The following is a 144,179-nucleotide window of genomic DNA, read 5'->3' on the forward strand; positions in this document are numbered from 1 at the left end:
TATTTATCTTAATTTTAAATTATATATTACTTATTTTATTATTTTTATTTTATTTATTAGATTATTTTATACAAGTAATATTTATTGGAAGCCAAACATAATTTTTCAGTATAAACACTGTTTAAAAATTAAAATCAAATTGCGATGCCTGGGTGGCTCAGTCCATTAAGCATACGACTCTTGGTTTTGGCTCAGCTCATGATCTCATAGTTTGTGATTTGGAGCCCCATGTTGGGCTCTACACTGACAGTGCGGAGCCTGCTTGGGATCCTCTCTCTCCTCTGTCTCCTACCCTCCCCTGCTCACACTCTCAATCCTTCTCAAAATAAATAAATAAAACTTAAAAAAAATTAAAGCCAAACAACAAAGAATGTCTTGAAGAAATCAAGACTTGATCCTGAGAAGCATGGCGGAGCTCTTTAAATGTTGGGTAGTTCCAGGGTTTCTGTCATTGGTTCCCTATCTTTTTATCCACTCTATATGCATTTTCGAGTGACCTTAATTATGTTTAATAACTGCCTCACCGCCAAGCTAACAGCTTCCAATGTCTTTTTCTATAGGGCTAATCTCTCTCCTGAGTTTCACTCCTACATATTTATCTACCTTCTGGGTATCTCCAGCTGAATGGCAATTACCTCAAATTCAACACTTTCCTACTGGAAATAATTAACAAACCACTTGCCTAACTCTTTATGCATCTTTAGGACACACACTTGCTCCTCACTTAGCCAGGAACCAAAGGATTCCCCTGGTTTTCCCCTTTACCTTCACTGTGCATCTCATGGGCGCTATGTTCTGGCCATTGAATCTTCTAGATAGCTCTTGTGTCTGCCTCTTGCTTTTTCTCCTGTTGTCACACAGAACCACAGTTGGGTCTGTCCTTTCTTAGCTTGAGCCTGACCCATGTCAGTAACCTGCTGCCTTATTTTTCTGCTCCCACCTCAACTTTTATAGCTATTGTGTTTGGGCCAGGTGCCAGTGTGCCCTTATCAAATGCAACTTGGCTTCCAAAGAGGACAGAGAGCAGTAAGCAGTGTGGGTACTAGAATTTGCCGCTTACTATGTGTGACGTGGGCTAGGTAATTAACTTTGACTTCCTCCTCTATAGTGAGCAAATAATAATGCTTATATCAAAGTGCAGTAAGGAGCCTTAAATGAAATGATCAATAAAAAGCGCTTTACGTGGTGACTAGCTCATTCCAAGAGATCAATAAATTCTATGTTTTTACCTGTTATTCATTAAAAAAGTGTTTTGTCCATTTTTTATTGGTGGTTTCATTCTGTTTTTATTCTTATTTATTTATTTTGAGAGAGAGAGAGGGAGAGAGAAAGCAATCGGGGTAGGGGGGCAGATAGACGGAGAGAGAGAATCCCAAGCAGGCTCCACACTGTCAGCATGGAGCCCAATGCGGGGCCTGAACCCACGAACCTGTGAAATCATGACCTAAGCTGAAACCAAGAGTCGCACGTTGAACCGACTGAGCCACCCAGGAGCCCCTCACCTGTTCTTCATAAACTTAGCTTGATTCTGTAGTTTAGCATATCTGAAATCTTGGAATAACTTATTGCAATTTGCTATCTTCTGTCTACTCAGTCATTTCTGTCCACTGTCTACGGTACAAAAAGCAAGGCTGAGGTTAAAAAGAATCCATTGATTAATGGAATGCACTGAAGTGTACATACTACAAAAACACACCCAAATTCTCTTTTCTTTCTGCAACAGAAGGCATAACCTGACTTCTAACTGAGTGGTCTGTACCTATGTGTACTTCACAAGTTCTGACTAGGAATGTCTCCTTCTCTTTCTTTCCTTTTTTCCTTCTTTCCTTCCTTTTCTTTTTCTGTAGTCATAAAAGAAGTTTGCCAAACAGTGAAGGTGACATTGTTTTCCATTTATTTTTTACTACCTATAGAATTAGGCTGTTTCTTTCTCTGTAAAATAGGAATAAAACTGCAATGACCTAGTAGTGCAGTTGTGAGAATTAATTCATGTAAAGCGCATATTCCTGGCACATAGTAAGGACTCTATAAATGTTTATATATATTATTTATTGCTGCTACCATTACTACTATTATTATATCCTCAACTCATTCAAACTCTATGGCAATCTAGAGACGGCATCAAAATGGACACATGCACACACATTTAGACAGCAATATTTGTATATATACGTACATAACACATAAAATACATTAAGGACTTCAGTTCATTTTCTTTGATGTAGTTTGAATTTTCTTTGCAGTAGGAATTTCTCATATTTTCAACAATGATTGAAATGACTTCCATACTGCTTCACCTGTTCAGTTTTGTTCCATTTAACTGATATTTATTGGGCTGAATATTATGTGTCAGGCACTTTTGTGTGGTAATGGGTACCGAGTGGCAGGTGGTATTAATATATCCCTGTTCTTGTGGGGTTTAGAGTCCAATCGTGAATATAAATATTAAACAAGAGATTACAAGTTTGATTAATGTTATGTTTGGGGAGATAAATGGTACTATGGGAAGGTGTGGCTGTCATCCATTGATTTATTGGTTTCCAGGCAGTGCATTAACCGAGTTATTTAATTCATTTTGATAATAGTTTCTCAGACTATATATCCTAAACAAGGAAAGTTTTGCGCTTCTTGCCTATATTATTTTAAAAACAAAACCTTTGAGCAGTGGACTTACCTTGGTAATCAGACATTTAAAAGCTTAGAATGAAATAACAAAAGTTTTGAACCAGGTTACTCGTAAAATTAGAATGTACAAAGTAAGTGAAAGAAATTTAGGCACTAAATCATACTCTGGAGAGATCAGTGCATTTAATGAATGAATAAGTGAATTCAAGAAGTAGAATAGAGGTTTAATTATTACATAATTAAATAATTAACTTAATTAATTAACTAATTAAATTAATTAAATAATAATTAAAAATACATTTTTTTTCAGTGCATACTATTTTGCTGCTAGCTTTTTTCTCATAGCAGTACATCATGACTTTCTATATCCATGAATAGAATCATGGTGGGTTTTTTGTTTTGCTTTTTTATTTATTTTTGAGAGACAGAGAGAGACAGAGAGTGAGCAGGTGGAGGGGCAGAGAGAGAGGGAGACACAGAATCTGAAGCAGGCTCCGGGCTCTGAGCTGTCAACACAGAGCCTGACGCAGGGCTTAAACCCAAGAACCGTGAGGTCATGACCTAAGCTGAAGTCGGAAGCTCAACCAACTGAGCCACCCAGGCACCCCAAATAACATTCTTTAATTTTAGATTTTCCACATACTAACTTTGTAACCCTTGGCAATTCATATTTGATCTCTTTTTCTAAGGTAGCGCTTTCAAAACAAAATAATTAGAGATAAAATTGTGTACCTTAAAGTCTACAAACTACATCAACTATTTTGAATAAAAGTAGGTAATAAATGTGAGAAATCACATTGTAAAATTTTATAAACTTCAGTTTTACTTGACATTTAAAAAAGCTATGCTGCCGAATATTGCAGAAACAAACCAGCCTTAGATGTCGTCATGCATGTTGAATCGTTCAAAGGAACCACAGTCCTCTTTAAGGCAGGAAGTTTCATTGATCCGTTTAACTTAAAGACAATACATAAATATCTTTGCAAGGAATGAAGCGGTTTTACTTATAATTAATCAAATAACTAATGAAAGATTTTTTCCCAATTCATTTATCTATATATGAATGCGTATGTTCGTCGACATAGCCAGCCAGCCAGCCAGCCATGTGTTTTGAGTTTATGTGAAGTTGACAGTCATTCTTTCAAAAACCCTTTCTAAGCACCTGCTGCATGCAGTGCTAGGCTAGGTGTGGATGGGAAGCGAGATGAACAAGATTGGTCCCTGGCTTCAAGCGGTTTACATTTATTTTCTAAAGATTATTCTCTAAATATAAATTATGTTAATCATTTGTTTGCTCAAAGGCACTAAATTTTTATGGCTGAAACCATGTAATTCATGTAGTTTAATGTAATGTAGACTTCCACTGAAAATAGTATGGACCAAACATTTCTTCAAATAATTTTCCATTTTTACGTTGCAATTCTTTTATAGTTGCAATTTCAGAATTTGAATTGTAATCCTGCCATCAGTCTAATATTTCTCTATCAAAGTCTTTGTCTTGGTTTCTTTCTTAATCTCACTTGCTTCACTATATCTTCAAGTATATAAATATAATTGTCTATTATGAAATCATAATACCATAATCCTTCCCTTCCTTATAACATATGCTTCATGCCTTACACTGTGTGTGTGCATATATGCAGTACGCACACAGGATGCACACACGTGTATTTATTTCCACATCATGTATGAGACTGCCTTTATATGAGGGGCACAGTGAGATGCACAGAAATGAGAATGAGCAAACAAGTGAGCAAGAGAGAGACAGAGAGAGAGTTAGGTTTACTGCGAACCTAAAATGGCTGGCAAATAGCACAACTTACAAGGCCAAGGAGCTTTACAACAGGGTGCCTTTAAGCTGTCAGTCATTAACTCCAGCTTACATACACTTCCTCTTCCTTAGAAAATAAGGGCACCAGGCACCTGGGTGGCTCAGTCGGTTAAGCACCCAACTCTTGGTTCCAACTCAGGTCATGATCTCATGTCTCCTGAGATGGAGCCCCGTGTCAAGGTCTTGGCTGGCAGCGTGGAGCCTGCTGGGGATTCTCTCTCCTCTCTTCCTCTCCCTCTCTCTCTCTCTCTCTCTCTCTCTCTCTGTCTCTGCCCCTCCCCTCTGCTTGCTCACTCTCTCTATTTCAAAATAAATAAACATTAAAAAAAAAAAAAAAGAAAGTAAGGGCACCCAAACGTACTGACCAGCCAGTGAGAACCTAAAGTCATTAAACCCATAATAGGAAAGGATAACTGGTAACTTAACATAAAGAAGGCTAATGTTTATGATGATGATGATGATGATGATGATAGCAATAATAATAATAATAATAATAATAATGGTATCCAGACACAAAAATTCTGAATGCGCAGACATCAGGATTAGTGAAAAACTCCAAATACTTTAGAAGTCCTCAAGGCATTTTTATTTTATAATACAATACCGTAATTTATATTCATCATAATCACTTCAGCTATCAAAAATGTTTCTACATTTCATGTGGCCTTTTGAAGAAGAAATGAAGTTATAATGATTCGGTGTGTAAAGTTGTCTTCTAAAATAGTTAACATTGTTTAAGAGTTTGATCACCCCACAGGGAAAGTTCCAAGAATCTGGACACCCTTCTGTGAAATACTTTAATCCCAAATATCTGTGTAAACAAAACACTCACTTACTTTTCCTGGGCTCTCATGCTATGCATTTCTTTCTTTCTTTATGGATCTTCTCCAATTAATTTTCTTCCCCTCAGTAATGAGATTTCCTTTAAACTAATGCAGTATTCTAAGCATCAATAAACAGCAGGTTTGCCTCTGCTGTGCAATGGGGTATCACTTTAAGTTTGCCATGCCTTGTCAATGACAAAGTTCTTAGAAGTTTTTACCAGAAATATTGTATTTTCAAAGTTACTCCAAAGTCAAGAATATGACTCAATCATATGATCTTCCATTTGTGGTGTGCAATTCCATTTACTTGGCTTTTTTGTTAATGTATCCAATTTCTCTGAATGACTATAACATTTCTTGGCTGTTGACACCACCGGCCCTTCCAGAATCCTGAAATTTAAAAGCACAAGACCTTATAAATCTTTCAAAAAATATTATCTAATGTCTGTCTTCGATTATTTTCATTCCTTATACAACCACCAAATCTGATTACAATTTGGTTTTCAATCCAGATTCGGTGACTTATTGCTTATGTTGTTTCCATTTTCTTTTTTCCCTTTCTTCTATTTTTTCCTCCTGGTCGTCTACATCCATTTCTTCTTCTTCTGTTAACCCCAATTTCCCTCCCCTACTAAGGGCAATGGTTGGTGGTATGCCCATCAGAGTTCCTTGCCCTTTCTTAGCTAAGAGGAGTCTGAAGTCTCAAAGACTGAAGTGTGAATTTGCATAAATAAGTCATATAGGAATGCAGAAGATTATAGATTTTACGCTATCCACCAGGGAAAAAAATGGGTAATATTTTTTCTTCATGTGCCAACTAGGTGATTATCTTTATGAGTTATTCCCATTATTTCCTAGTGCAGATGGCTCTCTTCATGCAAAGGAAGATTTCTGTGATAGCTCTTGTTTCCATAACCTTTATTGTTTATACTCCCAGAGGAAGACAGACGCATCAACTCTACCATCATACAAATATATTAAACCTTGAAAAAAAGTGACTGGACTTGTGCTGGAGTCACATGCCTACTTCTTTTTTTTTTTTTTTTCTTTTCATGTTTATCTATTTTTGAGAGAAAGAGAGACAGAGCTTGAGCAGGGAAGGGCAGACAGAGGGAGACACAGAATCAGAAGCAAGCTCCAGGCTCAGAGCTATCAGCACAGAGCCAGACACAGGGCTCAAACCCTCGAACAATGAGATCATGACCTGAGCCAAAGTTGGACACTTAACCAACTGGGCTACCCAAGGGCCCCCTCACATGCCTCTTTCTGAACCAACCATAATAGTTGGAGAAAGAAATGTATCTAATTGGTCATTTTAGCCCTTGTCCCCATCCATGGCAAGAAAGAGGCCAATTCACATTTGGTAGCTGGATCACAACCACGTGGAAGTATTAAGCAAATTTCACCAATGTCTAATACAGAGAACATTCCAGCACTCTACTTTAGTAGACACCTGGTTTTATTTGTAATATTAAACACACAAATTCTACATTTAAAAAATGCTGTCTTGGGGCGCCTGGGTGGCGCAGTCGGTTAAGCGTCCGACTTCAGCCGGGTCACGATCTCGCGGTCCGTGAGTTCGAGCCCCGCGTCGGGCTCTGGGCTGATGGCTCGGAGCCTGGAGCCTGTTTCCGATTCTGTGTCTCCCTCTCTCTCTGCCCCTCCCCCGTTCATGCTCTGTCTCTCTCTGTCCCAAAAATAAATAAACATTGAAAAAAAAAATGCTGCTGTCTTGGGGTCAATTGTCCATTGATTAGACCTGCGGCTTTGTAGTAAATGTTTTTCTTTTCCAAATGGAACATAATAGTCACCTGGAATGCAGGTTGACTTTTTAAAAAGTGTAAGTCTGTGGATAGTGCCTAACAATGACAAGTAACAACACGTAAACCAGGAACATGAAAAGATCATATAAGAGCAGAATCATGTTAACAGTGGTGAAATCTATTTTAAATCCATTAGAAAGGCTTCAGTAGGTACAAGTAATGAGTTTTAAAGCACCTGGGCCAGACACACCAAACAAGTTGCTAGTTCACCACACAGGATTCATTCATCATTTATGTTGCCTGCCAAACTGGTCGCTTAAGATGGACCAGGCATGCAGTGGAGATGTTGATCCAGGAGATTTTCAGACATGAGGCCTGCACAGATGTTAACTACCAACAACAGCTTCAATAAGAAACGCAAGAGTTTCGATACTGCAAGGAAGAAAAGATTAGGAAAAATGACTTCTAGAATATTCTAGCCAGACACATATTTCTCCATTTAAGGTTCCAAGCAAAACCGTCAGATGCTCAGCATAGAACTTCACTAGAGGCTCTCTTTTCTTCAAGTCTGATGTGCTGGTTTCTCTGATGTACTTCCTCACTTGGTAAACCATAATGATCCGTTCCTCTGGCCGTTGAATTCCTACAGAGACCAGGCACCTGTGTTACGTCTGCTGCTTCAGCTATTGCCCGCTGATATGCGCGCCTGTTGAGAGCGAAATGGGTGATGTGTTTGTTCGCAAACCTGGTTTGGCCGGGTCGTTTATTACTATAATAAAATAATTAAGTATTAATAAGCTGAGGTAATATTTACAGTAAACAAGTGTTGTTTATATGAAAATTAGGTTAAATCCGTTGTAAAATCTTGGCTAGTATAATTTTTTAAATGCTGTGTAATTAAGTGTGTGAACCAATTTTAAAGTGGTTGTGGTGGCCACCTTGTTTTCTACCTCAGATTCATTTTCCTCCATTTTCCACCTGTGATATCATCTGATGCCCCCCACAAATTCACTCTTCTTTCTTTTCCCTCTCTTCTTCGGTTCTTTGGAAGGCTGACCCGCAAGGACTCCGTTCAGCAACGGGCTCCCCTGATCTCTGACTTCTGCTTGTTTTGGTCAGTGAGGGTCCCTGGCAGGAAATCAAAGAGAAGGAAGTATTGAGTAGTTCTTGCCTCGGTTCCTTCCCTGTGGGATCACATTAGGTTGCCTACACTCTTGGACCGAAATTCTCATTTTCTGACAGGGAGCCTTCTCTCTCTGGCTTCTGGCAACCATCCCTTCTCTCTTCCTTTCCAACCTACAGGTAGGAACTTTAGTTAGATTTTACCAGCCCTACTGTACGACATTGCCCCTGGTGTCTCCTCATACTTTGCCCACATTTTTATTTGTAGTCCCTTTTGAGAACTCACCTTGACTTACCCGTTTTGAGTGCACCAGCCATTTCCTGCCAGCGTTCTGGCTGACATGCTGGAGGGGTGAAACAAGGGGAGCTACTGACACGAGATAACCTGGATGCAAATTTTAACTCTTCTCCTATAGTAAGCGGAGAAAGCAGGCATCAGTGGTATCTTTTCAAACTCCGCATTCTTCTTCTTTTTAAATTTAGAGAGAGAGTGTGTGTGAGGAGGGGACGGGGCAGAGAGAGAGAGAGAGAGAGAGGGACTTAAGCAGGCTCCACACTCAGCATGAAGCCCAAAGAGGGGCTCAGTCCCACGACCCTGGGATCACAACCTGAGCCAAAATCAAGAGTCTGACACTCAACCAATTGAGCCACCCAGGTACCTCTCCACATCCTCCTCCTCCCCCTTCTTCTTCTCTTCTTCTTCTTCTTCTTCTTCTTCTCCTCCTCCTCCCCTCCCCCCCTTCTCCTCCTCCTCCTTCTTTTTTAAGTTTATTTGTTTACTTTTGAGAGTGACAGAAAGCACAAGCCGGGGGGGGGGGGGGAGGTGGTGGTGAGGATCTGAAGCAGGCTCTGTGCTGACAGCAGAGAGCCTGACGCGAAGCTCCAACTCACGGACTGTGACATCATGACCTGAGCCGGAAGTTAGATGCTAACTGACTGAGCCACCCAGGCGCCTCCTTCTTTGTAAAAATGTAGATAATAATAAATGCTACTCCACAGACATACCATCTCCTTCTACTGTCACAGGGAGAATCCATTATGTGTAGCTTTTTTTGGTTAGCTCAGTGTCTGGCACATGCTAAGTGCTTATTAAGTTTTGATACATGAATCAGTTATTTTATGAATGAACGACAATTATCTTCTCGTGCAGACTCACTTCTTGGTAAATTTGGCAGTCGTCAATCAGATGACTCCTTAAGTGTCTTTAGGAAGAACTCCTCGACTGAGAACACATCTGAAGAACTTTCACTAATGTCTCATCCCACTGGTTTAACACATAATCTGAAATAAATCCTGCAAAACTGAAATGAGCTAAAGTAAAAGGACAAAACGAGTTATGAAGGTTTGCATTATTTTGGCCTTAAAGCCATATGGGTTAGGATGTTTAAATGTCTGACTTCCTAACCAACTAGACTTTCTAGAAAATGGCACACTTGCTAATTATCCTGGTGTGCTCTGTACTGACATATTAACAGTTTGTTATTCAACACTTATATAACCTTACATAACACTTCCTGTGGACCAGACTTATTCGGATTACTCTATATATACAAAAACACCTTGGTTTGTGAGCATAATTCATTCCAGAAACATGCTTATGATCCAAAGCACTTGTATATCAAAGCAAATTTACCCATAAGAAAGAATGGAAACTCAGATATTTGTTCCACAACCCCAAAATATTGATATAAAAATGATTACAATACTGTAATCTAATACAAAATAATAAATAAAATACAAAATAAAAATAAACACATCAACCTGCACTTACCTTTGAAAACCTCCATGGCTGGTGTGAGGGAAACAAGAGAGAGGAGGGTTATTGTGTAGGACAACTTTCACTATCCCTATCAGAATCACTGCTATCTATTGGCTCAATGGAATCTATTTCTGTGCGAGGGCCATTGTATACACTTGGCCGGAAGTTGACTACAGTACAGTATTAATAAACTTGTGTCAAATGCTGTATTTAATGTAACTGGGGATAAGGCAGCAGAGGAAAGGATCTACAATTTGCAGGCAGCCTGAACTAGAATGAAGCAAAGTATTCCTAAGCTTCCTCTTGTATGGAAAAGCAAGCAAAGAAAGGACTGTCCACGGGTGCTTTGAAGTGACAAAAAATACACTAGTGCCAGATGTGGGCATCTTCCAATGTTCTGAAAAATCACTGATTTCTGACAAACACCGTGGCCTGACACTGAGCATCCAAGCATGGGAGAAGATTACCCACAATCCTGCAGTGAGAGGGAGAGAGAGAGCGAGAGAGAGAACCACTGGCTCAGTTGTGATCATGTGATGTTCGGGGTCACATACTACTCCTATTGCAAGACATTGCTCGTTTATCAGGTTAAAATTTATTACATGGGGCGCCTGGGTGGCGCAGTCGGTTAAGCGTCCGACTTCAGCCAGGTCACGATCTCGCGGTCCGTGAGTTCGAGCCCCGCGTCGGGCTCTGGGCTGATGGCTCGGAGCCTGGAGCCTGTTTCCGGTTCTGTGTCTCCCTCTCTCTCTGCCCCTCCCCCATTCGTGCTCTGTCTCTCTCTGTCCCAAAAATAAATAAAAGTTGAAAAAAAAATTTATTACAAATGTTTGCTCATCTTGCAGAACACTCACAGAACAAGTTACTTGCAATCCAAGGCTTTACTGTATAAACTTATGACCACCCCTCCCCCACTGCCCGCCATGTACTAATCCTTTTATGAGCCCATTTTACAGAGAAAGAAACTGAAGCACACAGAGGTTAAGTAACTTGGTTAGTGGCCCGTGGCCTATGCATGGTGAAATCAGAACCTGGACACTTAACTACTAGCTTGTAGTTGCCTATAGCAGAGAAACGGTTATGTGTTTACTACAATGTTTCCTTTTTCAGATAACACAGAGAGGCTACATTTCCTAGATTGTCCTGCAACTAGATGGGGCCTGTTAACTGGGTTCTGGACAGAGGAATGTAGGTAATGGTGTAACCTCCCCTTTCAGGCTTGGCCTTTGAAATCACCATATGTAGTCCTCCCACTCTTCAGTGGCAGCTTAGGAAGTCAGGGGCCCACAGGGGACCACAGGGGGCCACTATCAGATGGAAAAGGGCTGCCTGACCTATTTTCAACTATGTATGAATAAGAAATAAACTTTCATTACCTCAAACTATTATTATTTAAGAGTGCACTTATTCAGACATAGCTTAGTGTGTGCTAACAAAGAAATTGGTATTTTGAATCATATTGCTTTAACGTAAAACAGTAATCTATGTTATTGGCTTCATTGCTAGGCAACAGTAAGGCCAATATGAGAGATGAGGATATATAAGAAACGAACTCTCCGTTTCATACTGTGGAAGCAGCTGGAAAAAACTGTTGCCTGTAGTAACTTGGGAGACAGAGTGTCTTTAACTTGTATGTTAAAAGAAATAGAATAATGGGATTAGAGAATTAGTGTCTATTGGCTATTATTGGCTGCCTTTGGAAAGGTTAGTGCCAAAAAAAAAAAAAAAAAAAAAAATCAGAAGATACCTGGCCAGCATGAAAGCAGAATTGAAAGAGAATAGATTCTGGAAAATGGGGTCCTGCTAAGTGAGAAGATGCAACCAGATAGTTAAAGATGAGACTTTGGGAGACACTCAAGAAAAGAATCAGGCTTGGGGCGCCTGGGTGGCGCAGTCGGTTAAGCGTCCGACTTCAGCCAGGTCACGATCTCGCGGTCCGGGAGTTGGAGCCCCGCGTCAGGCTCTGGGCTGATGGCTCAGAGCCTGGAGCCTGTTTCCGATTCTGTGTCTCCCTCTCTCTCTGCCCCTCCCCCGTTCATGCTCTGTCTCTCTCTGTCCCAAAAATAAATAAACGTTGAAAAAAAAAATTTTAAAAAAAAAAAAAAGAAAAGAAAAGAATCAGGCTTCAAAGGATGTCAGGCCCCCAAAGAAGACATTGTCTCTTACACCCACATCAGACTGTATCCAAGAAGAATAAGGTACAAGGAGGAACTTCCCTGCAGATAGAACCAGCGGCAGCCGAGAACAGTGGTCAAATACACCCCCTGGGAGTAGAGCAGGAGCAGTGGGTCAGCAGAACAAGAGAGTACTCGTGTCCTTATTCCCGCACCCTGAACAACTTCACGTTCTCAAACTGGCTGATGGCCCTGTCATATTGCCAGGTACAGTGTGCCAATTTAACAGCGATATCTTGCCTTAAATCATAAAACAGCAGCTTTCTCACCTCAAAAATGCCACCTTGATAAAAAAAATATATATAACAGATAATAAGATCACCATGGACATGGCAATAATTTTAAATATCTTATGGCAGCTGCTTTCTGAAAAACTGTAATTGCTCTTTCCGCTTTTGGGAAATATCTAGTAATTGTCAAAACATTTAGGGGAACTGAAATTTTATTTTTTTAATTTTTTTTTTAACGTTTATTTATTTTTGAGACAGAGAGAGACAGAGCACGAACAGGGGAGGGCCAGGGGAGGGGCAGAGAGAGAGAGGGAGACACAGAATCTGAAGCAGGCTCCAGGCTCTGAGCTGTCAGCACAGAGCCTGATGCGGGGCTTGAACTCACGAACCGTGAGATCATGACCTGAGCCGAAGTCGGACGCTTAACCGACCAAGCCACCCAGGCGCCCCGGGAACTGAAATTTTGGTATGAACGTGATACTGGAACACAGGATTGATCTCTGACTGGCAGGCATATCCCCATGGGCTTACCCACGTTTGGTTTCTGTGTAAGGTAGGAAGCTGAGCCTTGTCTGTTGGATGAAGGTATTCAGAGCAGGGTGCAGAAGAGGCGCAGGGCGAAGGAGAAATATGGTGGGCGGCATTCTTCTACTGCTAGTTTTACTTAAATGACTGGTAGATACATTCTTTTACCTTAAAACCAAAACATTATATTGTAGATGAGATTGTAGCGTCTAGATGAATTTTTGAGATAAGATATAAAACTACAAATAAATTTATTTCTGCATCATCCATAGACTTCAGCTTCCCTGGGCTGAATCACTTGGCAGGAACGAGTTTGTGTGTCTAAGTTAATCGAGAAGCTGGGAGGTGAGAGAGAACAGAAGGAAAGAAGGGGTGTAGGAGGCATCTTACAATTTAGCAGAATGGGGGTTGGTGCTTCTTGATATTTATATCTAAATCCCAGTGGTCTTAGGTCACTGGAAAGAAGAACAAAATTCAGGCCTGGGATTTCTAAGGGTGAATGTTCCAAGTAATTATGATGCATGATGCCCTCCTGGCAGAATGAAGATGGAGTAACGGCACACCGGTGCCCTTTGTCCCTTTTCATTTCTTTCCCTTTCTCTCCTTAAGTCCTTCAGTTCAGTTCAAATGAACATGATTCCAAATGCTATCACTCCAAACAAAGGTATATTGATTTCTAGATAAGTAAGTGAATGGATGTATGGATAGAAAGATAGAAAGAAAAAGAGAGACACAGAGAAAGGGAGAGATCCCATGAGTTAATTAAAACATTACTCCTCTCCCCCAATCACCATTTCACCCATTCACCTGCCACCGTGGTGGCACGTGACCAAGACCAAGCTACTTGGGGACAACAACAGGACATTGTGCCGCAGAAAGCAGGGCACACCGTATTTTTTTCTGCAGTTGGTAAAGTGGAAGAATGGGGACCCGGGCTTGCAAGGGATCATCTTTCTTATCATGGGATGAGTCTGTAGAAAGGAGTCGAGCAAAGACCAAGAGAACCCAGAGAAGACAGAGCCTTTTCAGGGCCTGGATCCAGATGAGTCATAGTCTAGCCCTCGTGTTTCCCACTTTCTTTCCCTGCTTCAATTAGTCTGAGTTGAGTTTCTGTTTCTTCCCATTAGAAGATTCTGGGCTGAAGCAGAACGAGAAGGCATCTACAAGAGTTGGTGGTGCAGAGGGAACGGGTGTAGTCTGGAGAAACCATTACTTTTCCAAACGACCTTTTCTTGATTGAACTGATGTGTTGAGATTTTATTAGAATTTAGATAACATTCAAAAAAGCAACTCACTGGTAATTTTTTTGAAGGACATAAGAATATCATTATAATATAATTATATGATAATATAATTATAACATAATTATATTATAACATAATTATATCAATAATGTACTTAATTATGTATTTAATATTACATTCATATTTATAATGATAATATATTATAATTAGCATATAATTAATATATAATGGTATAATTGATATATAATGTTAATCACTTGTTATATTGTTGTTATGTATGTGCATATATATATATATATATATATATACATATATGCACTTTATAAGCATGATGGCCGTGATGTCAAAGAATTGCAGAGTCTTTTGGAAATGTTCAAAAATAATTCTCAAGTATTGGGGTCACAAGAGAGATGTAATAGAACTGAGATGCTAAGATATGCCAAGGGGTAGACAGCACTCTTGGAATGCATCCAGCCCCTTTGATTTTAGCAATTTAGGATGTTCCTAAAGTTAGGAGTCCTATATTTTTTTTTTTTTTAATTTAAATTCGAGTTAGTTAACATACAGTGTAGTCTTGGCTTCAGGAGTAGAACCCAGTGATATATCTCTTACATATGACACCCGGTGGTCATCCCAAAAAGTGCCCTCCTTAATCGCCATCACCCATTTAACTCACCTCCCCACCCACCTCCCCTCCAGTCTCCTATGGTTTGCTTCCCTCTCTATTTTTATCTTATTTTTCCTTCCCTTCCCCTATGTTCATCTATTTTGTTTCTCAAATTCCACATATGAGTGAAATCATATGATATCTGTCTTTGACTTATTTCACCTAGCATAATACACGTAGTTGAAAATGACAAGATTTCATTCTTTTTCATCACCGAGTAGTATTCCATTGCATATATATACCACATCTTCCAGCAATTACATTAGTAGGTATTTATCCAAAGGATACAAAAATGTTGATTTGTAGGTGCACATGCGCCCCAATGTTTGTAGCAGCACTATCCACAATAGCCAAATTATGGAAAAAGCCCAAATGTCCATGGATTGATGAACATATAAAGAAGGAGTCACATCTTAATCCTCTTTGTTATCTGCCAAAACCAGTTCTGTAGACTTACCAGCTCCTTCTTCACCTATGAGTAAATCTGTATATATTTTGAAAACAAGGCACTACAACCAACTATATTGTTTTAGATAATTTATCCTGGCCACACCTTCTTTATTTCATTAAAACTACTCAGTTCTGGATTCCTGTCCCATTGGCTCACATCTGATTTCTACCAGAAATCTGCCTAGCTCTTTACTAGCTCTGATGCTTTATGAGGATTGACCATACTAATCCTGGCTGTACACTATTAGTTGCCTTTCTAATTTTGAAGCTCTTTCAACTTCTCCATCTCATCCTGGTCCCCAGAATTCACAATAAACCATCATCAGACTGCTTGCTAAAGAAGAGTTTGGACTCCAGTCTCTGTGCTGGATACCTTTGTTCAAACTTCGGTTCCAATTCTATCTGGTTCCACCATGTTCAAAGCCTCAGAAGGCTGAATTTTATAGCTTACAACTGGGGAATAAGATTAGGAACTCCCTAGGCTTGCACCAATGGGTTAACAAGGCATAAAGAAGTACAAAGTCATAGGATGAGATGGAGAAGTTGGAAGAGCTTCTTTTCTCAAGTTTGGATAAACAAGATTAAGACCCAGGATAGAAAGGGGGGTGCAAGGCACCCAGAATGGAGAGGGGGTGAAAAGGCACCCAGAATAGAGAGAAGGCAAAGGCCCCCAAAATCAAAGGTATATGAGGTAAGCAAGATTGGGCATTCAGGGCGAAAATGCCCCCCAATTTAGTATTATAGCAGAAAGCTGCTTTCACAGGAGGGAAGGACCAAATTAGGTAAGCAGATAAATACAGCCATAGACCACTGCACTGTGCTGTGGGTGATGCTGCCCAGAGCACAGATGGTTAACAAAAGAAAAGGTGCCTTGTTAACCCTGAGGTTATTTGCCCTATCTGTCTTATCCCCTAGGCTAGCTAAGATAAATAGACACGGCGCCTCCTGTCTGCTGTTAACAACCATCTGCCCATCTGCTCAGTGCCAGGATTTTGTTTTATATTGACCCAAACCCCAAACACTGTGTATCTTCAAAACCCCTTTTCCCTCATGCCCATGAGTTAATGCTCACCGATTCATTGTCTCTTTGTGCACACCCATCATGTTTTTAAGCCTCCTGATCTTAATAAATACAGGGCAAGGACCCTTATTCGGGGTTCTTGTCTTTTCCCAGACATCAGCCATGTCTCGCTTTTCATCCTGCATCCTGCTCTCTTGCGGGATACGAGAGAACTTCAGACCCAGAGTCTATGACGACAACAACTGGATCCTTTACCCTCTGGCTCCCAGTTGGGATTGGCCAACGGGAAGCATTTTTATGAGAACAGAGAACAGTGAGAGATGTGAGTCAACTAATGACCTCTTGGCTTCCCTGTGGTCCCAGGAGCAGAAGTGGGACCTCGCTGCTAAGGCCATAGGTCCTGTCAGGTATCTTTCACCTGTGGCTCTTTCCACATCTGGTAAGCTGACTCACACTGGCTCCTACAGGCCTTGCTGCCCTTCATGTTTCATTACCCCTAATGGTTTCCCTTAATTCTATTTACACCTTTGTGGAAGGTTTCCCTTTCAACTCCTCAATTACCTCATTTATGTGTGACATGTCTTTCCCATAAAGACCCGGATTGAAACACCCCTAGTTTCTAGAATTCTGCCCTGCACATAGTGGGGCACCAGGAGACCTTGAATTCTATTCCTGGATTCGCCACTTTTAACATAGTTATTGGGCAAACATGCACTGGTTAGTTCCTATATCCTGGACACTTTGCCTTTGCCTTTAATCCCTGTCCTCAACACAAGATGCCATGACAGGAACATGTAGAGCTGGGCTTACAGAACAGTGGGAGAGCCCCTGAGGGCCTTTGGGAAGCCGAGGTTGTGAGCCGCATCCCACTAGATGCATGAGAGGTTGCTGAACACAAAACAGGGAACAATACACAAGGGCAAAACACACAAATCAGAGAGATGAACTTGTTGTGGAAACTTCTAGCACATGTGTAGATTTGTAGATTTGTAGATTTGCTACCCACCTGGAAGTGGGTAGCATAAGGAGGGACTAAAAAGGCTGGCAGAAGCCATATTACAAAGAGTGCATATTCATTTATCAAATATACAAGTTTGATAATACATTATATTATGAATTTGTGGCTCTATTCTTTTTTTAAAATTTAAATCCAAGTTAGTTAACGCATAGTGTAATGATGGTTTCAGGAGTAGAATTTAGTGATTTGTCACTTACATATAACACCCAGTGCTCATCCCAACAAATGCCCTCCTTAATGCCCGTCACCCATTTAGTCCATCCCCCTACCGACCCCCCCCTCCAGAAACCCTCAGTGTGTTCTCTGTGTTTAAGAGTCTTTTATGGTTTGCCTCCCTCTCTGTTTTTTGTGTTATTTTTCCTTCCCTTCTCCTATATCCGTTTTGTTTCTTGAGTTTCACATATGGGTGAAATCATATGATATTTGTCTTTCTCTGACTGACTTATTTTGCTTAGCATAAGACACTCTAGTCCTATCCACGTTGTTTCAAATGGCAAGATTTCATTCTTTTTGATTGTGTGGCTCTATTCTATAAGACTATGGGTACGAGATATAATTGGACATTAGAGTTAAGTGACTTTATACCTGCAACATTTAAAAAGTTGCTTCCATCATGGAATAAGTGATTTTGCATTCTTAAAATTAAATAAAGACAACATATCATATTAAGTACATCACAATAATAAGAGAGGGAGACAGCAATCATTTAAAAGAGCTAGGGGGTTGTTTTCCCAGTCTAGAATACTATCTGTACATCAGAGGGACCCGAATGCTTTCAGAATCCCAAACAGTGGACTTGATGTCCTCACCACATGGAATTCCCTCCAGAGGCACTCATGGTGTCCTAAAGGAGGATCTTGTGTTCTCCATCTTCCTGTCACACTCCATCCCAGGATAACATCACTTCAGCCCAGGGGACCCCAATTATGTCATTTTTCCTTCTCTTAGAGCAATTGCTTCTCAAGGTTTTTTTCAGAGACTTCATGTTTGGTTTTAAGTGTTTTCAACCAGATCCCCCTGGAACAATCTATCTCTATTAGAATGTTTTTCTTTATGTGAGGCAGTATTTTTCCTTGCCTTCTGAAGGACAGAATAAAAGAGTTGTCTTCAGAATTCTTGAAATATCTGTTTATTCTTTTTGGGGAATGGATGAAATGTTCCTGAGTTTCCAACCTATTCATAACTGATGGAGGTATTGTGAAACAGTCAGGGCTTTGTACAGTTTTTCCTCTTTTCCATACATCCATCAATACGTGCATTGTATACGCAGATAACAAGCTCAGAAAAGTTATGTGAATTGTGAGCAGCTGCATAGAACATGAGTAGCAAGGCAGAAACTCTGGACCTTCCAGATATGCCCATTATCCTATGGTGAGACAGAATAGTGCTGTGATTAATAATGCAAACGCTGGACTGGATGGCCTGCATGGAATCTCAGCAGGGTGAACTTAGGGATGTTACTTAATCTTTGTGTCCCAATTTACCCATAGGCAGACACAGATAATAATAGTATGTACCACATAGGGTTGGTTTGTGGATTAAATTAAAAACCACAAACCGCATGTAAAATGCTTAGCATAACACTCGAGTTACATCAGTTATTACCTTTGTTTTGATTGACAATGTCCAACCACCATTCTTGATCTTGTTGCTTTAACTCTCCTTTACAGAAGCTTCTTAAAAATATTTTTCGTCAGTAGATGTGACTTCCCTTTTCTGTCAAATCCTGTGGTTTTAAATTAAAACGTGTGTCTCACATGGCACTTTTATTTTTTTATTTTTTATTTAAAAATTTTTTTAAATGTTTATTTATTATTGAGAGACAGAGAGAGACAGAGAGACAGGGAGACACAGAATCTGAAGCAGGCTCCAGGCTCTGAGCTGTCAGCACAGAGCCTGACACGGGGCTCGAACTCACAAACCGCGAGTTCCTGACCTGAGCTGCAGTCGGACGCTTAACCGAATGAGCCACCCAAAGCGCCCCTCACATGGTACTTTTAAAACGATCTACTTCCTGGAATTCTGTATGTTGGGGTGTTTTCTATATATACCATCTCTACCTTCTTACAGCCCATTTCTCCATCAACCCTACTGTACTTTGTCTTCTGCCTCCATCATACTACTGATATGTCTTCTGCTAAGTTCCTTTATGACTTCATGTTGCCAAATTCATCATCATTGGGTACCAATAGAAGAAACCATACTAACAGTAAAGGAACTAAGGACCTATAATCCCAGTGGCTACATCGTTATTATACTTCAGGAAAGTGTGAGGGTATTTTCCAACAACTATGGCTAGAAATGCCCAGGAAATAAGGGGCCATAAAGATTATGATAAATGCAAGGATGTTTCAGAATCTTAAACTCCTAAAATTATTTAGGAGTATTTGCAGAAAATTTAACAGTAAATATTTCCAGTGTAAGGAGATTGCACACCAGGACCCAGATATCACGTAATTTCTATCCATACGGATCTGAGGGCGTGTTTGTGGTGCTCAGAGGAACACATTCTTTGGTGTGTATAATTTCACCCTGTAAATATTATCTTGATAATTGGTAGTGGTATGAATCGGTGAGGCCAGAACATTAATGCATACCGAGCTACTGAATTTTTGAAAACGTAGGAAGGAGGGAAACTGATAATATAACATTTTGAAGGAGAGGCATCAGTATCATGCCCCATCCCATTCCCAATGAGACGTTAGCTGAAAAAGGAAGAGCTTAGGTAGTTTTCCTTTTGCACTTTCAAAGGTGGAGATACAAACACACATATTCACCCCCTTCCTTTTTTTTTTTTTTTTTTTTAATAAAATCTCTCCATGCAGGGGCACCTGGGTGGCTCAGTCAGTTAAGCGAACAACTTTTGATTTTGACTCAGGTAACGATCTCAAGATTTGTGAGTTCAAGCCCCACAAAAAAAACCTCTCTATGAATCCTTCTGGGTTTCTTAACACTAAATATTTTATTTTATTTTATTTTATTTTATTTTATTTTTTATTTTATTTTATTTTAAAGATTTCTTTTTTAAAATATTTATTTATTTTTGACAGAGAGAGTGTGTGAGCACGAACTGAAGAGGGTCAGACAGAAGGAGACAGAAGATCCAAAGCAGCTCTGTGCATCAGCGCATAGCCGGATGCAGGGCTTGAACTCATGAACTGTGAGATCATGACCCGAGCTGAAATCAAGAGTTGGATGCTTAACCGACTGAGCCACCCAGACGCACCGGCATAGTAAGATTTTATTAAAAAACGAAACAAAATGAAAAAGTAAGGAAGGGGGTAAATATGTGCGTTTGTATCTCCACCTTTGTAAGTGCAAAAGGAAAACTACCTAAGCTCTTCTTTTTTCAGATAATCTCTTATTGGGAATGGGATGGGACTTTGAGAAATTTAACAGAAGACCATGGGGGAAGGGAAGGAGGAAGACAGTTACAAACAGAGAGGGAGGCAAACCATAAGAGACTCTTAAATACAGAGAACAAACTGAGGGTTGATGGGGGAGGCAAGGGAGAGGGGAAAATGGGTGATGGGCACTGAGGAGGGCACTTGTTGGGAGGAGCGCTGGGTGTTATATGTAAGTGATGAATCATGGGAATCTACTCCCGAAGCAAAGAGCACACTGTATACACTGTATGTTAGCTAACTTGACAATAAATTATATTAAAAAAATAAATGAATAAATAAAAGTTAAAAAAAAAAAAGAAAGAAACCCAGAAAAAATATTTTCAAGCTTCTTTAAAAACTGCGCTTTTTGGTACTTTATTTTAGTGTCTCCATATGTATTTTTGGATATATCAACTTATCACTTTTCTCAAGTATAGAGACCAAAATTAGAAATAACTTCTTGTGTTCATTCACTCTATTCTTTAAGTTCTAAGGTCCTTTAGGGCAAAGATAATAACCCGATTCTGTGGAAGAATGAATTATAGTGCTTGTAAGTTGCTAGTACAAAAATCCTCATCCACCCTGAAGGTTGTGTCTCTGTAAAATGCCAAGCTCATCAAATTCAAAGATAAGATTACACAAAACGGGGTTGGGGAAGATATTTTTAAACATAAACATTTCCAGAAATCATCCACTTATACAACACATGTTTCTCCTGGTAGCCTTCTCCAGAATCACCCTCTCCAAGTTGATTTAGGAAATATCCATGTGAAATTATTATCTACTATGAGAAGAGTCTCCCATAATTCTTTGCCATGTTAACTGTACTTAATAAAAATATTCATCTAGACTTTATTAGATTTCAATTAAATGTGTTTGCAATTACATCTCTCCTTACCTCAGTTTCTCAAGACTTAGAAAATGTTCCTATGCCTGCCTGGGCTTTTCACACATCATGAAAGAGCTTATGAGTACTCGTCCCTGGAGCTGACATTCTATCAATATATCCAGGGGTTGACTGTAGACAGTCCTCATCTCCATCCCCTCTCCCAAAGGCCTACCAATCAGGTTTACACAAAGAGTAAGTGTTACCTATTGATAAATTAGTCTGCTTAAGGGTTTTAAAGTGAAAAATACATGTGCCAAAGGGTCATATAGCTTTAAAATTGCGTGGACACACATTAATCTCCATTATCTCTCAAATGCAGAGGCTAACATAGTGATTAATTTGGGGTTGCTGTACTCACATTTTAATGAATTGCAAAATGACTCACTTCTCGTCCCTTCCTCCTAAGTGTCCCTATTTTATTATGAAAGTGACAATCTATGGCAAATCTGAGTTTCACTGAAGGTCAGCTATAGGTCGCCAGGAAAAAATAAGGCAAGGGGACATTTACCAGGTATCAATGCTCATTTATGCACAACCTCAAGGATACATTCTATCTTTGTGAGGAAGTGATGTGGGTGAGCATAGACACTGATATGAGAGCTTTTTGTTCACCTCAAAATGAGTCAGTTAAAATGGATGTGTAAATGTATTCAAAGGAATGTGTCTATGTTACTCTTTGAGAAAGGGTAATGTGGTATTGTGACATGAAAATTCCTTGCCCAACTTATTTCAGTAGATCTTTGAAGAGGTGTTATGTTGAAGAGGAAGTACACATAAAAATAGGATAGATTTATATATTCCATCCCTGACAATGGAATAAATCTTGGGCCTCAGCGTGGTAGACTTGATGTTCAATGAGCATGAGGGGAGTTCTGCCCATCAGTCTAGAAATCCGATTTGTCTTCTTTTCCATTGTGTCTCCAGCCTTATCATAGTGCCTGACACTTAACACATCTTCAATGCTCCGTAAATATATTTGATAAATTAATGAACTCTACTATCCACCCAGGCCAATTGCTCATCGTGTAGGCTCTATGCACATAGATTCTGATTTTGACTTCATTCTCCCACTAGCATTGGGACACCTGCTCTGAACCCTCTCAACGAGGCCTTCCCCCACCGTCTGCCTTTTAACAGTATCCTTCCTGGGGTTGAACCCTGTGCACCCATGCACCTTCCTAATAAATAGATTGTTTATGACTGAGATGCCCCACATGACTTCGAACACCATTCATACTCTACCTCTGTGCCCCTCATGCGTCACCAAAAAAATTTGAATTCACTGAATGTGGAGAATACCATCTAGGTTTAAAGAAACGTGTAAAACTGGATATCCACCTTAGTAGTCAGTGCCATAGTGAGGACAGTTCTCCCTGCCCTGATTCGTACTTTCATTAAGTACCTGCTCTAGCTTGTCTCTGGGCCAGAACTTTCAGAGATATAAACAGCAGAGACCATAACAAGGACGATGGGTGGGAATTAGAAGGAAGAAGATTTTAGTTCACCATCAGGAAAATTTCTCTAATGGGGTCAGCGAATTACCAAAACCATTCAAATATGGATTGTATTACCATCTGTTACAAGTGCAGTGAAAGAAATTCCTATATTCAGAGAAAGATTTGTGTATAGAATATCTGTGGCAAATGGTTCCTTTCCTTTAATCTTCACTCTAAAGGACATGACTATTTTCCCTTCAAATTTTAAGGGACGCAGCTAGATGATGAAGGCTTACAACCTCAAGGTGATGGTTTCCTTTTTAATTTTTAAAAAAATAGTTACTTTTTTATGTGAGCAACATGAGTTCAGATGAACCGCATCTTAGGAAAAGTAGAAATTATTTTAGGAATCAATCATATCCAGTTATGAACCTCAACACTAATTCTAATCAGCAAATTTATTCACTGCCCTGAGGATGAAAATTTTCTCTAGAAATGAGGATAAGGAAAGTTATCTGCCTGTGTATACATACATAGACACACATATACAGCACATATATATATATACACACACACATATATATAATGTGCATATATGTGTGTATATACATATATATAATGTGCATATATATATACACACATATATATAATGTGCATATATGTGTATAATGTGTACAGAAATACATGCATATAGCGTATATGCTGTATACATATATTTTTTCGCTTAAGTAATTTTTTGTATATAAAATGTATATAGGTATCCCCCACTTTAAGAAAGTTCACATTGTGCCACTTTGCTTTTACAGAAGACCTACATTAGTATCTGCTTTCACTAACTGAAAGAATCTGCAGAGAATTTTCACTTCCCCGGGAAAAAATCTGAAAAGTGAACATAGCGTTCAGCGCTGGTCTTGCAGGAGCCGGGAGAGAAGGAGCCACACCCTCAGGAGCGGGAGTCGTCCCACCAAGCTCCGTCCCTTGCGACCTACACTCAACATCTCAGCATCAACTGCCAGAGCTTTGACGTGTGCCCATGAGCATCTAGGCTTTACCTCGATTTATTTTGCGGATTATTAGCAAGATGTGTCCAAAGACATCAAAAAAGCCTAAGACAGGTGATCTTTTTTTTTTTTTTTTTTAGGTCTGGAACGCTCAAAAAATATTCCATATACATTAATGGTAATTGTTTCTTCACACCGTTTCAGTTCACAAAAAGGTTTCATGGGAATGCTCTACTTTCGGATACTAGGGGGAAACCTGTATCTTAGAATACGACTTCTTTTCAACATGTGGCTGATAGTAATGGTCAAGTTTTATCGCACCCCTGTAATGTGCCTGGCTGATACCCTGGATCTTACCTCATTACACATCCTGTCTTTAATAGTCACAGTACTCTGTGGAGGAATTATACAGATTAGGAAAATGAGGTTTAGAGCATGGAAATTTCCCCCTTAATAGGGCTAATAAGTGGCACAGTTGGCATTGGAATTCAAGACATCATGACACCAGATCTGGATTTATAATTTTTTTTTAAATTTGTATTTATTTCTGAGAGAGAGAGAGAGAGAGAGAGAGAGAGAGAGAGAGAGAGAACCAGCAGAGGAGAGGCAGAGAGAGAGGGAGACACAGAATCCAAAGCAGCCTCCAGGCTCTGAGCTGTCAGCACAGAGCCCAAGGCGTGGCTTGGACCCACAAACTGTGACATCATGACCTGAGCCAAAGTCGGACTCTTAACTGACTGAGCCATCCAAGCATCCCTGGATTTTTACTTTTAAAGTGATACTCAAAACTGCAGGGTTTTACATGGAATCCCATCATGATTTTCTTTCCTTTTTCTAAGTTTATTTATTTACTTTGAGAAAGAGAGGAAGAAGGAAAGGGAGAGAGAGACAGACAGACAGACAGACCCGAGCAGGCTCCACATTGCCAGCATGGAGCCTGAAGTGGGGCTTGAACTCACGAACCTCAAGATCATGACCTGAGCCAAAATCTCGAGTCAGAAGCTTAACTGACTGAGTCACCCAGACGCCCCATAATTTTTTTATTAGAGATAATACCCGCAGACATTTAGTCTCAAATCTGTTGACAATGTAGTGGGTGCTGCTATTTAATTAACCTTTCCTATTCAATAGATATCTTATTGTCTCAAAGTATGCAATCCGGAGAGCTGAAAATTAGTTGGTTAGTAACAATCAATTCAGCCCATATTTGGTTAATATATATCTAAGCAGGACAAAATACACATATATTTGTAATGCCAACAGTTTTTATGGGTGAGGTGTCCAAAGTGTAATCAATGTCAGTTATATACGTCTCAACTCTGGGTATACATCTTTCCACAGTGTTTGGGCAATAACTCAATGATATTTCTTCTCACCTAGTTATGGAATGTGTTCCTCTGAGAAGGCAGTGCTGTGAAGTTGTCAATGTAGTTTTAAAATTTTCTTCCCATGGAAACTCTATGTAGTCTTTGGGAAGTACACAGATGTACCCCTGAAAAGTTGAGTATAAACTTAACTTTTTGATAATAAAATTGATTTTAAATGCTAATTATTTAAGGGAGTTCTTATGAATTTTATGGGGCAAATAAATTATTTTTTCATCTTTACTTTGAGCAGATCTTGATTTTCATATATCTGTTCTGCTTTCCTTTAGCAGTAGTTATCTGCAAAACTATAGGGAGGTCGTACTAAGTCACCTCCCCAGCACTAAGGCCATGTAAAGACATTTATGAATTAAAAAATAAGCTAGTGAACACCAAATTTGTAAGTTTCTCTATCTCCAGCATGTCTGTTAATTGACTCTAATCTTTAGCTTTGGAAAGTAATCAAGAGAGATAATTTGAGTGCCCACTATCATGAATGAGCTTCCATTTAACATGATCAGTAAACAGGCTGGAGAGAACACTGGAGAGAACACTGGGTTGGCAGTTTGGATCAGTAGGTTGGTCTTGTTTTTCTCCCAAATGAATTGACTTTGGTAAATTGGTTAGCTTTCTTGGGTTTCAGTATTCTCGTGAAAATGGCAGCAAAATGTCTTCCCTTCCTACTGCACAAAGCGTATCAGGACCAAATGAGAAATGGTGTGTAAGGGAATTTATTTTGCTATTTTGTAAAGCACATAGGGCTTCATAAAACTGAAGCAAGTTTTTAGTAAATCTAAATGTGTGGTACCTTAGACATTCTGTCATCTTCTCTTAAAAGCATTGGCAGCAAAGATGAGTCATTGAAAGAAATGTTTTAATAGTAACAATGATAATAATAACTAATAATAGTGCTTACAGTACACACAATAAATATTCCTATTTCTGCCACTTAGAACAAATCAGAATATGGATCTCACTGCAAGTGACCTCTAAGCAATGCTTGCTGTCCATTCTTTCTCTCCTTTCTTCTTATTTCTTTCTTTTCCTCCAACTGTTTCTAGGTTCTTGTTCCTTAGGCTCCATCCAAGGTTACTGGCTTTGATATAGTGTCCTGCTTTGTAATTTTTATTAAACTGTCTTGCCTTCCAAATATCATATGCCACATTCTCAAAAGTCTGATTAAGTAACAAGTTTATTAACTCGATCAATGGCAAATCCTGGACAAATTCCTGTAATTGAGCTGAACTGATTGAAGTACAAATGGGAGACCTTGACTTTGATGTCATTGTATCCTAATGACATCTGACATGGTTAGAACCTTCAGAACTTTTCCTCAGAGGTGAGAAATGAAAAGTTCAGCCTTTTGGCTAGGAGACTGTTTTGTATAACTTAGATATTTGGGCTAAAAATGGACTGATTGCAGTATTTTCAAATATGGATATACATTATGAAGTTGCAGGTTTCTGACTTCTCTTGAAATATCAGAGCATGTAGTGATATTGGATCTTCCATAGGAAAAACAGCAGTGACTGAGGAGCAGCCGGTTTCTTTAGGAGAATAAGCTGTGTTCAGCACTGGGATCCCCACCCGTTCCGCTTGATTTATTTATGTCATCTTGTATGGCCCCTGTAGGACCTGAGTCTGTGACTCTCAATAAACCCACAGAAATAACCTAATTAAATCTTATCTCATAACCAGTTAGTCATGGGTGAAATCATGGACAGATGGTTGAAGGTGAACATATGTTGTTGATCTGTTTCTCTTATTTCATTAACCATTTTGCCAGCATTTTGAATAGTCTGATCATATGTCACAAACTATAACTGGCGCAGCAGTTTAGAAGGGGAAAAATCTAGAGTTTTGTTGACTATATTATTTTCAAATTTGAAACGAAAGCTGCTTTGAGTTTTGATTTGCAGTTCAAAGTAGAATTTTACCAGCTCAATAAATGTGAGTTCTAGGCAAGTTCCAAGCTCCACACCCGCCACATTCCTATGATGTCAGAGCATGACAAAGAGCATCTCTGGTATGGGGTTTTTATAACATACAGTTATGGAAAGTAAAAGGTCTCCCATGAAATGTCACTGTAAATGATATATTAGAGGCAAGAAGGAGAGGACTTAGCAATTTGACATTGGTAGCACCTTGAAGCTTCTAGAGTTTTCTGAAGGTTTCACAAACTCCTTCCTTTGTTCCCCATGCCTACAGGGAAGAAAGTTGATATGGATAAACCCAAGACACAGACAAATGGAGCGATATTAGTAGCAAGGGGCAATTTAACAGGTTTACAAATAATATTGTTTGGGAAAAAATTCTCCCTTCCTTTTTTCTTTTCAATTTCTAAAGTTCCCCTTTCCTCAAATCAGAGTCAGAACCTGGAGCCCTAGGATTAAGTTGTGGGCCTATAGAAAGAGACCAAAGCAACTTCCTGGTAGATCTCAGTGAACGCTGTTAATCAGAAGCACAGTTCTCTGTGTGATTCCTTACGGTCTGGAACAGGTCATGGGCTAGAAGTTTCTCATGCAGAGGCTTGGGGATGAAAATAATCTTATGGGGGCGCCTGGGTGGCTCAGTCGGTTGAGCGCCAACTTTGGCTCCGGTCACGATCTCGCGGTCCGTGAGTTCGAGCCCCGCATCGGGCCCCTGTGCTGACAGCTCAGAGCCTGGAGCCTGTTTCAGATTCTGTGTCTCCCTCTCTCTGACCCTCCCCCATTCATGCTCTGTCTCTCTCTGTCTCAAAAATAAATAAACGTTAAAAAAAAAATTAAAAAAAAAAGAAAATAATCTTATGTCTGAGCAAACAAGAGGACCTTGCAAGTGTGGCTACAGGCATGGTGGGTGACCACTAAAAGAATAGGGGATCTCGGCTTCAAAGACAGATAACATCTCTGCACCCCTAGCAGAAGGCCTTCCCATGCATCTGGCTTTGAGCAAGGGTAAGTTAGCCTAATCGTCACCAACCAGCTGTCCAATTATCCACTGGGTTAAATGGACAGTGGTTTAGGAACCTAAGGAGAGACAGCAGAGCAAATGCCAAGAGAACACTTCATCTGACACATGGATAGCCACATTCTGCACAACTAGTAATTCAAACTCTCTCTCAGGATCCATGTAACTCGGTGAGCTACTGACTCAATAATATACCGTGTATGGCAATGTTCAAGATCATCAGAGAAGACGACAGCAATGGAGATTCCAAACCTCAGTTCAGCATTTTCCACTTGTTTTGAGTCAGAATGAATTTGGCATAATTAGAAAGAAAAGGATGGATAAAAATAACTGCAATGGTAGTCGCAGAGAAAGAACAAATGTGTAGCACGAGGGAAGTTACTTTTTCTTCTTGACAAACTCACAGACAAAGTACATGGTAAGATGGCACTCTGTGTCATTCCATCTGCCTGAACTCAGCATTTCCACACAGTCCTCATGACCATAGGGGTCACTGGGCTCCCCCTCTCTCCAGTTGCTGTAGTTCTGCAGTGGAGTGTTGTCTGTGAACACATACTGTCCCTCCTTCTCAAGGTCGTTCACCCCGATGAACACCCGGAAGAAGCCACTCTTGGCGACATAGTCGGCAATGAGGGTGTTGGCAGCTTCGTCCTTTGGCATGGCCAGCATTCCACCCCGGATCCGGCAGTGGGTCAGGGATTCCCTATAGTTCTTCTCCTCCTGCACGATGTAGTAGAATTTCTCCTCAGTTTCCCTAATCCCTGCGATGACTTGGCAGAGAGGAAAAGATGAGCACGATTATGTATCTCAAAAAGGGAAAAAGCAAGTATATAATATTGCTGTGATTAAATTCGTGTATTCGATGTTCAACAATTATTTTGCAAGCCCCTATTATGAGGTAGGCACTGGTTTAATATTTTTATCACCCTCGTAGTTATCAAATGGAGAACAAAGCCTTCCCATTTGCCCTCCTTGTCCTTCCTCCTTAACTTCCCACACGACTGTGAAGAAGAGACTGTTTTGACAAAGACTTGTCATATGAACTGTGCTGAGCTCCTCTCAGACTGTTCTCCCATCCTACTTTACGCTCTTCCATACAGAGTCCAACAGCCTGTCCTTCTCTCTTCCACTTCAATGACTTTTATGCCTGGGAAGTCTTCTCACTGATTTACCTGGAAAACTCCTTGTCAATTAGATCCAAGTGGAAGTATTTTCTCCTGTACGAGCTTTTCTAACGTCCCCGCACAGACACAGGGCTCTTGTGCACCTTCCCCACGTTTCCACTACTCTTGGCTTTTTCTCTTGTGTATCCCTCAGAGCATTCCAGTCTAATGATTTGTCTGTATGTCTCGTGTACTAAACTATGAGTGTCTTGAGGACAATGTCTGTGTCTTTACCACTCTGTAGGCTCAAAGCCTGCAATAGTGCCCAGGATGGTAAAAGCTTATCAAGCGGATATCGGAATAATGCAGAAATGTGTCCGTTTGGGGCCGAATTTCTGGGCTATGAACGTGTACATAGATTGAAATTGTCCATAGTTCACTCCAGATACATGAAGTACTGAGCTACTGAATAAGATTCAGGGCAGAATTGGGGACTCAGAATCATCTTGAGCTCATAATACGGTAAATATGTTTTAGGCTTCAGGGACATCTGCATATATTTCTTAGGGTCTATAAATTAAAATTTGCCAAGAAATCTGTGACCATGCCAATATAGATCAAAAACTGTTGCTCTGTGTTGAACCTCAAGGGTCTGGGGTTTTCATGAGAATCCAAGTTATGTCAGAGACAACATCTCTAAGAGTAGTTTACAAGATGAAGAGGAACACAGATGGCATATGTGTGTTTCTAATAATGTACAACAAACATAGTTGGATTACAGTAAATAAAAGTGTAGCAAAGGAAACCAATTTCAACTGTAACTACCATAGATTCTTCATTCATACTGTCTCCGAAGAGAACACATAGGCCCTACTTTAAGGGTTTCACCGCTAACTACAATGGGGAAATGGACCAGGGATAACAAAAATGGCTAGCGTGGGAGGTTGCACAGTTCTGAGAAACACGTAATGATCTGTTGGTTTGTATTAAGGGTAGAGGAATCAGTGAAACCCACAGTCAAATCCCCACTCCCCTGTTAATTAGTTCTGTATCTATGGGCAAGGTAATTTCTCTAAGCTTCAGTGTAAACATAATACCCACGTGGTGATCATATTTCAAATTCTCAAGAAAGTAGCTATTGTTTTTACTATTACTTCTCTTTTCTGAGATGCTAACTCTGTTGGACTCTTCTTGTCCTTTTTTATTCTTAAGGCATGGCTTGTTAAACTCTGCCCTTTTCTCCATTCCCTTTTCTCCAAAAAGTATCTTTTTCTATCCATAGGCAAATGAATGTATTATGTATGAATATATGTAGGTAGTGTCCTGGAGTCTGAAGGGATAATTAGCATTTGAGAGACCTGCAAAGTGGTGACACTATCTCAGTAGGCCTTTGCCTGACCCAAGGTATTTGCCGCTAAAATACTGGAAATACTTTGGAATTGTATTCTTGAATACTGGAATTACAGTGTTGAAAGAGGTTGAATTGACAGCATAAAGCAAAAGAGGATATACTCACCATTCTTGACAAACTTCATAGATGTCTTGAGGCGAGCAACACTAATATCCAGTTGTCCAACAACTTTCCGGTATCTTCCACAATCACAGACAGTGCCTTTGAAATGACAAAAACTGTGAATTCATGTTGAAGTACACATAGTTCAATTGGAAAGGACAATGACTCTCTTCTCAATATTTACTATCTTTTCCTAGTCTGGCTGTGTCTTTCGGTGAATGGCTATACTTTTAGTCTTTTATTTAAAACAAAGGGGTGCCTGGGTGGCTCAGTCAGTTAAGCAGCTGACTTCGGCTTGGGTCATGATCTCGCGGTCCATGAGTTCGAGCCCCGTGTCGGGCTCTGTGCTGATCACTCAGAGCCCAGAGCCCGTTTCAGATTCTGTGTCTCCCTCTCTCTGACCCTCCCCTGCTCATGCTCTGTCTCTCCCTGTCTCAAAAATAAAAAAATAAGAAAAATAAAAAAATAAATAAGTAAAACAAAGTTTCCAATTGACATTGTCTTCAGGAATTTACAGAATATCTTTTGAAGTATTTTGGATGAGATAAAACACAGCCCTAAGCCAGATTTTTAAAGTGAAGAGTAAATTGTGGCAAACCACTGCACACACACTGTGGACCACTTGGCATTTTTGTTGAACACAGAATGTGCCCATCCAATCTCAAAATAGAATCTTTACAGCTTTCTTAAAACAAACTTCTAGCCAGTCTCCTCTTCTGTTGCTGCATTGCTCACTGGCTCACACAACTCTCCCAAGACAGGAGAAAACTTTCATGATGAAATCGAATGGTAATTTTGATTATCCATTTCAAGTATAGCTTGAATGATCCTTGAATGTTTCAAGGACTAAATTTAAATCTTGTGAATAGATTCAACTTATAATTTCAAGAGGCAGTCCCCCCATTTGTGGATTAACTCTGATTTTAATTTCCACCATTCATTCCCGCTTTGCTCATTTACCTTTTCAACTACCTGCTGATGCAGAGGCAGAGAAAGAATTGTAAGGGAAGTGATGTGAAATTCAAATGATTCCCTTTTTCTATTTAATGGCTGCTTCGTGTAATCAGTTCCTTTTGCCTTCTTTTTTGGCAATCGAGAAGCAAAAAAATCTTATTAGCCAAAGGGGGGGAAATCTGTGGCTTTATTTATCCGTGTTCACAGTTAAATATAAGGAATTTAAAACAGTTCTTACAATTAGTCTTCACTGCACCTCTGTGAGCTCCCCTTGAAGCAATCTACCTACTTTCCCTGCACAGAGCATTGGAAACAAAACTCTTTCAGGAGGAAAGAGAAGACTCTTTCTGGCCACCGAAGGTGTGTCCTGTACCCATGGGGTCTCTCTGGATCAGGCCAGTTTGCTGCGGGCCTCCCCTCCATTTGGTTGAGATGCCGGTGGAATGCAGGGAACGCCGCTTCGGTCCCACTGCCACGGCCACGGTGGATTTTCCTCTGGCTCTGGGAGAATGAGGGCTGCTTCCTGATGTGCTGGGTTTGCTTCTCCCACTAAGCATGACTGGGATGGAATGTGCCATCACTCCCTTCCCCAGGGCTTGGAAAGTCACCAGCAGATGGAAAGGAAAGTTCCCTTCTTTCCTTTCCCCCAGCCCGAGTAAAACCAGGTTAAACACCGAGAGGACTATTTTTTTCTTTCATAAAAATGTATTTATTTTTAAAGATGAATATATTTGGAATGATGCCAGACATTGAAGAGAAAAATGAGCAAGCCTTACCTGCTTTGCCTTTTCCTCCTGGGATCCCTGGCAAACCCTTTTCCCCTTTGTCACCTGAACAAAAACAATCACCATGAAAAGAACAATGAACTAAAATGGCAGATTGTTTCTGGCAGACAATATCTTATACACCTAAAATCATAGGAAACAGTTTTTGAATTTCACTCGTAGTGTCGCCAACTAATATTCTTTGGTTTTACGTAAATAATTTGATTTTGTGTTGGCTGCACAGGTACGACTAATCAAACAAGTCATCATTTATTTAGATTGAATGTAGAATTCCGATAGAATGGGTAGGGAACATTTAAATTTGTGTCACCTGCCCTACTAACGTGGCCTTCTGAGAAAGGCTAATACAATGCTCTGCATATTTTTAACTTTAAAAGCACCATTGTTTTGTATACCTGGATCAGTTGATTAGCACATTGTGGTGCCCCAATTCTCCCATGTGGCTTCACCCTTGGCTTCTCAAAAACATATATTGTGCTTTTCCAATTTAATTCAAATATTTACTATTTATTACTTACACTGTGCAAGACAAAAGGCTTGGTACTTTGAGAAGGTATAAAGAGAGACAAGATTAAACTTCTGACTTGAAGGGGTTTATACATTTTGGAAAAGATGTGATGTATGCAAATATCTGTAACATAAAGCTGTGTCAAATATATTATGCCAAAATATCAACCTTGATAATTTTCTCTTCTGCTCTTCTTTGTATGTGTCCATTTTCTTATTCAGTCAGAGGCATCCACAAAATAACTCTCAGAGAATCAGGAGTATTAAAGCAGAGAGGAAAAAAAATGTTGATTTTTTTTTTCAACTTCAAAATAAGCCCTTGAAGCCTACATCAGACACAATAATTGAAAGCAAAAGCTTTTGATTTCCAACAGGAAATGTTTGGCTGAAGTTCTTGAGAATCAAAAGAGAAGACCCTGATAGAAGTAAAATAGAGTTTATGCTTCAATGGTGAACTAGAAAAAGAAAGAAAAAAAAAAAGGAATTTGGGAGGGATGAATATAGGGTGAAGGTCATCCAGGCCAGAAGGGTATGGGGCTCATCTCTGCAGGAGTTTGGTGAGTCCAGGGAATTAGTTATGTGCCCCAAAGGGGCAATATGAATGGAAATGGAGTCAACATGAAGGTTCTACCTAACCCCATCCTTTACCAGCAAAAGGGAAAAAAATGGGAGCCACTCTAAAACCCGTAGGGTGGCCCATGTTGCCTGCTCATTAGCTATTCTTTTCATCACTGTCTGCTGAGTGCCTTTCATTAAGAGTCCTGTACATATTGGGGGCGCCTCAGTGGCTCAGTCCGTTAAGCGTCCCACTTTGGCTTGGGTCCTGATCTCACGGTTGGTGAGTTCGAGCCCAGTGTCAGGCTCTGTGCTGACAGCTCAGAGCCTGGAGCCTGCTTCAGATTCTGTGTCTCCCTCGCTCTCTGCCCTTTCCCCACTCTCACTCTGTCTCTTTATCTCTCTCAAAAACAAAGATTAAAAAAAAAGGAGTCCTGTACGTATTGACTGTTGATCTTTCAGGAAAGCCCGCTTGCCCAGGCCCCAGGAATTTGCTGAACATTTCCAAATTGACCCGTGTGGACACTTCTTTTTACAGGGATGCCAGGCGTTCACGGGCTCCCCAAAGAGAAAAAGCAGTCCTTGAAACCCAAAATGCAATTTAAGTGTGTAGGAGGAAGCCTCAGAACTTGCACTTGAATGAAATAAGGTAATGATGAAACCCATGACAACAGAATGTGATAAATGCTGTAAGAGAGACATTGAACATTGGACAGAGATAACATCCTCTGGTTCGGGAGGTAGACGAGGCAGTACTTCAGCTGGAGGGATGAAGAAGACAGCACTGGAGCTTGGTTCTGAAGAACTTCAGCAGGTGAAGATGGGAGCAAGTTAGGGGACAATGTCCAACAGAGGTACACTGGAAAAAGCATGGGAAACATGCCATGCACCCTGATGAGGAAGACTGATCTGCTCACACCTAAGTTGTGTCCTGCAAATGCCTCCATTTCTCTTTTATGTAAATTGTTAAAGGTAAAAATAGAATTTGAGGACATCTTAATGGAAGAAAGGAATATGCCTTTGCTAAGTGCCAATCATTTTGTAAGTACCGTTCCAGATACTTTATAGATATTCATATTATTATGGATATTATCAAGTTAAATCCATTAAGCTAGCTATTATCATTATCTTTATTCTACAGCTGAAAGAATGGAGGATCCTAGAGGCAAAATAACTTGTTCATGGACATCTAGCAATTCAGTGGCAGTGCTGGCATTTCTGACTCCCTAGTTCACGGTGCTTCCCAAATGAGTGAACCAATGATTTAATGAAAGGAAGTGAAGTATTCAAAAGATGCTCTCAGTAGTTGAAAGGCATGTCAAGTCCTTGTCACCACGAGACACAATATGGACTTAAAAGTTCATATGAATATAGTTTAATATGCTATCTTTTTAAAACGGTGTGTATTCTTTATATGTGGATCCCTTTCAATTCAACATGGGCTGAAAGTTGACTCTAGTCCTGCTATCATCCTAGTTCTGGGCTAAACCCAGTGGTGGACATTAAAGAAGCCTAAATGGAGTATTTGCTTTATAAAAGTAATGGGGTTTTAAGGAAAACAAAGCACACATCGCAGACCAAGGAAATGGGACACGATCACTATTACCTACTCACAGAATGAAATAAAGGAAATGCCTGCTGGGTTTTCGGCCAAGATGGCCGTGGATCCGGGCAGAGAAGATGTTCACTGAAGCAAGAGCCTTCAGCTGGATCCTAATAATGTGGAAAACGGATTTTTGAATTGAAAAATGGCATTTTTTGGAAGCATATAAGTTTACAGATGTAAGCACTGTGACTACTTTCCAGTATTTTCCCATGAATGTCTTTCCTTTTTTGACAGATGGGAAAGTCAAACCAGTGTGGTAGAGTGAACAACCAAGGCAGTCTGAAAAACCAGGACTTCAATCCTGGCTCTGCCGCTCACTAGCTAAACGTGCCCAGGTTACTTAATTTCTTTAAGGCTTTGTTTCTTCATTTTTTAAGTGAAAATAATGGCACCTAAAATCAGAAGATTATTAAGGAGGATTCATTGGATAATGTCATCTTATCATGGGATTAGCTCTGTGCTTAAGCCATAGAGGCTGCTCAACCAATGTGAGCTTCTGCCAAATACTTAGCTGGTTCATGGAGGATGTGAGCTTACAATGCCTGTTTCCTGAAAATGAATTCAGGTTTAAGGCCATACACAAAAACTTATTTTGGCCCATGAGTGGGAACGTGTCAGTAATAACTGTCTTAAGCTTGAAGAATTAGAGGTTGCATTTAAAAAACAAACAAACAAAAATATCATAATGCTTCCACTGTAAAAGGATTATTGACCTTAAGTAAAAACATTTATTTTGCTATGAGGTTGAATTTGCCTGTACTAAATCATTCTCTCTTATTCCTAAAATGAAATATCGACATCCAGAAAGCTACCTTGTCCACGCAAGTGACAACATTAAGGTCATCCCAGAAAGTTGAGATTAATCTGAGTCAGTGAAAAATTCAGAAGAGCCCCTGACAAAATGAGGACAATAAATTTCAAAGTACAGATTAAAAATGAAATTAATCCAGGTGAGCCAGAACACTAAACCTCAATTTTTTTTAAACTCCGAGACATGCTCATAAATTTTGATGGCATATCTCTGGAAGAGAAAGAAATTAGTGAATGGTGGAAATTGATGTTAAGGGACAGTAGTACTTATAGAAACAGAGTCAAAAAGAGGGCCACATCACAGGAAATAAAATATTTTATCATTCACGTTTTCATTCTTAATGCAAAAAACATTTAGAAAGTTTCCACTGTACAATAGGCACTAGGATAAAAAAGATTAAAAGGTAGGGTCCCCACATAGAGCTTATCTTTAAGCGAATAGAGCCAGTAAATCTTTCATTCATTTGATCTTCCAGAAGTTCACAGTCTAGAGGGGGCAAAAAAGACAAGCTAATAAGCCATGACAATGAATAAAGAAATAACAGTATGCAGGTATGGAATTGTCTTGAAGAAGATAAGGTTAGTTAACCCTATAATTTCCAGACTGTTACTTATTCAACATTTGTGGAAATTCATCCACTGAGGCTCAGAAAATCATACTGAACTCGACTCTTCATCATCTCTGTTATCTACCACCCTCCCAAGACACATCGTCTTATTCTACGAAAGGTTTAAGACTTGATTCAAGATCACGAACTCCAATTCCCCTAGCTGGAGACTCATCTGTGTTTGACACACTTAAATCTGAAAAATGAAGTCTTGAATTCTGGACGTGTTCATGAGCGTGACTCTCCCTCCGCCTCCACTTCTGCTCATCTCCAGGGAAATACTTAGGATCTCAACCTTATTGAACATGGCTATATCTCAGAAATCTTGAAGTCCGGCATCCCACTTTCTGGCTACATCTTTCCTTCTCTTAACTAGTTGCTACATGAAACTGATATAGCCAGGGGCAGATCCATGATTCATTTTATCTGAAACTTATACAATTTGGGGAGCCCTGTTTAAGAAAAATAATACACAATTACAAATAGAAAAGTGGTATAAAAATGAATACTTATAAGAAATAAAAACAAATCATTAAACTTTAAAAGTAGGCAAACACCACAAAATTCACTAATAATCATAACACTTTAATTAATAAATTTGTGCCGCTATAATTCTTTTTTCATACCTATGGCCTGCATATGTTTGGCTGCTTTCATGAGTATCCAATTGACCTCGCACTATTTTTGATAAATGCGTCATTTCCCATTGCCAAGTAATGTCAACTTTGCATAAACCAAATTTAGGAGTCTGTTTCTGCATATTCCATTCCCTTTCATTGGTGTATTTAACAATCTCTGCATAAATTAACACTATCTTGATGGATGTAGCTTTAAAATAAATGTTTAAATTCAGGCTCCCAGCTTTGTTTTTCTTTTTTAAGATTGTCTTTGGGTATTCTTGGTGCCTTTCATTTCCAAATAAATTTTGAATTGGCTTATTAAATTCCAAGAGAGCTGCTTCTGGGATGTTGATGGAGATAACATTGATCGATACATAAATTTGGGGATCAAGTTAACAATATTGATCATCTTAACGATATTGAGTGTTTCAATCTCTGAATGTAGTTTTAGTTCCATTTTTTCAAACATTCATTAATTGCTCTCATTATCATTATGTATTGTTTGTTGAAGAAGACTAAGCACCTTCTTTTTTAGCTTTGTTCCTAGATATTTAAGAATTTTAATGCTGTAATAAGTGGCATCATTTTAATTTCATTTTTAACTGTTTCTGGTATGTAGAAACAAAATTGATTTTGGTGTGGCTAAACTGTATAAAAAACTTAATACAAATAATCTGTAGATTCTTTTTTTTTTTAATTTTTAAAATTTTGTTTTTGAGACAGAGAGAGAGAGAGCAGGGCAGGGGCAGAGAGAGAGGGAGACACAGAATTCCGAAGCAGGCTCCAGGCTCTGAACTGTCAGCACAGAGCCTGACTCAGGGTTTGAACCCACGAACCATGAGGTTGTGACCTGAACCAAAGTCAGACGCTTAACCAATTGAGCCACCCAGGCACCCCAATCTGTAGATTCTTTTGTATTTTCTGATCATGCAGTCACATCATCTGCAAATAATGACCCTTTTATTTCTTTGTTTCCAATGATTGTGATTCTTCTCTCTCATGCTTGCAGTTTTACTCTAGTTAGAACCACTGCTATTATGCTGGTTAAAATTGGTGATGAGGGCTCCAAATCTCAGGAGAGACGTGTTCGAGGTTTCATTATTGAGTGTGATTTTTAGTGGGTTTTTGTTGCTGTTTTTGATGTTCTCTTTCATATTGAATATGTTACCCTCTATTTCTAGCTTGCTAATAGTTTTTGAAACGTGAATGGGCTTATGTTTAATTCAGTGTTTTTCAGAATTTCTGGAGTTCTAACTGAAAATGTTGATTTTTGAAATGAGAAAGAGTACCATTTTCCTGGGCCACCCTTCTTTGGCAGGCCTTGAATACCAACTCAGTTTGAGCAACTTTCTGCTTGAGCTTCTTAGTCTCATAGTGCTGCCTCGCTCATGAATTGATGAACAACTTGAAAGGAAAATTAGAATAGAATGCATAGCTCATCTTTAGTGTGGTTCCCTTCTCCTCCAGATCAAGACCCTAAAGTCCTATTCAATTTGGTACCTCTCCCGTTTGTTTTGTCTTGTGGTTTTTTTCTTTTTCTTTTCTTTTTTTCTTTTTTTAATTTTTTGGTGGTGGTTGTTTGCTTTTTTTTTTTTTTTCCTTTTTTTTTTGACTCAGGTAGTCATTCTTTTTTTCTTCTTGATTTTTTTTTAACGTTTATTATTTTGAGACAGAGAGAGACAGCGCATGAATGGGGGAGGGGCAGAGAGAGAGGGAGACACAGAATCGGAAGCAGGCTCCAGGCTCCGAGCCATCAGCCCAGAGCCTGACGCGGGGCTCGAACTCACGGACCGCGAGATGGTGACCGGAGTCGAAGTCAGACGCTTAACCGACTGAGCCACCCAGGCGCCCCTCTTTTTGATTTTTTTAATGTTTACTTACTTTTGAGAGAGAAAGAGAGAGACAGAGTGCAAGCAGGGGAGGGACAGAGAGAGAGGGAGACACAGAATCCGAAGCAGGCTCCATGCTCTGAGCTGTTAGCACAGGGCCCTACATGGGGCTCAAACTCACAAACTGGGAGACCATGACCTAAGCCAAAGTCGGATGCTTAGCTGACTGAGCCACGTGGGTGCCCCTTAGGTAGTCATTCTTAAAGGATTAATGCAAGTGAATTTCTCATGACTTATAGCAGAAATCTGGCTTTTATTTTATTATTAATAATGTAAGAAATTTCTTTCACCTTTACAACTTATTATTGATGATGTATGTAAATTAAGAATATTGTCAAATTTGAGAACACCTCTGTAAAGTCTTTTCCATATAGGAGCTGTTGGATTTAGAAAAATTTTCCACAGCCTCTCTCTTGCCCTGTACATTTCAAATGTTGTTTCTTTTCTGCAACTCACACATTTCTTGTGCTGGGGTACCAAGACACATTCTTGTGATGATTGGATCTCTGCACTTTTTCATCATGACTTCAGATAGATCTGTGCAGTAAGTGGTAGGAATATTCTTGGAAGCTATTCCTACACTGAAATTGTTAGCAATAACTTAATTGTACCTGGAAGTAACTGCACACTATCTAAGTATATCCCATGAAGTCCAAACTAAATGTTTCTTTCCCCCACTCAGATTCCTCTTGGCGAGCTCCCTGAATACTGTGTCCACTCCCATAAGCAGCTGATACAAAGAGAAGTCTGATAGAAGGGAGCTGGAGCAGAGGGAGACAGTAGGGGCACCTGTGTGGCCCAGTCAGTTAAGTCTGACCTAGATTTCAGCTCAGGTCATGGTCTCATGGTTTGTGAGTTCAAGCCCTGCATCAGGCTCTGTGCTGACAGTGTGGATCCTGCTTGGGACTCTCTCCCTCTTTCTCTCTCTCAGAGTAAATAAACAAACTTTATTTATTTTTTTTAAAAAAGGAAGGAGACAGTAGTGTTAACCTGCGCATTCTTGATAAGGACAATACCAGTTCAAGGATATAAAAGTCGGTTCTAGAAAGGTGAAAAATCTTGCTCTCTTTTATATATAAAGCACAAATATACACATAATACATAATAGATATATAGTCCATGGATGGTATTAAAAATTCATAGGGGAGGGCAATTAGAAAAAAAATACGCATAAAAAGGCTTGTAAGGGGGGGAAATAGTTTTGTTTTGTTTGTTTGTTTTTATGTTGAGGGGTACTATTTTAACCAATTGAGGATAAATGCCTTACTTCACAAACTTTCCCAAGCCATACGGACATGTGCACCCATTGCTAAGGCTCCTTGTCAGGGTCTTGGGAAGGACCTAAATAAGTGTGGGGCTCCAAAGCCAAAGCTTCATTCGTTTCATGGTAAAACCACCCCAAATGCATAAAATGGGAAGAGTCATAATCTCTGAGGAGTCCACGTAGCTCTTCCCCAACTATGAGAATTTCAGTCACAGGCAAACATACACTGTAAGCCACGGGATCAAAAAAAAAGCACAGCACTTTCTTTTCAGTGGCACTACCCTCTGTCCCTGCCCTCAAATTCAGGCTGAGGGAAAATTCTCAAAGGAATGAGTTGGAAAAGGATGGGAGAGAGGAGATAACCAAGCTCCAGGATGAATGGAGAGGGACGGCAGCCTCTCTCCCGCTGCACCAGTTCACCGTTTAAGAACGCACCTCTGGAGACCGGGGGCACAATATTGGTTATGCTGCTGCTGGGGACGCGGATGGCAGGAAGGCTGCCGGGTACACATCCAGGCTGCAGAGTCCCGTCGCCTGTGGCACTGAGTTTCCCCGGATCTGTACCTTTGCACTAGAATCTCTTGCCTCCCCATCAAATGTCTTTCCCTCCATTTCCATACACATGTCACTGCTCCTCAAGACCTAGGTAGGTTCTTTATATCAGCCAGGCCTTCCTCTCCCACCTGGCTCCTATAGTAGTCTTTTAGTTATTCAGAATTATGATTCTTTCTGAGCAAGTCCTGTCTTCCCAAATAGTCTATGAACTTCTTGCAAGAAAATTGTGATTCTCATTCAGCTTGGTATCTTCAAACCAAGTGGAACAAAGCATGAACTGCTGACCATCAGGAACAGTTAGAACCTGCTGTCATTGTGGGGCTTTATAAGAAGACAGTAGGGAGGAGTGCTCAGATGATAAAGAGGAAGCCACCCCTATTGTATAAGAGGAAAGCAGTAATTTTGTGCAGGATGGGGACAGGACTCAAAACAAAAGAAAATACATACATACACTCAAAGCTTCTAACATGTTAATAAATTCCAGATGAAGAATCTTTATTATTTCATTCAGTTTAAGAAAGAAAATTCCAGGGGCGCCTGGGTGGCTCAGTCCGTTAAGCATCCAACTTCACCTCAGGTCGTGATCTCACCGTTCATGGGTTAAAGCCTTACGTTGGGCTCTGAGCTGATAGTTCAGAGCCTGGAGCCTGCTTCGGATTCTGGGTCTCCCTCTCCCTCTGCTCCTCCCCTGCTCATGCTCTGTCTCTCTGTCTCTGTCTCTGTCTCTCTCAAAAATAAACATTAAAAAAATTTTTTAAAGAAAATTCTACTGCCCTTCACTGCATTGAGTTTTAGGAATAATTGTTTTCTGTTACTGAACATGCATCATGGTGGTGATACCCATTTTAACTGTATCAAGGATTACAACCAGCAGATCCCAGGAAATAGTTCAATGTAGAGACCACCAATACTATTTTTTAAATTAATTAATTAATTAATTAATTTTGAGAGAGAGAGAGCATGCATACAAGCAGGGGAGGGACAGAGAGAGAATTCCAAGCAGGCTCCATGCTGTCGGTGCAGAATCTGACGCGGGGCTGGAACTCACGAACCATGAGCTCATGACCTGAGTCAAAATCAAGGAGTCAGCTGCTTAACGGACTGAGCCACCCGGGCGTCCCAAGGCTACCAGAACTTTATGTTTGATTCTGTCCCTGAATTTCTGTTTAGTTTTGTTCAAGCCCCTTATTTATTTTTTAGACACATTGTTTATGTAAAGAAGGAACAGCCAAGATATGAAGAAAGAAAAAACTCATATTTTAAAAGAAAGACAAGGGGTCATTTTCATGATACAGAACGTTTTGGAATATATCAAGGGTATGCTTGATTTGCCTCAAATTACCGCTGGAGGAAAGAAAACTGCAGCTTACCCTTCTTGCCAATGGGCCCGGTCTTGCCAATGTTGCCCTGGTCTCCTGCATCACCCAGCTCCCCCTTAATTCCTGAAAAGCAAAGCATGTGTCATCTTTACATCCTAAGGTTTTAAATTCCCTTTGAAGATGTGGCTAGTACATGATATCCGCTTGAAGGAAATACAAAAAGCATACTCTTCTGTCTGTGGTATGGAACATATATCCTAGGTTTTACTATCTATCTTAATAGCATTGTAGTGTATATATGAAAACTAAATGTGGGTAAGAATGAAAATCCTGGACCCAATGGTATTGAAATGTTTACTGATACGATATTCCTAAAAGGTCTATAGCAGAGGATGTCTAATCTAGAGGTCAAATAAGGGGCTGAGTGGAAGAATTCTTGAGTTTTATTCTAATTCTGTTCCTTTCTAGATCCTTTTGGGCTTCACTTGGGAATTCTGTTTCCTCCCTATTTCAAAACAAGATTTGACTATCTTAGCCATTTTTAAGAAGGGGAGAGAATGTATAATCGTAAAACTTCATGATCAAGGGGACATCAGAGATTGCCCTACTTTTTACCCCCCAAAAATATGATCGGGATCATGATTTCCTCCAAAATTATCAGTTTTGTTTTTTTTTCTACGATGACCTAAAAAACATTTACCAGTAATAAAGCTGTATAATTTTGCAACTGATTGTACATAATTATAGAATATTATACATATTTATAGAATAGGAAGAGTATAAATCAGCATTTCTCAAATTGAGGTTTCAAAAGCTTGTGAGTCTTTTCTTCTCTTTAACTTGCTAAAGATTTTGAAGTCAGTTGTCTAGGGCCACCACCTTGTAACAGTTGATGGAGAATATGTCCAGTGCTTGGAAGACACACGCTTAGACACCACAATCCAGAAGCTATGTATTGGTGAAGCTACTCTTGGTGTTATGAGTAAAAACACTCCCTAATGGCCTTTGTGTCATTCTCATCTTCTTTGGCCCTATTCCTCCCACTCCATCGTCTACTGACAGATCTTAGAAAGGTGAGTAAGCCAATGGATCAGTCAACTCTTTCTGTTCTTCTCATCCCCCTCCTTACACTCTAGGTCAGCCAAAAGGAGTTGCTTAGCAGTGGATTCTGAGAAAAGACACAGCTATGAACCCAGCTGTGTTTCTAAAACTCGTGGTTTCTTAGATATTTCTGGAGACTGCTCCTCCCTAGGTCTCCTGGAATATCCCACCCCTGCTCATCCTAAGGAGGCAGCCTGAGAAATGTGTGGTGACTTATTGACAGCCACTGTCATAGGAGCTCTCTGGTAGCGAGTACATTCATATCTGAAGTACCTTTCATTCATCTTTGGAGCCAAGAGTGTTCCAAAAGCTGCCAATCTCCAGGACAAGGCCAGTAGAGAGAGGAAAGCAATTCTAATATTACAGTGTCACATTCACATCATTGCACTTACCTTTCGGGCCCATGCGTCCCACTTTGCCATGTTTCCCCTCCTCTCCTGGATCTCCCTTTTCGCCATCATCTCCTTTGGAAATGGAAAATGAATGAGTGGAGCAGCTCGAATAATAACATAGCACATCCTCCCCAGGATACGGTGGTGAACATGGTTGGAATCCATTCCTCAGCCAAGGGCTTGCCTTATAACTCTGATGTGACTATGTTCATGGGCCCACATAGACTGGACAGTCAGGGAAAGAGAGGACACTTCTGGTATCTTTACTCTTTCACTTTTCGCACTCTGTTGGGGGAGGTCATTAAAGGGATGTGACCACCCATTGACTTCTGAACCAGACCCAGGAAATCAGTTAAAAGCTACTCACCCCTTTCCCTATCTTGCAATGTATGACCACCATTCCCACAGTGGGAGCCATTTCAAGGATGCAGCTTTGACAGAGTGAGGTGTTGTTGAGACCATCTGGCAGGTATATGTGACTGAACCCTGAAAAGGCATCTATATAAACTTGAGATTCTGGTAGGCAGGTGTGGAAACTTTCTTGTCTTACCACCACTGAAGACAAGCCTCATATGTCACTTCTCTTGCTGATTCACATCACCACCTACCAATCTGGAGTGGTCTGCCTCTTTCCTTCGTCTCCCCTTGCTCTCAGTATAGGTAGGATAGGAGGGCAGTTTCAAATTTTTCCCAAGAAATTCTCAAGTTTGCAAACCTAGCTAACTTTATGTTTGAAGAAATGTCTTTGCTGGTGAATTCCTGAGAAGTTTGCAAATCTTTTTTTTTAATGTTTATTTATTTTTGAGAGAGAGAATGTGCATGAGTGGGGTAGGGGCAGAGAGAGAGAGGCAGAGAGGGAATCCCAAGCAGGCTCCACACTGTCCGTGTAGAGTCAGATGTGGAACTCGATCTTACAAACCATGATATCATAACTTAAGTCCAAATCAAGAGTTGGATGCTTAACCAACTGAGCCACCCACGCTCCCCTCTTTTTTTTTTTAACTGAAGTATAGTTGACAATTTTATGTTAGTTTCAGGTACACAAGTCTGATCTGACAAGTCTGTAGGTCATGTTACGCTTGCCACAAGCTTGCTACCATCTATCACCATACAAACTATTACAATACCATGGACTATATTCCTTATGCTGTACCTTTCATCTCTGTGATTTATTCATTTCATGACTGGAAGCCTGTATCTCCTATTCCCCTTCACCCATTTTTCCCATCTCCCCACCTCCTTTCCTTCTGGGAACTACCAGTTAGTTCTCCATATTTACATCTGTTTCTGCTTTTTGTTTGCTCATTTATTTTGCTTTTTAAGTTCTACATTTAAGTAAAATCATATGGTATTTGTCTTTTTCTGTCTGACTTATTTTACTTAACATAATTCTCTCTAGGTCTATCCATGTTGTTGCAAATGGCAGGATCTCACTCTTACTTATGGCTGAGTAATATTCCAGTGTGTGTGTGTGTGTGTGTGTGTGTGTGTATCATATCTGGCATGACAAGTCTTTATTTTTATAGTGAATTTGGCCAGTTCTGGAAGCATGTACATGTTCAAACATGTATATTGATGTGTAATACATATATAAATAATATTCTATACTTATATATAATTATCTAAATATATACAAATTATAAAATATATAAATTATAACTTATACTTTGTAAACTCTTACTCTCGGACTGCATGTTTGAGAGACCCCAAGTAGTAGGCATAGACCAGGAAGCTAAGAATAGAAGACAGGTAGGAAACAGGAACAGCTGCAAAGCAGTTCTGTGTGGGCAGCAACTATCTTTTTTTTTTTAACGTTTATTATTTATTGAGAGACAGAGCATGAGCATGGGAGGGGCAGAAGAGGAGACGCAGAATACAAAGCAGGCTCCAGGCTCTTAGCTGTTCACACAGAGCCCGATGTGGGGCTCGAACTCACAAACCAAAAGATCATGACCTGAGCTGAAGTCGGACCCTTAACCGACTGAGCCACCCAGGTGGGCAGCAACTATCTTAGTCATAGGTGGATCTAGCTCTCACACCCCATCTAGTCAAGGACAGAATGAGTGTTTTAATGAAAAGTGTCCTGGACCATAAATCAGGAGCCCTGGGTTCGAAGGTCATGTTAGTCTCTGATGGGTTGAGCAACCCTTCAAAAGTCAGTGATAGAGTTTATTGGCTTTAGAATAAGGCAGATCTGGACTTTATCACTTGACCACTCATTATCTGGAGAAAGTTAGGTATGTGACATCCCTTTCTGAGTCTCGATTTCCCCCCATACAAATTGAGCTAATAATGCCTACAAAACAAGGGCCCTTATAAGAACTTTAATAAGATAAAATACATAAAAGACCTGGAACATAATCTGTTCTTAGCAATGGTGGATATTGTTATTCTTTATATCTCAGTGTCCTCATCCTTAATGTGGACTTAATACCTGCCTTCCCTACCTCTCTCAGTTATTTTAGCATCAACAAGGTAAGTATGCAATTGTGCTTTGAAAATAAAGAACACAACACACGCGATATTATGACCAGCTACCTGAATTATCACCACGGCAATCTCAGGATATGAAGGAGTCCTGTCCGTCACTAATGGAAAGAAGTAGATTAAAAAAAAAAAAAACTTCTAAGGACAAAAGTGAAGCTCCTCAGATTAGACAGTTTGGGAGAGAGAAAGTTGAGATGTCATTTACTTGTCCACAAAAAGCATGCTCAGCCATTCTCTATGTTTTCCTGACAGCAGAACGTAAATATTTTAAATGAAAGCTTAAGTCAAAACCGTTGGATTTCCAGGTCAAAAAGCCAAGTATGGAACGGTTGGATTTCCAGGTCATGAGATGGGTCAAGCATTAAAACACTTCCCACGTGAAGCTCTAAAATCTCCTTCCGGGGAAGCTTTCAAAAAAGAACACACAGATGATTTGTGTGATCAGACCAGAGGGGTGAAGTGGATGGACAAAGTGGCATCTCTTTAGATAAAGTTAGTAGCCAATGTTTATTGAGTTATTATATGTATGCCAGCACTGTTGATCATCATACCAATTCTAGGAGGTGAAAACTATTATTGTGCCATTTTTTGAATGGAAAAATAGACTCAGTGAGGTTAAGTTCCTTGCCTAGTGTCATAGAGCTTGTGGATGGCAGAGCTAGGATTCAACATGTGTATTTCTGTGCCTCCAGATCCCTACCAGATCCCTCCATTTATCCCTTCCAATCCAGGATTCTGTGACCCTTAGCAAATTGTGGATTTTAAATAATTGGATATTGTGTCAAATTTTTCAGGGAGAAAAAGGGGAGATGCAGAAAGAATGGCTGTCTTTGTTCCTTTTTAAAAAAAGAAACAGTGGGGAAGAAAACAAACAAACAAACAAACAAAAACCAGCCAAGCATCTCAATGACTTAATCCACAGGGAATGTATCCTTGAGGTAGTTCAGTATAATTGAGACCTGGCTTTGCCACTCACTAGCTGACAGAGCTTGGGACGTCCTTGACCTTTGTTGAGCCTTGATTCACTGATTTGGAGAATGGACAAAATACTATCTTCTGCAGAGCCTCAGAGGGTTTTAGTAAAGGTAAAATTAGGAAAGTATTTTCCTTCAGGAAGCCCTTTCTAACACTTTCAGGCTGGGCTAAATCCTCCCTTTAATTACCTTCATTGTTGAAAATATCACTGTATCCTGAGTCCATTTTTCTGTGTTATTCCTTACACTCATCTGTGACCTGTGGGATGGCTGGGGTTATGGGTGATTTATTCTAGCATCTTCATAAATTAACACATTGTTTGTGTCTGGTGCCTAATAAATACAGTGAGCTGGATATATTTTGTGAGCCATAAAACATTTTACAAGTGTAATGATAGTGTTTATTGAATACTATGGGCCAAAGGGTACCTAGCACTTGATATACATCTTATCATTTGGCCTCTACAACAACTTTGAGATGGATATTATTCTTAGCTCCATTCTACAGATGAAGAAATGGGTCAAAGAAAGGTTAAGTAACTTCCTAGGGTCACAGAGCTTGTAAGTAATAAAGCCAGGATTCAAACCAGGGCAGTTGCCTTCAAAGCCCATGTTCTTAACAAACTGTCTGATTGGGAACACATTCTTGTTAACATTTCTGGGTTTTGGATTGCTATTCTGTACAATGGGACCAAAGATACGTGTCCTGCTCACCAAAAGGTGAGATCAAAGGCAGGGATGTATGTGAAACACTTTGTGAATCATGAAACCACAAAAATTATTGGTGCCATTATTACTTCTCCTTCTTTTCCACCTTCCTCTGAGCTTTCCCATTCGTTTTCAAGCAAGTATCTAACTGAAAGCAGCCAGATGAGGGACTTAGTCATCTACTGCTCCCTGGTGGCTCCTGATGGAGACCTGGGAGGGTGAAAATAGGATTATTATTCTTCTGACCTGTGTGCCTGCATCCCAGCCCGGTGCTGAGCAGGCTGCTGGCAGAGATGAAGTAAACAACTCGTGCCCTTGCCTTCAGCTTGAACCCTGGGTTCATTTGATCTTTGAGACTTGCTTTAATGAGAACAGAAGAGAGGTATAAAAGCAAGCTTTGGAAAGGATCCCCCACATGGCTCACAGTTGTCTGCTTTCATCCTCTTGGCAATATTTCATTGGATTAGTAGTGCAATTTAGACTTTCTTTTTTCCTTTAAAAATAGCTACTTCCATTTTAAAATTAAATGAAAAGCTATCAATTGAAATGAACTAATTTCAATTTTACAAAAATGATTTGTTTCGCCCCCCCCCAGGCCGCCAGCTTGCTGTGATAATCTCTCCACCAGAATTCCAGCAGAGCGCACAGCTGACTAATTTTTCTTAGGGAAAGGGAAAGTTTTTTTTCCCCCAACAAGCAAAAAGTCTTTAAAAATTAAAGTCTAGTTTGAGTTGAAATTGCTGAACCTAGGTCAGTACCCTCTGCTCAAAGGAAGCAATTATTAAAAATTAGTGAATTGGTTTTGGAAATGCTAAAGAAAAATCACTAGAAGCTGAACTTTTCCCACTGCCAAAATAGTCTTATGGACTAGGAGGAGGTTGTTAGCAATCCTCCTCCTGATCAGCCTTTGAATTGAGTGCAGGAGGTGGTATGGGGTGCTTTATTAACGGGGCCAGCACTCTTCTCTAAAATATATCCCTCTCGTCTCTACCTACACCTTCTTGCCAATTACATTCTCATTCTTGGAAAGCTCTGTTGTCATATCGATTATTCCCTGGACCTCTCCTATACACCACATATCTTAGTACAGTCATAAAATGGACTATCTCCCAGTACTTTTACCTCCTGGATCACCACCTCATCCTTTTACCGAAATATTCAGCCATCCTTGGGACCTACTACTTTTGCTTTCTCCCCAGTCCCTCTGTTTATCAGTCCCTCTGTGCCTTTACTTATCTCCCCATTAATCCTGAATTCTTTCAACTCAGTCACTCCTACACAGCTCTCCCTAAGGCAAAGGGACTGCCCTCCTTTGGTGAAGAGAGCTCTGGGACAAATTCTATCATTTTTCTGAATCCCAGTGCCATCCATTAAATGGAGAAAATAATCGTTACTTCATAGGATTGTTGTAGACTAATGGAGACAATGCATGAAAAGTGTGCAGCACAGTGCCTGGTGCTTGGCAAACTCATCTGTTCTTCTTTTAACAAGAATAGAAGGGAGGTGTAAGAATGATTAGCATCATCATCATCATCACCACCAGAAATGACATTTCTTTTAAACCTTCCTTTGTATTCACTACCTCAATCCTTATCCTACAATCATCACTTACTTTTTTACTTAACTATGTGTGCTAAGTAAATTTGCACACAATTAAAGATAAATGGAAATAGATATATGCCCATTACTGAGGTTTAACAATTAACATGTTGTCATTGCTTCATCTATGTATTTTTATTGATTTTTTTTAAAAAAAGTATATAACGGGGCGCCTGGGTGGCGCAGTCGGTTAAGCGTCCAACTTCAGCCAGGTCACGATCTCGCGGTCCGTGAGTTCGAGCCCCGCGTCGGGCTCTGGGCTGATGGCTCAGAGCCTGGAGCCTGTTTCCAATTCTGTGTCTCTCTCTCTCTCTGGCCCTCCCCCGTTCATGCTCTGTCTCTCTCTGTCCCAAATAAATAAATAAACGTTGAAAAAAAAAAGTAAAAAAAAAAAGTATATAACGGACATCACGACATATCTTCCTTAAATACTTCAGCAGGTCTCTAAAAGGTAGGAACATTCTCCTGTGTACACATAATATCATTATGTCAATCTTAAATTTTAATTGACTACCGGGATTTGCTAAAGCCATCTTTATAGAGTTCTGTGGCCTCGTTTATCTTGAGCCTGTACTACTGTGCTGCATATAAACTAATAAAAAGAGGTGAGCCCTTAGAAAGAAAGACAGACATTCAGAGGAATAAACCTAGGTTCACTGAAAACAAATCATGACAAAAATTCCATTTTTAATTCTGAAAGGACTCCTAATAAATCAAGAAACTGTCATGACCAGAGTGGCTGGGAGAAGACACATTTCCATTGGTCATTCACAGAAGACTGCAGTCCCTGTGAGGCTGGGAGGATATATTGATAAAATCCATGGGCTTCATTCTTACAGATCTTGAATTCAATTTCTAATTATATCCCTTTGTGTGTGTGGTATTTAACCTCTCAAAGTTTCTGTCTTGTCTGTAAATGGAAATAAATAGAGTAACTACCTGTTTAGTCTCCCGAATTGAGGGCTGTTTCCTTATGCTGAAACACATGATATTTTTCTTTCATTTCAATAGCTTTGTGATGGAAATTGCAGGTAGAGGAAGAAATCAGTACAAAGGTTTCTTATTTCCTTTTTCCCCTATCCAGTGTATTGCCAGGTTATGTCTAGTGTTACCTGCCCATTCCTTGAAGGTGGGATTTTTCAGCTCTCCAAATGGCCTCATATCCTAGGACTGGCAACAAACACTCGGATAACAGGAACCAACAGGAGAAGGTGATCTGTAATTTAAAATCAGGCTTCTGCAAGCATGGCTCACTGACCCTCAAAGATAGTGGTCATAAACTGTGGAGAGATTACAGACCCTTGGTGACATTTCATCACAGCTCTCTTTCCGCATTTCAGACATGGAGGGGGTTTTCTTCATATTTCTTTTAATGAAAGCAGAAAAAATGAGCAAGCATAGTTTTTAAAGGAAGAATGACGTGTAGACATTACTTTGCATCTTCACTGCCATGAGGCAACTTATCTGTGGGTCAAGGGAGACCCAGACCTTGGCCATCTTGGCTTAAGAAGAACAGCAAAAATAATAATAATAATAATAAAATACTATGTTCCTCATGAATGGAAAAACATCTTTCCATGACAGTAGGGCAGGGGTCCTCTAAGAGATTTTTCTGAGCTCCTCCCTAACATTATCTCACCCAGTTATAAAGAATGTGCATGAAATAAGACCATCCTTGTAAAACAATTAACATCTTTCCCAATACATTTAAAGCATTTGCAAAACGTTTATTTTGGTCCTACAGTCGGGATATGATTACAAAAGAACTAAGTTCATTTTAGTCCATAGGAAGCTGCCTGCCTCTAAGGAGAAAAGCTGTCCAAGGGACAATCTTCTGTGGAAGAAAGCAGCTCTTAACCAAGATACAATTTGGCAAGGGTCTCAGCCTTCAGAACCACAGGTCTTTGGAAGCTTGGTGCAATGGGAAGAATAGGAGTTTTATAGCCTGTTATGGGCTGAATTGTTTCCTCATCTCCAAAATTCATATCGGAGCCCTTCAAGTTGAAGCCCTACTCCCAGTACTTTAGAAGGCAAATGTATTTAGACATAAGGCCTTTAACGAGATGAGTAAGTTAAATTCTGGCTGTTTGGGCAGTCCTAATCCAATCTGGCAGTGTCCTTATGAGAAGAGGAAATTTGGACATACAAAAGGATACAAGGACAAATGTAAAAAAAAAAAAAAAATCCCTGCAAAGGCCAAGTGAGGACACAGTGAGAAGGCGGCCATCTGCAAGCCAAGGAGAGAGGTCTTAGCTAAGAGAGACCAAATTTGTCAACAACTTGACCTTGGCCTTTCAGCCTCCAGAACTGCAAGACAATGACTTCCTGATGTTTAAGCCACTCAGTTTGTGGTATTTTGTTACGGTAGCCCTAGCAGACTAATTCATAGTCACAGAGACCTGGGCTCAACTCCTACATCTCCACTTAACAGCGCTTTCATATTATACTAATGTAAGTATAGTGGGTACTCTCTCTGCTTCAGTTTCCTAAACTAGAAAGTTGAGATAGTTACATTTTTCTTACACGGAGTTGCTTGAAGATTAAACGATATTATGGATGGCAAATTTCACAGAGGATACCTGTGCATTAAGTGTGCCCTTAATGATCCACTAAATGTTGAGTGTATAGTGGGGATCTCTTGCTTTTACCTTCCTGGTATCTCCTTCTGTGCTTCTAGTACCGGTCCCACAAATTTCCATAGGAAACCACGCTTGCTTATTCTACGTCCATGTGTTTTAAACCTAACCCACAGTGATTGGTTCAGCAATGGACATGTGACTCATCAAGAGCCAGTGAGTCTCAATTCGTAGATAAGTCTCCTCAACAACTCAAGCAGTTATAACTTTCAAAAATGGAGACTTGCTCTTTCTGCAAGGGTTGCAGAGAGGATAAACTACTATTGAAATATCTGAATCTATTTGACCATCACGAAGGGAGAAGCTTCTTTAAAGTGAAGTCATTATTGAGGAAAGCAGAAGCAAGGTATGAAGACTGAGTCCTGAGCACCTCACTCCGGACTGGATATAGTGCAGCTTGAATCCCTCCCTGTTACATGAGTCTATAAATTCCCCTTCTCTCCTCTGTTTGCTTGTTTGACTAACCAGTTTAAGTTTACTTCCTTACTAATGTAAGGAAACTTATGTGTCTACTAGACACAGATCAGGACAAAAGGGCCTTCCTATGAGGAAATCAAAACCTCGGGAGAAGATAGGCATATAATTACTGTGATAAATGCTAGAAGAGGAGCTGTTATGGGAGCACAATGGAGGAAACACCTGTCTTTACCTGCTTACACCTGAAACTCTCCCCTATTCTTTCTCCGGAAGAAATGGGATCCCTTGCACTGGGCTCCACCAGAATAAATTCATAACTTAAGTGAAAAAATAAGATAAAATACAAATTTGTCATTATATGAGGGCAGGCTGTTACTACACTGTTCTCATCAATAAAAGTTCATGTGGATTTTTATTTTCCATCCAAACCATGCATCCTGTGGGTTCCGCTCACATGTCACGTCCTTTCCCCAGAAGTCTTCTTGGTACAGACTTTCTTGCTGCCATCTCCCTCTTTAACTGTCAGGATCATCTCATTTTCTGAAGGGAACACTCCTCCTACTTCAAAGCATCCACCACACTGTGTCACATGATGGGACAGGTCAGGGATATGCACTATATTCTCTGTATCCCTAGCACTTGGCACAGCGTCTCAGATGTAATGGGTGCTTTCTCAACAAAGGTTTTCAAAAGAAAGGGAATAACACCCTTAAAGTTAAGATAGATAAATGTGAGCTTAATGAGAATACAGTTAAATAAATTAGTAATTGATTGAAATGTCATTCTCTCAAATGGCTGATTAATGAATTGACTTGAGTCAGCTGAGAAAGGTCTGTGTGATGGCTTGTAATCTAGGAAGGCAGCCAGACTGGCTCTACTACTCTCTCCACCCCATATTTTTGTCCCCTCTTCTTTTTTTTTTTTTAAGTTTATTCATTTATTTTGAGAGAGAGAAAGAGAGTAAGTGCATGCACATAAACGGGGTAGAGGCAGAGAGAGAGGGGAAGAGAGAGAATCCCAAGAGGTTGAACTCATGAACCATGAGATCATGACCTGAGCTGAAATCAAGAGTCAGAGCCCAACCGACTGAGACACCCAGGCATCCCTGTTCCCTCTTCTAATTTGCCCGTGTCTCCCAGTGTTGCCACCATGCTCTAATCTCCCAGGCTCAGTACCCAGATTGGCTTTGGCTATTCCTCCTTCCTAACTTCCACCTTGAGTCTTACTTTTTCTCACATGTGTCCTTTCTTTTTCTTCCTAACACTACTGCCATCATTCTACCTCTTCCTGTCCTCATATAATCCCTATTCCTTGTGGGTGGTCCCTAAATGGTCTGCATGGTGTCTTATTCACCAGTGACTCCAAGGGCCTAGAATAGTGTCTATTCAATGAATAATTGTTTAAATACTGGTTTCCTTAGATCTGAACTTCACTTTTTCAAACCATCTTGCAGACTAATCTTTATAAAATAGCATTTTCATTATAAAACTGCCCCATTCAAAACATTTCAGCAGTTCCTCTGTGTTTATAGGCCAAGCCCAAACTAGTTAGTCTAGCATTTGGACTTTCACAGACTGGCATCGGTGGAAATTTCTGGTGTTATTTTCTGTCATTGAGTTGCATAACCTTCTATTCCTGTTCAACTTGGTTATTCATTTCTTTTATTAAAATGTCTTTCAATTCATGCCTCCATTGAGTGCCACACACTTTTCTCTCTGTTTGAAGTTCGTCTCTTCAGAGGAAAAAAACACAGATGTCATAAAAGAAAAGCAAAACATATATGACCATATGAGAAATTAAAAGTTTTTATATGATAAAAGATGCCTCGTAAATATATACAGTTTATAAACAAATATATGACAGACAAGGGAAAAAAATCAAGCACTAAGATACAGAAAATGATTGATATTCTTAACATGCAAAAAGCCTTTGCAAAAAGATAATAAGTGAAATAAAAAGATGATCTAAAAATATAAGTAATAAATGGTAGATGAAAAGTGCCCATACTATTAGTCAGAACAATAGTACATATGGAAATGTCTTTATGGTACTTTGCCTTTAGATTTAGTAATAATCTAAAAAGACTAGTAGCATCAAACGATGCCACAGATGCAGAGAGCACTCAGTCATTGCTTCTGGCAACATCAATTGCCACACCATTTCTGGAAGCTAGTCTGTCAATAAGGATTAAAATAAAGAATCCAAACCATCTATTTTACCTTAGGGAACCTATTTTATGGGAATAACTGTAAGAACTAAAAACTACTTGTAAGAACGTGTGTGTGTGTGTATTTATGTATATGAAAACACTTGTTTGCTGTGGCAAAAACAAAAACCATAAACCATCTGAAAGTTTGTCATCATGGAACTGATGAAAATACAAGGAGAAATACTGTGCAGTTACTAAAAATAATGAGTTAGAGCGAGACCTCTGGAGAAAGCACGAGCTCCATGTTATAGTATATAAAGAATGTCTCTTGGAGAGTCACACGCATATGATCTTACTTAGAAGAAAGAATAATAAACAGAAAAAATATAGAGAAAAGTGCCAATACCAAGCTCTTAATGATGACTACATGGGAGAAGTGGGTCTGGAAAAGGAAGAGTGACAGTGAAATGTGAAATCATTAGTTTTTTCTTTACACATCTTTATTCTGCATATATTTATACATGCTATATGTTTAACAAGCATAAAATACTCTTTCAATTTAAAAAATAAATCATTAATAATATAAAGAAACTATGGCCCTTCTCTCCCTTTGTAAATTTTACCCATCAGTCTGTCTCAAATTCTAAATTCTCTGAATCTATTGATAGAATTATTTCCTTGGTAATTCACCATCTGCTTCCCTGTTACTACTCTATAATTGCTGCCTTGGAGTATTATTTTAAAATGCACTGTTATTTAACTTTTTGTGTTAATGTCAACTCCTTAATTGGAGTGTAAGTTCCTTGTGACGAGGGCAGATATTTTACACTTTGCTCTCAAGAGCTGCTCAAAACTTCACAATTTGCTCACTCATTCTTGAACAAATATTTATGGAGTCTCTACCAACTACTAAGTCCTGTGTTGAGTCCTAGGCATACGGCACGGTCTCAGACTAGACATGATCTAAGCCTAAAAGTTTGGTTGGAAGGAGACACCAAACAAGGTCTTCTAAATGTCATGAGTATTACGAAAGGGAAATTGTCACATGTGTTGTTGGCACCTAACAGGGTGCGATTTTGAAAAGATCGGTGATATGGGAGTAAGGAGATTTGGCTTTTATTAAACTCTACTGCTCTCTCCTCAGATGACAAGATAATGTGTCAAATAAGGAAACAGAAAAGAAGTGCTTTTTCTATATTAATATGCTAAGTAATGCAAGGAAATAACATATATAAGGACATATAATTAAGTTATCTAATAACAATATCAATGTCAGTAATGATAACAACTGTGTTTACTGGGGGCTTCCTGTGATCCAACCCAGGTCGTTGACGTGCATGACCATGATATCAACCAGTTCTTTTATTGTGCCCCATCAGTTTCAGAGACCGAAAAACTTTATTCCTCCTTCAGCTCATTTCTGTGTGACCTGGCAAAGAAAAGCGAAGATTTCAAATATCCTGCAATATTTCCTACTTGGATTATAAAGCACCTCCTCTTGCTTTCAGGTTTACTTGGTTTAAAAAGAATTACTACTTGGAACCTACAAGTCTTTTGTAGTCACTGCATGTCTGAGTAACAGGAAGAAAAAAACCCAACAACAACTAACATTGTACTTAATGAAAAATACAATATCAAGGTTTGTTGGGCAGGTTTCTTCTGCCTGCACATATCATTCACTATTAAAATTCATTCACAGCCATGTCAGTAGAAACAAATGCAAGGAGAAATCCCATCCATCCAGGACTAAGTGGCGAGTGCTTTTGCAATGCAGTGCGGTAGTTAGGAGTGGAAGATCTGGGATCTAAGGGCTCAGTTCAAGTCCTGGACCCATCACTGGCTCACTGGCAACCCACTTAAATTGTACAAGTCTAAGTTGTTTATAAGTCAGAGTAGTGAAATATCTCCCTCACAGTGTTGTTGAGGGGAGTAATGTGATAATTCACATGAAGGGTCAAACGGCGCCTGGAATGAGGTGAGCACTGGAGACATTTATAACAGTATCATCCAATAGCCACCTAGAATTTCTAGCCAGTAGAAATTAAAGGGATGCAAAGAAGAGGCCAAGGGCAAGCAGTGCCTCTTTTAGCCCATTCCTTGGCTGTGCAGATTTGCAACTCCCTGGCTGAAGTGTATTTTTGCTTCCAGAGATTTATGCCACTGGCACTGAAACGTTCACAACACTCTGTAGATGTAACATACAACATTCTGTCTAAAATTCTTTTCAGTACAAAGTGGGGCAGAAACTAATTTGAAGAAAAAGAGTAGCATTGTAAGTAATAACTGTGCGATTATATCCCAGCATCCCAATCCATGGGCATCCCACCTATCTGTGAGAATGGCGGTGTCCTCCTCCCTGATGATTCCCCTAAATGAGACAAGTCACAAAAACCGTGAGTCAAGACAAATAGTGTGATTTGTTTTTGTAGAGAAGAAATGCCTAAAAAATGTTTGCGATATCTATTTTCAACTGCCTGCTGGACTTTTCCATCTGAATGTCCAGAGGCAGCCCAAACTGTTTAGAACTCATTATAACCTGCCAGTTTTGCTTCTGAAATCTCTCTTTAATCTCCCCCTCTCTTCTTATCCCAACAGCCCTCATTAATCTCTTGCTTTTAGTTCATATCCCACTGGGAGCTTCTCACATCCTTCAGTGTTTCAGTCTACCTTCAACCTTGCCAAGAGATTCATCTACCTGAAAAAAAAAATCTAAGTTGCTTCATTCTCCTACTCAGACTTCCAATGGCTCTTCTGGTTTAAACTATCATTTGGCTGGTCAGACCTGATACAATCTTACAACTTCTACAAAATAGCATGAAAACTGAAAAAAGAAAAAAAAAGAAGAAAGAAAACCCAAGGTATAATGAAAATTAGGTTAACAAAATGTAGTGGGCTTCCATTTACAATGAAGCCATTGGAGCTAGAATAGGGAAAACATTCTGTGCTCTACTTTATTAAAAGATTGATTTTGGGGCGCCTGGGTGGCGCAGTCGGTTAAGCGTCCGACTTCAGCCAGGTCACGATCTCGCGGTCCGTGAGTTCGAGCCCCGCGTCAGGCTCTGGGCAGATGGCTCGGAGCCTGGAGCCTGTTTCCGATTCTGTGTCTCCCTCTCTCTCTGCCCCTCCCCAATTCATGCTCTGTCTCTCTCTGTCCCAAAAAAAAAACAAAAAAAAAAAAAAAAAAAAAAAAAAAACGTTGAAAAAAAATTAAAAAAAAAAAAAAGATTGATTTTAATAAAAGGAGATGGAATAACACTTAGTTTCTCCTCCAGTGGACACCCCTGTTCCAAGAGTAAGTTGCCACTGACCAGAAAATTAAGTCAATAACTTTGTTGCATTAGTGATGCATTTTGACATGGCAGAGTACTATACCCTAACCTCCCACACCCACCCATGTTTCTAAATCCAAAAAGTAAGATAGGAAGGAATACAGGAGAACAGGGAGTAAGAGCGATGCATTTGGGAGATTCAGTTCTCAATAGAAAAGCCTTATAGGCAGGTGCAGAAACACCCTGGCATCAATGAATGCTGAGCATTTTAATTTTGCATACACTCATCTGTGCAGAGTTAAAATGTTAGAGAATCAGGAAGAGGGAGCAGGAGAAAGTTCCACATTGGCATGATTGGGTCACCTTCAAAACATACTAACATGATATTTCCTCCTTTGATCATGAGGAGACAAAATATAGAGACAGTTGAGATAGGGAGAGAGAGAGAGAGAGAGAGAGAGAGAGAGATTAATCAAAATGTCAAGTCCATTCTAATTTGAAAAATAAAATGTTATCTTAATGGTCCTCTAACCTAGGAAAGTAGGTCATCTCCCTTGCTTTTGCACACTCTATGTGAGTATTATTTCAGTGTATTTGGTCTGTGTCTATGGACTAGTACGGACTTTGCCCTAAGATCACTGGCCCAGCCTTACTCTTCAAGTGCTAGGGTAACACTGATAAATGCATTCCAGAGAACTTCCTTTGTAATATGTCAAAGTCCCTCCATCTCTTTGGGGACTTTCGCTTTGATCTAGAGCATATTGTCTTACTTGCTTACTTACTAGAGCATATTGTCCATCTCCCATTGGACATAAGGGTCTGTTTGGTCACAGAGCATGTGGTCTGAGGAGTGGGTGGGGTGGGGAACTTTGGTGCTGCCTGTCAAAATCCTTTTCTAGATTTTTGTTCATCTCAAGCCAGGCAGAGCAACATCATTTAAACTATTTTTGGCTGTACTCAAGACTGCAGTGCCTGTACATACAGTCGCCCCTGGGTGATAGCAAATAAATGACCCTCAGAAGGGTCACAGGCAAGAGTAGTGTGCTTTAGTTTCTTCTCTTTAAATAGGAATAATGATTCTTGTAGTATGTCACTACAGCCAATGAAAAATAATTGATAAACCTTTGTGAATTCTAAAGACTCGTATTCATATACTTTATTTAACAGATACCAGTATTTTCAAGTGGCCACAAGAGACGTGAAACGATGGTTCTAGAGTTTTCAAATCAAGAATGATTATAGTAAATAATTCGCAAACAATTACATTATTTAGCTGCTACTACACTTGAGCCTTTGAGTGTCATATTTTCACTGCACGTATTTGTAGCAGAGAACGTTGCAAACGAATTTTGTGAAAGTATAGAATATTGCAGATCAAGTATGTGGTGCAAAAACCAGCCAGACTGGTTATAGGTTGGAATATCCTGAAAATATGCGAAAAGGCCAAAACACACCATTTCTAACAGAAGTATATCTCATAAACATAAAAAAAGAGTGAGAGACTTAAGTTTGTATCTGGCCTACGTATATGGTCAAGATCCAAGGAGAACAAACCTGCCAGCCTGGGTCACGGGAAAATGTTCTTTAAAGGAAGAAAAAAAGACCCCCAACACAAGAAACACATTCCTGTTTTCTCTTGAGTTTTGCTAATCCACGGTTTTCTAATATTTAAAGAGTCCTTGGCAATATGTGAGAGACAGTGCTAAGTGCTTTGTGCGGCTTAACTCATTTCTCCTCACCACTAACCTATGAAGTACTCACACTATTATCATCCCATCTTTTCTTACTGGAAAGAAAACTGACTTTTGGTTTTGTGGGTTTTAACTCATTTAATCCCATTCCATCCATAGGGGTATTTACACTATTGTTATTCCTATTTAATTGATAAAGATTACCAGGCTCAGTTGGAGAACTGCCAACTGCGGAAAGAAGGCAACATTAGTGAAGGGTAAGGGTGGTCTCAAGTTTGTGAGCTACTGATGAACAAAAGTGGACTTTGCCTTGGGGCTACACTAGGCAGGAAATTGCAGCAACCTGCAGAAGATAGTGGCATTTCCTGGGTAGGTTTCTATTCACAGAGCCAACTTTACAATCTGTGAGCCTTTTGTCAGGATGGGGGAAAGAAGCAGCTTATGGTGGCTGGTAATCGAAAATGGAAGCTAATGGCAAAAATGAGGATGGCTGAGCTATATGCCGAACATGTTTTAATTTTCAAATGAAGTATTTGACATGGACAATGTCATCATCTCCATTTTAAAAATGAAGGCCCTGAGGCTTGAAGGTCTCGTGAAGAGGTAAGTAGTGGAGCTCAAATTCAAAGTCCATGATCTTTACCAACATGCAGGTGCCTACTACTGTGGCCCTAGCAGTGACAAATAGGTGGTCAAGTTACTGTGCAAGAGAGTTGGGGAAAGAGGGGGCATGAGTAAAGGACACATCCTGATTAAAACGAAACAAGCTAATTTTTTTAAATCATTATCATTCAGGGCCTCCTGACTCGTCTTTGCCCACACTTTGATTGACTGGAGTTTTACTCTTCTTTTTCTGGTTTAACCTTGAAGTACTTTCTTGGTATCTATCCAAAAGGAAAAGGAGAGGAAAAATCGTTCAGAACAACCTGGCCAAACCATTTAAAATTTTGGTTTGTCTTTAGGCGTAGGATGCATATTAAAACTCTCAATGAAAGAATCTAGTGAATTAATGCCGTTAATATAAAGGTCTTGGGAAAATACCTACTTGCTTAACCTCTCTGATAAAGTCACCAGAAAGAAATTAGCTACTTAATTTATATCAAGGTGACCGAGCTAAAACAATTCTGTACCATGTTTATACATTGACCTCACAGGACTCCTTTTCTAATGTTAATTTATAAAACTAAGGGAAGGATCATTTCATGCTTAATGAGAATGACAAAATGTGAGGATGATGATATAACATGGTAGAATGGAACAATGACTGGCCTGACAAATGGAATATGAGTTCCAGTTCTAGTCCTGCCACCAATTAACCACTGTGTGACCTAGACCAAGTTATTCTACCTCTCTGGGCTTCAGCTTTAACGAATGTAAAATTTGTAATTTGGGATGAAACCAAATTACCTCTGATAGTTACATTACAGGTAGTGAGTATTCCAATTTGGCTGTGAAAGTGATCCCAACATTTCTGGGCATATTTGGCCATCCGTCTGGGGAAGTCACAAGAAGGCTTGTTTGCACTAGAGACTGAGAAGATTCCTGGAAACAACTCAAGTTTGTGCCAATTACCAGGACCAGAAAATGAAGGGTATCATGTAGGGCCTCCTGTGAAAATGGCATTTGAGCTAAAACCTGAATGAGGAGAAGGAACTATCTTTGGGAAAATCTGGACTGGGGTAAGGTTGGGCCAGACAGAGGGGAGCACTGAGTACAAAGGTTCTGGATTAAGAATGAGAGACAAAGCAACGGCGCCTGAAGCAGACCACAGGTGAGGAAGCAGTTTCATGTGGTACAAGTAGGGAGAAGCCAGATGGATCGCAAAGGAACTTTTAGGCCACACACACAAAAGTCATTGAAAAGCAAAAATCTCCGCAAGAAAAGAAAACTAATGGAAGCCACCATAAGCTGTTAGGCAAAATACCTTTAATTTCCAAGCGAACTAATAAGGTAATGGAGTTGATTATCAAAGAGGAGGCAATCATTATTTTCAGCATATACTGGTACAATGTTGAGCTGTGATGTTGCATGAACACTGTGTTCTTAGGCATTCTTGCATCCATTTCTTTACCAGCAAGGGTCAGTGGAATATACTTCCAAACCTGATTCTAATAGAAACCAGTGGGGGCGCCTGGGTGGCTCAGTCGGTTGGGCGTCCAACTTCGGCTCAGGTCATGATCTCGCGGTCCATGAGTTTGAGCCCCACGTGGGGCTCTGTGCTGACAGCTCAGAGCCTGGAGCCTGTTTCAGATTCTGTGTCTCCCTCTCTCTCTGACCCTCCCCCGTTCATGCTCTGTCTCTCTCTGTCTCAAAAATAAATAAATGTTAAAGAAATTAACAGAAACCAGCAGATGTCATGGAATGGCACTGGACCCAGAGCCAGACGCCCAGGGCTAAAGTTCAAATTGCATATCTGTTCTGTAAGTATGTGAAAGAGTTTGAAAGTTCCTCTTGGCCTCATTGAGATGGTTTCCTTATCTTTACGTTTAAAGTAATTGCTACCACTTAGGGAAATTGTGAGAATTAAACAAGATAATCTACTTGAAAATACTTTGGAAATTGTGAATCATCACTCAAATATTTATTGTTTTACATTTCTTTTTAACATTTCTTGTTAAAATTTATCACCCCTGCTGTTTTCAATTAAAACCACTAGAGGTCAGAATTTTACACGAATTGTTTAAAGAAACAACGTAGGTGGGAAAGAAAGAACATTTTCTGGCCCAACAGCACACAATAGTAAACTTAAGGCACAGAAAGAAAAGACGACTTTCAACAAAGAAGTTTTGATAATTGGAACAATGCTTATTCCCAAAATTGTTACTCAACAGACTTAGATAAACAGGGAGAGGAAGGAAAGATAAGTAGAATTTAATTATCTATTTATGATGTCTACATGGCTTAAAGTTTACATTGTTTACCTTATATTATTCTTCAAACAGTTCTCTGATGAAGCTCACTTTGCAAATAAAGAAACTAAAACTCAATAGGTGTAATAACATACCGAAGATCAGATTGAATTCAATGTCTTTCTTACCGCCAAGGCATGCTCAGGAAATAATGCAGTAAAAAATGATCAGTGTTTGTTGGAAAACATATTATATGACACATTAGCATTACTGGTTTTCCACATACAACTCTAAATGATGTATTTAGCTCCCAGTCTCCCAAATGAATTTAGGGAAAACTCCTTTTAATGTTTCTCAGGGTATCTAGAGAAGTTTCTGCGTGCGATACTAGTAACTATGGTATTGACGTGATTAGCCTTGAAGAAAAATATAGACCAGCTTGCTCGTAGGAAAATATATTGAAAAGAAGCAATAGTTCAGTCCTTTAAAATGTTTCTTTATCCATCAAGCTTGTTTCTTTATCTTTCTTTTTTTCTTCCTTCCTTCCTTCCTTCCTTCCTTCCTTTTTTTGTGGAAATAAATATGCAAATCTGCCTTGTTGGGAGGGGAGGAGCTATGCTCACTTTCAGGAAGGAAGGAGGTAGGGTAGATGGCAGTTTACATCTTGAGAGAAGACAAAAACTGAGTCCTGTTTTTCCCTGTAAGCACAGCATCCAGCACAGTGCCTCGAGTGGCAGAAAGGCAGGGATGAACATGTATAAGTTGCTCCAAGTGCGTGCATACAGGCAATTTGCAAAGAGAAAATGAAATAATTGAGCCCTGAGTCCAAGAGTTTGCAATCTGATAGCTTGAAATGCAGACACGTTTTAGGACAAGTGCTTTCATTTGAAACCTTTAGTATCTAACATGAGGCCTGAGATGTCGTAGGTATTCAGTACTTTCCAGAATTGGGGAATCTCTTTTATAAGAAGGGACTTAAAATTCATTTTAATGCAAAGTCCCCAGGCTCTGGGAAAAGAAGAAGACATCATACCAGGTCCCTAATAGACTTAGTTCTGGAACCCAGGGTTCTAGAGGGCTCCTTTCCAAGTATCTCCACCCAGGAAGACTTACTTCTTCATTCTGTCATATTTTTGCTTGTAATCATCTCATAATTTCTACAAGGCTCAGGAAGAGAGTGAAGGAGATTTACATCATTTGAAATCTTAGCAAGGTTTCTAGGAGGAAGGGGGAAATTTTGCATTAAGAAATGAGGGTAAGAAGACCATGGCAAATAGGCTGCTGCTACGCAATAAATATTAATTGCCCTCCTTCCCTCCTAAATTTTTTCTCTACTGTTCATGACACTGATGTATGATATTGAATGCATCTATTATGCCTAAAACAATGCTTGGAACTTAATAGGTACTCAATATATGTTGGCTGATTGGAATAAATAGAATTGTTGAATAGGAATCCATTATATTTTGGATTATTTTGGCAGAGCTTTGCCCATTCTTCTTATAGCTTGAACATTGTAGTTTCTCTGCAAGGAAAATTGTTCAACAGTGCTATTCTCAAATGGACTCTCCCATTTGCAGGAACAAAGAAAACTTAATTTTCAGCATTTTCCATGAGAGCCCAGGAATGGCACAAAGTTTCTTATACTCTTGATGGAAAGGCCACTAATAGTTCTAAGTAAATACTTTTATTTCTAATCAAAACTTTCTTTTCTGAACATTTGCCCTCACATTATTCATTTATTCACCCAAGAAATTATTTGGAAGCCCCAAGGTCTCATTGTTCTTCCCTGCATTTATTTTATGGTATCAAAGGTTAAAGCTTGGATTGCAATCTTAGGAGGAAATTAATTCACTGATTACGAAAAATGCACTTTAAGCAATACACATTTAAATAACAGACAAGCATAGGGCGATGTATTTCTGGTTTTTCTGAAAGACCCTTTTTTTCTGCTTAAAATTTTAAGCAGCTGCGATTCTTCCACCCTACAGCCTGGAGAAACATAGCAGGAATTACTAATAAGGGCACCGATCTACACTGCAGTGACCACTTTCAGAACAAAAGGGTCAGAACTGAAACCAGGAAAACAGCAGCATTTTTTATCAACCAGTTGCTTGAAGCACATTTAGACCTTGGCTCTACTTGAAAAAATTTTGCAATAGTCTATCCTCCTTCCACTGAAGGCACTTGGCCCCGAAGACTCCACTTTCAATGAAGAAATGTTCATTTATATACTACCTGCAATCCTCAACAAAAATTTTCCTCCTCTTTGGAAACCAGAACCCCACGAATTTATGAGATATATGAAAGATTTAATTTTCTCTTTACTGAGCTTTTGCCTGGTAGCTTTACCAAAATCAGTACCGAGAAAGGCATTGGAATAGAGCAGCCCAAGAACAGAGATGATCTTCAGGAAAGTATCCCTGAAAGACCAAAGTTGTGGCTTGTGTGTCTTCCCCTGGAGCAGCACAGAGGAGGGAATTTTCTCCTGACCTGGGCGCGTCCTGCCCCCTCCCCACATTCTCCTGCCTAACACGAAGGGAGGTTTTAAAATAAATAACAGGTTTTGCAAAATAGAAGGAAAGAAGGAGGAAGAGGGAGAAGAGAAAGTCATTGAGAGCTCCAGTAGGGTTGAGGGAGGAGAAAAGACAGTTCGCTTATTATATATGAACATTTTGTTTTTCTTTCCTCACCTTTGGGTCCTGGTGCTATAGTGTGTGTGGCACAGACTTCAGTGGTAGGACGACTCTCCATGTCCAGACCCAGACTCTGAATTTGCAAAAGAAAAAGCACCAGAAGGATGAACTGGTTTCTTCCAAGTAGGGCTCCAAAGCCACTCATGGCTGTGGTTCTTCAAAAATGATTGCCCAGAAGTGCCAAACAAGCAGCTTTATTTTAAATAAAACGTCTGCTTTGGGGAAGAAGGTAGCGTATCTGGAGCACACATTCCAAAAAGGGCTACAAAGACAAGAAGAAAGCATATCCTAGGTTGTTTATTTTCTCAGTGCTCCAAATGGACCATACATTATCCAGACTGTTTATTTTCAAGTGACAACAGTTTACTGAAAATTATCTCTGAGCTAAACACTCAAGTGTGCAGGTCAGTAGAAACAACCTAGAGAGCAGAGAGGATAGAGATGCCTTCTGCTCAGTACATGAGCTGACAACTTAATATCCTATGTTGCATTTCTATGTTGGGTTCCAGAAAGATGGTGTCAGAGACTGCTTGAATCACCTGCATGACATGGAAGCACTGTGCAGGGCTTTGAGCTTTTTCTTAAGGAAATATTCATTACCTGTTGGCGGCAGCTGAAAGCTAGGGCTCCCAGTGTTCTTCATGACCTTATTTCCTTCTCTCATTACAAAGAGTTGTCTTGGGATTAAACCCCCGAGGAATGAACAGCAGCTTTTCTACAAAGCAATTTGGCAATAAGTACCAAGAATATTAAAAATGTTTATAGCCTTTGGTCCAGTTATTGCCTTTCTGTTACACTATTTTAAGAAAATGTTCTGAAATGTGGACAATATTTTATTCGAGAAAATGTGGCAAAAAGAGGAAGGGACATCAATTGCCTAACAATACATTATGGCTGGCAAATCATAGTAAATAAACATATGAGAGAGTATGACATGACAATTTGACAACATTATTAAAATGATGTTTGTAGTAAGTTTTTGCTAAAATGGGGGGGATTCTATAGTATTATATTTCTTTTTTTTTTTAAGTTTATTCATTTATTTTGAGAGAGAGCGGGGGAAAAGAGAGAAAATCCCAAGCTCCATGCTGTCAGCGCCGAGCTCAATGTAGGGCTCGAACTAATGAACCGCGAGATCATAACCTGAGCTGAAATTGAGTCAGACACTTAACCGACTGAGTCAACCAAGTGCCCCTATTACTGTTGCTTAAAAATCAGGACCTTATCCTGATAAGGGCTAATGAAGAATTATTTCTAAAAGATGTCATTACAAGTAATGCTCAATGTAAGAAATACAGGCGTATTCGTTTTTTAGGGCTGCTGTTAACAAAGTGCTGCAAGCTGAGTGGTTTAAGCAAACAAAAATTTACTTTTTCATAGTTCTGGAGGCTGGAAGTCTAAGACCAAGGTGTTGATAAAGCCATGCTTGCTCTGAAGACACCAGAAAAGGATCTATTCCAAGCCCCTCTCCTAGTTTCTGGTATTTGCTTGGCTTGTGACAGTACAACTCCAGTCTTCTCACAGCTTTCTCCCTGTGTGTTTCTCGATGTCCAAATGTTTCCCTTTTTATAAGCCTACCCATTCTTAGTGGATTAGGGCTGCCCCCCAATGATCTCATTTTAACTTGAATACCTCATATAATCCTATCTCTGAATATGGTTATGTTATAAGGTACTAGGATTTAGGACTTCAACATATGAATTTTTTTTTTTTTTTTGTCTGGAAAGACACAATTCAACCCCTAACAAAAGGTTTATCATATGACATAACTGGACCTTTTTATTAGCAATACGAAGAGAGGGAGGAAAGGGAACAGGCATTAATCGAATAGTCATTATGTGCAAAATAGGGTTGATCTCTTAAGTGTATCTTTTTTAAGCCTTAAGATAGCCCTGTGGCATGCCCATTTTGCAGACAAAGTACTTGAGGTTCAAAAAGATAAGCATTCTGTTTAACATCACTGTGAAGGTTAATTTTATGTATCAACTTGACTGCATCATAGAGTGCCCAAGTATTGGGCTAAACATTGTTTCTGGGCTGCATGTGTCACTGTTTCCAGAGGAGGTTAGCAGTGGAATCTGTAGACTGTGTCAAGCAGATTTCCCTCCCCAATCCAGGTAGGCCTCATCCACATCACTGAGGGTTTTACTAGAACAAAAAGGTAGAGGAAGGAAGAATTCCCTCTCTGCCTCATTGGTGAAACTGAGATTTCGGTCTTTTCCTGCACTTGGATTGGAGCCCACAGCATCATCTCCCTGGGTCTTGGGCCTTTGCACCTAGACTGAACTTAACACCATTACTTCCCTGATTCTCAGTCTTTTGGGCTTGGACTGAAACTATGCCACCAGCTTTCTCAGGCCTCCAGCTAGCAGATGGCAGATCATGGGACTTCTCAGCCTCCATAATCATGCGAGCCAATGTCTTATAACAAATCCTTCCATCTCTCAATTTAGAGATAATACTGATGTATACAGAATATGGATATCGATACAGACATATCTTGATGGTTCTGTTTCCTTGGAGAACTCTGATTAATAGTCACCAATTGAAAAAGGGACCAAAAAAGGAGTGCCGGGGTGGCTCAGTGGGCTAAGCGTTGGACTTCAGCTCAGGTCATGATCTCACAGTTCATGAGTTGGAGCCCCATGTCAGGTTCTGTGCTGACAGCTCAGATCCTGGAGCCTGCTTTGGATTCTGTGTCTCCCTCTCTCTCTACCGCTACCCTGCTAGCGCTCTGTTTCTCTCTGTATCTCTTAAAAATAAACATCAAAAAAAATGAAAAAAAAAAGAAAAAGGGACCAAAATAAGTCTAATACAAATCACTTCCCCAAATTCCTGCTTTTTAAAATGCTACTTGTCTTCCATAAAGGTGAATAAGCTTAAGCTTTGAAGATGCATTAATTTTCACATATTCTTAAAATGTCAAAATGGTTTCATTTGCCATATTAACAGTGATGGGATAATAGTGGGAATCCATAGAATGGTGTGAGCAACCTCAAATTCCACATCTATCATAACCAGACAAATGACATAGAGCAGAACACTCAATTTCAATTTCTATAAGTCATATAAAGTGAGTTTAGACTTGATATATAGTGTATTTTCTTAATTCTAAGATACTCTGAGAATAGGTGTTATTTAAGTTGTTTAGACTATTCTAAATCTATTTCATTTTTTTTTTCAAGCATTTCCTGGCAAACAGTGAAATACATTCATTACATTTATATGTAGAAATCCACTGGTAGCAGTTTGAAGCAAATAATAGTTCTTAGTACTTTTCCTTGGGATAGCCTATGCCTATTTTTTCCAACCTCTCCCTCGCCCCTTCCCCTTTTTTTTAGTTCAACAATTCATAGAGACTTCCAGAGAAGATGGCAGAGTAAACTCACTCATCCCACAGATACATCTAGATACACTCAGTTTAAATAACCCAGAAAATGACCCAAAGACTGGTAGAACAGACTCTCCCCAGCTAGATGTAGAGAAGAGGCAACATTGAAGAGGGTGGGAAGGGCAGAGACATGGTCAGAAGCCAAACAGACCCCCAGTACTATCTGTGAGAGGGAGGAACACCACAGGTGTGAAGAGGGGGGAGGACCAGATCCCACCCCAGGCACCCCAGGCATGGGGAACTTGCAGGAAAAACAGAGGGACACAATTTCATGAGTTCTTTACTCAGCTACATGCAAAAGAGTGAAACTGGACCACTTTCTTACAGCATACACAAAAATAGATGCAAAATGGATTAAAGACATACATGTGAGACTTGAAACCATAAAAATCCTACGAGAGAGCACAGGCAGTAATTTCTCTGACATCAGCCATCGCAGGTCTTTCTAGATATTACTCCTGAAGCAAGGGGCATGAGCAGCATGGAGTCTGCTTAAGATTCTCTCTCTCTCCCTCTGCCCCTCCCCTGCTCTTTCTCAAAATAAATAAATAAATAAATAACCTTTAAAAAATAAATAAAATAGAATAGGTCAGGTGATTGGATAAATGAAAAGAAGTGGTCAAATTATGTTAAGTGTATTCATTTTAGTGTGTGAATAATATACCTAATGCCCAGACAGATACCTAATGCCCCAAAGAATTTCTACTGAGATGTAAAACAATTCAATTGTTTTCTTTTTAGAAAAACATGGTTTGGAAATAGACAATAAAACCTATCAAGTTTTCAGCAGGTATAAAATTGGAAGAAGTTAATGGTAACTCTAAAAAGACAGGACTTAGTGACTGGCTTATGAAACTGTCTCTGTAATTCCACATTTTCCTGAATGTTTTTGTCTTCCTCTTCCCAAGGCATTGAAATTTCAGGCTTGGTTTTGTGCTTGTCTGAATAAAACATTCCACTAAAGTGAATGATATGTGATATTTCCCCACTCTTATTCTTTGACCCGTTTTTCATGGGGTTGAATGGTGAGCCCATGAAAAATACGCCCACAACTTAATCCCTAGAACTTGTAAATGTGATCTTAGTTGGCAAAAGTGTCTTTGCAGATGTAATTAAGCTAAGGCTTTCAAGAGGGAATAATCTTGTATTATCTGGGTGATGGTGACAAGTGTCCTTAGGAGACACCCACAGGAGGGACATAGGGACAAAAGGAGAAGGTCATGTGAAGACAGAGTCTGGAGAGGCTGAAATTATGCAGCTGAGGAACACTGGGAGCCACCAGAAACTAGAAGAGACAAGGAAGGGTCCTCTTAAACCTTCAGAAGGAATGCAGCTCTGCTGATGCCTTGATTCACTTCAGGCCTTCAGAACTGTGAGTTCATAAATTTTTCTTCTTTTTAATAATTTTTTTAATGTTTAATTATTTTGGGGGGGGAGAGAGAGAGAGAGAGAGAGAGCATGAGTGGGGGAGGAGCAGAGAGAGAGAGAGGGAGACATAGAATCCCACGCAGGCTCCACACATACTGTCAGCACACAGCCTGGTGTTGGGCTTGAACCCATGAACTGTGAGGTCATGACCTGAGCTGAAATAAAGAGTTGGATGCTCAACTGACTGAGCCACCCAGGTGCCCCCTCAAATTTTCTTGTTTTAAGCCATCACATTTGTGGTAATTTGTTACAAGAGCCCTAGGGAATTAATACACCATTCTTATGATATTCATATACAGTTACTGGAAGGAATGACACATCAAAACGTTTACTCAGTGCCTGACAGAGACCGAGCAACATCTATTCTTGTGCATTTAGTTGTCATGCATCCAGCTTATGTGATATCTGGAGGGAGATGAAATACATATGAAACCAGCACATCCTAGGCAGAACTCAGGCTATCTTCAGGATGGCAACAAAATGACACACTCCTCTCCTGAAGGAATCTCCTGACAAATTGCTATACTTCCATTTTGGGCTTGGTTTTGTATGTGTCCATTCACATAAGCATCTTATTGGACTCAGGTTCTCTCTTGTGAGTTAATGCAATTGAATGCAGTTTGTAAAAAAATGGGAATTAGTAGAATAGCTTTTAAAATGACATATAGTTAGGAAACAACATGCTAACAAACACACTCATAAAATTATTTTATTATCGTTCGCTTTTTAAATTTCATATTTATAAAAGCATATTTTTAAAAAATGGTTTTAACTGGCTTCTGAGATTAAATAGAAACCTCCTACTGTTCCCATCCCATTCTTGATTCTTACTTCTGTAAGAAAATTATTTTAATAATTGTAATGCTTCTTCTTTTATCTCTTCCATATTTTAAAATAAATTTATGCTAATGTTCTTGATTTTTATTTGTTTCAATTTGGATACTCATTGTCTTCTTAATATGGAAAATGGAGATTTTTTTTCTCTTTCATTCTTAGCCCTACACCCCCCTCCATACACATTTCCTTTCTTTCTCTTGGTAATTTAATAATGTTATCATTTAATATAATATTCAATTTTTATATCATAAGGATGCTATAACAATTATTCATGCCGAATCACATGGTGCATTATGATTACATTCTGTTTCTTGTACTAATTTTGTTTTCACAAGGTTTAATAATTGGGTTGTTTTCTTTTGCATAGCTTTCAATGTACCAATCCCACAATAACTACTAATTCTTTGAGATTTGTCAGTTCTGTGGAAAATGCAAAATGTCCAATTAGTTTTCATTGCTTTTCTAAGAAATACTTATTCTGGAACACTCATGCTTTTTGCTGCATCTGGACTGGATATTCTTTAGGCTTCTGGTAGAGCTATTCAATTGGGATGGGTCTTTGCCATTGTTTAGCAATCTGTTACAGCTCCTTTTCCTGTATCCACCTCTTTTTTTTTCTGGTTTCATAGTTGGTTTCTTTTCTCATTTTATGGTAGCATAAGTAATTTCTTATAAAGCATGTAGCTGTATATACATTTTTGAGATAGTGCACATCTGAAAATATGATAACTGTACCTCCAAATTATGACTATTTTGGCTGGGTATAGAATAAAACTTGTAGAAGAAAACATAGTAGAAGATCATTGTGACCTTGGGTTAGGGAAAAATTTCTTAGATATTGCACCCAAGCCATGGTTCATAAAAAAAAATTTGATAAATCATACCAATTCAAAAGGTAAAATATTTATGCTTCAAACACACACACACACATGCACGCACACATCTTTAAGGAAAAAAAAACAGACAAATCACAGACTGGAAGAAAATATTTGCAAATCATACATCCAATAAAGGACTTTTATCTAACTCAATAATAAGAATACTAATGACTAAGAAACATGACCTAAGTACTTGAACAGACACATCTACAAAGAAGATGAATAGCTAATATACGTAGGAAAAGATGCCCTATGTCATCATTTATTAAATCACAATGAGATACCACTACACACAGAGGAGACTAGTCAGAATACTAAAGAATGTGACAAGAGTAAATGTTGGCTAATAAACTGGAACTCTGATATACTGTTGGTATGGATGTAAAGTGGTACAGTCACTTTAGAAAGCAGTTTGGCAGTTTCTTAAGAAATTAGTGTAAACTTAAAATATAACCCAACAATTCAACTCTTAGATATCCAACCAAGAGAAATTAAAAAGTGTGTCCACACAAACACTTGTACATGAATGTTCATAATAGTATTACTCTTAGTAGTAAAACACTGGAAACAATACACATGTCCATCAGGCAGTGAATGCATTTTGCCTGTCAAGTAGCGTATGTACAATGGAATGCTCTTCAATAATAAAAGGGAAAAACGACTGACAGATGCAGCAACATGGATGACATCTCCTCTCCAAATTATGCTACGTGAAAGAATTAAGAAACAAATGACTACGTACGACATGATTCTTTTTATATTACATTTCTAGAAAAAGCAAGATTTTACAGATAGAAAGTAGATGAGTGATCGCCTAGAACTGGGGGGTAGAAGCAGGGAGTGATCGCATATTGGCACGATGGAACTTCTGGAAGCGACAGATAGCTATGTTGTAAAACTGAATCACAGGGATGGTTGTGCAAGTACACAAATACACTAAAGAATCCAACTCTCTACTTCCAACGGGTCAGTTGTATGGTATATGATTTATACCTCCATAAAACTGTAAAAAATTTGACATTCAATTTGCAATCAAAACTCTTAGAACGTTTTCATTCTCAAGGAGTGTTTATAAGCCTGGAAATCATGAATGAGACAAACTTGGTTTTGCTCTACTTCGGAAAGCAGTCCTTACATGTTCAGTAAGTCATCGATCCTAAGATTGTTTCCAGTCCAGTGTACGTGGGTTTGGCACACCTAAAGAGTGTCTTTTTTCAGTTAAAGAAATCGATAGAAAATTACCAGAGAAAAGAAAAAATATGACTATACGTACACAGCTAAATTATATTACTTAAATACATCTAAGTATAAAGTTAATTATAACAATTAATTACAGTAAAGAGCACAGGCATCGCCAATCTTTTTTACCTACTAAGGGATCAATACCTTCTGCTGGCCCTAATGGAACTAGGGGCGAATTCTTGATTTTCATTATGTTTGTTCTGTGATTAATTATATATAGTAATCTCTTGAGTAATATTGGATTAATGAGAGTGGATAATTATACAGGCACATAATGATGGAAGTTTGAGTTTGGAAGATAGAAATGTATGATGAAAATGCATTAATTCATCTACTCATTCGACAACTGGTACAATATCTGTAGCTACAATCACCCACAAGACAGTCTCTTCCTTAAGGATTTTATCATTGTCTTGTTGAGAAAACATAGAAGTTTAAAGTAGTTGCCATTACCTTTTTTTTCCCCACCATTCAGATGGAGATAAACACCAGGTATCCAATTTCATAGAGGCCTAGAGGAGAGGGACCTAGCTTAGACTTGGAGGCTCAGGAAACGTTTCCTTTAGGGGATATTTCCTAAGTGGGGTTTGGGAACCTATCAGCGTTAGACAAATAGACTTGAAAAGGAATAAAGGGAAGATATTCCACATAAACAGACTAGTATATGCTAGTCTGTAGGAAGTAAAAGTAGTTCACTGAGGCTAGAGTTTGGAACTTGGTGGGGAAGATGAGGCTCAAGCTATCAATAAAAACTAGATCCTGAAGGCACTTATGTGCCGCTCAAGAGTTTGAAAAACATTCTAAGGCCAGTGGGAGCACATAAAGGATTTTAAGAAAAGGGATGTCACTATTAGAACTAATAATCAGAATGTAAGAGATGTGTCAGAGATAAAACTTCATCAGCTTCATGTAATAGAAACCCAGCAACAGTAACTTACTGGCTTAGTGAAATAAGACGTGTTTGGTTTGTTTGTTTGTTTGTTTGTTTTGATAATAAGGAATCTGAAGGCAGAGAATCCTAACAGAGCATTTCCATGCTGTCACCAGGAAATATGACTTCCACTTTCTGGCTTTCCCGTAATTTATTTGTGGCTTTTCTCCTCATTGTCACAAAAGGGCTGCTATAGTTCAAACACTCCACCTAAATTCTAGGCAGGATGAAGGGAATGGTTGTAGACAAAAGACTAAGAAAACAAGACAGTGAAGTTAGTCACATTTTTTTTAAATATATTTTTTTAAGTTTTTATTTATTTTTGAGACAGAGAGAGACAGAGCGTGAGCAGGGAAGGGGCACTGAGAGAGGGAGACACAGAATGTGAAGCAGGCTCCAGGCTCTGAGCTGTCAGCACAGAGCCCGACGCGGGGCTTGAACTCACAGACTGAGAGATCATGACCTGAGCCGAAGTCGGACGCTCAACCGACTAAGCCACCCAGATGCCCCGAAGTTAGTCACATTTTTAAAGAACATTCCTGGAGAGCTTCTGGGGTGAAATCAACTTGCACCTCATTAGCCAGGATTAGGTCCTACGGCGGCAGCAAGGGAGGCTAAGAGATCAACTATTTCAATTGGTAAACCTGGGCTTTGGAAGCAAGAATGGATAGTAAGCAGGTAAACAGTAGTGCCTGACTCTGCATGCCCTGAACTTTAGCAGGGCCAATGGGAATATAGAGAAGCAAATGGATTAAAAAAAAAAAAAAAAAGTGGAGGTAGCAAGACTTACTGTTTAGAAATGGAAGGGAGGGGAGGGAAGTGTCTGAGGGATTCTCAGGTTCTTAACTTGAACAGTTGGACGTGGTGCCATTTACTGGTATATGAAAAGCAAATTTGGGGGGAAAGATGCTGAATTAAATTTTTGGATACATTAGTTCAACGTCCTTCTGTATTACTCAAGGGGATGCATCTGACGACCTGGAAGAAATCTCAGATTAGGTACAGATTAGAACGTCATCCCCATATACACTGTATTTAAAGCCATGGGAGTGGATAAGACCTTGAGAGAATAAAAAGTGAGAAGAAAAGATAGTCAAGGTATTTCAAAGGTAGAATCAATAGAGTTTGGTAAGTTGTCAAATCTGTGTAGAGAAGGAAAGTTCACATTTTATAACCGGGAGATGCTTGGATGATTTTGGCAGCACAAAAACGAAATAATACTTTATGGCGCTTTTTTTTTTTTCCTTTTGACAAGGCATTTTATTATTTGCAGTCAGCTCAAATACATGATCTCTTTAGAATTGCTTTAATGCTCTCGAGGACAAATAGATGATTAAATTGAATACGTTTAATAGAAACTATGTTAAACAGTCGTCATGACTTGACATTTAAGAGGCCTGAGCCCAACTTTCAATTCCATCGCAGACTTTGCCTCCGGGAAGATTATTTACTTGTTCTACATCTTGCCTCTCCATGTGGCAAATGTGGAGACCCACATCCCTGCTCTGCTCGTGCAGATGGGTCAAATAAAGGTTCACGGTACCTGAGATCCAGGACACAGGCACCAGACAGATATAGATCGAGTGACTAAAGGGCATCTTTGTCTCTCTCTTCATTGTGCACAGAGGTCAGGGAAGAGGATTCTTCAGGGTAATTGCTACTGTGCACTCGTCCCCTACCCCTTGCTTCCAAAAAGCCTAAAGCAGCAGGGTTTCCACACAGACAGAGAGTATGTGGTTGACCTGCTGTATCTGTTTGACGCTCAACACAGAGGAGTTAAAGACAGACTATCAGGCATTTGTTGAACTGATGAAATGCAGAATATAAGCCATTCCTGGGAAAATATTTCCTGCACTGTGGAGATAAATATTTATTTCAGCTGTGCTGGGAAGCATGTGACTAACAAATGGCATGCTCCTTTTTTTTAACGGTCTGTTTATGTTTTAGAGACTTCACATCACAAATCTTGGTCATTTACATCATATAGAACTCCCAAAACATATTTTCCTGAAATACTTTTGAGAAGATCTAAACTTAATAATCAAGCAAATATCCTTTGTTGCCTAAATTCTCATAAATGACTCTGAAGTTTCTAGTTGATAACATGCAGAGATACTGAAGCCTTTTACACGTGTAATTATTTTTTCCTTCAAAGGATCCAAAAGCTCACAAGGATGTGTCACAATATATACAACACCGAAGGACATGTTTGTTTAAAACATGAGTATTTCGTTACTAAAAATATTTTTTTAATGTGTTAATTTCAGAGGCAAGACTGTATCATAGAAAATGGAAGGCAGAACTTAGGGACTCCCAGGAATAATTTTGTGTATGTTTCTGGGTGCCGCAAGGATAGGTATGCAGGGGAATGTGTTAGGATATCGGGGCCATACCTCTGAGCTCTGTTCACTTTTGGTGTCGTGTTCTGTTCCTCACTCTCAGTCCCCTGGTGCCTCTGCTAAGCGGCTCCCTGTCTGTCACATGCAATTCATCTCAATGTTCCACCCTGCTTCACTCACATGTAGGTGAATTCTTTCCTTAGATTTCTCTGACGCGTCACTGGCTCGAGGTGGTTATATGCGGTCAGCGTCCTACGGGAGCTGACAATTTCAGGGAATCTCAAACAACTGAAGTGTGAGTAGCAGGCATGTTCTTCAAGGTTCTGGAGCCAATAACATATGAGGAATATCCTCTTTGCTATCTTCTCTCGGGCTTTCCTTCTCCACATTTTTCTTGGAAATTTTACCTCCGCTCCTCTCTTCTTGGTTCCAGATACCCTCAGTTTCCATCTTCCCTGAGCTGCCAAAGAAGTTCCAAAATCATTTTTTGGGTTTGTTTTCATTTTGCAGATACGTTTGCTTTCTCACTGTGCGCCTTCACCTAAATTTACCCCATAATTTCTAAAATAAAATACCTTTTTCCCAGTATGAATTGCCACCAGCAACGCTTCTTTCAATTAAATTAAAATGTGAAAATGGTTATTTTTTTCTCTCCTCTAAAAATGGAATGGGCACAAAAACAACATCACCAGCTGATGGGAGAGAACATTGGCTTGCTTTACTGTTTATAATTTGTTCCACAGATATTGCAGTGGTCTGATAGTCTTGTTAAGTAGGCGGAAATGGAGGTTCGGGGACTTTAAGCGACATAATAAATTTGTGTAACTAATAAGTGCCACGAACAGAACTTGAGTTATAGGAATTAAAGTATAGAAATTAAGCATAGAATTTAGAAGTTAAAGTACAGAAATTATACTTAAATACTTAAATAAACACTTAAATTAAATATATATTAAATAAATTATAGATGTAGAGTGAAATATTACTCAGCCACAAAAAAGAATAAAGTCTTGCCATTTGCAACAACCCAGACCTAGAGGGTATTATGCTGGGTAAAGAAGTCAGGCAGAGAAAGACAGATATCATATGATTTCACTCACGTGGAATCTAAACCCCAAACCAAACAAAACAAATGAATAAACAAACAGAAATAGACTCAGAGATACAGACAACAAACTGGCGGTTGCCGGAGGGGAGGCGAGTGGGAAGGTGGATGAAATAGTTAAAGGGGATTAACAGGTACAAACTTCCAGTTATAAGGTAAGAGCACAGCCAAGGGAATATAGTCGATAATATTGTAATAGTGGTGACACTATTGTGGTAATAGTGGTGACCACTATTACCAGTGGTAATATCTGGTGACAGATGGTAACTACATTTATTGTGGTGAGAATTGTCCCACCCCTACCTTGTACACCTGAAGCTAACGTGACATTGTATGTCAACTGTACTTCACTAAAAAAAAAAAATAATAATAATAAACAAAGTAAAAGAAAATTTGTTTGAAAAAATTAAAGTCAGCAATTGTCAGCTGTAGTAGCCTTAAAAACTGAATGAAATCATACCTCGGGAAACGGAAGGATCTGTCATTGTCATCTTAAAACACTTGCCTGGCAGACAAACTTGTACGTGGCTCTCAGGGTTAAGTGTAGGTGACGTTACCATCATCTTTGTGACAGATCAGTATGTGCACAGGCTTGGTGTCGCTGCTATTCTCCACACCTTGGCTAGCATCTGGCCTACTGGAAAAAAATGCATGTGTCTTGTGAGCCCTCGCCAGACTATGGGATGTTGGTGGAGCCACAGCGAATGAAATGTTTTGCTACGACCAAACCAAATGACTTCCTACGAATGAGAAACGTTGATAATCTTGCGGGTGAGGATGATTACAGCAATTTCGCCATCCTGGTATATTTTCTATCAGTTCTTCAGGGGCTTACAAAGTTACCCCGCAAAGGTCCTATTTTGCTGAGTCCTGGGCACTCCGGCTATCTCTTTTGATGCTGTAAAAATATTAAAAATACATAATAAATAAAACTGTTTCTCTCATTGTACATGAGAGAAAACTGAGACGCAGAGCGTTTAAGTGGCTGGCTTAGTATCACACGGCAATTGAGGCTCAGAGATGGGATTCAAGCGTGCCCTGGATTTAGGCTGTACTTGGGCTGAGCCTGGGAGTCTCCGAGCTCTGCCACCAGTTTGCCAAGTTGCTTCGACGTGTTAAGCAAAGGGCATGTTACGCATTTGAGACCCTGACAACTTAAACGATGCGCTCACTGCCTCAAATGAGGGTGATGTCTGTGCCTTTGTCCATACCAGATGCATTTTTTTCTTTTCTTTTCTTTTTAAGTTTTAGTTAACATACAGTGCAATATTGGTCTCAGAAGTAGAATTCAGTGCCTCATCGCTTACTTACGACACCCGCTGCTCATCACAGGTGCCCCCCCTTAATACATCACCCATCTAGCCCATCTCCCACCCACCTCCCTCCATCGACTCTCAATTTGTTCTCTATCATTAAGAGTCTCCTGCGGTTTGTTTCCTTCTCTTCTCTCCACCCGACTTCCCATATGCCCATCTGTTTTGTTTCTTAAATTCTACATATGAGTGAAATGAGATGCAGTTTTATTTTCCTTCCTCAAGCGAAGATAAATGTCACAATCTTTCATCTATTGTACATTCATTTATTCATCCACGCATTGATAAACAAAGAACAAGTATTTGGCTCCATCTGTGTGCCAAGCACACTTGTGTGTGATAAAGACCCAGACTTCCTGAGCAAAGTATTTTTGTTGCTGTTTTAAGACACTGATAACATTTTCATTAGATACTTGATATTCATCTTCTTCATAAAAACCTGATTTTATAAATATAATAACTCAGGCTCAGGGAGGTCAAAAGACTTGCTTCAGCCTGCTGGTTAGGAAATAGCAGGGACTCGAGTTCAGAGCTTCTGATTGGCTCTCGTGGCTTTTGTCACCGCAGCGCTGAAAAGGAAAGCAGTTGCTGTCAAGCAAGTTCTGCCTAAAACAGTTATCTGGGAAGAGCCAATAATGGGTACATTACTTGTATTTCATGCTTTTAGTTATTTATTTCATGCTTTTATTTCCAGTTCTCACAGGTGAATTGAAAATTTTTATTTTATTACAGACTCTTAACGTCCACAAGTAAATGCAGGTATGTTTTGAATTTTGCAGATCTTGGGGCGCCTGGGTGGCTCAGTCAGTTAAGCGTCCAACTCCAGCTCAGGTCATGATCTTGCGATTCGTGAGTTCAAGCCCGCGCGGGGCTCTGTGCTGACAGCTCGGAGCCTGGAGCCTGCTTTGGACTCTGTGTCTCCCTCTCTCTGCCCTTCCCCCACTCGTATTCTGTCTTTCTCTCTCTCTCAAAAATAAATAAACCTTAAAAAAATTGAATTTTGCAGCTCCTGCTCCTCCAGCTTGGAAAGGAGCTTAAGTCAATAGCTCTGAAACATACATGTGTTTCAGTGAAACACTTGGTGGTGGGGGCGGGGGGGGGGAGGATGGAAGGATTTATTCACTTTTAAAAAGCAGTTCATTTTCTCTTTTGCTCTATTTTGTCGTTAGCCCAAGTATTTATTGATACATTAGTCTTTCTTGCTGGTAAGGAGGTTTCAGAATATTTTAGATGTGTGAAAAGTTAATTGGCCTCATTGAAAATCGAGCACTGTAGGAGTGCTGGGCACATCACAGAGACCTGACCAAAACAGGCAGCACAAACATGACTTGGGCCTCGTCGTTTCCATTCTGTAAACGAGTCAGTAAACCCAGGACAGAACTACTCAGATGTGGTTTCATGGGGGCAGAGAATTCCTTTGACAAGAATGTGGACTGATTCAATGGACTTTTTATGTCCAAAATATATATATATTTTTTTCACACAGTTCTTAGAATCATGCAGTCATTTACTTAATTTTGTGTTGTCTTAAAAGATAATAGCTTTAATAAAGTAAATAAATTACCAAGTCACACAAGATGAGTTTTTTCCTAAAAAAATATATCCACTCAGACATTTACTCAGACTATGAATGTATTATATATACTGTTGCTTGCAGATTCTATCTAATTAATAATTGATAAGATTTTTTTGGATAGAAAATCTTTTTACTGGCCAACTTCTGAGAAATTGTATCACTTTAAAGCTGCCATAAGGTGATTCCATAGATGGGGTACCTGGGTGGCTCAGCTGGTTGACTGTCTGACTCTTGATTTTGGCTCAGGTCATGATCCCAGGGGGTGAGATCAAGCTCCATGCTGGGCCCTGAGCTAAGCATGAAGCCTGCTTGGGATTCTCTCTCTCTCTCTCTCTCTCTCTCCCTCTCTCTCTCTTTCCCTCTCTCTGCCCTTATCCCCCACTTGTGCTCTCTCCCTCCCTCTCTCTCTCTCTCTCTCAAAAAAAAAAAAAGGTTATTTCCATAGGTAACTGTGGGTTTATCATTAAAATTTTGAAGGGAAAATGAACTTTATTATTTATTTATTTTCCTTGACCTCCAGGAATATATTAAAAGGAAACTCAGTTATTCTCTGGTTACTGTGGAAATTCTTAGAAATTATAAATGACGAGAGCTTTGAAATCGAGTGTTGACTTTTAGTTATCTTGTCAAAAATAGTGTAGCTAAGACATGTGGAGTGCTATGGAGTGCTAGGGAACATCTCATTCTACAAGATCTTTAATATACGAACTAGAGTCTCACAAAAAAGCCAAGTCATCAACTTCAGACTAGTTCAACCACAAACTATTCAACCATGCCAATAGTGTGTTCTCTGGAAATTGGAGGGAATTTAATCTTTAAATAACTGAATTCTCAGATCCCTGATGAAGATAGCTGGGAGTGCTGTAGCATGGCTCTTTTCCAGGTTCAGTCAGTGCTGAGGTGACTTTTTGTTTCTTCTTCATAGCCAATTATACAACTTCTATAATTGATGTTAAAAGAAGATTCCTTTGATTCATCAGAAATTTATGAGTACCTACTCTTCCCTGTACTTACCTAGTCAGTGGAGATAGTACAATGAATGACTTAGTCTTTGAACTTGAGAATCCCTCTTTGTTAAAAAACCAATGAAAAAAATAAACCAAACTTTAAAATACCATTACTCCACTTTTGTGTCTTGGTAAATAAGTATGTTAAAAAATACTTTCTCGCTTTAATGATGAGCTTTGAGGACTGGGGCTGTTATGTGGAATGATGGCCCCTTATCTAGAGTCGATGACTATTATATATGGAGATAACACACAACTTGTTTGAACTCTAGAATTTACATTGAAAATCACCTTTTTCTAACATCTAGGAGATAAATATTTAGCCTGATATTTCCCTCTTTTTTTTAATAAAAGATGTTGGGTGCCTGGGTGGCTCAGCCGGTTAAGCATCAGACTTCAGCTCAGGTCATGACCTCATGGTTTGTGAGTTTGAGACCTGTGTCGGTCTCTGTGCTGACAGCTCAGAGCCTGGAGACTGCTTCAGATTCTGTGTCTCCCTCTCTCTCTTTCTGCCATCTCTGGCTCTCACTCTGTCTCTCTCTGTCTGTCACTCTTTCAAAAATAAATAAACATTAAAAAAATAAAAATAAAAAAATAAAAGAAGGCAACTCAGACTTTCCATGTGTTTGCATCATTGCTGAGAACTGTGCTTTTATTAATTGTTTTCTTTTTAGTATAATTGGCATGATATCCTTGGCATTGGACACTCAAAGCCATTTGTTTTTTCTTTTCTTTTTCTTTTTTTTTAACGTTTATTTATTTTTGAGACAGAGAGAGACAGGGCATGAATGGGGGGAGGGTCAGAAAGAGAGGGAGACACAGAATCGGAAGCAGGCTCCAGGCTCCGAGCTGTCAGCACAGAGCCCAATGCGGGGCTCGAGCTCATGAACCACGAGATCATGACCTGAGCGGAAGTTGGACACTTAACTGACTGAGCCAACCAGGCACCCCCATTTGTTTTTTCTTACATGTTTTTTAGATTTTCTTTATGTTAGGCAATCATATTCCTACAGAAAAATGTAGAAAATTGGAGAGCTTTAGTTCAGATATTAACAAAAAACATAAGCTAGTGGGATTTATGCTTAATAGAGTAAATATATGCTTTTTGTGCACATTTTTCAGAGAGGAAACTCTTCACCATTCCAACTGATGGGGAAGGTTTTGGAAAACCTGCCTCTGCCTAGTCTATACAGGTTAGCTCTATAAGAAGACAAATATGGATAGGCTTTTGTCTTTTTATAGAAAGTAAAAGTTCACATTGCATTTTGGTCAGTAGTTTCGCCACCTTTCTACATCCTGATCCTTATAATTCAACTGAAGCTTCCTTGCTGGTGTACCAAATGCAAGAAAGACTCTCCCAACTTGATCTGCAAGGCTAATGGCTGGATTTGACACAGCATATGCTGTAACATACTATTGGTTACTGAGTACACACAGAGGCTAGAGATGGCTGGCCATGGCCACGCTTTTGGCTTGGAGTTGCGCCCTGAACTTCCACATTTGAAACGAGTCCATGATTTTCTGGCAGCCTGATCCATTACCCATGTGACAAGAGAGCCAAAGTGGTAAACCAGTTTCCCCAAGGCTCAGATGTACCCAAAATGTTTACCTTGTACACTGATCTATATATGCTTTTATTGGAAGGTGGTTGCTACTTTGTGAAAGTGCTGTACTATCTCTTTTGAGATGGTACCCATTAACATCTGTTGTTTTTTGGAATACCATATATTTAAAAAAATACATTTTTGAATAAAGTCCAAGGTAGGAGTGCTTGATGACTTAGGAGAGCTAAATCATCATTTAGGGGTTTCCCAAAGGAATGCTGTTGTCAACATCTTGTCACATTCTTAGCTGAGTTCTTGACATGCAAGTTCATGCTGGTTACTTCATACCAAAAGCTAAAGGTGAAGTAGACAATTCTATGATTCCATGTGTTTTAGGGACCATGGACTACACATGAGGCCATAGGAAGATAGTGTATGGCTCAGGATCAGGATTAAATGAAGAGAAACTTGATTCCCAAATAAGCAGCAACATGCCAGAATCCATTTTTTATTTGTGTGTTTGGAAGCAGGTAGACAGAGAAGACATCACATAAAAGTCATGAAGACCGAGATAAAAATTACAACTGTTTGAAAATCAAGTCCTTTTTTTTTTTCATATTTGGAAGGAGTCTGACATCTCTAGCTTCGATTTAGAGATGGGATGTGTAGGGTGAAGCGTTTGAACTTTCTATTGTTTAAGAAGTGCCACTAAAGGGATGGGTTGGCCATTATAAAATATGAGCAAAGCAACCGCTAAAATAAGATGCAGCCAATATTTATCTAGATGATAAATTCATGTCAGGAATTCCAATTTACTGTATATCTATGGACTTATGATACCCACCATTAATCATACTTTTACCGAGAGAGCCCATTATCATCGGTACAGAGCCACCAATGAAGCAGAAGCAAGGATAAAATAAAAAGAGGTTGCTAGGATGAAGGTTGCAGATTCTAAACAAAGATGAGTGACACACGTTGGGTAGGATAAATCTACAAATAGCCTGGGGCCAGACATCAGACATTATTTGAAATGACAAACTTCACATTAACTAAAAGGGAGAGAAAAAAGTTTATGGATGGAGACAGACGGTGGTGCTAAAAGTTATACAACTGCATGATTCATTTCCAGAAGAAATCAATGTTGAGGTGACTTTTTTCCTCCTTCAGAACCAATAATGAGCCTCCTATAATTAGGTAAACTTTCTCTGTCCTATCAAAACAAACTGTTAAGCCACAGCGAGGCCACTGACACATCTACCCCTCAACCAAAGCTATAGTATTTTAATCTAAGTACAATGCAAAGATGTATGAGTCAATCTACCGTAAATTTTCAGCAAATAGTATGTGTCATTGGAAATAACTTCTGCTTTTCCGAAGACCGTAGATTTATTCTGTAGGAGTTTTAGAAACAAGCAACAATAATTTTAGCTAAAGCAATTCCCTGCGTTCACTAAACCATAACTGTCTGAAACTAGTTATTTCTAGAATTACACAGAACCAAAATAGCAAACATGTAAACAGAGAGCTATGGGTTAGATTCATCAAGTGGGGGAAGAAAAAGTTTTGAATTTTAAGGTATAAAATATCACATCTGTGAACTATTTATAGGTGCCCAATTTTAATGCACAATTCAAGCACTAATTAAAAACATTCTCCATAAATAGAAAACCAATTTGCCCGTGTGTGCGCAGAGCGAGTAATACAATCAACTTTCTCCAGCTATCAGTTTTCTCTTCATACAGTCGGTCAAAAAGTAATTGACCTTTGGACTTCTCATTAAAACTCAGCAAGTGAGGCTGGAAAAATGAAGCTGGGTCTATTCATGCCATCAAATAGGGTTATAGCATATCTAATCCTGTCGTTTTCAGCTTTCTCTATTGTCAACACAAGTTGCTGGGCCGTGGTCTGAACCAACTAGGGGAAAGAGCAGAATTGAGCCGATTGGCCATGCCACATTTATGCATCCACACCAGCAGAGTCTTGGTTTGCCATAAAGCTAATAGACTAAAAATATAAGACAAGTGACATCTGAGCCAGCCTGGACACTGGGATGGAGAGACGGAGTCTCACTGTATCAACCCGATGTCTTTAGCTTGTGTGGATGCTTAAGGTAAATTCCAGGAGGAGAAATTCTCTTACCTTCTGAAAGTTCTGGGAAATACTTGTATTATAGACAACTTGGGGCAAATTGGTGGTGGGGGGAGAGATGGGTAATACGTTTTCCTGGGAAAGGATAAAATTGTGGAAATTAATAAACAAGTCTGTGGGAGTCTAAAATTGGAGCTGGGAATAATCAGAGATAGTGTCATTAATTCTATTTCACAGATCATGGAAAAATGATAAGACCCAGAGATATAGAGCAACTAGCCCCAAGTCACACTTTGCTAAAATGTGTATTTGGGTCTCAACTCTGAGCTGTATTTTTTTTCTCAGTCACAGCATGGTTTTACTACTCTTTCATGTACTTTCATTTTGTTTGTTAAAAATAAAGAAAAATTTAAAAAGAGAACCAAAATTCTCATTGAAGACATCTTGCAAAGCCACACATATGTGCTTCCTGGTGAGGGTTCCCTCTGCTATGGCCTTCTCATGTGATCTTGGTCATTTTCAAGTACATAGTATCCCCTGCCCCCCTTTTTTAGTCCCAAGCTCTTGTGATGGTTTTTGTGCACTTCTTCATGGAAAGCCAAGATTTAGAATGTATCTTCAGATTTTTCGCAAGTAAAGTGTGAATCTTTACATTCGACATGAAACTTGTGTTTAAATTAAGGTGATCATATGCATTATCTTTCAAAGCACACATTTGTGAGGGTGGATGAAGCGCTTTTCATTATCACAAAAGGGCAAAGGTGCAAACTTGAACTGTTCTTTGCAAACTAGCACATGTGATCTCCCTAACTTTAGTGTTTCCAACATCCATAATAGTAAAAAGCTCCCTGTACATTCAGGTATCCGTTTCATTTGTGGGTATTTGATGGTTTTGCTTTTTTTTTTGAAAGACAGCATTATGTAGTGGAAAGATAAAAAGAAATAGAAAAAGATCTGGTGGCCCAAGCCCTACTTCCAACTGTAAGACCTTATGCAAATGTTCTCTCTTGGATTCAGTATTTACCCAATTAAAACACAGGGATGGACTAAATCATCATTAAATTTTCTTCTAGCCCTTAATAGCTGAGGGTTTATATGCCCTCCAAATTTCCATTTAACATGTATGTATTTTTATGTGTGTACATATACATATGTGCATATATATATATATATATACACACACACATGCCTGTATAAAAAATAGAGGTCAATTATGAAAAAATACATAAAGTTTCAAAAATATTAAATAAGAAAATAACCAGTCTTGCGTCTGGAATATGCGGTTGGTAATGTTATCTTTGAAAAGAAAGCGAAATAGTTTATCTATATTGCAAGTCACACCTAGAGACATGATGTTAGAGCAACTTGGTAGTTCAGTGACAGACAGGAAATGTTTTTTCATGTGTGTTTTTGGCAAAACTCTACAGTTTGGGATACTGGTGGTTTTTTTGTTATACAAAGTCTTTCATGTGGCAAAGTCACATTAGACGCTGTCTGGTTGCTCTTGGTTACCAAGGCTTTTCCTATTTGACTCACCTTCAATTTTTAGGCAAATTCTCCAGCTTCCTGCTATTGTTTCTGGATGTCTGCAAGTTCTGGCAATCTTTTATGTGTCTACTGAAAGGAAAGACTAGGTGGGTGATAAAAGACTGTTACATGGCCCATGTAACTTTAGAGGTGCGAATTATTAAAAACATAAAGGTAGTTGGATAAGAAATAGAATTTATCATAAAGTTTAGATCCTTATCTAGTTTAATAAATCCCCCCTTTTAAATTATAAGCGATAAGCCTTATCTGCCTTCTGCATATGTCGCAGGCACAATCTAGGGCAGTGTTTTGTCTTTCCATATTGCTTGTCTGAACTCATTTTGCAACTTCCTCAAGTAATCTTGCTCAGCCAGGGAGACAAGCGCAAGCATGGGTGGTTTCTCCCTTCTGCTATGACTTTTTTTAAAGGTTTTATTTTATTTTAATTTTAATAGTCTCTACCCCCGACGTGAGGCTTGAACTCACAATGCCGAGAACAGAGATCGCGTGCTCTACCGACTGAGCCAGCCAGGTGTCCCTGCTATCACTCTTTGTTGTGAATTTTAGGCACAAGATTGGTTCTTCATACAATTACTATAATATATTCCTACTCAAGCTGCAGCAAAAGAATAGTTCTTTACAAAAGAACTTCTCAAGCTATGAGCTTGACAATGTGTTAAGCATTTTATACAAATAATCTCGGCCAATCCTCAACGTGAACCATTACACAGATGAAACAAATAAGGCTCAGAAGTGTCAATTACTCAACCAAGTCTGTACAGCTAGTTAGTGGCAAAACCAGACGCATATGAAATCCAAAACCTGTGTCCTGAACAACTGTAGTATGTTACCTCAGGGTATACTATGCGGTAACAACTCTGTTGGTTACTTTTTGAACAAAATCTTATACTTTAAAAACTCTTACTGGCACATCCATTTAGCATATTTGGTCCTCAAGATGCTCTATGAGGGCAGCATAAAGGGCGTGTGCTAAGATTCGTTTCATAGATGAAGAATCAGTACCTGGAGAGGATGATCCAGTGTCCCCAAAATAGCAAGCCATAGTGCCATCAGCCATCCCTCTGTTTTTGGACAGCTGCTCTAGTGCAGAAATCCCTAAAACCAGAGTTATTTTCCCAATAAACTAAAAAAAAAAAAAAAAAAAGAGGTAAGTAATTAAAACCTTAAAGAGGCCAAAATCTGAAAGCTTAATTAATCAATCTTAAATAAGGAACAATTGCTATATTAATCCCATGCTGGAGGAACCACTTAACACATCCTTCTCCCTCTCTCTTACCTATTTCGCATCCCACACAATGACTGGCCAGTCTGAATTTGTGACAACCCCAGGAATGGTGGTTAGTATAACCCAAATCTCTACGATTCCCTGTTTTATCATGCACCAGCTTATATGGAGTAGTCTGATTTTCCTACTAAATGCTAGTGTTACATACAGAAACCATTCTTTATAGGTCTTTCCATCGAGTGGGTACTCACTAAAAGTGTGTTGACTAAAAGCAGAAGGTATTTTTACTAAGACATGTAATAACAACATTTATTAATCCTTAATCTTTAATATACGCCGGAGCTTTGTAAGTACTTTAAGTGTATTAAAATATTTCATCCTGACAGCTACCTTATTTTACCCCAATCTCCCAGGTATGAAAAATGAAGCATAGAGAATTCAAGCAGTTTGTCAGAGTCATAACATACTAAGGGGCAAGGTGAGACTTTGAACACAGTTAGTGCAGTTTAGAAAAATTAAGATTTCTAACTCATTGGCACTTAGGGATTCTGTTAGGGAGTATTCTTTTTAGTCTCTGATTCATTTCATAAAAATAGAGACAATGCATTCCAATAGTGTTTTGCTACTGAATTGATGTACTGGATGTAAAATCATTTTTAAAAAGAACTTCAAGTTTTTCTACCAGAATTAAATGGTACTCGATCGTTTGGGGATCAGACCAGGGGAAAAAACAAATGCTGCTTGAACAGATCCTCGGCTGAGTATCTGACAAGAGCTGGCATCAGGCAGTAGACAACAACAGGGGCCTTAGAGCAGGCGAAGCGAGGACAGGGACGCAGCTCCATCCCTGTTTCTGGCCAAGTTTGCCAGAAGCAGAACCCTTCGGCAAGGATGTGTGCACCTCTTTGGCCTCGTGCCAAACTAAATGTGAAATTTTACTCCAGTTATGTCCAGGCACACAAACTATAATTTCCTGTTTGGGACTCATTCTATGTTACTGATTCTTGATTTGCCCCTGTTCTTTTATCCTGTCCTTTTTAGATGGTAGCACAGGTTCATTTGTCTTGTGGCTTCCAGGTTTGAATTTTCCCAGTAGGGAAGCAGCACTGGTTGGAGATCAGAAGGTGGGAAGAGAGAGAAGTGAGGTATTCCCTCCACACTCGCCCTGTGGGCCAGAGGGACATGTTCCTGCGAAGGACCTGACTAATATATCCCATATCTGAAAGGGTATCCTCATTGTGGATTTCAGCAGAGAGGAGAGCCACCACATGTCTATTTTTTTACATGCTTCTCTGACACCCCGCCCCCTCCTCCTGTGCCACTGGACCAGAAGGAATGGACTTCCCCCCTTTCTTTTGTGATAAATACATCTTTTACATCATATCCTTAATTTCACTTCCCATGGTTTGGAATAAAGCACAATTTGCAACCTCCCACTTGAATCTTCTGTAGAAACAGATGTTTCAACTGCTGCAGGGTGAGCAGGAGTGAACTGACCTTGGGACCGTCAGTGAGATTGGGATTTGGGGTGAGAGAGATCCAAGCAGAAGGAAGAGCTTATTCCAGAATAGAAAAAGGGTCTTAGTGCATTCAAAAGGAGATTCTGCATGGCTGGAGCAAAGGCTTAAGGGGGAGTGTGGTGAGAGATGTGGCTGTCAGGGTGAGTAGGGGCAAAGGGACCATGCTTTACATGCTTAGACTGTGACTCCTGAGCCTTTGGGAACAGAATTTTGGTGATACAATTTGACACTATTAGCATGATGGTTACTATTACATATATGTAATCATTTATATTGTAATTTTGTGTATAATACTAATTAGATGGTCATGCAAAATTGCAAAGATCTTAAAGAAAACTAATGTGGCTGGAGTTGGCTGGTGTGGGGAGGCCTTGGAAGGGCTGGTGAGACAGCAGAGCCAGTGTCTGATAAGGTTGGGAATCTGGTTCTGCAATCTGGTGATACCACTTCATACCTGTCAGAATGGCTAAAATTGACATCTCAGGAAACAACAGGTGTTGGCAAGGATACAGAGAAAGGGGAACTTTTTTGCATTGCTGGTGGGAAGGCAAACTGGTGCAGCCACTCTGGAAAACAGTATGGAGGTTCCTCAGAATATTAAAAACAGAACTACCCTACGACCCAGCAATTGCACTATTGGGTATTTATCTAAAGCATACAAAAATGCTGACTCAAGGGGCACATGCACCCCAATGTTTATGGCAGTGCTATCAACAACAGCCAAATTATGGAATGAGCCCGAATGTCCATCGACTGATGAATGGATAAAGAAGATGTGGCATATTTATACAATGGGATATTACTCAATGATCAAAAAGAATGAAATCTTCCCATTTGCAATAACGTGGGTAGAACTAGAGTGGAGTATGATACGCGAAATAAGTCAGTTAGAGAAAGACAAATATCATATAATTTCACTCATGTGGAATTTAAGAAACAAAATATATGAACATAGGAGAAGGGAAGGAAAAATAAGATAAAAACAGAGGGAGGCAAACCATAAGAGACGCTTAAATACAAAGAGCAAACTGAGGGCTGCTGGCGGGGGTTGGGTGGGGGCTGGGTTAAATGGGTAATGGATATTAAGGAGGGCACTTGTTGGCAAGAACACTGGGTGTTATATGTAAGTGATGAATCACTAAATTCTACTCCTGAAACCGTTATTACACTATATGTTAACTAACTTGGATTTAAATAATATTTTTTAAAAAGAAGAAAATACTGATCTAAAGCTTCACAAGGACTGGTCATAAGATTCACATATGGATGAGAGCGAGGGTGTTTCCTCCCCACTTAGGCTCCAACATCCATTGATCCAAATACAGTCCTAAAACAGTCTTAAGTAACAGCTTGTACAGAGAAAGGGGGAGTGAATGTACATAAATTCCTATGGTAGTTTCCTTAGTTGTTTATTTAGTTAAAATATTACTAACGTGAAATTTCCATAGCCTTAACTGAAGAGCAAACTTAGAGGAAAAATGCTGATTCCCATTATGTCATGCCCTTTTTCTAAAATTACAAAGTTCTTAAATCCCCTATTCAAATCCACTGCCCCAGCCCTTGACTTTAACCAGAGCAGTTTTTGATATCCTTTAGGGAAAGGTGATAGAGGAAGGGAAGCTAATATTTCATCATGTCAGTGAATTTACTATTTATGTAATCCTATTACATTCTCCTCGCAACCTCAGAGAAGTTGAATAATGCTCAAGGTTATCAAGCAAGAAATGGCAAAACTGTGTTGTGAGCTCAGGTATGCTTCCTATTAAAGCCCAAGTTTATTCTATCCTACCATGTTGATTTTCATGCTTTCTCTTCAGCAGCAGAAAAGAGGAGAATTAATTTTCTTGCTGCACATCTGAAGTCTAGGGATATATCAGGAAAAGGGAAGGAGAATGTTGGACTCTTGAATAAATTCTGTTCTATTTGATGAGCCTCTATTATGTGTTGAGCTCCATGAAAAAGATGGAGTCCAATCCCTCAGGTAGCCAGACAACAAAGTTCTATAGTTAATACAGTCGTTCAAGGAAAAAATGCAATTCAACATGATCAATGCTTTTATGGAATAAGCATTAACCAAGTCCAGAGAAAATTTCCAAGAATAATAATCTACATTTACATGGGCAAAAGAAGAAAAGTCTTCACCATGAAAATTGAAACTATGGGGGCGCCTGGGCGGCTCAGTCGGTTGAGTGTATGACTTCGGTTCAGGTCATGGTCTTGCAGTTCGAGACCCGCATCAGGCTCTTGCTGACAGCTCAGAGCCTGGAGCCTGCTTCGGATTTTGTGTCTCCCTCTCTCTCTGACCCTCCCCCGCTCATTCTCTCTCTCTCTCTCTCTCTCTCTCTCTCTCAAAAATAAACATTAAAAAAAGGAAAAAAATTGATACTATGTATAGATGCTTGCGATGATCAATTCAGGGTTCAGAAAACTTTGGAGACTGAAGATCTAATGTACAGCATAGTGGCTATAGTAACTATGGGAGGTGATAGATGTGTTAATTAACTTGATTGTAGTAATCTTATAACATCATCACACTACACTTTAAATATATACAACCTTGTCAACTCTCAGGAAAGCTGGAGGAAAATAAAGCACTTTGGAGAGAGAAGGAATCCCTGCCATTACCTAGAATGCCATTTATGCATCTGTAATCATTCTCATCAATTACACTCACTGTGTGGCTAAAATCCCATACACGCGGGCTGCACCACATAGGTGAACACATTGGAGGAACAGACTTAAGTATGATTTCAGGTTCTAGAAGTCCAGCCATTCTCTAGAAGGAGGTTGTTCATCACCAACACTGAAAAGTTCATTAATAATGAAGAGATTGGCTTACGTAACAATATAAAATGTCAAGTTCCAAAATAAGAAATATTTTTTTCTGGCATTTATTTATTCACCCATTTATTCAACAACTAGTTATTAAGTGCTTCATCTGTGTCAGGCACTGTTCTAGGTTCTCCCAAAAGTGTAATGAATAAGTCCCACCCTTCAGACAATTAGTAAAGTGAGATAAGTAGATAACGGACAGGATAATACTGTACCAAAAAAATTTTACAAACTTTGCTTCTCGATGTAGTCTTTATCTGGTTTGAGACGGTTCATTCTTTTTTATTATCATTATTTAAATCCAAATTAGTTAACATATAGTGTAATAATGATTTCAGGAATAGAATTTAGTGATTCATCACTTACGTATAATACCCAGTGCTCATGCCAACAAGTGCCCTCCTTAATGCCCATCACCCATTTAGCCCATTTCCCCCCAACACCTGCCAGCAACCTTCAGTCTGTTCTCTGTATTCAAGAGTCTCTTATGGTTTGTCTCCTTTTATGTTTTTATTTTATTTTTCCTTCCCTTTCCCTATGTTCATCTGTTTGGTTTCTCAAATTCCACATGAGTGAAATTATATATATTTCCTTTCTCTGACTGACTTATTTCACATATCATAGTACACTTTAATTTATCCACGTTGTTGCAAATGGCAAGATGTAATTCTTTTTGATCACTGAATAATTTTCCATTGTATATATATATACCACGTCTTCTTTATGCATTCTTCAGTCGATGGACATTTGGGCTCCTTCCATATGTTGGCTATTGTCAATAGTGCTGCCATAAACGTTGGGGTGCATGTGCCCTCCCAAATCAGCATTTTTTATCCTTTAGATAAATACCTAGTAGTGCAATTGCTGGGTTGTAGGGTAGTTCTATTTTTAATTTTCTGAGGAAACTCCATACTGTTTTGGAGAGTGGCTGCACCATTTTGCACTCCCACCAGCAGTGCAAAAGTGTTTCTCTTTCCCCGCATTCATGCCGACATCTGTTGTTTCTTGAGTTGTTAATTTTAGCCATTCTGACAGGTGTGAGGTGATATCTCATTGTGGTTTTGATTTGTATTTCTTCAATGATGATTGATGTTGAGCATCTTTTCATGTGTCTGTTAACCATCTGGACATTTTCTTTGGAAAAGTGTCTATTTATATCATTGCCCGTTTCTTCACTGGATTATTTGTCTTTTGGGTGTTGGGTTTGATACGTTCTTTATAGATTTTGGATACTAACCCTTTATCTGATATGTCATTTACAAATATCTTCTCCAATTCTGTTGATCACCTTTTAGTATTGCTGGTTGTTTCCTTCTTTGTGCAGAAGATTTTATCTTGATGATGTCCTAATAGTTCATTTTTGCTTTTGTTTTTCCTTGCCTCCAGAAACATGTCAAGTAAGAAGTTGCTGTGGCCAAGGTCAAAGAGTTGTTGCCTGTTTTCTCCTCTAGGATTTTGATGGTTTCCTGTCTTATGCTTAGATCTTTCATCCATTTTGAGTTTATTTTTGTGTATGGTGTAAGAAAATGGTCCAGGTTCATTCTTCTGCATGTTGCTGTCCAGTTTTCCCAACACCATTTGCTGAAAAGACTGTCTTTTTTCCATTGGATATTCTTTCTTGCTTTGTCAAAGATTAAACAAAACAAAACAGATGAACATATGGGGATGGGGAAGGAAAGAGGGAAACAACCACGAGAGTCTCTTAAAGATAGAGAACAAACTACGGGTTGATGGAGGGAGGCGGGTGGTGGATGGGCTAGATGGGCGATGAGTATTAAAGAAGGCAGTTGTTCTGATGAGCACTGGGTGTTGAATGCAACTGATGAATCACTGAATTCTACTCCCGAAACCAATATTGCACCGTATGTTAACTACCTAGAATTTAAATGAAAATTTGGAGAAAAAAAATACCACCTTTGTTGTCTCTGAAGTTTCTATCCTTTATTTACTTATCTGCTAACATTGACTGATACCACACCCTCAACCAGGTGTAGAGGAGGACACATGGATAGAGACAAATAATCCCTGCCTAAAATAAGCACTCTTATATACTCTTGGTGGGAACTCAATTAATATATGTCAAAATTTTAAAATGCATTTACCCTTTGCCCCAGAAATACCATGCAAGAAAACTTACCCTTTTCATACAGCATTATTTGTAATAACAAAATACAGAAATCACTGGTTAGATACATTATGGCACATCCAAACAACAAATGATATGCATATGTTAAAAAGAATGTAATAAATCTGTATGTCTTAATGTTGAAAACTGCCCAAGATACAATAAGTGAGAAATCAAAGTATTCGACAGTTTGTTTATATACTGTTTGTGTAAAACAAACAAAATATATATGAGTAGGTTTACACATAAAATTTGCTTTGGTTTTGTTTTGAAGTTGGGTATTGGGATAGGTTTGTTTTCTTTTCTTATCTATCTATTTATTTATTTATTTGACATATAGAGAGAGAAGTTTTGAAAGGGATACTTTTGGGAAGCAAAGCTAGGGAAGGGAAATCACTACCTCATATTCTTTCCGCTTTCAGTATCTGTTCTATCTTTTAAAAACCATGAGCTTAAATTAATTTCATTAAACAACATAAAAATAGGACTAGAAATGAAATCTCAATCCTCTATTTTGTTTGGCTTAATAAAGTAGTTCTGCCTTCCAAAGCAGTTGTAATTCAGAGGAAATAAAGAAAGTCCCTAAAACAAACTTACAAGAAACAACATCAGGATGTCAAACAATATCACTTGTAAAACCTAAAACAGGAGCATATTACTACACTTATTTCTCATGAAAATCTATTGAAATTGACTTCAAAGGCTGAACCACATGTCCTTGACAGCCACCAGGGGCCTGTTAACATAACCTCTGCTTGTTTTCTCTCATATTATTCTTGCAGTACAATTATAACTGGAAGTCCTCAAACCTTGTAATTGTCAACTAACTTTTGGAAATGTGAACGGTTGACCAAGAATTTAAAGGGAAGGCCCCTCCTACCTTCTCTGAACTTTGTGGTGGTCTTTGGGTGCAAAATGATCTAACTCAAACAATCCTCAAATAGGAGCCAAAGAATAAAATAATTGTCTTTTCAGGAAAGGTTTCTCTGTGGACAGCAAAGTTCTCTGAGAAGGAATCTGTATAAGATGATATCCTTTTCCCAGAAGTTATTGGCATCCATCCAAGATTTTTCTTTGAAAATTAACATCCTCATACATACAGATAGGATTGCTATCTGAGCTCAGCTGGATCAGCCCATTTTTTGCACAAAGTGTATCAATATTCTGTCTATGCCCCAGACACTCTTATTAATCCAGCACAATTTCTCTTCTTCCTGTGTCTGCTTTTTACAAACAATCATAAGCAACCATAGATAGCAAATATTCCCAAAAGTGCACAAAATAATAGCTAATACACGTACAAAGCTGTTTGGAGCTCAAATTGCCTTCAAGAAGAATTCAGATCCTAAGCACTGTAATTTCTGACAGAAAGTCCCATGCGTATTAGCATATTGTGTTAATTATTTTCTATTTTTTTAATATAAGAAATTTATTGTCAAATTGGTTTCCATACAACACCCAGTGTTCATCCCAAAAGATGCCCTCTTCAATGCCCATCACCTACCCTCCTTTCCCTCCCACCCCCCCTCTATTTTTTTTTTTTTTTTATTGATAGAGCAGCATCTGTTGCTATTGTTACTCAGGTGTGCTGTATAGCGACTAAATATGCAAGGTGGGAGAATGTCTTGTAGACGGTCATGCCCAATGGACAGAGCATACTATGCCATTAGTATTATTGCTGCCAGGCACTGGCCTAAGTGCTTGACATATACTATTGCATTTCAACTTCCTGACAATCTTTGAAATAAAGGTGTTGATTCAATTCTACAGATGAGACATGGAGGTTCAAGAATATTATCTGGAATCACACAAATAGTAAGTGTTGTGACTTGAGTGTCTATGTATTTTCTTCGAAACCCCAAGAGTAGGACTAACATCACAGAGCTTTAAATGTCCAAAGTGGCCATTTTTTTTTTATCTCCTAAGAAGAGGAATGACCAAAAAGCCCCAATAACTTTCCTGTAGCTGAAATAAAACATCAGTTTAAAGTCCAATGTAAAAGACCAAAGTTAGAAACAGTTAATATCTTCCCCTCTTCCCTTGCTGCCCCCATCTGCAGCTTGAAAAGACCCTTTCTGTGGGTTTTCCTGGAAATATTTATACTCTCCAATTCTCTAGTCAGAAGGGATTTTATTCTACCATATTTGGGCAGCATAACTACAAGGTAAAAAAAAAATAGATGACAAAATTCAAGAGAACACAAAAAGTCCCAAGATCTTTATTTAAAGGAGAACAAGATTTTCCTCCTCCAGAGAAACTGGTCTCACTCCTTTTCCTATAAAGGAAGTGGCGATGATCCAAATAGTTCCTAGCCAGGGGAAACATTGCAGGAACTTTAAAAAAAATGTCCAAATTAAACCAATGATCACATTTATTGGGCAATGTTCTGCCTTCTTTTCAGAGACATGCCTGTCCCCTCAGCATATTGTGTGGACCAGTCACCATATCCCTTTGAGCTCAGAGTCACTACCAGAATGAACACTCCACCATGCACATCAAAACCATAGAATGCCATCACTTGAAGGGGCTACAGAGGTCTTTGATTTCAACTTTTCCAATGTCTTCCTGCCCTAGCAACTCGTTCCTTGACTTATATTTTTGCAGATGAAGAAGGGTGACATGACTGTGTTCTTGCCAATAAATGGTGATATGAGGACTCTAAACCAGGTTTCTGAATTCCCAGTCCTCTGCTCATACCACAACATGGGAGGACTTCACTTTGACTCCTGGCTAACTTCTTAACAGTGGGTGATCAAACTCTCTAAGCCTCAGATTTCTCCGTCTGTCAATGGAGAGAATACTGGTACTTGCCTTGTAGGTTTGTTGTGAGGCTTAAATGAATTGATGTCTGTGAAGAGCTTAATGTTTGATACACAGTAAGTGCCAATTTAACATCAGTTTGTATTATTATTATTATTAATGCAATGCTTTCTAAATCAAGGTCTTATTCCCTAAGATGTGACATATATGGGCTTTAAAAATTGCATTTACACTCTACAAATGCTCAATTTTCATGGCAAGTGAATTAAGGTCAAGTATAACATAATACAAATTTATATGTAATTCTTCCTCCTATTTACCCTTCCCATGAATTGATGTGAAACATGATCAGGAGAAAGAATTCTGGATAACCAGAAGAAGTATTTGCAGTAGGTCATAGGTGAGTGGGAAGGCACTCTGGAAATGGTCTAGCCCATCCCCCAATTTGCCATCTTTTTCAATTGTGTGCCCCATGTCAATCATCAGCATCTCTATTTACTAATTTATTTACTGATGTTAGAAATATGGTGATCTTCTTTGACTCCTACTTTTTCTCTTTTCATCCAACACTTCTAGAGTTAATCAATGACTTAGTCCTATAAGTTTTATCACCGTACTCTGCGTCTAATCTATCCCTTATCTCCATTCCCACCATGACATAAATGCTAACCTCATCACCTATCATTTTAATTATACAAGAATCGCCATAGCTCTCCCCACCCCCACTGCATTTTCTACACCACAACTAGAAGAATCTCTATAAAACAAAAAATAAGATTGTATTACTATCTTGTTGAAAATCACTCAGGGGTCCCAATTGTCCACAGAATAAAGTCTCAACTGCTCAACAAGATATTCAAAACCAAAGCCTTCTCCAGCCTCAATTACCACCAATATCCACTCCAGGTTATATGTCCTGGACATACTGAGACACTTGCAGTTTCCAAATATGGCATATTTCTGGCCTTTTTTCTTTCTAAGTAAAATGCTCCTCTCATGATAAGATCTTATTTAACGATTGACTCCCATTTGTCCTTCACAATTCAGCTCAGGTTCTGCCTCACCCTGTTCTCACTTCCCTTGTCTCCTTGTCTTAAATTTTACACACCTCCATTATCATGCTGTATGGGAAATTTTTACTTGTCTCTTTCCTCTATTAATTGGAACTTTTTCGGCTAGAGGGTTTTCTCTTTATTGAAACCCTTATGTCTATCCAGATACCTGGCAAAGAGTAGGTTCTCAACAGATTTATTTTAATGAATAAGAACCTTCCACATTTTGGAGACTGATTATCATTTGTTGCCACATGATATTTCATTTGGTCTACAATTTTCAGAGATGGAACTTTGAAGGAAGGTCCATGGGTCCTTGGTTGTGGAGTGCATACAACCATAAAACAGGGTGTGTACAACCACAACTCCAGAAACCTTTAATCTGGTCTGGAATATGACACAACACTGGCACCACCCTACGTCTTTCTTTCCAAAGAATACATTGGACCTTTAGATATGGGTTCCATGTGAGACGATCAGAGCCTAATGTGATGGGCTTCTCTCACAACTTCCCTTTCTGCATCCCAGAGTCATCCGTGGAATTTTGAAATCTTCATGTAAAATACAGGATGAATAATTATAAATTATTTTCCATATAATAAGTCAGAATTGTGGGTGAAGAGTAGGGTAATAATTATCTTTAATATGAAATATGGTTAGTTCCACAGGCATGCATTCACATGTTCACAGCTTTATGGAGATTTATTAGCAGATAGGACCACATTTTCTCAAAATTTTCAAAACAATATAATAAATAAGTAATGTTTATGTGTCAAGTATTATTCTAAGCTCATGTATTGACCCATTTAATCTTCCCGACAGCTTAAGTGAGGTGACTACTCTCTTTACCTCTATCTTAGTGATGGGAATTGAGTCACAAAAGTGATAAGTAATCTATTTATGGATTCATATGATGAGTCAAAGTAGAACCAGGATTCAAACTCCAGAGCAAACCACTGCAAAGTACTGACACATTTTTATATTTTGAACTGTATTTTCTTTTTAAGAAACATTTAAGTTGCCTTATAAATATTAAATTATTACTGGTATCTTGAAAAGGAGAAACTGCCTGTGCTCTGAAAGTACATTTTTATTGCAGGAAAAACGTATGTCCAATGACTATATATCTGAGGTTCCTCAAAGTGTTGTTACAAATGACCACAATTAAGATATTTCCACAGTATCTGACCATGTGTCTTCACCCTTCTGCACTGTCATATCCATTGTCTGCACTGGGGACAAGGAGGTAGATAATGTGGCTCCAAGTCCCAGTCATCTGAATGAGGGTTGAGTCCCACACAGCGAGAGGCTAAAGGAGGATGAAGGGGGATATATTCCTATTCTATCCCTGTGTCTGTGAACGCCTCATATAGAGAAGAGGAAAATTAAGCATTTCTTCAGAGCAAGTGGTGGTAGGCCTCCTGGAGAAACTCTAATACTGGCTATGCACTTATATAGGTTTGTTTAGAGCTGAAGCAGCCATAAAGATTTCCCATTCATCAGCGAGGGCATGGAAAATGTTTAGCTAGTGTAGTGGGAGCAAAATTAGCCTCGTATTCATTCTTTATCTTTGGCTTCAATTCACTTAAGAAGAGCTGTTTGTTTTCTTCAACCAGATTTAATCTTCCCTGGAATTAGGGAACATGCCTTCTATTTCTTTTCTCTTACTTTCAGGACATGGTACAATGTGAAGCACATGGGTTGTACCTAGGGAGTGGGACTCAGGTGAGATACTGGCCTTTGTGAGCCAAAATTTCTCCCTCTGAAAGAGAGAGTCACAGAAAAGACGGTTTCAAAATGCTCCTTTACAGGGGAGCCTGCCTGGAGTCCAAGCTCTGCATAGGGTTCTCCTCTGTCAACACAGACCCTGCTTTGGATCCTCTGTCCCCCTCTTTCTCTGCCCCTCCCCCACTTGCTTTCTCTCTCACTCTCTCTCTCTCAAAAATAAACAAATTTTTAAAAAGTATTTTTAGGGGCGCCTGGGTGGCGCAGTCGGTTAAGCGTCCGACTTCAGCCAGGTCACGATCTCGCGGTCCGTGAGTTCGAGCCCCGCGTCAGGCTCTGGGCTGATGGCTCAGAGCCTGGAGCCTGTTTCTGATTCTGTGTCTCCTTCTCTCTCTGCCCCTCCCCCGTTCATGCTCTGTCTCTCTCTGTCCCAAAAATAAATAAACGTTGAAAAAAAAAATTAAAAAAAAAAATAAATAAAAAATAAAAAGTATTTTTAAAAATGCTCCTTTACATGTAAGTATTTTTTTCTCCAGTAATTGCAGAGTCACTAATTGTCATTACATCTATGGTACCTGCTCTCTATTATTGCAATACCGTAATACTCATTCCTTGGAAGACAGAGAAATAATGAACGGCCATCAGATTCTGAAGCTGAAGACTTGATTGTCCAGATTGTTGGTGGCCTCCCAGATGATTTTTCTGGCTTCAGTTTTGGACTTTTTAATCCAATCTCCATACAGAAGCCAGAGTGGTCCTCACAAAAGAGAAATATGATTATTTTATTCTCTTGCATAAAGTCTAAAGGCTGAAAATGGACGACAAAGCCCCTCCGGAATTTTGTGCTCTGAGCTACTATACTGTACTCTTCCCTCCCTTGACTACCTCCAGACTAGTTAGGCAGTCTGTTACATGGTAGTATAGCATCCTGAACAGCCCTGTGAGAGAGGTCTCACACTTGACTATTGTTTTAACAGTCATCCCCCCAATTAGACTGCAGACTTCATGAGAGCAGGAACAGTGTTTGCCTCTGTTCAGCTTCTAATTGTTCGCACCTAGTATGGTTAACATTTAGCAGATGTTCAACAAATAACTGTTGAGTGAATGAATGAACAAATACCATGCTACCATTAATGAGCCAAAATGACTTCTACTCCTGTCAGCAGAGGAAAATAATGTTTATCTACCTGAGATGACACAACCACATATGAGTTAACCTTTGAAACAGCTTTCATTTTTTCAAAAGGATATTATGACTCATCCTCACTTTAAAATGGAGATAATAACTCCTTAAGTTTCTGTGTCATACACTTGACATTTCACTTTTTTTCCAAAAGTCTGTCCTTTACACTGCTGTGCAATTTCAATATGATATACGATATATATCAAACCTTTCTTTAGCCATGTATCCAGCAATTATTCGTTTAATATGCCAGACATTCTCCTAGATGTCAAAGTAATCAAGATGTGTATGATAAGGCTTCTTCTGTCAAGGAGCTTGTACTAAATAAAGAAGACAAGTAGACGAACACAACAATACTCATATCTACTAAATACTGAGTACACACTTTGTGCATCTGGTATACATTTTCTCACTTAATCCTTACATGTACCTTCCAAAGTAAGTTGAGAAAATCAAGAGTGGAACTGGTCAAAGGCCACTCCACTAAGCGCTGAGTTAGGATTTAAATCTAGGACTGTCCCATTCCAGAGCTCACCATATCACATTATGATACAATATGTTAAGTGCTCTAAATCCAGACCTGAACAGATGAGGCAGGGTAACAGAATCTGATAGGAATATTATTATAAATATTATTATTAAATATCTTTATTTAATAGGGTAATAGAAGTTTTCCTACAGGCAGAGAAAGGAAAGTCTGTGTGCATTTGTACACTCATATGTATGAGTTGGAGAAGGCTCCATAGAAGAAAAGATATTTTAGCTAATGGGAGAAGTTAAATTCACACACAAAAAAACCGGTTAAGGTTCCAGAGTAATAATGCCAGAGCCTCATAATGTGAGTTAAGAGTAATTAGCTGTTGCTGTAGAATTTGCTGCATACGAGGGAGTGGCAAGAAATGGAATGATTGTCTAAGAAACTTGTACTTTGTCTTATTGGCAATAGTATTTTAAGTAGGGAAACGATGGTTGGATTTGAATTTGTATAGAAAATCACTCGCTATTAACAAAGACTTATTTGGAAGACAGAAAGACTGGAAGCAAAGACATGGTCCAGACAACAGAAAATAAGGATTTGAACTAGGAAAGTACTGTTGGAAATGGAGAAGAGGTCACAAATCAGAAAAATATTTAAAAGAAAGAATCCATAGAATTTATGACTGGAACGTGAGCACGAGTCTAGGGCGAGTCCCAGGGTATAGCCTGACGACGGTCTGTTGAATTCAGCGCGCTAACACACGCCGTCTTGAGTGGCTATGAAATAAAACAGTAATTTTACTGGCCATGTACTAAATGCCAGATATAATTTTAAGCAATCACAACAAACCCATGTGTTACGTACTATCATTGTTCCTCTTTTGTAGCTGTGGAAGTGAGGCACAGAAAGATGATTTCCTAAAGGATACAGAGCTGTGGTCATGGAAACTGTGAGGCTCTGCCCAGGGCATATTCTCCTAATGGGGGGCAGTGCTGCTGACTGACAGCCCTCGGCACTCAGACCCATTGCCCAGTGGAGACCCATTGCCCGGAGAGCCACATCGCCCAAAGTCATAATGCCCCTTCCAGGGCTCAGCCTACAATCAGTGATCGACAAATACAGGGTTACAAAGGCAAGGCCTCTTCTCCACAGCTGCAGATGATAACTCCACAAGCTTATTCCAGTTTTAGATCCCCACGCGATTACCTTTGATGAGCGACTGCACACAGCTCAACTTCTCTTTTTGCCCAATCTTGCTTCCTTCCCATGGTCTTGGTCTCAAGAGCACTCCTTAATAAATCTCCTACAAACGAATCATTTCAGAACCTGCTCTCTGAGGACTCCCTTCTGAATGGCCACCAAGTGGCAGAGATAGCATTTGAACTCAGGTCGGTCGTAATAGCCATGGTTTTAAACACTTTTCTATGAGCTTCGCAAATTCAAAGACCCTAGGGCGATGCCTGAGACTGCAAAAATGATTCATAAATGGCCAAATTATGACTTCTTCTTTTGTATTAGTTCGTGATGCAGAACGGTCATTCAATAAAAAATTTACCTGAAATGAAAACGAGAGAATGAAGATCAGATGTTGAACCAGGTACTGGTAAAATCAAATAAGGAAAACATTTAAAGAAGGAACTAGTCAAATACATCAAATACTGAAGGGAGATTAAATGAGATAAGGACTAAAAATTGCCAACGGTTTTGGCAATGGAAGTTTGAGCAATCTGAGTGAGTTCTGTTGACATGACATGATGTAAGCATCACCATGTTGCTGCGTGACAGACAGAATGGAGGCAAAATGTAAAGATGAGTGATTGTAAACTATGCTACCAAAGAGCGCGGGTTTCAAGGGAGCTACGATAGAGTCTTGATGGTTTCTAACGTTGCCACCTGTCCAGGTTGAGTGGGGTCCACATCTGCTGCATACACACAGGGAATCCAGAGTAAGTAATAAGGTTTGCAATAAATCTTGAGCAAACATCCAAGCCTCTGGGAACACTCATTCATCACATCTTCTCCTTTCTCAAGAACTGGAGGTTCCCAAAAGTGAATTCTCAAATCCCACACTGTGATGTGGTCAAGCCGCGTGCTTAGTCACTTCGTGCCCAGTGTCCACACTGTCGACTTTTTGGAAGCCAGAGCTTTCCTTAAAGTCTTGCCCTGCCATTACACGATGAAGAACACCAAGCTCTGTTTCAGGTGAGAAGTTCCTGACCTAAGGCCACAGGGGTGGGTGGCCCAGGGAAATTAACCACAGAAAGTGTTTCCCACGAACCCGCAGAGCACAGAATCCATGTTCGAAATGCCCGTGTTCCTCTGTGCTTGTTTATTCTCAGCAGGGTGCAGTACCAGGCATTATGTAATAGAGGCAATGGCAGCTAAAACTTTAAAAAATAATCTCTGTGGTAAATTTGAAAGCAAATGTTGAAGACTGGAACATTTCAGATTTTCCACTCAGAGGATTGAATAGCCAGATACTTCAGTATCACTTTCTCTCCATTTAGCTTTGGAAAACAGAGAGCAAATGCGTGACCTTGCAGTCAATTTCCACATTCTGGAAAGAATAGACACTGTAGATTTGAGCCGGAGACCTAAGCTCTGAAAACTGACACTACGTAGATGCCGTTATGTGTTATTACAATTACTATAAATATGATATAGAAAGTGAGATCTTTTTGTTAGTTATGACAATCCATGTACATTCCCAGCTTACTAAACCGGTCAAGAGATTGCATGTCAATGGTCTTGCCCAGACCTCTTGTGGTTTAAAAAAGAGTGGTGTGAGAACTCTTAATTCATACATTATAAATCCTCCTTCAGTCTCCCTTTTGAACTATTATAGCAGGTGTAACTTTTGTTCCACATAACTTGGCCAGTAAAGAACTTTATATTACTCACTTTTGGGAAATTGGTTGGTCAGTTCTGAGCCTCCATGTTTCTGGCAAAAGTGAGCAACGTATCCAGGCTTCACTGTGCTCCCTTCTCCTCCTTGTCATGCAAAAACAGTTGAGGCCTCACACCATCTAGAAAATGCAGTGAAGGACGCTCTGCCCACTATTCTTAAGAGGTGGCCATACGTCATCACAGATGTGTGTGTGTGCAATGTGTGCGCACATGCGTATGTTTGTGTGACTGTCTGTCTGTCTTTGTGTGTGTGTGGGAGGGGGGGGGGTTCTACCCTGGGAACTGGGCCTTGACAGTGTCCACCATCCCTAGATGCTCCATGCAGCCATTCCCGTTTGAGGCTGCACCCATAATCTAGGCACTACAAGGAGTTCCACTATGAGAAAACTAGTAAAATACAATCTGCCCCAATCTCTGGGGAAGCTCTAAAAATAATAAAAATATTTTTCTTAGTTTGTTCTACTTCCAACTTTCCCAACCCTTGAAGCTTTTCTTTATACAAGGAGAGACCAAAATGTCCCAAAGAATATCTTAGGAATGAATGAGAGATAACTTCTGGGTACCCACCAACTATGTCTTTTGTCAAAAACTAACATGGCTGCCCCCTTCCCAAGCAGAGGCATGGAAACACGAAGTTTAAAACACTTTCTTGGAATCGAGTGCAGAAAATGTGTGAGAACAAAGCAAATTTCCTGTCTAAACTGCACTGCGCTCTCTCCAGCCCTTATCATGTTAGCGTGTGAACATGTTTCTGACAAACGAGACTGTCCAGAAGGAAGAGGCTTCCGTGTCCACGTGAGGTTTTGACCTGCAGTGCCTCACTCTGGACAAAAGCAGCTGGGACGCAGGCTGTCACACGGTCTTCTGAAACAAAAGCAGTGACAAAATCCTGCTTCTGCCTGTTCAAAAGCTGTTCTTCTGATTTCAAATGATGGTACATAATTGCAGCTTTTGCCAAGTGTATTGACATCGAGTAAGTTGACCGAAAGATCGATATGGAAAGGGCTGTGGCTTTGGCTGTGAGATATGGTAACTGAGGTATAGATTCTAACAGAAACATCATTGTTCTGTTTCACTAAATGTCACCCACTCTTTCAACATAACGAAAATTTAAAACCAGACTGTTTTCCAATTTTCATAGAAAGCACAAAGGGAGAACTAAGCTGAATAATTAATATGTTTAGACACTGGAGGTTTAAAAGTTTCTGGAACATTTATCATCTCAGTTTTAGTCCTGTTCATTAAATCTGATGACACCATTTGTCTTTCTATAACTTGCCCTCTGTTTTTATTGGGTTTCCTCCCTTATTTACAAAGTACTCTCCTCCAGGCTCTGTGCTTCTCTCCGAAGTTACTCTTGAAAACACCTTCCTCAAAACTATGTGGTCATGGGGCGCCTGGGTGGCGCAGTCGGTTAAGCGACCGACTTCAGCCAGGTCACGATCTCGCGGTCCGTGAGTTCGAGCCCCGCGTCAGGCTCTGGGCTGATGGCTCGGAGCCTGGAGCCTGTTTCCGATTCTGTGTCTCCCTCTCTCTCTGCCCCTCCCCCGTTCATGCTCTGTCTCTCTCTGTCCCAAAAATAAATAAACGTTGAAAAAAAAAAATTAAAAAAAAAAACTATGTGGTCAGGAATATCATCCAGTTATTCATTCTATAAACTGCATACATACATGAAATGCATAGACATATATATTCTTGCGTTCTTGGAATTTATATTAAGGGAAACAGATAGACGATAGGCAATCAATAATAAACATGATAAATAAGTAGATTATATGGTATATTACATGGTGACAAGTGCTACAGAAAAAGTACAGAAGGGTCAGCAATATCGGGAAGCAGGGAGTGGGTGGGCAGGCTGTAGCTCAGGGTAGGCGTCGAGATGGTGCTATTTAGGCAAAGACTTGAAGCAGGTGAAAGTATGACCAGGTGGGTGTTGGGAAAAGAGCGTGGATGACTGCAGCTGCCTCCAGCAGAGCAAGTGGCCATCGCAAAGGCCCTCAGGAGCCTTTGAGCTAATAAGGGATGATGTCAGAGAGTCAGAAGTGAGGCAAATACTGCCTTCTGGGCATTTTTGGGATTTTGGCATTCACTCTGAGTGAGATGTAAGCTAATGAAGGGTTTTTAACAGAAGAATAATGACATGACTTTTTTTTTTTTTTTAATCATTTTAAAAGGAGTACTCTGTTGCTGAATTGAGAAAAAACACAGTGGGGAAGACTAGTCCGGAGGCTACTGCACCAATCCAGGCAAGGCACTTTCTAATCTATTTTGAAGGAATAGCCAACAGGATTTCCTGAGAGACTGGATGTGGGTGTGAAAAACTGGCTGGCCTTCCTCCGGAGTTGTTACGCTACAAGAATGATGAGCATTTCTTTTATATTGCCCCCATTTTGAGCAGTTTCTTCTGCTTAGTGTTGCAATCATTTTTATGAAATGCTAACACTCCACCCATATTTTTGTATCTTTGCTGTTTCATCCATCACAGACTTAGTAGGAAAAAAAAAAAAGCTCAAGGAACATAACTGCTAGACAAAGGAGCAGACTGCCTCTCTAAAAGGGGGTGCTCATAGTCTGTTTCTCATCTGCTCCCCTTAAAAAAAACCGGCTATTTAAGCTCTCACAGAAAAAATAAAACCCATACGTGTTTCACAATTTATGTAGCTGATTTAATTTGCTTTCAACAATTCCATCAGAGTTCTGACAGTTACAGCTTTTACTTTCCCTCTGAAACGTCTGGACCTTGTATTTGGATGTTGCCAGGAGACAGGTATGCGGAATCTTGGCATTGAGCAAGATGACTGCCAGGGGCAGGGACACCAACCATGAAATGGCCTCGCCAATTTCTGAGCCAGAGCCAGGTTTACGGGTAATGACGATACCACCTACCAAGTGTATACATTTCTCCTCAGTTGACTGAGCTGTTTTACGCACATTAACCTACGTAATCCTCAAAACCTTGGAGCTCTATGTCATTGGCTACATCACGCAGAGAAGCGTATTGTCTGAAGCAGGTGAACTGATTTCCCCAGGTCGTATCACCGATAAATGGCTGAGCCAGGCTCAAAACTGGGTTCAGAATTTGATTCTAGGCATATTCCTGCTATGGGGCCCGGGCATATTCCTTCTTGTTGCAGTTGATGGTTCTGCAAAGACAAGGTGGACCGTAAACGAACACTATTCCGTTCCATAGTCTTGCTGTGGACTGGTCTTTCCAAGAACAAAAGGTGGTGGTGTTCAAGAAGTTTCTAGGGTGCCTCAGGCCTTGACCTGAGAGGCAGACTCTGTCAGCATGAAACGCTGACTCTTCCATTCCCCTCCAGAGGAAAGCCTTCAGCCTGTACCAACTCCAGTGGGAATAATTGCTGCTAGCTCCTCTGCTTTGATTGTAGAAGACATTCATTCCTTGCCCCTAAACTGCATGAGAGAATCCCTGTCTTAGATATAATTGCGGCTGTAGTTCATCGGCAGGGAGTAAAGATCTGTGATGAATGAGAGGACTGGTTTATGAAGTCTGCAGTGCCACAAAGCCCTTTAAAAAATGTTAAGTCCTGTTAGTATAAATCTAGAAATAATTTGATACATGTCTCCATCACAGGCTAGAAGAATAAAGAGTCACCATCTGCCTTTCCACAAAATAATATTAATGGGGCTAACACCACGGATTTAAATGGAGGCAGCTTCTAAAATTAGGGAAATAGAAGGCACAAAACTCACTCCATCAGAAGTTTATTGATTTTTCAATTAACGTTGAAGGTTTGCTCCCCCAAATTTTGCTTACTGGCTCAGAAATGAAGTGTGCCGGTAGATAATAATTGACACGAATTGCTATATTCCATGTATCACCCTCAGTGTCAAAATGACTGATAATGAGCAACTCCTAGTTGTTTACACACTCTTCAACTAAAGTAGCATCATTAGAAAAGATAAAGATTGCACAGCATGAAATTCTTGTGCATTTTTAATGATTCCAGCTTAAAACAAACTACAAAAAAATCTATTTCTAGGCGAATTTAATTTAAACACAAGAAAGAGGATTATTTACTTAAGAAGGACCAGGCATTTTTTTCAAATGAAATTTAATTAAGTACAATTTTAAACACTGGTTCAAGATTGCCAAGCTCTTAGCCTTCTGACATTTTAGGGTGCTTATAATGAAAAAGTGAAGAGCACCCTTACCGTTACACTGATATCTGTGCCCAGAAATTATTTGCTAACTTAATTTCTTCTTGTATTTCCATCCATTATTGAATACACATCTTCAAGGTACTGAGTTCATCCATTAAGAATACCAGTAAAAAGAAATGCCATTAAGCTTGACTTTTAATCACCACCTTAGAATTCAACACCTAGTATTTAGCAACTTGTACTAGCTGTCTATGTGCATGTCTTAGGTAAACAGCGTTACAAAACAAACCTGGAAACCATTTCTCTAGTTTTTGGAAAAGTTAATAACTTCCAAAATGCTTATTTGCATAGGGAATATTTTATTGATACATTCCAAGCACCTGAAACGTCACCTGGTAAATAGTGGGGCTCTCAATAAATATTTATTGAATGTTGGTTAAATGAGTAGACGTTCTATTTTTCTCACCAAGATTTCAATCATTTCAGCGAATGTGAGTGCTTACCCAGTGCTCAGCAATGTGCGAGGTCCTAGGAAAAGTAGACTGAAGCAGAAGAGCCAGGGACCCAGTTCACCACCTTAGCTTGTGACCCGGTAAGACAGGATGAAAAGAATTGAAAAGAAACCCAGGCTGTGAGTAAGCACTGTGTGGTCATAGAAGAGAAAGCTTACTGACTGCCTGGGGAGCCGGGACGGGATCTCCAAGAGGATAGGATCTTGATCTGGACCTCTTGCAAGCCACATACTGAAGAATAAATGAAACTTCAAGAATCAATGATGACTCCGTTTACTTTTTGCTTCAATAGTCAATCCTCATCATTCTTTAAGAAGCTAGATCACATCATATTGAAATTTCAACTGGGCTGTTTCATTCTATTCATCATTTATTGGGATAGACCTTCAAATGAACGAAGCGTATTAATTGTCCAGCACTGCCTGTGATCGATGTCAGGCCTCCATCCACATGGGAGATGCCACAACCCGTGTCCTAGAGGACTCCCACTCTAGTGTATCATTGGAGCACTGAACAAGTGCACGCCCCTTCACCTGGGCTGGGGGCTGGAAGGCCTTCCCTCCCACAGGAAAGCACTTGGAAACTGAGATCTGATAAGTAGAGACAAACAGGGAAAACGGGAGGGGTAGAAAGGAGGGAAGGGCATTCCAGGAAGAGGGAAGGGCATGTATGAAACCACCCACTCCCAATAGGATCCAAAGACCAATTTCTTGGGAGCCTTTCAAATGAATGGCTTCAAGAATGAGTGGAAAACTGGTTTTCCTGTCACTCCTCCTCCACTCCGCCTTCTCCCCAGCCCCTTCCATGCAGCCTGCACTGACAGGCAGCCAGGGACACGGGCTGTCAGTTTTCCGGTATTCTCCTCCCACTGACCCTGAATCTGCAAGCCACAGGTTTCTTGGAACTGCAAATATTGTTTGAACTCCAGCTAAAACTGGCCATGTGTTTTGAGTCACATTATGCAAGCATATTTATACCATCTGTTTATGACACTTACAGGTGGACACTATGATTCATTACACATACAGGTCACTAAAGATAGAAGCTTGGAAAATCCTGGGCCCTGGGGAGTCACTGGGTATGGGCCAGGATGCAGAAGGAGAAGGTAATAGGGACCTTTTCTTAAGTTTTATGGCTTTTCACATAAAATCCTTACCTTGGTGAAAATGGTTTTGAGGGCATTTCATAAAATGGATTTGGTAGATAAGGATGGAGGAAAGGAAGTGAAAAAATAAGTGCTACCATGACCAGTTGTGGAAGAGTTCCCTCTTCTGCAGGGTGTGTGCGTGTGTGTATACGTGTGCACAAGTGTTAAGGAATCAGAAAATATTTGCTAACTATGGAGTCAGAAAGAAGTCATCTTGTGTCAGCAGAAGGGATTCCATTCTAAAACAATTCCTTCTTTCTCCTAAGTAATGTTTCTATATGATTTGGACTTTTTAGGTTGTGTTCCTTATCTTCATATACAAGTCACTCCTTAGTTTTTTAGTTTTTTTTTGTTTGTTTTTTCAATCTTTCAGGATGCTTTGCGACAGTATACATGGACCTAAGATCAAGCTACAAGATTTATCCATTCTTTTGCTTTCAGAAACCATTCCCCAATCCATAAGTTACGAATATTACCCCCACAAGCTAAGGCTGGTACCACTGCATTCTCTCTGTTTTAGTCAAATGTGCAAACTTTTAACAGCATCATAAATAATAATAGCTTTTAAAGTCATTTCAATAAGCAAGTATCTCAAAGTCAAGCTGTCCGATCGGGACCCTTCCCCTTGGGGTAGTAGAAACATCCAAAAGAGTCAAGGAAGAAGGAAGTCACTGCTGTATTCAATTAGTTGAGAAACCATCAAAGTAAATAAGGCAATACCTTTAAGAACATACAAAAAGGGAGGCAGTGAAGTAGAACAGATTAAAAGAAAAAGGAGAAGTCTGTTTTAGCTACCAAGTGACCCCAGGGGTGAAGAATAATTTCTTCTTCAGGACAATTTTACTAAAGGTCTCCTAGCAAGATGGCTCAGTGGAGACGATTCCTTTTCATGTCTGTGGGGAACTGATGAAGTTTTCAGGAAACACAGGCAGTGTAATTTCAAACAAAGTACAGTAGGTCAGTTAGAGAGAGCAAATTTAGAAGTCTTTTGTCGCCTCCTAGAATACTAATGGTTTTGAAAAGTCCCAGTGGTCATGAGGTAAGTAAGCCATTTGCATCTTAGGAATCAGATGCAGTGCAGAGAAAAATCTCATTAACTCTATGCCAACTCAAGATGGCTTTCACGGAATTCTCAACCTTCTTAAACTGACAGCTGATAATGCTCGTCTTACAAAATTATTTTTAGCTCTAACATGTTCAACAACTATTTATTGAATCCTGCTATGTGCCAGGATTCATGTCAGGCTGAAGAAATATCTGGATACATGAGATCTCTGACTTTAAGAGTCAGAGTAAGAAAAATGTCATTAGGTATTTATATAGTTATTAATACAAAACCATAGAAGTATGAATCCAGTGATGTAGAATCTCTAAGGGGAATAACTCTACCTGGAAGAAGCAACATCTAAGACATCAACTGCTGGAACAAAAATCTCAATGAGAGGTCCAGTGGATACGCTATGGGTGCTCCCTCGGTCAGGGCACACGTACCTGTGAAGTCGGTCATTGCACTCATTCCCGAAGAGCTGAGTGAGAGCCTCAGAATCCATCTTAACACAATTGACCATCGCTGACAGCTAAGAGCTGGTACAGAACCTACTTGCAAATCTGGCTCTTTACAAATGTAAGGCATTGTTACTAGATAGCTTTAAGAGCAAGTGCCCACCTACATTGCCCATTGCTAAAGGGTATAAGTTATCCAGATTATTTAAAGGGCACAGGACCAGGAATCAGATGATCCAAACGCTGGCTAGCTTTGTGATTGTGACTAAACCTTTTACATGAGAGCTTCTTTCCTCATCAGAAATGGCAGAAAATTCCCTCCCTGAGAAGTTTCTGGAAGTGTTAACTATAGAATTGTTACATATGTGGGTACTTTGAAAACTGAAGTGCTAAGCCAACACAAAATGTGAGCTTTTGTGACAATGTTTATTATATTCTTTATATTATGGTTTTAACTAATCTTTCCATAGTATTCTGGGATTTCTCCCCTGCATGCCTCCCAGCCCCCACCTTGCAAAATCCAGGGTAAATACGTTCAGATGAAAATCAAAGTCATCCTTAAAAGGGAGAAGAAGTTTTAAAATGTGAAAGAAGGAAGAGATGGAGAGTTTCAGTGTAATAGTGTAGTGGTTGGGAGCAAAGGCTAGGGACCAGATTACGTGGGTTTAAATCTTGCATCTGCCACCAGCTGTGTGACCTTGGACAAATTGCTCAATCTCTCTGGCCTCAGCTTCCTCGTCTGTAAAATGAGGTTGATAACAGAAACTGTTTCACAATAATGTGAAGCGTGAAGGAAATAATTCGTAAACTGTGTAAAGCTTACAGAACAGTGCCCATAGATAGCACATAATAAATATGAAATAGGTTTTTATTAATTAAACAGAAATTCACTGAGCAGAATGTGTTATATGCCAGATCCTTAGCAGCATGTAACGGCTTCCCCGACTCCCACCAAACCCCAGATTTGTTCAGTTCGGGATGAACATATTACTATGCTGAAGCCAATAATAGTCTGTGTTTCTCACCTAGAAAGTTTTCCAGCTATGGGGAAAAGATCAAGACTGTGTACAAAGTCTATGATCTTAAAGCTGTCTTAATGTTGTGTTAAAAAGATGTCAACTTTCCTTTCCTTCTTTACTTCTCTTCTTCTTCCCTTCCTTCCCTGATGCCTCCTTCCTGCCCTCCCTCCTTCCTTCCAACAATACTCTTTGAGAGTTCATTGTACATTAGATGCTATGCTAGAAATTTCAAAAGTTTGTGTTATGGTGGATCCGTCAGAAATATATGTAACTTTGATATAGCCCATAAATTCAGTGAGTCTTTAGAAGGCAATTTAAATCATCCTGTAAAGGGGGTGAAATTGATTCATTGAAATAAAGCATTAAAGGTTAGTTTCCTAGATTCTAGGATCTTTAAAATAGGGATCTCCAAACCTGTTTGAATATTCACCTTTACAAAAAAAAACTTTTGAGGGTTAATCTCCAATATAGGTTGAATATTAGTTTATAAATTACTCAGAAGGACTACTGTAACAATAAATATTATTTATTAAAAGACAGTAACAATGGAACATTTAAACAAATGATAGAATAAATAGGTGCTCAGGTGTTTTTTCTTATACCTTTGTGGATTGCCCTGTGCAGACTATTGTACTCACGCCTCACATAGAGGACATCTTCTTCGGGTTTTATATAGGTTTAAAAAAAAAAAAACATGTAGAAGAAAATGTATCACTATAGAAGAGAAATGTTTTATTTGAATAAAGCCAGCATCTTGTGACATAACTGCCAACGTTTATTCTCTGTCAAGCCAAATAGGACTTTGCTGGAAGTAAAATATGCAACAAAAATTCCTCAAAAGAATGCAGCATATTTTGAGAGGCATTGCCTTTTAATTAAGAGCTGCTACATGAACTCAGCAGTAGGGCATAATGGTTAAACTCAAAGTCTCTGGACCCACCTTTCTTGGATTCAGATTCTGTCCTCGACCACTCCCTAGTAATGTGTTCTCACACATGTCACTGAGGCTTTTGTGTGCCTCAGTTTCTTCATTTGTAACAGGTAGGATGATAGGATGCCTGTATGGTAAGTGGTTGTGAGGAGTAGATAACTCCCTGGCACATACTATGTGTCCTAGGATTAGTTATTATTATTAACTTTAATAAAGACAGCATTAAAAGCTAAGCTTTCTTGGCTTCATTTTTGAGTAAGTTGTTAAACTGCGTTACAACCATCAGAAGCCAAAGCAGTCTTCTTGAAGTGAGTTTAATCCTTAATCCGAGGATTAGCAGATCAAAGGTGATTTACCCAGCTTCCCAGAGAAACAGAAGAGGAAAGAAAAACCAGACCCCCATTTGTACTGTGCCCTATGAATCTGTCACTTTTGTAGGATTTATTTTAACTTCGCACAGAATTCTTTCCCAACAGGAAGAGATTTGTACAGGGGATCCGAGTCAGTGGTCCTGTCCTCCCTCCCTCACCTGTCTGTATCTGTAGGGTTTTATCAGAAAGAATCTCAAAGGTGAATTTTATGGGTAAATGTTGGCAGAAACATGTATCAGGGTATGAAAGGCATGGCCCGCCTAAAGGAAGAAACTGAACAGTGTATGTTTGTGTTCAAGAATCCTAAGCTGGTACTCAATGAATTTTTTATTTTATTATTTTATTTTGTATTAGTTCATTTGTCTGTCTGCTTGTTTAACTAGGCTTCACACCCTAGTTAAACTGGGCCCACCACAGGGCTTGAACTCACGACCCTGAGATCAAGGGGTGAGCTGAGATCAAGAGTCAGATGCTCAACTGACTGAGTCACACAGGTGCCCCTTAATGATTTTTTAAATTGGACTTGCTCATTAAGGCCATCTCTTTTTACCCTTGCTTAATTCGAATTCAAATGGAATGGAATGGAATGGGGGGGAGGGAAAAATTGTTACTGAGTACCTATTAAGTGCCAGGTACTGTGCTAGATCCTATATGTATATTCATTCTCTTTCAATGATTACCACAATTTGATGGTGGAAGGCACCATCATCCTTATATTGCACATGAGGAAACTGAAGCTCTGAAGATTTAAGTAAATTTCTCAAGTTTACAAAGATATTAGGAGGCACAGCCAGGATTCATTGTCTAGAATCCCAGATGTGCCAGAATGTAGGCCACCACACATACTTGTCTCAGTGCCTCCCATGGGAAACTCACCAGGGTCCTGAACAGTTCTAGGAGGCCAGGTTCCTAGAGTGATCATCCCACTGACTATTCTCTAGAAGGATCTCTCTAAATAAATGCAAACCTTTGAGCTCTCAGGGACCCCAAATGTAAGCACAAACTGAATCCTAAAGGCAAAATATATATAATATACTCTTTGGATAATGATTTTATCAAGTTATTCCTTCCTTGGTCCTATAGTATTACACTTAATAAATTACTCATTTTCATGGGAATCATGACTGAAAAATATTACCTCAAAATATGGGATCTAAGAATGTAAGGAGGGGCATGGTATTCCGGGACTTTCCAGCCTTCACAGTTGTCTGAGTTCCCAGATTACTTTTTTGCTATGCCTCTTCCACTCACTGCTTGCAATTAATTGAAGTCACACATGTTACAAAAATGTCTTTCCAGAGAGTCCCAGTTTGAGAAACTATCATTGTGTTCCACAACTCACTTCAAATTCAATTGTTTAAGTCTTAAACTGCATTTTTCCAGAGGATTCATGTTCTCAATTTAGAGACCAAAAATTCTCTGATCTAGAATATAGCTGAAATTTATTTAGTATCATCGTGGTAAAATGTAAATAATAGATATGAATAAGAAATGTTCATTTTTTTGTCATTACAAAAAATCATAATAAATATAATAATAATAATTGCAACCTTGTACCAGGCTCAGTATTTAACATAATCTCATAAAAATCTATCAAGGTATCATATCCCATTTTTATAAATGAGAAATCCTTCCTGAACCAGATTAAGTAATTAACCTAAAGATACATAATTAGTAAATCATCCAGATTTGAGCTCAAATCTGGCATATATTTGGTATTGTGGTTACTCAGTCTCTCTGGATTTTGATTAATAAAATACAGGTGTCAGAAACAGGATATTCAATTTTGCTAATATGCTTTGGGCAAGTTCTTTGACTTCCCTAGACTTAATTACTTCACTAATAAGTTTAGCAGTTTGGACAATTGGTATTTATTTATTTATTTAGTTAGTTAGTTATTTAAGTTTGTCCATTTATTTTGAGAGAGAGACAGCATGAGGTGGGGAGGGGCAGAGAGAGAGAAGGAGAGAGAGAAGCCCAAGCAAGCTCTGCACTGTCAGCGCAGAGCCTAATGCTGGGCTTGAACCCATGAAGCTGTGAGATCTTGACCTGAGCCCAAACAGAGTCAGACGCTTAACTGACTGAGCCACCCAGGTGCCCTGGTCTTTATTTCTTTAGTGTTTATTTATTTATTTTGAGAAAGAGAGAGAGGGAGAGAACATGAGTGAGGGAGGAGCAGTGAGAGAGGGAGAGAGAGAGAGAGAGAGAGAGAGAGAGAGAGAGAGAGAGAGAGAATCCTAAGCAGCCTCCTGCTGTGAGCACAGAGCCCACAGCGGGGCTTGATCCCATGAACCAAACTGTGAGATCATGACCTGAACTGAAATCAAGATCTGGATGCTTAACCAACTAAGCCGCTCAGGTGCCCCTGGACAACTGGTCTTTAAATTCTAAGCCAACTAAGCCCCCCTGGTGATAAATTTCTCATCATTTCTATAAGCAGCCCTATACCATTTCTCCATGGCTACATTTTTTTAAAAAATTTATTTTTCCTAGTCAATCAAAAGACATCTCTCAATGATTTCTAAACATTTTTGTCCTAGAATCATACAGAATAAGTCTACATGCCCTTCTCCATCCATTCATCTAATCGGTAAGTATGTAGTATCATACCAGCATTAGAGAACCCAAAGATGTTGCATTAAATGGATGGAAATGAAATGAAACAATTAGAATTAAGTATTTATTTAATACAGTTACATTCTGTTTGGAATGTATTAGTTATGATATGTTAGGCTATGCTGAAGTAGAAATAAAGCCTGACATGTCAGTGGCTTAATATGAAGAAAGTTTATTTTTCACCCAAAAGTAAAGTCTAATGAAGAGTGGGGATATTTCTAGGCAACTCTCCTCCAAATGATGAACCAGGAACCAAGATGCTTCCAGCTTATAGTTTGGCCAAATTCTATCCTTCATTTCCAATGTATGGACAGAAATATATGGAGAATGGAAAATCATGCAAATTGTTTTCTGGCTAGGGTTGTAAATCACTTATATCACCTCGGCCCACATTTCCCTGGCTAGAACTCAGTCACATTGTTCAACAGACATACAATGCTGACTGGGAAAGGTGTTCTTCCAGTATCTGCAGAAATCAAGCTGTTTGATGAACAAATTGCATTATGTTTCCTATAGGAACTGAAGGGAGTTTACATCATAGACTTGCAAACAAATTAAGATTTGACAAATGGGTAGGAGTTTTATAGGTGATAAATCTGATGGAAGTGCTTAGGACAGAAAAGAAGTTGTTGAGCAAAGAGCCAGACAGAGCCAAAGATACAGAAAGAACATGGCATGTCCAGGCACCAGCATTTATCACATAAATACTTATTGGGTTTGTACCCTGTGCCCATCGCTTCCTTGGGTGCTGTAATTATTTTGGTAGTGTTGTTTAAAGTAGATGCCTTAGTAAAAGTTTGCCCCAAAAAAGTTCCTGAGACAGATGTTTTAGTGAATATAGTTTATTTAGAAAACAATGTCAAAAAGAAAATGTGATGGACACGGGAAAGCAACATAGAAAAAGAAAATAAACTGCCAGTTTGCATTGTCTAGTAGGCCCTGATACAGGCAACTGTGGCTCGGGCCTGAGAGTCATTACTGGCAGCTTATGAAATGTGTGTCATAACTGCTCTAAGAGGATTTGAAGTGGTGCCCAAGATATACCCAACACCATCCATCTCCAGCGCCATTCACCTCTTATACTTGGGTTTTCCATTAGTCAATCCATTGCAAAGCCCCCTCTAAAGTAGAAGCCAGTTATTAAAAGTGGATTAGTGGAACCAGCCTCCATCCCTGCTACTTTAACTCTCCTGAATCACATACTTCAAATGTATTCTCTTACTCTTACACTGTGCTGGGAACTGTATGTTTGGGTCCCCCCCAAAATTCATACATTGAAGCCTTAAGCCCCAACATGATGGTATTTAGAGATAGAGATTTTAGCAGGTAATTAAGGGCAAGACCACATGAACACACAGTAGGAAGGATGCCACCTGCAAGTCAGGAAGAGAGCTCTCACAAGGAACCAAGTGGGATACACCTTAATCTTGGACTTCCAGTTTCCAGAACTTTGAGAAGTAAATTTCTGCCATTTAAGCAACCAGTCTATGGTGTTTTGTCACGGGTACCTGAGAGGACTAATGCACTATTTAATATTGTTTTCATCCTTAGCCAGCACTTTGGCTGGTCTAGTAGTCTTTCCTGTGGTCTAGGCTGCTTACCTAGAAAGATGGCCTGCACCTTCAATCCTGAGGGTTTTGGACTCATTGTTGTTATACTTGCCCAGTCATCACTTTCAGTGTGTAGAGAACAAGCAGGACATTTCCAAGTAATTCCCTGGCTATACTTCAACTTATAGCAGCAACCCTAGCTCCTCATGGCAATAATGATCAATTACCCACACTAGTACTGTAATCATTCCTTGTTTGCTGGCCCACTAATATTAAGAATCCAGAGTGACAAAGTGGTAGTCCTAGCTTCAAATAGAGTGGAACCCTTCCTGTGGAGGTAAACTCTTTAGGAAAATAGGGCCTTGGGTCCAGCAGAGCTTAAGAACAAATTTTACAGGTTGGTAAACCTGTAAAACCACTCAGAGAATGATGATCAGAGTGCGTAATTTTCTGTAAACCTCTTGCTTCCTGAATCCATGTATTCTATGCACTGGGGACCCAGCACCATCTTTTAACCATTGACTCAGTGCATTTAGAATCCTAGGGTCAATATTATTTATCTAACATATTACTTGAGTTTTTAATAGACCTTTCCACTATTAGGCTACTTACTTCCTGATGACTGGGTATATAATAATTCAAATAGATCTCATGGTTATAATGATATTTCAGGCATTCTATAAGGCTCCAAATTGTGGGTGCTACTTACAGTCTTGAAGAGATATAAGGCAACCCATATGCTTCCATTTAACAACTCCAGCAAAGAAAAATCATCAAAAGAGGTTTGATGTAATCAACCAATCACCAAGACACTGGCTGGATTCATTGAGTTAAAGTACCATTAAAAAGGCTCAGTGCAGATACAGAGGTATCCAGATCAGCCTTTGGGAAAGGCATCTCATGTTATTGAGTCTGTGCATATAGACTTTATCTCTGCCACCACGGCCACTTAATTCATGAGCCCATTGTGTCATCCCCAAGCAGAAAATGGAGCTAGCTGTCATCTTCTCCAATTATTATTAGGTGTCTCCTCTTTGGTTTATGCTCTTCTCATGGTTTGAGTCTACTACCAGAGGTCTATCTGTATGAATCTATGAATCTTATGAAGACTTCCTTTTTGCCCATCTACTTATCTTACTCATTCTATGTTGATGACCAATAGGCAAGCTATTTTCTTTTTTTTTTTTTTTTTAATTTTTTTTTTTCAACGTTTATTTATTTTTGGGACAGAGAGAGACAGAGCATGAACGGGGGAGGGGCAGAGAGAGAGGGAGACACAGAATTGGAAACAGGCTCCAGGCTCTGAGCCATCAGCCCAGAGCCCGACGCGGGGCTCGAACTCACGGACGGCGAGATCGTGACCTGGCTGAAGTCGGACGCTTAACCGACTGCGCCACCCAGGCGCCCCTAGGCAAGCTATTTTCTAATAGCTATGAATTAATACATATCCATACTTCAAGCCATTTCTCCATCCATACAAAGTAAACAAGCCAAGCATTTCACTCACTCTCATTTAGGAATACCCATGACTGGGTCTATGGTGTGGCAGCTGTCCTTTTAAAGTATTGTCCATATAACATACCAACACCAAAATATTCATTAATATGTCAGTACTCTGAATCGTTGTGGAGTTTATTTCTCATCCGCTGGTTCTGGCTCACATGTCTCCTATGGGAGTATTTATATTTCTGGCTATTCATGATCTCAAGGTGCAAATACACAAAAGTATCCAATGCAGTGTAATACAAAGAGGAATCTTTATGATTTAGAAAGCTCTAGGCAATGCTTCAGCTACTCTATAGCACAATGTTCCTTCTTTTTTTTTAAATTTTTTTAACGTTTATTTATTTTTGAGACAGAGAGAGACAGAGCATGAATGGGGGAGGGGCAGAGAGAGAGGGAGACACAGAATCTGAAACAGGCTCCAGGCTCTGAGCGGTCAGCACAGAGCCCGACGCGGGGCTCGAACTCACGGACCGCGAGATCGTGACCTGAGCCCAAGTCAGATGCTCAACCGACTGAGCCACCCAGGCGCCCCTTTAGCCCAATGTTCCTTCTACCCATACTTCATCACAATCTACCACATGTGATAATCTTAATAATTATGATGCTACTGCATGCCACATATTATCACCACCCACTTCCCACAAGTAATTAGAGTTTTATTTCTTTCTTATCTATGAGTGATTCAGCTTCAAAATCTCATCACAGGGGTTTGCTTTATAAGAACTTTCTTAGTAACTACTAAGTCTTTCACACTTCTTTGAAAATAAATCCTCATTCAAAGACTTACATAAAAATAATCTATTTGGGAAGTAATCTCATGTATCAAGAATTATGGAAAGAAGGACCAAAAAAGGAAAAGAGAAAAATAAATTAACATGAATTGTTGCACTGGCCATTGGCACAGGTGGAACAATCTGAAACCTTCATGACCGGCAGTGGAAAGAGGCTTATAAAATATCTCTCTGAAATTTTGGCATAGGTTTCTATCCCCTGTACATCAAGGTAGTTCTATGTGTATGAATATCCCACACTTTGGGGCTACATCCCTGATAATGGGAGGCTTTCTCAGGGAGCCCCATGTTTTGATGACAGATATGCCCCAGGGAAGGAAGAGCTATGTGGCTTGAGCACAAGGTGAGGCACTTTCTGGATGCACCTGAGTGAAACTAGTCAAGTTCTATATAAAACTGGTCATGGTAACACCTCTGAAATAAGAGGTGAGGGTTGAGGAGATCTGACATAGTACACAACAAGTATCTGATGCAGTGTAATGTGAAAACGATTGAGAAAAATTAGGATTGACACATAGAGAACTGATCCCAAGGATATTTCTATGAGATGAAAATTATTTCACATTTTACCCTTTAGCAGGTGTCATTGAAGGATTTGGAGCATGGAAAAAATTGTGCTCATATCTGAATGTTAAAACAATAAAGACAAGTTTGTAGGCAGAGTGAGCAGTGCTGGAACCAGAGGTATAAAGACCAACAAATAAGACTTCTCAGCAAAGAAGTGAGATTTGATGATAGTCAAAATCTGGACAGTAAGAATTCAGATGGAATACCCACTTAAAAGCTATTTTGGGGGAAGAGTCAGTGGACTGGGTTTGGGTTGACCAAGAAGAGTATAGGAAAGAGGAATCTAGGATTACTCTGAGGTGAGCTGCTGGGTGATTTAATTGTGTCATACACAAGTTAGAAACATATGCTAGGAAAAGTTGTATGGTATAGGTGAAACTGGAAATATGGGGTTCACTTTGGGTACATAGAGGTTAAAGAATGGGTTGGAAATTTGGATGTGTATATTCAAGGTAACTGGGAATATTAGTGTGGAATTCAAGAGAGAGACTTGGGCTAGAGTGGGATTCACAGCATACAGGTGGAATTCTGAGGAAACTAAAAACAACAGCTTCAGAAAGATTATGACTCATCATGGGGTTCCCTCAAGGGTAGTTCTCGTCAGCTGTAAGGGAAAAGGGAAAAGATTGAAATTGAAGCAACAAGTCCATGACACTAGAAAAAAATGGCCTAGGATTCTTGGGATCATAGTTGTTGGTTTTCCCCCCTTGATTCTATAGTTGGAGTTGCTAGAATAGATGGTAGGCATCATGGCTGAACGAGTACCTCATTTGGAGGAAATTGTTTTCCTAGGGGTCAAAACAGTTCTTCCCACTTAGACTGTCCATAAATAACAGCAGCTAACCACTTTTTAAAAACTGAAGTGTAGTTGACATACAATATTACATTAGTTTCAGGTAAACAACATAGTGATTCTATAAGTCTATAGGTTATGCTATGCTCACCACAAACATATTTACCATCTATCAGCACACAACACTATTGTAATGCCATTGAGTATATTCCCTATGCTGCACCTTTTATCCTTGTGAGAATATATCAGGTATTGTTTGAGTCTAGAGCTCCCCCAAAATGATACTGCTTGTTATGGATGGGTTATAGTTAGATTAAACATATGTCCTGGCTTGCCCAGTAGAATCTCAGTTTCTGCCTAATGTACTAATCCTAGTGTTATTATTACTATGCCCAATTCAACTCTCAGAAGCATCCATATCTGCATGATAAATTATACGATCCTCCTAATTATCAATGTGATGGAATATTGATCTCCTTAAGAATGCTAACCAGCTTAGCATAGTTGAAAACCTCGAACAAGTTTCCTCTGGCCTTAACCATTTGCTTCACTGTGCCCGGTGAATATCACAATTCTGTATCTGTGTTAAGATGTGGAAAAGGCGGAGAACCTGGACAACTTGCGTGGTGTTATTATCTCAACTTTAGAGATAAGGATATACGGTAAGTGGCACAACCATGATCAAACAAGAGGAGAGAAGATAACAATGCCAGATCTCTCTAAAGTGTCCACACTCCTTTCCAAGCATCTTCTATAAAAAGGACATTCTGTTAATTCAGGCTATGCTCAATGATGCCAATCACAGACTCATTCTGTTTGTGGTAAACTTATTTTGTGATGACGACGTCACAAGGTCACCTTTTAAGAGGATATCAAAAAGAGAAATTGTTTTTGGAAGCCATTTTGCCATTTGAGGCCCAACCAAATATTTCAGGGAGTCTTAAAACCAGTGAACTAGAACCTGATACAGGGTATAATTTATTCTGTACACCATTTTCGTTTATGTGGTTCAAGATTTTGAATCTTCAAATAACATTGAAATATAGCCTTCTTGTCAAGCATAGTCTTAAAGTCATCTGACTTAGGAGGTTTATAAAAAGTAGCTGAAAAATATAATTTGGTAATAACTTAGACTTCTCTCTGTTGTACCTGGTCACACATGAGTTTTTCCTAAGCATTTACCTGTACATTTCAGTTCCTAAAACTAGTTATGACATTCAGCCAGAATATTTCCCTTTGCAAAGTACAAATTCAACTGGCACTAAGTCTATGAAGAGACAGTTAAATAAATATGTTTATGTAAAGAACTTTTCTACCCTAACTTATTCAAGGTCACTCAGTTATTAAATGGCAGATCAGGGAATCGAAGCCAGGTTTAGATGATTTCAAAAGACCAGGGTTTTGAAATGGTGTTCATAGCTGTCTCCAATGATTTAGTCACTCACCCTTATGACACTTAGTTCTCTTCATATTTCTTTCTGTTAGTGAAAACAGGTACAGACTAATGTAGGTCTTTTGCAAAAACAAAGTGGTGTAACTCAGACTTTCAAGAGCAATCTGTAATCTGTCTAGGATACACTTCAAATAAATGGAATGGATAGCTAGAATTCGAGCCTGGCTCTCTTGACCCACATACCAAGTGCTTTTCACTCTCTGCCTTATTTTAACTGTATAAAACCTCAATTACTCCCTGGGCGGGCAACTTTGGGTACGTCAACTCACTTCTCTGATGCTCAGATATCTTTGCTTAAAATAGGGACATCTAATTTCCTCCTGAGGCTTTAGAAAGAGCAAAGGGTAGAATGAATATCTGGATACCAGAGTTTTATTTTCCTGTTCCTGACGTGAAACATTTGAAAGTCAAGTAAGTAGAGGCTGATTGTCTAGCAAAATGGAAAGAGTGTGACCCCTGGGGATTTTCAGATCTAGATTTTCAGATTTTACATTCAGGATATTTGTTTCAAGAGACATTTAGTATATACTCAGTACAGGCATATTTGCTTTCTTGAGAGTGACTAAATTTCATTTAAAAAAAAATTTAATGTTTATTTTTGAAGGACAGAGGGACAGAGCATGAGTGGGGGAGGGGCAGAGAGAGAGGGAGACACAGATTCCAGAATGAGCTCCAGGCTCTGAGCTGTCAGCACAGAGCCCGACATGGGGCTTGAACTCACAAACTGCGAGATCATGACCTGAGTTGAAGTCGGATGCTTAACGGACTGAGCCACCCAGGTGCCCCTAAATTTCAGTTTTTAACTGCAAATCCCACTTTATGTTACAGACAGCCATATCAAATTGAGTTTAAAAAGAGGCCATTTATGTCCTTCTCAGTTAAAAACAAAACACACCAAAACCTGAAATCCAAGCAGATGATAGACCTAAGAGAGAAAAGATCTGTATGAAAATGAAAGCTTTGCGCGGCTGTAAAAGTACGGGGAGAAACACAGAGGCTTTGATTGCTGTGTGACGGACAGGCTGCTGGTATTGTTTCCTTGTTCAAAGCAGTCCATTCGGGCCACCTGGGGAGGCATGAGGCCTTGGAGGAGCCCAGCAAGCCACTGAAATGACTCAGGTGCTGTGAAAGATCGCAGAGTAACGTGCTGATGTGAATTAGCTTCTTCCCCAGGCCCCATTAAGAAGGCCACCCACGGCCAAGTTCAAGCATTAAAATATATATTTGCCTTCCCGGTTTTGTGTTATTTGATTCTCAAACATTCCTTCTTGAAAATTCTGTAAATACAGCAGCAGCCAGGATTCATACCTTGCGATCACTTTCCCAAACTACTTTGGAGGGGGACCTGTCATATCCCACCCATGAGACCTCCTGCTGAGACGCTGACCAAAAAACAGATTGCTTCACACATCAGCAGCCCAGAGTTATTTTGGGTCTGCTACTTACCAGCAATGTGGCCTTGTATGGGTCACTTAAACTTTCTGGGTTTCTGTTTTCTTATCTATAAATCTATGAGGCTAAGCTGAATGTCAAATATCTGCCAGACCCCTCCTGTCCCCATTTTCTCTGATACAACATATGAACTGATAACAAGGATTCCCAAACGAAAACAAATTCAATGTTGCATCCAATTTGGAATGCACTGACGTGATGTGACTAGATTTAGCCTATCTGTGGAGAAGGGGAAAAAAAAAAACACCAGAGTTTACTGGCAGCCTTGGTGAGTCAAAAGGCCAAGCTATTTTTGGTAAAGACCACTAAACTGGTTCGGGCATTTATATGCATTTTCTCAGCAAAAGGACACAAGCATCCTGCTCAAATTCCAGGGAAAGACCTACCTACACTTTGGTGCAATTCAGTAGTAAAATAAATGTACTTAGCTGAATAAGGACAACACACACTGAATGCTGGCTTTGTAGCATTATTTGTTAGGCTTCTCAGTCTGCTGGTTGGTAAGGTCATCAAGTGACCTAGTTATATGGTAGGATGCATAGCTTCAGTAGGGAATAAATAAGCATTTTTAGACTCTTTTAATTTTTTTCTTTTTGCCCACATTGAATTAATAACTTGTTGCCTTGCAAAGACATCTGTGGCCAGCGCTAGGAGATATAATGACCATTATTTGAATTTGGAAGGCAACTTTGTAAACTAAAGTCTTTCTAGTGCATGTTGATAATGCTAATAAATAATAGTACTTCCTATTCATCCTCGACATGGCTGTCATAATAAAACCAATGAAATAAAACCAGTGAAATCTAATTTCATAATAAAACCAATGAAAATGATTTCACATGTGAAGCAATCAGCATAGAAGCTAACACATATACATACGCATATACGTATACACATATATGCACTAAATCAACAGTAGTATTATTAGTCGATTGCTAAAGTAGACTTACAATTATACAAAGTATACTTTGTATCTTTTGTATTAGATCACGTGATAACTTACCCTTCAAAGCCTGGAAATTCACATATTCTTATCCCTTCTCTATTTTGCTACTTAGGGTCTGTTTTTGCCACTTGACATTCATTTTGCCACTTTTCAGGTAAAAAAGTTAATCCGATTTACCCTTAACCCCACTAAATATGAACCTTTGAAGATGTAGGGCCTGGGTGAAGCCATCTTCCAACCACACGGGGACTGAGAAATGGAGACAACATCGAGAAAGCAGATGGAAGAAATGTAAAAGGAGAAGCCAGGCTATTATGGCATCATTTACACTATAGAATGAGGTTATGGTACCCTTTAGGCTCTTGATCCAACCTAAAACCTTACTCTCCAAATGCTCAGTTATTCGTTTTGGTCGGTCCAGCTTGAAATAGGTCTTATGCCATCTGCAAAAGAACAACTCCTATCAGACACTTGTTAAAAACGCAGTTCCCTTGACTTAATGAGTCATTCTTCAGTAGTGGAGCTGAGGGATTCTGAATCTCTAACCAGGACCCCAAGTGCTTCTCCTGTAAAACCGATGTTATGGACTGAATTGTGCCCCATCCTCCCCAGGACCTGTGCTGAAGTCCTAACCCCAGTACCTCAGAAGGTGACTGTATTTGGAGATAGAGTATCTAAAGAAGTTATTTTAGGTGCAAATTAGATATTAGGGTGGGTCCTAGTCCATTGTGACTGGTGTCTTTATGACAAGGGGTGATTGGACACAGACATGCATGGAGGGAAGACTGGGTAATGGATGATACAGGGAGAAGATGGCCGTCTACAAGCCAATGAGAGGCCTCAGGAGAAGTTAACCCTAACCTTGACCTGGGACTGGAGGAAATAAATTTCTGTTGTCTTAAGCCACCCAGTATGTGGTCTATGACATGCAAGCCCTTGGAAACACGTATAATCACTTGGGGAAACATCAGTTCTGGGACAACTCATCCTATGCTAACATCTGTTTTGCAACCTTCCAGGCAAACAATCCTGCAGCCTTTCTTTTCCCTGCAGAGGGAATCCATAAAATTCCAGCATGGCCCGGTCCAAATTGGAACTGCTCTCTCTGTGCAAAAGTCATCTTTACTTTATGCCGAAATTTATGTCATGATAATTAAGGTTCATAATGATGAATCTAGAGTGGTTTCAGAACAAAGACAACAGTTTACTCACTGAAATCCTAACATTATGTATTCTCTTTACAGTATAATATTTGATATGTATATTCTAGAATTTAATTTAGGACATTTGACAAATATTATGTGGTTATAACTAGCACTTTCAATGCACTGATCATTCTGGATAAAAGGTAGTTGATCATAGTTTCTAAAGCAGAATGAGGTTAAAATGTTATATGTGAAGTTTTCCTCCCCTAGGGATTTTGAACTTCTGAAGTGTAATCACCAAATGATGATAAAATCTCAATAGGTTTAGCTTCCCAGTCCCTTTTGAGGACAGATCTTTTAGTCTGAGAAGAAACATTCCTTGCATACAGATTTCTATCTGCACATCACATGCAGATAAACTTAGAGGCAACACTCCCGTTAGGAATTAATATTTTTACTGTTTTATTTAAAACAGTTCTACCAGCTCTTTTACTGAAATAATGAGTATTTTGGACAGGTGCTATCCAATGGAGTTGTAGAAACTGATTACCTGTATAAGTGACCCCCCAAAACCTTTCCATTTTAGAGACGATATTTCTCACATTAAAGCAGACCCTGACAGGCTTAAGTTTAACAAAGGTCCTTTCACTTCCGCTGACTGTATTGAAACTCATATTAATAGTGATAATAAAGTAACAACAATAATAATAACTAACATTTACTGACTGCTTACTGTGATTCTAGTAGAAGGCTTTAAATATATTGCCTCATTTAATATAATTATCAACCGACAGAGGCTGTATTTACTATTTGCATTTTACAGATGAAACTCAAAGAAGTTTAATGACTCAAAATCATGCACTTCAGTAAGTAGCAGAACCAAGTTTGAGCCCAGCTGACACACAATGTTACATTAGTTTCAGGGGTACAACTTAGTGATCCCACGAGTCTATAGGCTCTGCTGTGATCACCACAAGCGTAGCTATCACCTGTCACCATACAACGCTATCATCATATTGACTGTATTTCCTGTGCTGTGCCTTTTATTCCCATGACTTATTAGCAATCTTTTTTTTTTTTAATGTTTGTTTATTTTTGAGAGAGACAGAGACAGAGTGTGAGGGGGGCAGGGGCAGAGAGAGAGGGAGACACAGAATCCAAAGCAGCCTCCGGCCTCTGAGCGGTCGCTCAACACAGGGCTCAGACTCAAGAACCGTGAGATCGTGACCTGAACCGACGTCAGACTCCTAACGGACTGAGCCACCTAGGCGCCCCTCCCATGGCTTATTTATTCCACAGTTGGAAGCCTGTATCTCTCAGTCTCTTTCACCCATTTTGCCCATCCCTCTCCCCTCCCCTTTCCAAACTCTGGCAACCCTCACTTTGCAGATCCAAGTTTCTTACCAAGTTTGATTTGTCTTTAAAATCCTGCTCTGAATTACTGTGTTCGTTCCATAAGGAGAAAACATAGTCTGAGGAAAGAAAACAATCATCCTCTGGGCAACATCTGTAAAACATCTGTAAAACAGGCATATTAACACCTGTCCCTTGAGAGTATGGTAAAGATTAAGTATAAATGTAATTTATCTCAGTAGCCGGCCATAGTTCTTGGCAGATATTTCGTAAGTGCTTTATAAATGTCGATTTCCTCTCTTTCAGCAATTGTTGCCACGTATTTCCAGGACACTAAACTGGGTCACACCAAAAAACCTGTACCAAGTGGAAGGCATAGTTGCTCCTGCCTTTCTAGAGTTTATATCCAAATGTAAATTCAAAAGACTGTGAAAGGAACAGGTTACAAAATACTCTATTTCAATGAGTGCTTCGTGTGGGCATTTTGTAGCCAGACTCCGCTGGATTGGCATCCTGTCTCCACAATTTTCTCTCCATCATCTGTAAACTCGTGGGCCAGTTACTTTCCCTCTCAAGATCCTTATCCATAGAATGAGGATCTACTTCATGGGGTTGACATGAGGCTTTTAAAGGTTATTCCTTATTGGTGTTAATTTGGACTAAGGATGGTTGTGAGAAATTTGATTACTCATTGATGATGTCATTCCATCCTCACAATGACTTGGTGAGATGTGTACTAGTTAACTCTTCTCAGGTTGAGGTAACCAAGGCACAGGAAAGTAAGTAGGTGACCAATGGCACCCGGCCAATTCAGTGTTGTAGCCAGGATACCATTCCAGGCAGTGTGGCGGCACAGCCCAGTCACTCCTCAAACCACACAACACTGACTTACAGATCATAAACGAGGTATGTGAAGTTCCAGAAATATTCAAATGCTAAAAAAGGAATATTTATTATGTTATCAATGTGTAAAAAATAAAAACATACTGATGAAAAAGTTTTCTTTCCCTTGGGCTGAAAGGAGAAAATAAAAGGTTGTCCAATTTGAGAGAATAATAATGCCCTTAAGGTACGCCAAACAACATTATGCTTTTCTTTTTTTAATTCCCTAAAAGAAAGGCCCAAGTACATGCAATTGATGACATTTCCAGACTCTTTACATTTTTGCTTCCTCATGTCATTTCAAAGGATGACTTCTAACTTGATGACTTTTCCCATTAGCTCTGGGCCACTCAGCTGGCTTTTTCTGACAAAGGTCCACAGATAAATCATGTGTGGCTGACATGATTTCCTTGAAGTTCTCAGTGGTCTAATCTGCCTTGATGTGGCTCCTTTCATGGCTTCATGTGGCATTTGTGGTACATGAGTGGGCATAAGGCCAGCACGGTCATATTGCAGCCACTTGTTGTCTCTTCAAAATGAAGATTGTGTTTAAATGAAAAATTGCGTTCCAGGCACAAATTATTTCTCTTTGAAGGTCTATCTCCTAACATGACATTTAAAGGTTTTGTGGAGAAGGGCGCCTGGGTGGCTCAGTTGGTTAAGCCTCTGACTTTGGCTCAGGTCATGATCTTGTGGTTCATGAGTTCGAGCCCTGTGTTGGGCTCTGCGCTGACAGCTCAGAGCCTGGAGCCTGCCTTGGATTTTGTGTCTCCCTCTCCTTCTGCCCCTCCCCTTCTCACGCTCTCTCTCTCTCAAAAATAAATAAACATTAAAAATAAAGGTTTTGTGGAGAGAAATAATTTGTACTTTTACATATTCATCAATGTTAATTTTGCACTTCAATTTACAGTGAAGAAGGAGAAATTCAGACCATCCTCCTTTCTTCAGTACAATCCTTATTAAAATTCCAATGACATTTTTCACAGAAATAAAACAAACAGTCCTAAAATTTGTATGGAGCTATAAAAGACCCCAAATAGCTAAAACAATTTTTTAAATATTTATTTATTTTTGAGAATGAGAGAGAGAGAGCATGAGCAGGGGAGGGTCAGAAAGAGTGGGAGACAGAGGATTCGAAGGAGGCTCAAACTCACCAACCGTGAGATCATGACCTGATCATGATCTGAGCTGAAGTTTGGCATTTAACCGACTGAGCCACCCAGGCACCCATCTCAAGCAGTCTTAAAAAGAACAAAGCGGGAGATCTCACATTCTCTGACTCCAAGTTCTATCACAAAGCTATAGTAACTAAAGCAGTGTCACGCTGGCATAAAGATAGACACATAGATCAGTGGAATACAATCAAAAGCCCAGAAATAAATCCGTGCATCTATAGTCTACTAATTTTTTTTCTAATTTTTTGAAATGTTTATTTATCTTTGAAGGAGAGAGACAGAGCATGAGTGGGGGAGGGGCAGAGAAAGAGAGAGGGAGACACAGAATCAGAAGCAGGCTCCAGGCTCTGAGCCAGTAGCACACAGCGTGACGTGGGGCTCGAACTCATGAGCTGTGAGATCATGACCTGACCAGTCGGTGTCTATTCTTGAGTTTTATGTACATATTTCTGTAACGAAGTAATATATTTATGACACTTAAAAAGAAAAGAAATAACTACTAGGATTGTGGTCATTTATGAGAGCCATATTTTGAAAGGTTCAATAACCACATGATATATTTTTTTAAGTTTATTTATTGATTTTGAGGGATGCAGACAGAGGGGGAGGGCAGAGAGAGAGAAAGAGAATCCCAAGCGGGCTGTCAGTGCGGAGCCCAACGTGCAGCTCAATCTCACAAACCGTGAGATCATGACCAGAGAGGAGATTTAGATTTGGATGCTTAACCAACTGAACCACCCAGGCACCCCACCAAGTGGTATCTTTAAATAGGATAATGATCTGTGAGAGGAGGGCACAGTTCTTAAAACAATAGCATGGTGTCTTACTACATTCTGGCTACTGTAACAAAAATACCACCAATTGGGTGATTTATAAACAGCAAACATTTATTTTTCACAGTCCTGGAGGTTGGGGGTTCAATATGATGGCACTGGCAGATAAGGTGTCAATTGGGGACCCTCTTTCTCATAGGTAGCATCTTTTGACTGTGTCTTTATGTGGTGGAAGGAGCAAGAGAGCTTTCTTAGGCCTCTTTTTTTAAGAGACTAATTTCTTATAAAAAGCTCTGCTCTCTTGACCTAACCTATTCCCAAAGGTACAACCGCATAACCTCTTGGGCATTATGATTTCAATGTATGAATTTGAGAAGAGACATAAACATTCCATTCAACATTCTACAAAACCATCATTGAAGTCAAAAGACAAGCCAAAAGCTGACAAAGGATTATCATCTAGAAGACATAAAGAACACTTCTAAATCAATTGTGAGTTCCAAATCCAAAATGTTTTATTTTATTTTATTTTTTTTAAATTTTTTTTCAACGTTTTTTATTTATTTTTGGGACAGAGAGAGACAGAGCATGAACGGGGGAGGGGCAGAGAGAGAGGGAGACACAGAATCGGAAACAGGCTCCAGGCTCTGAGCCATCAGCCCAGAGCCCGACGCGGGGCTCGAACCCACGGACTGCGAGATCGTGACCTGGCTGAAGTCGGACGCTTAACCGACTGCGCCACCCAGGCGCCCCAAATCCAAATGTTTTAAATGAGCAGAAGATTTGGGCAGATACGTCATAAAAATGAAAAAGATATTTGAAAGGTTAGAAGGCTTGTGGAAAGAGGCTCAACATCATTAGTCAGCAGATAAATGCAAATAAAAACACCACTTAAATAAAATGTCGCTACCAACCATTAGAATAGCTAAAATAAAAAAATACTGATGACACCAAGTGGTGCCAAGAATTTGAAGTAATAGAACTCTCTACATTTTGGGGAAAATGTAAAATCATACAGCTGCTTTGGAAGACAGTCTAGCTGTGTCTTATAAAGTTAAATAGACGCTTATTATATGTCTCCGCAATTGCATTTCTAGGTGTTTACCAAAGAGAGTTGAAAACATATGATCACACAATGACTTCTACGTAAATTTCCACAGGAATGTTTTTCATAATAATAAAAAAACTAGAAACAACCACATGTCTAACAGCTAGTGAGAAGATAAATATTGTGGTACATCCATACTATGGAATACTACATAGAAATAAACAGGAGCAAGCTACTGACACATATACAGAATAACATTGATGAATCTCAAAATAATTATGCTGAATGAAAAAAGCCAGTCATGAAAGAGTACTTACTTTGTAATTTCTTATATTGAAGCAAAATGAATCCCCAGTTACAGAAAACAGATAAATGGCTGCCTGGGCGAGGGTAGAGAGATTGACTGAGATCAGGCACCAGGAAACTTCCTTGGGTAATGTATTTATTTTATATCTTGATCTTGATGGTGATTACGTAAGTGTAGATATTTATCAAAATTTATTCAACTGTACACTAAAGAGTATGCATCCTGTGTGTAAATTATACTTCAATAGAGCTGATTCAAATAAAAACAATAGCCTGGGAACAAATAAAAATGCAAATGGTTATCTTGGAAGAGATAGAAGGTTTCAGGAAAAAGAATCCTTTTTATGTAATGTTTGATTGACTACCATGTGTTGGATAAGTATTCAACTCGTTCTGTGGCTCCTCAGATGATAAATAAGAAGAAGAACTGTCTTAGGAGAACATAAGTAAAATATTCTGAAAACTGGTAACTTTTGAGTTGGATGTTTGAGGACTTTTCAAATTTTCTGAGTTGATAAAATGCAAAAGTCCTCTAACGTGAAAAGTTTTGACATCGTATTGACTTAATATAATCGCGTTACAATTTCCTTTGATAACATTGATGTTTTGTGATTTCCCTTGAAATACCTGAATTATGAAGCCAGAAATTAAAATTGCATTAAAATATGCATTAGAATGGGAAAATAATGGATCATGTTCCATCCTTGGCTCTGTGCTGGACTAGATATATGAACTTGAAATGAGTGGCCTTCATGCAACTTCTTTTGTAAGTTGTAAAATCAAAGTACATGTTAAACTTCTAGGTCCCTGCAGCTCTTAAATCCCTCTACTAATTGCCCTAATTAAAGACTGGGATTTTATATTTGACCCTAAAAGGATTTGTGGAACCATAAGAGGGCAGCATTCCATTTACACAATTTCTTACACACTTTTTTATAAATGTTCAGTACACTAAAATTATAGGACTTTGACAACAAAAGACAACTGAGAAAAAGATTCTGTCACCATGAGAGGGATTCCTATGTTCTGAATCAGTGCTCCAATTGTTAGCTATGTTATCTGCCTCCAAGTTCATCATCTGACAAGGACAGAAGGCCATGGAAGCTTGCTCAGTTCAAGGTTACAATAGTAAATTCCAGATTTACAGACTGAACACTGTCTTCTCTTTGTTCTATCCTGGATCATCATCTCCTGGTCACTCATCTTAACCCGGGGATTGGAAGGTCCTTTTTTCTCTCACATTGGCATTCAGTTCATCCTTCTATACAACGTTGAAGTACCTTCTCATTCTCTTAGGAAATCGCCTCCATCTTCCATAGTTAGAGGAAAAGAATGTTTAATCATTGGGAAAGAAAGATCCAAGCACTGGGAAATTGGGGAAACTACCAGTTACCAGCTATGTCCTTGCCCAAAGGACAATCTGTCATTCTGTTGGCTTCCATGTGTATCTGAAAGAATGCATTTGATTTGCTTCAAGTCACTACCTTCATTATACTAATTTGAGTATATAGTGTCTCATGGTAATGGAGTAAATACAAACAAACAAACACAACGAATCATAAAGCTTTTATTTGACATAGAGAAACTTGCTTGGGCAGGCAAAATAATCCATGAGATAACACAGCAGAATTTACAAGTTGGGGGAATCTAGAAATGCTATATAAATCTGCACCTTGCTACAGGACCAGAGCAGTCATGCCTACAAATGAAAAAAATGTCATTTGATTACAAATGCTTTTCTAATTATACTCTGACTCCATTTTAATATGTAAAATCTATTTTGATGTAGTGTTAGGATGTTAATAAATGTAAATTGCTTTTATCCTGACCTTCTGTTTTATTGTTTCTCCTCAGCTTTTATTACAGAATTGTTATTGCTATGGAAATGTTAACTTCCTGTTTGTATTTCTGGAACCCTGAAGGGCATGGAAGTTGGCCAGTTTAGGCCTTATTAGGTAGCTACTGAGAGAAAAATGTCTGCAGCACTTTTGTTTTGTTTTGCTGCAGTTCACTAAATGAAAATCTGCCCATTAAAAGTAAACTTTGTGGTCAGTGCCTCAGAAATGTCTCCCTTTTCTCCCAGTAACAAACCATAAACCTTCAGCTCATTTAGGTTAATTCTGAAGATCTGCAATTGCTGCTTCTAAACAAATATGAACTTAAATCTAACCATTCCCAAATTGTACACGTCTCTCTGGAATACTGGATGATAGCAGTAGTTAAAATTGGATGACTTTTCCGGATGTGTTTGATCATGTCTGCCTCCCACTGGAAGAAGATTACAGTGAAGAGTTGAGTCCTTGGCTTTTGAGTTCATAAACTTGATTCTGTGAGTTTACTTAAATTTTAGCTCTGATACTACCTCATAAACAGGAATGTCGCTTTACTAATTACTGAGGGAGATACTGAGAACAGTAAGAATGAACAACTAGCTCTCTATTCACAGTCTTTCCTCAGAACAAGGCAATTACAAAACTGAATTAGTGATAGAAAGCTGTTTGACGAGATAGCAGTAAAGGGAACTGAATGCCCTTGAAGGAATTCGCATCTTAATTAAAGGAAGATACACCTCTCTCTAGTGATTGGAACATAGTATGTCGGTCTCCTCTTTTGGATGATTACAGGATAATTATTAGAAGAAATTTGTGCTTTCTTTTTTCTCCTTCTGTAGTGCTCGCATTTGTTCTAACTAACATCCCCTTTATTTCACCAAATAGGTCATTTTCTGTATATTGCATGGACAAAATAGACAATCTTTGCTCCATGGAGCTTTAATTTAAATGATGAAAACAGACAATTAAATGTGGTATGTAATATTTTATGTGGTTAAAAAACAACATTGGGAATAAAAATAAAGAAGGGTAAGGAGGGAGACAGCAATGAAGGAATTATTGTTTTAAATAGCATGGTCTAGAAAGGACTCTCTAAAAACATGACATTGAAGGAAAAGACTGATTTAAGTGAAGGGCAGGCCATATGTGTATGTGGGCAGGAGGGCTCCAGGCAGAATAATTTACAGTGCAAAGGCCCCCCAAATGGGACAGTGTTGTGTGGGTTTGAGAAACCAGAAGGAAGTCAGTACATCTGGACAAGAGAATACAGGGGGAGTGGTTTAAGATGAAATACGGATGGAACAAGGTCATGATGAAGAATTTGGAGTGTATTATGAGTTAAATAGGAAATACCTGGAAGGTTCGGAAGAGAGATATGACACAACCTGATTTGTGCTTTAAAGGGTCTCTCTGACCATTGCATGAAAAATAAACTAAAAATACGTGGTAGGCAATTTCTCAGATGCACCCAGTGATTCTTGCCTCCTTCATGCTCTTATATAATCTCTTCCCCTTGAGTGTGGGCAGGATCTGTGACTTGAATTAACCAATAGAATATGATAAATATGATGGGAAAATTGCTTCCATGATTGGATTATATGAAATTGTAACTTCCAACTGGCTAGCAGACTATCTAGTGCCTTCTTGACTTACACACTTTGATGAAGAAAGAAACCATGTTGGAGAAGTCCATGTGGCAAAGGAGGGTGGATGAGGGTGGCCTCTGATTAGCAACCACATAAGAATTGAGACCCTCTGTCCAACAGCCCCTGAGGAACTGAACCTTGTCTATAATCACGTGAGCTTGAAAGTGAATCTTTTCCCAGTCATATCTTCAGATGACACCTTTGCCCTGGATCACCTTGACTGCAGTTTTATTGGATTCCCTGAAGCAGAGGACCTGATGAGCTGTGTCCAGACTCCTGACCCACGGAAACTATTAAATAATAAATGTAGGTTGTTTTAAGTCAGTACAAACTGTGGTGATTTGTTATCCATCAACAGATAACTAATAAAGGAGATAAAGATAAAAGCTGGGAGAACATTTAGGTGAGAGGCACCAGTAACCTGGAATAGGGCTACTGTAGTAGGGAAGAAGATCGATTCAGAATGCAGAGCTCATAGTTTTGCTGATGTTTCAGATGTGAACTATAAGAGAAAAAGAAGAGTCCAGGCTAATGCCAAGCTTTTTAGCCAGAGCCATTCAAGTTCCTGTTCACTGACCTAAGGAAAACTAGAAGAAAAGTTTTTTGTTTTTGTTTTGTTTTGTTTTGTTTTGTTTTTGTTAAGTTTACCTTATATTTGACCTTGGGGGGGGCGGTGAAGAGGGTACATGTTGGAAATAAAAGTTTTAGCTTAAATGTGCCAAGTTTGAGATCTTTGTTAGACATTTTCAAGTAGATGTTAAATCTAGAGTCAAAGGGAAGGCCCAGGTTGGGTACACAAATTCAGAAGTTATGCAACTCATTCTCACATTCTCCTTGGGAAATAGTAAAGAAGGAAAACCCTGGAAAGTAAAGAAGAAAGTAAAGCATGAAAATAGCTTTTTACTTAATTCCCTGAGGGTCATGGATTGAGTAAGACCAGGAGAAGCTACAGAGAAGGGCTCAGATTCCATTACTGAGAGTCTCTGGTTTCTTCTAGTTCATGAGTGGGCTGGGTGGGAAATGAAGATAAACAAATGAATGGTAAAGTCAAAAATTTAGTTATAAGCCCAACATAATTCTTTCCATTCAAGAAAATATGGCCACAAAGTAATAAATTAAAAGTTTCAAGTCACCAATCAGGTGCCGTTTTGTGACGAAGGGTTAGGAAACAGACACACAAATGGTATTAACAAAAGAAGTGTGGGGTGCCTGGGTGGCTCTGTCAGTTAAGCCTCCAACTCTTGGTTTCGTCCCAGGTGATGATTTCACAGTTGGAGTGTGAGCCTTGTGTGGGGTTCTGCACTGACAGCATGTAGCCTGCTCGGGATTTTCTTTCTGCCCCCTATCCCCATCTCTCTATCTCTATCTCAAAACAAATAAATGAACTTAACAAAACAAAACAAAACAAAACAAAACAAAACAAAAAACAGGTGGTATCTGAGTTGCTAAGTTTCAGTAGAAACTGTACTTTAAATTTTGAATTGGGATCATTGCCCATTCCCCGGAGGGTACGAGCCTCTCTTGTGATACTGGGCAGGGATAGCAGGGTGCAGCCCCCAGTCAGCCACCTCATCATGGGGGTAAATAACCCCTCCACTGACAACCTATCTGTACCCATACGACCATTCTGCTTTTCACCTTCAGTACAGTATTTAATCAATGGCATAAGATATTCAACACTGTATTATAAAATAGGCTTTGTGTTAGATGATTTTGCCCAACTGTAAGCATTGTAATGTAACGTAAGTAGTAGGAGCACATTTAAGGTTGGCTAGGCTAAGCAAGCTATGGTGTTCAGCAGGTTAGGTGTATTAAGCGCATTTTCAAGGGGTGCCTGACTGGCTGAGTTGTTAGGGCATGTGCCTCTTGATTTCAGGCTTGTGAGTTCAAGCCCCGTGTTGCGCACAGAGCTTACTTTAAAAAATAAAAAGAAAGAAAGAAAGAAAAAGCATTTTCGACTTAACAGTATTTTCAACTTACTATGGCCTTCTGGGGATGTAACCCCATCATAAGTCAAGGAAGATTCATTCATTTAATTTGACCAGTTCTTGAGCTAATAAGGGGATGAGCTGGGAGTGGGGGTGGGAGGCAGTAAAGTAGGAACTCATCCTAAGATAAGAGAGGCTGGAAGTCTGGTTTCACACGGCAGTGTGAGACAGAAGTATCTGAAAGCTGGCAATACAGTCCCCTCTAGGAGTTTTTATCCTAACATGTGGGTGATACTCTGACATTACTGAATAAGGCAACAACAGCTTCCCTGGAACGTGTTATATTTCTCTGGCAGAAGTCACTAGGAGGTGGGGCGCCTGGGTGGCTCAGTCAGTTAAGCATCTGACTTCAGCTCAGGTCACGATCTCATGGTTCGTGGGTTCGAGCCCCGCATTGGGCTCTGTGCTGACAGCTTGGAGCCTGGGGCCTGCTTCGGATTCTGTGTCTCCCTCCCTCTCTGCCCCTCCCCTGCTCATGCTCTCTTTCTGTCTCTCAAAAAATGAGTAAACATTAAAACAAAAAAGAAAGAAGTCACTAGGAGGTGAGGCAAGGACACATACATATGAAATCATTCCAGGACAATTTGTGAAATGTGCTCTCTGTTTTGCGAAGCAATATTGCACAATAATTAGCATATTAACAAGGTGTCTACAGTTTCCATGTCACTTTAAAGGAATGCTGCCTGGTCCTCTATCACTCAGAGCATTTCAATGTTTTTGTTTACTTTCACCCGTATTCCTGAGGCACCTCACATACAAACAACTTCAGGAATATCTAATGGGCATATATTAGTTCATTTAATTCTTATAATAACTCCACTAAGCAAGATCTATTTTTTAATAGATGAAATTGAGGTACAAAGAGGTTAAGTAAACTGGGATTAAACAATTAGCAAGTGCTACTACTGAAACGTTCAACCGAGGAGATCTGACTCCATTGTTCTCACTACAATATTGCAATGGACTGAATGTTTGGGTCCTCCCAAATCCCCATGTTGAAGCCTTAACCCCAAATGTCATGGTATTAGGAGATAAAGCCTTTGGGAGCTAACTGGTCTTTGATGAGATCATGGAGGTGGAGCTTCTAGGATCAGTGTCCCTTATAAGAAGGGGAAGAGACCCTAGAGCTTGCCCTCTCTGCCATGAGAGGACACAGCAAGAAAGTGACATCTGCAAACCAGGAAGGGAGCCCTTAGCAGAACTCAACCCTGATGGCACCAGCTTGGACTCCCAGTTTCCAGAACTGGGAGAAATAAATTCCTGTTAAGCCACCCAGTCTATGGCATTTTGTTACAGCACCCAAGCAGATGAAACCAATTATATTCTACTACTTCTGAAGGTCAGCTGGGCAGTTGTTTGAAATTAAGTTCTATCAAAAATTATTGTGTCCACAGCACCAGCTCCCAACACTTTTTTATATATAGGGAAAACCAAATGAAAATTACTACTTAGGATAATCTTAAAAGAGAAAAACCATCCTAAATGGATACAGTGCAATTCAGGACTTTGGTTTGGTGATGGGCAAAGAAACTGATATTGATGGTCCTTATCTACAGAAGGTATGTTTTTCTTATACTATTTGGAACTATCTATTGTGTCACTCAAGGTCCTATCAAGAAATTAGGCTAAATTGAGGGAGGTATAGTAAAGCATCATTTACCCTAATGTGCAGCACCCTGAGATTTTTACCAGTCCTAGGCCTCCTAAAATGAGGAGATGGCATGATTAATGGAACTCAGAAGAGAGTTAGACCTTGTGAGAAGCTGTGACTTTGAGTAGAGAAGCCCAACCATCCAGAGGGGAACCTGCAAGAAGGGGTGTACTCCATGCCGATCAGCATCCCCAGGATGGGGTTGGGGTTTGCAGGTGAGGGATGGGTAGATAGCAGACACATCTTTTTTTCCCCTTTAGTTTACCTGTCAGAGGCCCTACCAAGTTTAAAATGTGTGTCCCAGTCCTACAGAATAAAGGGGCTACACTCAACCTAATACGTACACAACTCCCCCTTTCCCAGTGAAGGTTCAACATGTCTAGAGTTGACTTTAGGTCAAGATATTTCTAATGGCAGTGGAAATAGGAAAAGTAGCAGGCAGAGACAGTGCTAACCTGGCTTGATCTTTGGCCACTACAGATTTCAGGCTCCATGCAAACCATGCAAATGTCAAAGAAGTAGTAAGGACTATGAAGAGAGGGGGTTCTAGGTCCAATGACTTGAGTGCAAGCCATCCCTGTGACAAGTATTATCTTTGTGATCACTGGTCAAGTTGCTTAATCTCTTTGTCAGTTTCTTTACCTATAAAATGAGCATAATTTTAGTACTTACTTATAAAATTATTGGGAGAATGAAAAAATATGTATGTGAAAGAACATATGCAGAGAGCCACAGTGCTTTCTGATAAGCTCCCAGAGACATAAGAACAAAAGCACTTAGTTAAACCTGCATTAGAATTCCAGAAAAAGGAGGGGCACCTGAGTGGCCCAGTGGGTTAAGCACCTGGCTCTCAGTTTCAGCTCAGGTCATGATCTCATGGTTTAGAGATGATCTAGCAGTTTTGTGAGTTCGAGCTCCGAATTGGGCTCTGTGCTAACAGTGCAGTGTCTGCTTGGGATTCTCTCCCCCCGCCCTTTCCCTTTCTCTCTGCCCTCCCTTGCTCATGTTGTCTTTGTCTCTCTCACTTGATCTTAGCCAAAAGGCCAAGAAGTAATGTCTTTGTCTGTCCCAAAATAAATAAATAAATTTAAAAGAAAGAAGGAAAGAGAAAAAGGCACAAACATATATTGAGAGTCCGCTATGCTTCAAACATTACTAAATGTTTGACATATACTATCTCACTCAATTCTTTGAACACCAGCTATCAAATAGATGTTGATATTACTATTTTACAGTAAGAAACTTGAGGCTCAGAGACATCAAACAATTTGCTCTAGATCACACATCTTATAAGCAGGAAGGTCAGGATTTATACTAAAGCAATATGAATCTCAATCCAATGTATTTTGTTTGTCCCCCACCCCCACCCCCACCACATCACCAATCCTGCCTAGCGCTGCATCAGGAGTACAGAAAAATCGCGTCTCTCATTTCAGAGTTCTCCTGGGCATGAAGAAGAAGACGGCCACCACCTGCCTCTGTGTCTCTGTGTGGTACCAAGAAAAAACCCTGGAAGCCCCAGAGCCCTCTGCTAGGTAGCAGCCAGGGCTGTGGCATCTCTGCCCAAGCTTCTCCCTGCTGGATTCAATATGAAAGGGTGTTCTGTCTCGAGTTTCAAAGTCCAACACCACCAACACTCCTTCTCATGTGGCAGCAAAAGTACAACAGGGATCTCTGCCTTCCCACCTCAGTGCAATGAAGCCCCACACCGCAGAGCTTAGGAACCCATGGGAAACCCATCATCGCCATGCTTCACCAAATGCCATTTGTTTCCAGAAAGGAAGCGAAGTAAACAGCCCTTTGATTTGTTGCTTCTCAACTTCTAAAGAAATCTAGACTGAGAATCTAGTTCAGGTGGGTCTAACACACCCAGAGTGGATGGGTGGTAGATCAGGAGGGTAAACATTTGGTTTTATTTTGGTTTGGTGAATGTGAGTTCCTCCAGATGAATGAGGCATGAGTTCTATAAAGGAGGGCCATTTTGCTAAGTGCGATAGTGACATGTTGTGTTAGGGAACTCAGAGCAGAAGCATCAGTCAATAATGGTGCTATTGGCTAGGCAGGGTGGCACCTTTAGGCATGCCCAGAACCAATATCGACCAGGTTACATCCTTATACGCATCAGATCTTAGTCAGGCATAACTATTATTTGCCCTTACGTCCATGTATGAAGAGTTTTGGCCAGCCCATTTTCATAGCTTTTCCTCTCCCACAGGGATGTGAAATTTTCTGATTGCTTTCCTCAGTTTTCGAATGGTAGTGAGTGGGCTCAGCAAAATCGAGAAGCTCATGGATATAAGGACTCTATCTGGAATTCATCACGTGTGGCATAAAGGATATAATCAGTAAACTTTTGTTAAATGAGTAAGCTAATCACCCCTGTGACCTCGCTTCTCATCCAAACTGACAGGTTACTAAGGGCTTTACATTTGGTTCCAGACTAGCTTGTGTGGTAGATATAAATAGTCCCCAAACATATCAATGATTTAAAACAACAAAGGCTTATTTCAGATGAGCTGGGGGCTCAGTACCATACCACCCTCACTTAAGGACCCCAGTGAATGGGGAGGCTACCATCTGGAATGCTGATGTTACTTGGAAGCAGACAATGAGACTGTGAATCTAACAATGCCTCTTTTCTTAATAGATTTTTATTTTATTTTTTTAATGTTTACTTATTTTTGAGAGACAGAGACAGAGCATGAGCAGGGGAGGGGCAGAGAGAGAGAAAGAGAGAGACAGAATCTGAAGCAGGCTCCAGGTGCTGAGCTGTCAGCCCAGAGCCCAATGCAGGGCTTGAACTCACCAGCCACGAGATCATGACCTGAGCCGAACTCGGACGCTTAACTGACTGAGCCACCCAGGCGCCCCAACAATGGCTCTTAAAGACTTCTCCCAGAAGCAACAAATGTCAGTTATGCTCATATTTCATTGGCTAAAGTCAGTCACTCGCACTCTAGAAGAGATGAGAAAGTTCAGTCTTACCTACAAGGAGAAGAGAATGACAATATTTATAATGTCTCTATGACTGTCATCTGAGTGTTAGTTCATTTAAACCTTTTCAGCCAGAATACAGACACTATTTTTGTCCCACTTTAAGGATCCCACTGAGGATCTTGAGGCTTAGCATGATCAACTGAGTTGATCAAGGAAATCAGACAGTTGAACTCAACTTCAATCATTTAACCAACCTGTTGAATGTTACTATTATCTGGCAAGTTCTATATGGAGTGACAGTGAAGTCACAAGGGTGTGTGTCTAGGACAGAGTCTGTGCTTGAAATCACTATGAAAGCCTCATAGATCTGTGCCCATGCAGGTGGTGCCTCTGCTCTCTGATTTATCCTCTCTCTTTACTGGAAGAACTTACTATTCCTTGAGCAGGGTGATAGCTGCTTATTTAAGGCGTCACATGCCGGCCATCATCTCGTCCATGGCTATTTTTAAAAGCTAACCAACAACAGCAAATTTCCTTATTTGCCGATGGTAGATAATACTCATGGAAATTATTATGAAATTCATATTTACAACAGAACTATTATTTCCATAACAAATTCTAGTAGCTCAGACATCAGAAGATTGCAAATTCAATCTGTGGCTCACATTTTTCTTTCCACATAGACAAAGAAAAATATTGCCCAAATGCTGAGATTAGGATGTGGACTTAGCTTGTTGAGGATAAAACGTCAGTTGGCTAGTGACCTACAGACAGTTTCTGTGAAATAAAATGAGCTCACTAAAAATAAATCATTGGTCTAAAGCACCGTCACAAAACTTGGACATGATCAGAGGACACTATCAAGTGACTCTTTAGGTAATTTACCAGTGTGGGCATAATGGCCATAAAAACACTCTTGCCAGCTTGTGTAAATAAAGGAATTTATCATAAGGACCTGAGTGGCTCAAAAAATCAAAAGAAAAGCAAATTACCATCCCTCTGGAAGGAATGGAAACAGCACAGCTCTGGGGATCAGGTGAACCACCATCAGAATTCATCAGTTCAGGGATGCCTGGGTGGATCAGTTGGTTAAGGGTCTGACTCTTGGTTTCGGCCTGAGCTCATGGTTCGTGGGTTCGAGCCCCACATTGGGCTCTGGGCTGACAGTGCGGAGCCTACTTAGGATTCTCTCTCTCTCCCTCTCTCTCTGCTCCTACCCCACTTGCACTGTCTCTGTCCCTCTCAAAATAAATAAACTTAAAAATTAAAAAAAAAAAAAGAATTCATCAGTTCAAACATCCTTCTCCTGAAGGGTAGTCTCTGTCCTGCACATTCTGATTCCCAGGGTCCCGAAGAAAGCTTCAGAAAGGCATAGCATGGGTTGTATGCTTACTGTTAACAGTGTCTGGCAGATGTTAGCAGCTCAATAAATTGTTGTTGAGTGAGTGAATAAATGAATGACCAAGTTCTCTGGGCCTGCAAGAAATAACACCATCCTTAATTATCCAACCCAGTAATTTCTAGATGTCATTTTATGGTAGCTTAGGGTTTTATTAATGCCATTAAAAGGGACTCTGGCATTCTCAACGCTAAGATAATTACTTAATTAAAATATGGCCCAAACATTTGTAATACCATGGTCCCCAAACAAAATCCCACTTTGTATCTCAGGTTCTTAATGTTCTATCTATCAAACAAAACACCTTTATTTACAATCATTCATGTTTTTTCATTTTTTAAAATCAGACGTACTATTTAACTTCAAGTCTGAGCCTCTGAGCAGCCTG

At 39.5% G+C, this 144,179-nt stretch overlaps 1 protein-coding gene across 1 annotated transcript; it reads right to left on the reverse strand.

Annotated features, from left to right (window-relative positions):
• Window positions 1-28,094: 28,094 nt before the first annotated feature.
• Window positions 28,095-65,598, reverse strand: COLEC10 (collectin subfamily member 10). The gene is made up of 6 exons (XM_030304549.1): window positions 65,332-65,598; window positions 43,860-43,931; window positions 42,418-42,489; window positions 32,625-32,678; window positions 30,898-30,993; window positions 28,095-29,048 (listed from the first exon to the last, which is right to left on the reverse strand). The coding sequence occupies exons 1-6, from the start codon at window positions 65,477-65,479 to the stop codon at window positions 28,657-28,659; spliced, it is 834 nt and encodes a 277-aa protein (XP_030160409.1). The 5' UTR covers window positions 65,480-65,598; the 3' UTR covers window positions 28,095-28,656.
• Window positions 65,599-144,179: the final 78,581 nt, after the last annotated feature.

This window comes from Lynx canadensis, chromosome F2, assembly GCF_007474595.2.
Source record: "Lynx canadensis isolate LIC74 chromosome F2, mLynCan4.pri.v2, whole genome shotgun sequence".
In the NCBI taxonomy this organism is placed as follows: Eukaryota; Metazoa; Chordata; class Mammalia; order Carnivora; family Felidae; genus Lynx; species Lynx canadensis.

Coding starts and splice junctions, on each gene's coding strand:
- COLEC10 (XM_030304549.1), bottom strand. CDS start 65,479: ATGAGTGGCTTTGGAGCCCTACTTGGAAGAAACCAGTTCATCCTTCTG. Junction 43,932..65,331: donor TATAGCACCAGGACCCAAAG/GTGAGGAAAGAA, acceptor CCATTTCCAAAG/GAGATGATGGCGAAAAGGGA. Junction 29,049..30,897: donor TATGAAGTTTGTCAAGAATG/GTGAGTATATCC, acceptor CTCTCTGCCAAG/TCATCGCAGGGATTAGGGAA.